We start from the raw sequence: 144,179 nt of genomic DNA on the forward strand, positions 1-144,179 counted from the left end.
ATGAAATCTGCTTCCTGAAGTTGCTTTCTCTGCAGCTTTTATTTGTCACATCCCAGTACACACCAGATGGTAATTTTGCCATCATCTGGGAAAACTGAGGCACACTGCAAGTAAAATGTTCTGTAAAACGTTGGGCAGCAAACAGCAAGATCATGGGGGACCCTGCTGTCCATCCCTTCTGATCTCACACACTGCTAGGTTACACCCTGGGCATCAAAATACAATAAAGGAACTCTTGATTCTGACAAAGGTGCACGTAGGGCCAACTGGTTACAGCTGGGGGTGAGGAGGGTTGGACAAAGAGGATCAGGAGCCGTGTCTCACTTAATCCTTTCCCACTTTGTCACATGTTTTGAGCTCCCCACATTCTCTTGCAGCTATTGAAAGGGGGGGGGGGGTTATATCCTCAAATTACTGGAAAGTGCCAGCCTGACATTATCCCCCCTAGGGGAGAACACAGGCTCAAAGGGCTTCACTGCTATGTGCTCAAATGACACTGTTCAGAGGAAGCTACTTGTCTTCACTCTCTCTCTTCTCAGTTCCAAAAACCTACAGAAACCATGCAGTAAACCCACTGCGCCCACCTACCCATGCTGTTACTTTTCTTTCTGTGCCAAAACCAAGGCTGGTTACACAGTCCTTGAGTAAGGCAGAGGGTGGGTGACTGCTTGTGCTGCCTTGTTGTGTGTGCAGAAAAAGGGCTGACTACCTGGTCACCTTTCAGCTAACGTGATGGCACTCTCAGTATCCACTGTCTGGTGGGCTAAACATTTCACACAGCAGCTCATACAAGAAGCTTGTTTTTAGCAATAATAATAATAATAATCACAAGTTAGCAGTCAGTATGGTTCATCAAGACCAAAATACTTGCCCTGAAACTCCTGCTGTGCTGCTGAGAGACAAGAAAGGAGAGACTGAGGAGTGACACTCATGACTCCCAAAAATACCAGCTGCTAAGAAGGTCTGGTTTCTTCCAAATTCTATGCTGGAGGGTTAGGTCACTTCAACCAAGTACATAGGACCCCATCAGGAGGCTCAGAGATGGTTTTTTTTCAGCTGTGGACTATGAGGGAATTTGCTGGGACTTGTATCTGGTTGGGGAAAGGAAAAAACATGACCTATCCAGCTGGTAAAGGCTGTAAGAAGCAAAAGCTAAGAGAGTGAAAAGGGTAGCTGAGGAAATCTACCTTTTATTCTGCAGAAATTTAATGGTAAATGGATTGAACACGGGTAACATGAAGGAAAAGGGGGAAAAAATGAACCCTCAGAGATGGTTGTATTGTAAACCTCGTAAGTCACTTTGCAAGGCACATACCTCAGCAACATATTTTCCACATTTCACCAACTGCTGTTGTCCAGGCACTTTCTATTTTCAAAACCTTCTATGTATATAAAATGTACACAGGCAGGACAATACTTTTTCATTACATCCTCGTGTTCAGTCGTGTTTTCTTTTCACAAGGATTCTTGGCTTGGAGAAATGAAAAGTGCCATCTCTTAATACAAATCTGTCCTTTTAAACACTTTCAAATTTGCCCTGTTTTAGCTAAATGTGACGTTCTTTGTGAACGTTAAACAGCGGAGACACACACACACACACACACACACTCACTCCTGGGGAAGATATTCGTCCATTTAAGGAATGAGAAATCATCACATCCAGCAGCAGGTCTAAATACAGTAATATGAAGGTTCCTTTCGCTCCCCCTGAGCAGGAAAATGTCACTGTGTACCAGACACCCAAATACTCAGGAATCAAGTAAATCCCTCTTTTTTAGGAGGGAGCCAAATACTTCTGCTGAACAAAGATGGGACTGCAGTAGCTGCAAGTGCTGGATGCCACTTCTTTCAATGGCTTCTGTACTGACATGGCAGGGCTCAGAGCAGTCACGGGACACGGCACTGCATTCTCTGCTGGCAGATAAGGCTGAGGGCCATGGGATATCTCACACACTGCCTTCAGCACCTCCTGCTGCTGGGGTGGAACGGAGTGCGGCGTTGCATTCTGCACCCTGCAGAGCCTCCTGCTGGGAGGAAGGGGACCAGAGGAGCTGCATTTTACTCACCCACGATCCACCATCTCACCCTCTGCAACAATGGAGGCAGCCTAGAATTACGGTACTGTCGCAGCTGTCTGCACTGAACTGTGTATTGCATTTCCACCATTCTCTGCGCTGCCTCCTGCTGACATAACCTAGGACTGGAGCAGCTAGAAAATAAACCAACCACCAAGAAAACATTCTATAAGGACTGAATTTCCATAATGCGCCCACTTTCCTCCCTTTGCCACCCTGTATATTTCTCCCCCCAAAAAAGAGCCACAGCAATCCAGTAACAGCCTGGTGTTAAATAGTGGTAACTCATATTTATTACAATTATATACAATCATATTTTATATTTGAAATCTATACATGATCACACGGACGAGCACGCTTGCTTAGTGAGGACAGTGAGACTCAGTTGTTACAAGAATTGCTCCGCTAAGAGGCTCTGATGCAGTGAGTAATATAATTGGACACCACCATTTTAACAGCTGAGAACACAATGCTGCAAATGAGAGGTTTCAAAATTCACCGTTTTGATTTGTATATAGCCCCAAAAAGGCAAAAAAAAATAATGGCTGGACTGGGCAAGAGGGCCTGTGGTGTACCTCAGAGCTGGAATTGTTCTCTCTCTTGTAAAGACTGCCTTGCTGAAGCAGGTGCCTGTCACTGGGTAGGTGCAGGTCTCAGCTGATCATTTAATATGGGTTTTCTCCTCACTTAGGGAGAAAAACAAGCTCAGAACCATTGCAAAGATTCAAAATTAACCACTTGTTTCAGCATCTGATATCATCTCATTCAGGACAGCTATAAAAGATGTCAAAAACTGATGCTAGCTCCTTGTCTTTGGAGGAAGAAGGGGAGTAATTGCCATGAGTGGGGTCATCTTTTAAGACGTCCTTTTACAGGGGAGCAATCAGTAACAAAGCCACCTGTTCTCATGCATTTTACTGTGGCCGTGAAACCTGGACTTGGTCCCTAGCAAGAGGCCACTTTGATGAATGGAAGAGAGCACATGGGGTGGAAACAGTGTTCTTTGGACCCCACCAGAAATTTAGTGTTTTTAAACACTAGGTAGTTTCAGGAATTCGAGGCTTGGCATAAGGCTTGGAAGAAGGTGGCTGAGACTGAGATCTGGTGAGGAATTAAAATGTTATTTTTTTTGGCAATAGAATACCAATTAGCTTGAGAAATAAAATTGAGGGATATTGTGGGAAACAGCGAGAACTGTTTTGGGGATTATATGGGGATTAAAGGCTTGTGAAATCAAAGACTTCAGGGCAGACAGGTTTCTGAAACGGGATAGAGGGACTCCAGGACGTAGCAAAGAGGCTGACCACTTCAGGAGATGCTGGATGTTTTTGTAAGGGGACTTATTCTGTTGCTGTGGTGCATGGTAAGGCGATTGGTCTTCCAGCCTAGGCAGTGACCCCAGCTCATGGGGGGAAGGTGGGCCTGGGAGGGGAGAAGAAGCCACTGCAACGCTGCACAGCCACGTGGTGAAACGGCCCACCTTGTTCACCAGGCAATCACGACCCTGCTCAAGGTCAATCATGGAAGAATCACTGGAAGGGATGGTGGCACTCCACAAAATGGGAGAGCACCAGGGACAGTGCAGGAGGCTAGGGAAGATGTACAGCAGCATCAGCAGAAGCCAGGGTGCCTTAGTCAATCTCGTTCTCATTGCTGGCCCCCTCAGGTCTTCGTAGCTTTTCCACTTGCTCATTAATTTGCCCATCCCCTCCTCTCCGGTCCTCAGTCTGGACACCCATACATTCCTCCTCATCCACGTGGCTCACGTCATCATCCTCATCGTCCTCTTCTTCTTCTTCATTCCTTTTGTTTTCCCTTTTCTCCTCCTCACCCTGCACCTCCATCCGCACTTGGCTCTTGACATCAATCACTGCCTTGCTGCCTTCCTCGGTGCTCAGCAGATGGCAGCTGACCTTCGAACCCTCAGGACTGTGGTTCTCCTTGACCGGTGAGGAGGTGGTAGACTCATTGCTGACAGGTGAGATGTCACTGCTGCTGTTGTGGTTGGCGACAACAGGATTGGAAGGTGAGCTTGGCTTCACTGGGATCTGCCATGATGGGATCTTAGGAGCTGAAGGGGAGGGAGGAAACTGCCTCCTTAGGGGGGAGAAGGGAGGGAAGAAAAGGAAAGAAAGGGACTTTTATTAAAAACAGAGGGGTTGTCATTAGAGAGAATAGTATTTGTACTGGGGAAGCCACGTAAAACAGGACTGAAACTTCAATGAACAAGAACAAGGCCACTTCATTTCTTCAGCCAGAATCTCAAAGTGCTTTACAAGCAACCGGTAATTGAGTCAGAACTGATTTTGTTTGGCCAATTTCACAGAGTAAGTTAGCAGTCGGGAATGCTGCCTCTGGAAAGACATGGGTGTCCCTTATAAAACAATCACTAATTAATTGGAAAGGAAAATTCCCACTGGAGTAAGAAGTCAGAGAAATCTGCTCCTTGTGCCTCCGCCAAGAAATTTCACCACCTGGCTCTCGCTTCCACTGTGATACACAGCTATTGCATGCTGCCTTATTACAGTCCAGACTCTATCTCCTAGTCCCAGCACGCACTTTACATGTTTGGGCCAGATCCTGGCTGCTGCAAACTGCCTTAGCTTCTCTGATTTGAATGGAGACATACTGACTTGCTCCAGCTGAGAATATGGCTGCACTGTCCTCAGTGAGTCCTCTCCAGGTGGACTTTAGGGATTTGACAGTGCCAAGCTAATGCCCATCTCTAAAAGGAGAATGTAAGTTCCAAAAAGGACAAATTTAAGTCCAGTAAGGAGTGGTAGTGCCCTCAGAAAGTGATCCATCATGAAGAGTAAAGCAGAAAAGCATGTCTGGTTTGGAACTCCCTATGCATCCTTGCTTTTGTATGTGCAAAGTGGGAGTATGAAAAGGTATCAGATTCGCGTCTGGGATGCTGTGTGGAGGGGATTCTCATGTCCCTCAGGTGAACTGGCTGTGCCATAGGTAAAAGCAGAGCAGACCAAAGTTGTTTACACTCTTACAGTGAGTGCTTGTGCACAACAGAGTCCATTTTTATACGCTTAACTAGGAACAGAAGCTGCTCTCACCTCCCTCTTCTCACTGCCACCACCAGCCGTGGAAGAACTCTGCTGATCTAGCCTCCATCTCCTGAGAGTGCAATAAGTGAACGTCTGCATTCAACCAGTATCATAAATGCAATCAACAAATTCATTCTGGAGTCTTTCTGGGCTGTGCTGCTGCTGCCTCCTCGCTGTAGAATCATTTGCCTTTTTTGTTTTTTGGAAAGTGAACAACTAAAACAACTTTTATGCCTAAAGCTGCATAAAAGAATGATTTTTCCCTAATGCCAGCTCTCACCCTTGCCCACTCTGGAGAGCTGCTGCTTCTCTACTGCTGGCCATCAGTAGACAGCAGAAAGACTTCGTGCCAAGGATGCTTTGAGAAGACTTATTTGTATGAAGGAGGAAGTTAGGGAGTCATATCAAAGGGTCAACAGCTGATAAACACTGAGATCTGATCCCTCATTTATAACTTAGCCCATAGGTTGGCATTTGTATTACTATCATTTCAGACATCTATAGATAATAAGTCTATGCCTGAGTGAGCCAGTGGAGAAGAACAGGTTCTGCTGAAGTGTCATTTGACCTGGTTATCCCTAACCATGAACAGATCACATGAACTGCATCCACCTCTGGTTCTCTCTACAGCAGAACAGAGGTGGCCAGCTCAGATGCACTCAACCCCTCAAACCAGGTGGGAGGGAGGCATCCTCCCTGTTGGGAACGGCAGAGAATTTCTCAATCAAAAACAAAAAGGAAAAATCTTAGTAATTATTAATTACCCAGAGCACTCTGTGATTTAAGGCAAATTTGAAAAGCATTTTGAGACCTGCAAATAGAAAGTGATAGTGGAGTGGTATTATTAAAATAGCAATAACAGGATATAGAGCTAGTTCCTGCTGGAAATGCTTTTCCTCTCTATGATTGAGAGAATCCCAGAAAGCAACCCTTCCCCACACAATCATCTTCTATCAATATATTCCACCCATACCGGTTCAGGAGGAGTCCTTTTAATGAGTAGATCTCAGATTTCAATTCATTAATGTTCTGTGACTCCAGAATCCAGTTGGTGGAAGTTGTGGCCTATAACATAGAAAAAAAGATGCAAAGATCAAAGCATGAACCCAGAGATAGCTCAAAAATGTCACCTTTTTTCTATCTCATCTTCCCTCTCCTCCCATTTGGGAATCTCAAGTGCTGAGGATAAACTCTATCCTTTCAAATCTCAGATCAGAACAAAATAACTTCCACAATGAAGAAGGACCTTAAAGGATCCCCACAACGATCAGAAATAATAACTGTTTCAATGCGCTTCAACAATTCAAATATTTGCTTTTAGTTTTGGGGACTAATTAATCTTGTTTCTAACAACCATTGCTGAAGCATCTCAAGAGGACCTTTTTTTTTTTTTTCCTGTAGAAGGCAGCCAGCACTACTGAGAATTGAGATGAAGGAAGCTCTGTGCAGCATGCTTTTCACCAGTATGTCAGACGAAGAAGAAAACACAAAGAAGAAAACCAAATTATCTGACACTGACCTATGGAATGATTTCTAGAGCACTAGGATCCAGAAAGGCAGTGGGAGTTGCACCAAGTCAGGCCCTTTCTCTTTTCTGTTACTACGCTTAGCTGAGGCAATAGATTCAAATATTACATATTAACAACTGGTTTAACACTACACCCTCATTTCTCCTAGATCATGAAATAAAGAGTCAATTACTTGCATTCGGTGGTGCTTAGAGGTGGACTGATAAATTACGCCTGAAAGCTCCAAAAACTTTCTGCACTGGATCTGAACAAACAGAGCTACACTTGAGTTACCAGATTGTATCTCCAGGAAGCAGCTGGACTAGGCACTGTCTCTCGGATATTTCAAAGCAATGAATGCAGTTTGGTGGGGAAAGATGATAAGTAACTCGTGGAAGCTGCTGTCAGCACTGCATCTGAACTGCTATGGGATATCAGGCAGAAATTAGAGTAAGGTAACAACAGAAGAGAACATGCTGCAGATAATACTTTCGGCATATTTTTTTTTTTAACCCTTTTGGGAACTTGAAAAATGGGAACATCGTTCTGAAAGAGAGATCACATTACGACTACCCCCATCCAAACTGTACCAACTCCTGCAGTGGTGACCAGAGAACACTCCCTTCTAACACTTCCCACAGCAATTGCTGCTAAAAGCCAATAGGAATGAATGCATTTATGAGAGTTTCTCCAGAGGTAATCCTAGTAAATTCTCCGATGAAGGAAGCCAGGACTGGAACAGCAAAACCTCCTTCTTGCCAGCTCCTATGAGCTGCAGCCAGGACTGCTGGTTTATCCTTCTACCCCATACTCACTACAGTCAGAATTCCCCCAGTGCTGGGCAGCCCTGAGCACCTCCACAGCCAGCACCCTGCACAGGGACCTGTGGGCTGCAAACCCAGCCTGTAGTGGCTGTGATATACACAGATGCGTTCCCTTGAGATTCACACTCCCAGCCCTCAGACAGCAAGAATCCAGGAGCCACTGTTCTGGCTCTCCAAGACCTTGAAAGCTACAGCAGCACGTTAACAAGGGAGTGATTTCCACTCACTGGCCTGCAAAGGACTCAAATTTCCAAAACACATATGGTGCCAGATGCCTAGGATTTAGAAATAAAATCTGACATCTGGGGCTTTTTAGCCAGTCTCTTTAAAAACAGTTGTAGAAAACTCAAGCCTCAAATTTTTATGTACGTTTTTTAATTACTTAAAGTCCCTCTTTTTAATTTTTTACAGCATGCCAGTAGGAGTTTGAAAAGCAGATATAAAAACTTACATTACAGCTGAGAAAACACAGCTTTTATTCTTTGGTTTGTGGGGTTGCCCAAGTTTGTCTTTGTACACATGAGGTTTAGATATCATAACAATGTGTGCTACCATTTCAGTGTGGGGGGTGGAAGGGGGGGCAGGAAAAACTTCTTTAAGACTTTCTAAACCACCAAGACTCTTATGCCCTTTTCCCTTCTTAAAGCTCAACATGTGGCCTTAATCTTAACACTTACGACCTGAAAACAGTTTTCCAATTTCCGGACTGGCTCCAGGCCACTGACAGGCCACAGTTCCCAAGGAAAATTGAAGTAGAGTGTTGTGACCATAAACTGACTTTCATGGTCGGGTTTACAGCTGTGCCACTGAGGGATTCCTACTGTACAGTGTGCACACCACATAGTCAGCTGTGGCCCACCAGTTGCACACCATCAAAGGGGTTGTATGAGATTAAAGAATAGGTACGGGGAGAAGTCAAGCACTCGTGCTACAGAGAGAAGATTACAAGCATTGTGCAAGGGATTTAATAGTAGAAGGAATAGTCTCTCCCTGTACTAAGAATACCGAAAGATTACTGGAACCTGAATAACCCCAAATTTATGAGTGAAAGGAAGGTGCCATCTCTGCCTGACTGGTTTAAATCCATCCCAACTCACATCTAACCAGCACCTAATGGCTGACAGAATGCTTAGGCCGATAGCTGAAATTAGTTCAGAGACGAACAGTATTGTCTCATTGCCAGAAAGAAACTGTTTTGGTTAAAATTGGTTACCTAAAAACACAGGTAAGGATACAAACCAGCTAGAACTAGTGCCTTTATTGCCAAAATAAACTGCCCATTTATTTCCATGAGAATTACAACAGATATAAGGAGTACTAACACTATTTGATAGGGCAAACTCTTAGCTACAAGACACTATTTTTCAACACAGACACACCATTAGCTATGCACTGTTGCCACTGTTGAACACAAGCCTGCATGCTGTGCTCTTAAAAATCTGCACTAGTAGAAATGACCACTCTTGCTACTGATGAACTGCACCATCCACCACCTCACCATGTTCATGCCCACCATTCGATCTACATAAACTCATGTTCAGCAAACGTTAATGACTGATGTCAATGGATGTATTTTTTTTTATATGGCGGAATTCAGCTACGCACCTTTGCTTCATGCACACTTCCATGCCAGAAGCCATTCTGTCAGACTGCCTCTCTGCTGCCATCTGTCACACAGCAGCTAAATGTAACAGAATATTGGTGGGAAGGTTTAACCTCTACTGCCATCCCACCAACATCCACCTCTGACATCGTGGGCCAACACAATAAAACAGGAGGCATTACTTTTGGAGCAGCCCTCGTATTTCATTGGGTAGCCAGTTAGAATCCAGTGCTTTAAACAGACAACCTACGTTGATGTGAGATGCAAAGAAACTGGTGGGGGACGTTACAGATGAAGGCTGGATTGTGACCCTAATGAGTTGCTTTTCAGGAGGACACAAAAGAAGCCAGGCATCTTCTAGGTAATGTTCTAAAAGTGAGGAACTGGAGGTGGATACCTTTGAAGCAGCCAGTTCTTGGGTGAGCTCCTGGATTTTCTGTTGTTGCTGGATGAGCATTTCTTGGACAGCTGCTAAAGTTGTCTGTAACTGAGTCACTGTGAGGGAAAAAGCAGGAGAGTGTTAAACTGAGATACACACACACACGTCCTTCCTGCTGTCTAACCACAAAGATGCCTCTATTTCTACTATATCTAATTTATCTATGCCCGCCTGCTCACTTTAATCCATATGATTTATCTGCACTATGGGTAATCTACCTGCACTGCATCTAACCTCCAGTATTTCTAGTTTATCTTTCCATTGTATAGATGTCTATAGCCCACAGTATATCCGTCCAAAACCTCTCCCTTCTAATTATATTGGTTTATGATTTGTACATCTCCCTGAACTTACACAATGTTTGTATCATTTATCTATCTCGGGCCTCACACAAGCAAACTCTGGGGCTAGCTCCAGCCTGGAACGAGGCTGGTCTCAGGACTGACCTCAGGGTATCATGAGAAATGAAAGATGCTTATCTTCACACCCGCCACTAAAAAGTGCAATTAGCATCCTCCTGCTTTCAGCCCACCAGCTTTTTCACCCCAATACCTCTAGCAAATGCTACTGAAAATCACACTTCTTTTCCATCCCATCAACTGCATATTCTTTGTCTGTTTTTCCTTTTAATTCAAGAGAACACCCAGTATTTCCCTCCTACACCACAGCAAATACTGATGAACGACTGCTAGACTCCAACTCCAGTTGCAGGAGAACTTTTTCTACTTTGGCACTCTATCCAAAGCTTCCAGGCAGTAAACAAGCTGATAAAATAAAATAAAATTAAAAACTCTATTGGTATGACAGGTAACAGCTAATCCAGACCATCATTAGGGCATCAGGTAATGAACAGGCACCCTATAGAGTCAATAACAGAGAAGGTGGCCAGGGTCAGGGAGGCACAGTAATTACAGACTCTCCTGACCCAGCGCTGGATTTTCAGATGGAAAGTGGGGGGAAAACACCAAAAAAAAAAAAAAGCCCAGAAAACATCAGAGAAGCAGAAATTAAAAATGAACTTTACAGCCCTCCGAAAGGCTGTCATTTTATTCCCCTTATTAATATTCTGAGGTTGGGAGCCTTTCCGTAAAAACATAATTAATTGAGGCCGCGCCGACAGTAAACAAGCAATTTCAAATTAAACCGAAATGACGGCGGCTTCATTTGCAAATGTGAACAGATTCTCAGAGCAGATAAATGAAGTCACCACATAAAGTGGAGATGTAGGGAAAGAAGAGGGTGGGGGTCTTGGCAGAACGGAGGATACAGGGAGAAAGGCTTTGAGGGGTGAATTGATGGAGTCATTAATCTTTACCTGTCTGTGTCACGCTGCCACTCATTTCAGCAATGTTTGACTCAATCCTCTGAAGTTGTTTCCTATCTTCTTTGCCTCCCATGATGAGAGGGAGTAGGTATTTCTGCATGGAGCACATAGATTTTTTTAGGAAACAGGGATATGCAAAACAAATTCCTAATCTTTCTGAAACGACCTCAAAGCCCACTGTCCAAACCTCAGTCTTTATCACAGAGCCAGGGATCATTTATCCACACACCTGGCTGAAAGAAGAAATTCCTTCTAACGTAAGCATTAAGAGAAATTGCACAAAAAAAGATATGAGTTTTTTGGTTGTATTTGGGGGTGCAGCTCATAACTCTGTTTCATGTCCCCTGGGACAACGACATCTAGAGAAAAAACACTGACATATAGGATACAATTTCAGATGTTATGCTTGCAAACATAAGGGTGTTAACAGTATTTGAGCTGTATCAACGAGGCAAATAATGCAGAAGTTGGACGAAGAAGGGAAAGGACCCGGAAAGGACAGAGGAAGCACAAGAGAAGGAACAAAAGTTGTTATGTTGGGAACTCTGGCATGGGAAGGTTAGAGTAGTGGAGGGGAAAGCAGAGATCTGGAGAAACAGAGAGGTGAAGAAAAAGGAGATGGAGCAAAGTTAAGAACAGTAAGAGAGAACTAAGGAATCTAAAGGGAGTGAGAAGGTAGCTACCATAGGAAGGGAGGCAGATCACACAGCCACGAAACCTACATCATTCTGCCCTTGTGGACGGTTTTTGCCTAACAGGTCACAACTCCTACCACAGATCCTTCTGCCAGCACTATTCATAGGAATTGAATATGCACTCTAAGATGAGCACAGAAAGTACAACAAACAGCAGGTGAAAAGGAATGAGAGAAGAATGTTTTAGGACGTGGATACAACCCCACTGGCGTCTATCAATTCTTCCTCACCCTGGCTTTTGATGCGTGCACACACACTGTAGGGGCACGCATTCAGAACTCTTTCTGAGACAGAGCTCATTATCCAAACTGACACGTGTGGGACAGCACTCTTTTACATTTAATAGCACTGGTTTAAGATTTCACTGTTGCTGTACACAGCTCTTGCCCTCACCACACATATGTGTGCACATATGTTTGCACTCAAGACATTCTGAAAACTAAATAGCTTTTGATGACTTTCATAAGCAGTTCTCTTTTAGTTCTTACAGAACACACATGGACAACTATGCCTTATCCTACCATCCTATCTTTCATGTAGAAATCACTATTTGCAAACTCCCTCAAAATGCCACGAAGGGCAGAGGGAATTTATCAACTGTCTCCAAAGATTTCTGACTCCTATAAAACAATATGGGTCTCTGTTGGGTGCACAGTATGTCTTATGAGATTTGGATAGACAGAAAAGCAAAATCTGTAAACAAAGAAAACAGCAATAGGATGTATTAATAGCATTACTGACATCATGCCAAAAATTTTATGGAAATCATCAATATGTGTTAGATACGTGTCACTGAGTAACAGCAATGTGTTAAGGTCTGCAAGGCCCAGCAGCTGCTGTCCAAACATCTCTCTGGACACTGATCAGCCACATCACTCTTCACCAGAATGAAAAGATCAGTAGAGCTGGCATCACTTTTTTAACATAAAAAACAAGGGGTACCATAGCTCAGAAAAAGCCATCCTCTTAAGTCGTGTAACTTTGCTTGACAGATAAAACACGTTGCTAAATCTGGCCTCCTTCTCTTACTTTAAGATCCAGAAAATTAATGAGAAGATGGGATAAGAAATTCAGTTAAAAAAAACAAGGCCAACTCTTGATTTATACTAAAAAAAGGCTGTAGCATTATCTAATGTCACTTACCACAACGCTGAAAAGTAAATCCAGAGCGAACGAGTATGTTAAATGAGAGAAACGCTGCACAAGAAGTAAGGAGAGGCTCCTGCCTCCGTGATACACAAGAGAACACACTTACTCTATGCTGGTCCAAGCTCTCTGGAATATAACTATGGGATGTATGGCAGAGCTGGAAGTTAGCACCTTCTTTCAACCTTCCAACCAGTCAAAGAAGACTTTGTTAATGCACGGTGCAGGATCAGCAGTGCACAAACCATTAGGCTGTGGATATGACAGTAATATCTGCTGGCCCATGCTGAGAAAATCCCTTTCCTGACCTGTGCTCAGTTTCAGTAAGTTTTTATTTATATATGTGATGAAAATGACCTTGCTTCTAGCAGTTAAGAGATCCACTGCTGAAAATTATTTGACTGCTTGCCATCTTTTGACTGCACATTTTCATGTGAAGTGCCTACATTTCTCAGATATACCAGTGGCAGTGGCAGGAAGAGCTGAGATGCTTCACCAGCTTAGAACCAACCTGAGCATTTGGACACAAGCAGCATAACATCATCTTCTCAGAGTACAGAGTAAGCTGTTGGGAGAAGTGAGAGAAGTATTACCTTGTAAAGTTGGTGGAAGCCAAATGCAATTCCTGCCATGATGATAGCCAAAGCCCCATAATCTCGCCATCTGGAGCCAGGTGGATCTAAAAGTGAAAATCAAGAAATAATCATGGGAAGAAGTGCAGGTCACAACATTTTCAACTGTTCTCCCAGTATGCCCATTTTATCAGTAAAAAGAGCACTGAACAATGCTAGTTCTGCTTCTTAGCAGGCACAGACTTAATGGACGGGGCATTAGGATGCTGGTAGCCTTCAGGTACGGCACATAGGCTCCCATCCCTACAACACTGAAGCATCTGTCCAGACCTCTTCATTGACAATGGCCTTGCAAAAGGTGTCAAAGGGAGACAAATCACAACTGCTGTTTCTCCTTATTCTTTCCTTGCAAAAGACACTCTGAACCTCACTGCATGTACCCCAGACAACTGTGGTGTCACTGCTAGCTAAGGTTAACTCATTACTTGAATACCACTTCCTCTCAGTATTGCAATTTTTACAAATTGAGGACGAAGCCAAAGCCTCAGAAGAGTGCAGAAAAAAGGAAGAAGGAAGTGTTAAGTGGAAGAACAAAAAACTGCTAGGGCAATAAATGGGTCTATAAACACCGTATCAGCAGTTACAGACCCTTTCAATAAGGAAGGATATAGTGTCTTTCAAGCCTGTTATTGTGAATAGGGATCAAAGCACATACAAATGGCAAAGACAAAACATGCAATTAAATATCTAAAGAGAGATGGCTAAAGGGGAAGAGAAAAACTTGACACATGTAACATACAACTCTGCACACGAGCACAAAGACTCAGCAGAACAAAGCAGACACGGCACACTCTGCTCCTCCAAGCAGAATCAGAAGACACCTATAGTTTTCCACCAGCTTCATCTTTTCACCTCCCTCACAGTTCCCTTAATGAATCTTGCGCTGCCCCCGGTTTTCTTTAATAAAGAGGATGCAGAGTGATCTTTCCTGAAGTTCAGTGGCAGGATGTGGGCAGAACTGATGAGGAGGAGGCTGGTGTGCAGTCTCTAACCAGACAGATTCAACTCTATATGTGACCTGCAATGTCTAGGGAACACAGTTTGTTCTCCAAAGTTTCAATTTGTGCTCAGCTGGCTGACACGGCTGCAAGCTCGTCTCCTTTCTGCCTTGTTCACCTATTGCCATTTTTCTTGTTGCAGAGGTCTTCCTCAGGAATTTCACTGCAACAATTATTCCCAATCCCAGCCCCCAGGTCCTCCAGACAGGCACTGACCCAACCACTGGCACCTCCACCTTCTTCTACATTTAGGATACAGTTTCTCAGATTATCCAATGGCCAGAAACCTGAACAAATTAAAGCAGCTCTGCCAGAACCCACAAATAGTAACACCAGCAGTATTTGGGGCTGATTTGGCTGCTGTATTGGAACTTAGGCACACGATCAAATTATCATAACTTTTTAACATAATGAATTAACACACATCAGCTAAGCTGCAGTAACTGGCTGCGTACATGTCAGGATTTAAAATGATCTTTGGCTAGTCTTGCTGCAAATCCCAGCCCTCCACCCCAGCTCCCCATCCTCACTCTGCTCCCATGGCTGTTTCTGGTACCTGAACTCTGAATTCCCCCCAGTGTCCAATTTCTGCCTTGAGCTCCTGACTGAAAGCATCTCTCCCTGACAGTGCTGAGCTGCCTACTGTGGTTAATGAAGTTCAGAGGTCAGTGTGTCCAGCTGCAGCCTGTCCTGGGCTGTCCCCAGCAGCAGTGACCTGAGGGCAGGATGGGCACACCTGTAGCACCCACCCCTCTGCCCTTTCACCTCCCTCATCTCTCTCTCTGTTCTTGCAATGCTGGAGCTAAGAACATTTTATTGCCCCCTGGTTTTCATTATTAATGAAAAGGGACCAGATTGATCTTTCCTAAAGTTCAGAGAGTCTATAAAGACAAGAAGCTGAAATGCCATTTTACTCGTTTTAGAGATGTGTGAAATAATTCTGTCTTGTGGCAAAAAAAAAAAAGTGAGGGGGGTGGAGAGGAAAACTCAGTGTGTGAGGGACACAGTAAAGATGTGCATTGACCACATCAATATTACGATGCTATGAAGAATGTCACAGCTCTGCCTGGAATCCACATTCCATCTTCTTTCTGTCTGCAGTGGAGGGAGGGCTCCCAGTGGCTCAGCTCACACTGACTTCAAATTCCCCACTTGTAAAGCTGGGAAAAAAAAATTCAGAGAAAGCGAAAAAGCACTCATGGCCCAGCGAGCCTGTGGGCAATGAAACCCTTCCTGAATGGGCACAGGAACCAGGAGGCACTGAACCTTTCTGCCTCAGAAATCCTGGGAAGGACACCAATGTTTTCTCCAGCTGAAAGTCCGTTTCATTTGTAGCAGCAACTATAAATTGCACTTCCTGAGCAAACACTATTTTGAAGATCCCTACTCACCTCAGAATTAGTTTTCTTGACATCAATTAATTAGGCTTCGTGCATCCAAGTAAGGTCAGCCCCTCACTAACAACCACATATAAAACCACAGAAACTGAGGCCAGAAAAGGTGATTTTCAGAGAGCAAACAGCAAACCCATGAGAGGAGATGGGGAGAGAGCGACAGGAGTCTGGATTCCAGTCACCATTTTTAATTGTAGGAAAAAGCAGCCTGTGTTCTACAGCCTCCATCCTAATGAAGACACAGGGGCAGGAGGAGATCCAAAAGGCAAGAGAGCCCATCACACCTTATTTTAAAGGCTGTGTAAAATCTCTGTAGAATAGCATACATGGAGACCATAAACACCATGGGGAAGAGCACAGGCAATAGCAGCATGCAGCACACAGCCCTGCACACCTCGCTCAGGAACTCCCCTGAGTTTGTGTGTAATTAGAAAGGTTAGAAAGGTAGAAAAATATATAAACCCAATTAATCATTTAAATATTTAAAGTCAGATTTTTGTCCTCACGGCTGGATTAGTATATTTCATAACGCCAACAGCAGACAACCCTGGTTTTTTTTGGTTTTTTTTTTTTTACTGGAGGTTCATTTTAGAGCATGTTTAAACTAGTCAGATTGAGTGATGCTTCCAGCAACTAATCGCATGTCAAATAAAAGATATTTTATGTAATAAATTACCGCTACAAGTAATTCAAATGTCATTTATCAGTTTTATTATCAGTCAGGCAAAGTCTTGTTTCTCTACATTAATCAAATTCAAGCTTTTTTTAAGCCTTTTTTTTTTTTTTTTTTTTTTAAAGCAGTTTTGACACCTCTTGGCAAAAGTACAAACCAGAGGGAAGGAGTTACTCCTCCAGAACAGGGAGGGGAAATAGTAGAGATCATATTAGGCTAAAATACAGCGTCAAGAAACTTTCAAAGCATCACTCTTCTCTCTTTCCCCCTGAAGTTACTTAAACCAAACCCAGGAGTTCAGCATATAAGAACTACGCTACTGTGAGTGTGTACAAATACACTTGTTGAACTCTTAAAGAAAAAGAAAGCTCTGACATGAGTTATTTCCAATGGGAGACTTAAACATTGAGTAATATGTAGACCAGCAGTAGAATTTGAGCAAAAGGAAGTATTTATGTGGTATACATTATTTCCTGCAACTTCAAAAACAAGAATAGCCTGAGTTGACTACAGCAGGAGAAGATCAAGCAAATAAAATTGAAAAATGCGCACAGGATTTATTGCTCTGACTCACAAGAGTGGACATCTTACACTGGAGCTGCTGGCAAGATCACCAGCTCAGCTGTTTGCTTGGCATGAACTCCTGAGATGGTTCTGAAGCCACCCTGAACTTCTGCACCTGTAGCCCACTGTTCTTACAGCCCTTAAACACGAACCTTGGTGGTAGGGGAACAAAGAAATGAGGTTTCTCAAGTCATTGGTTGGTGCTTTGCAGCACAGTACCTCAACAGTTTCTCTTCTTTTTGCTCTGTAATTTCCTCTCTCTAGTGTCACCATTTGGTCTAGAGGTGTCAAGGTTATGAGGAAAAATTTTAAAAATCAAACACAAAGTGTTTCCTAGTCTCTGAGACCTAACTGGAGCCAGCACATCAGCTGCTGCTTCACAAGAGACTCAGATGTCATCTATAGAAAGAAGCACATGTAACCAATAATCTTGTCACCACTTTCAGTATTAAGACGTTCCTACCCACAAATCAACCTTTGGATTTAGCAGTCTACCTATTTCCTTAGTCCTTTACTGACATTCATTGACACTCGCTGGATGTTCAGGTCGACCAAATGGTGGAAGTGAGCACAGTGAGGTGGTGGCTGGTGCATTTCAGCAGTGCTGACACTGGCAGTGGTTGCCTCTGCTGGTGCAGATTTTTATGAGTGCAGCATGCAGGTTCCTGTTCATTGCTGATGAAAATACACAACTAATGGTCGCGTCCATGCTGAAAAACACTGCTTTGTAGCTGAGAATCTGCTCTATCAAATAGTATTATTGTGCCCTTTCTAGGTGTTGTAGTTTCCAGTGAAAGCAATGGGAGGCATTACTTTCAGAGCAACCTACATATTCAGCTATTTCTTCTTTTTATACATCCATTTAAAGATTAAACAGAAGGTCTACAAAGAATAGCTGGAGAGGAGAGGAACAATATCCAACCAACCTACTGCCACTGCTTCCCAGATGTTGTGGGCTGCTAAACAAACCTGGCTCACAGGCAGAAGCTTTTGGTTCAGATTACTTACAAAGCATTAATCAGATCACAAAGCTAGAGCATAAGTTTACAATCAAAACTCCTAAAAAAATCTTGGCTTTGGTGGTATTTTTATTCACCTTCAGTTTCTAAGCATTACAGAATAATATTTTCCAAGCTCTCTTTGGAGCAGCTCCTGGGAACTGTTTGATTTTTAAATATTAGTTAAGATTCTTAACCTACTAACAAGAAAGAGGAAGCTGGTGCTCTGAGGAAAACTGAAACAGTGAAAGAGGGAAAAATTGATAAAGCTGTAAGGGTGAACAACAACAACAGTGCTTTCCAGTTTGAACTGCACACTTCTTTCCTGCTGTCCTTGTATTAACAGAACACTACAAAGTAAGAGCAGATCAACTCTTGCATTGTTCAGTTCTGATGGGAGACAGCTGAGCACCCAAGTGATGGCACTAACAGGGATCTGACATCGATTCTTCAGCAGTTTTGCTGTTTCTTCAGATTCTGCTTTTCTGGCATTTTCTATGAACTTCAGGTATTATTAGCTCAGCAGAATGCAGTCCTGGTGCTCACCAGCACACCCCAGTACAACCCTAAGAAATATTCCAGCTCTGAACTGGACTCCATCACAAATGTTTTTCTTCCCAGATTGTAGCAAACCAGAGTATTTCAAAACTCAGAGAACGAGTCCAGTATTACCTCTAACAGCAGCAAAACCATGTCATAAACCAATAAACACAGCCCTAAGCAGACTGTTACGCTGGTCAGTATCTGAGCTGGAACTGCTTAGGAACAATATCAGAATCCAATTCCTAATACTCAGCAGGTAAGCAAAGCGCTTTGCAAACTGCCAGCCACACGTGTGAGCTGAACAGCTTCTTTTGATGGATTTTTAATGGTGTGTACTTTGGTTTTTATTGTTTGGAGCTTAGATACTTTTTTGCGAGGTTTATTTTAAAATGCAAATGTATATGTAAATTTTAAGCCTACAGAGATTATGTTGGGACTTTAAAAATTCTCTGGGAGTACATTTTGTACACAAAATCATACAGTCCTATTCACTCTGTCTACACAGCATCTCTGCTGTCACCTCTTTCATTAAGACTGAAGATAGGAATCTTGATAAAAATAAGCATCACTCCTAAATGGTCATCACTACTTGTAACTTCAGAGCACTCTTAAAACTCAGTCACACTGGCAGTCCAATGTGCCAGACCTTAAACTCACGCGTGGGAAGTCACAGACTAAGTCCAGAAGACATTATATTCTGGTCTACTATTCCTGATGAAAATAAACTGCTTTTAAGTAATTATTCAAGGCACTGACTGTTCAGCTGCTTGACTAGTTAAGAAAATAAGTTCTCAAGCACAGACGAAATAATGATGTACTTTTATATCACCTTCCATCCAAGAATCTATCAGCTCTATTGTGTACTAATGGTCTATATGTTAGGAAATCCTACTGATGAAGGGAAACATGACCCTTAGTTTTAGAAGGGAAGAGTTTGTCCCACACTAGATAAATGCTTTTTCGAGTCCTTAGAGCAAGTCAGAAGCTGATTTCTATTGACTATAACCTTTCATGACAAGAGGTGTCATAGACTAGTTTGTGTTGGATTTTATTTTTGTAGACCAAGACCATTTGTACCTCATTTTCCTTGAGTAATATGGTTTTTTAGCTCCATCTCGCACCAGACATCAATAGGCATGGAGAGCACTCAAGGTAACATTCAGCATCCGACTCTGACAAAAATTACAGCGTTATTTGAACTGAAATCTAGGATCTGGCCCAGAAATGCTTTTCAAGGGGTTACTTACTATACACCACAGGGTGAGCAGGCTGAGCTGGCACCAGCTGCGAAGGACCTGGGGACTGCGGCTCATCCGTGCTGGTGCCCGACTGCTGAAAAGCCAGGTCAATTTCTTCATCTGTCAGGCCTGGGGGAGCAGAGGAAATGAGATCATTTTTAGCACCTTTACCCACTTGATGCACACATAATTAAATTCCAAAGCAAGGCAGAACCTTTTCAAGCTGCAAAGAATTTTGTCACCAACTTGAGCAGTACTGCCTCCCCAATTTTGGATTCACTGGAATCTCTCCCTCTTTCTCTGCTGCAATTTAACCTTAAGCGACAGAATATTAGCCTCAACGCTGCTTCCAAATGTGGCTCATTCAATTTCCTTAATTTATCCTTGAGTTTATTGCTGCTTTTGAAGTAGCTTTCTATTGCAATTCTCCATTCTTCCTCCGAAAAAAAGATACCATCAACTGCAAATGTGGCTCATTTTAATCTGTAATGGTGTAAAAAAAAAAAAGAGGGGAAAAAACTAACAATAATGCATGAAAACAGACAGGGAAACAAAAAACTAATTATTGGGTTAGACGACTAATTAGTCTAGATCGTTTCCGAAGACGGGAATAATTTGCTTTATTTTATGACAAATGCAGAAATAAAAAGAAAAAATCAGGACTGACTGTGATTAGTATGAATGGGACACAGAATGCAAGGAGGAAATAAAACTATAACAAAACAGATCAAAACAAGGCCAAGCCCAAACTTTCAGCTCAGCATCGCCCCAGCCTACTGCTGCCTGATTAGACCGCCCTAGGGCAGCCTGGGTTTTATTTCACGCAGAGCTGCAGTCACACTGCACACATGGAACGCGTTGGTGCAGTCACTCCTGCCATCAGGAAACGCCAGGATGACCATCTGTAATTGGCCACAACATGTGGAAAGGATTTGGCCAACAAGGGGGAAAAGAAAAGCAGCTATGGGATTCACGATGACCAGCATCTGTGGAGAAAGAAGCACAGCTGGATTATTTTTCCTAGCAGGAGAAAACATCCTCTGGAGAAAGAACTCAGCGCTCAGATGGCAACCGTGATGTGGGGCAGGACAGCTGGGTGTTATTTGTATGTTATTTTCCTGCACAGAAGCAGATAGAATGCCAGCAGTCCTGATATAAGAAACATCTGAAGTGACTTGAGGCTTTTAGTGCACATCCAGCGCACATGAAAAAACATCCAGAGGTTGGAGGTGCAGCTACAGATTCAAAGGAATAGATTGAGAAAAGAAGAAGACTACTTGATTCTCACATGGGTGTTGCAGGGATTAAGTGTGAACATGACAGCAGTTGGAGAAAATGGGTGAATTCTTTCTCTTCATCATCTCCACTCGAGGTCCGTGAAGAGAAAGTTGGGTGGGTTACATCAGGGAGTACTGCCAGTGTCAGAAACAGCACCAGGAACCTGAAGTTCCTATTCCCTGGTCCTGCAGTCTGACCAAATCCCCTCCTTTTTTTTTTTTTTTTTTCATTTGATGCACGCCTCAAATAATAAGGAACCAAAACCACACAAAGCAGAAGAGAACAAGACTCGCAGTGAGAGTAATAAAAGGCACATGGACACATCAGCTCAGCCTACTGTTCTGGTCACAAAAGCAGTGTCTAATCCATGTTAAAAAGATAAGTCCTAATAGGAAAGAAACTGTTTTAACCAGTTCCTAATTATTCAATATAGGAGAAAGCATAAACAGATGCCAGCACTGCAGATCTCTAGCAGCTATGGAATCTCATCAAGATGGAGACAGACACACAAGATAATATAAGCTGCTGGCTGCAAATGTAGCTCCTAGCTACTAGAGTGGGGGTAGTTTTGTTCTACTTCCATGCAAGGATAACAAATCTGAAAATATTTAACACTTAGGAGCATTTGGGAGTTCAGAGGATCCTCTCCTCATTCTACAAATGAGCAGGAAACAACGCTCACTGCTTCCCAACCATGCTGCCCCTTTGATCCTCATCTTGCTTGAGGAAAGACCTGAAGTCTTTCGTGGGTAAAATGCCCTCCTAGCATTATAGTGAGTTTGTCAGCTGGTGACACTCAAGTATCTCTGCTTCCATTAAAACCCTGCCACGTGGTGAAGAAAAAGCCAATGCGAATAACAGAATGAAGGAAAACCTTTTGAGTTCAGTGTAGTGCAAATTAAAATTGTCATTACCTCCCTGGACTATTCTGCCCTACGAAGCCCTCATTCGTGGTACTGGAAGTATCATACAAAAGAACATCACAGCTACCTCCCTTCCTCATTACTGGAGAAGACCAGGAGTGCTGTCACCTTGGAACACCTCCTTTTTATTCACCTGAACAAGACGTTTCCAAGGTGCTGCCATCGAGGCCTCCAAGCATCAAGGGAGTGATCTCTCAGAGCTGATTCCTTAAACATACCTATGGAGTGAATCTGCACTGCACCCAGGCTGCTGTGCACTCAGAAATATACTTGTCTTCATGGCTGTCACTTCTAGCATACACAAACAAAAACGTAAGAGATATTCTAAGGCTGTCTTTGGGCATTTAGAAGTAACTCATTGAACTCCCTTTGGACTGATTTTTTTTCAGATTCACCACCTACACCCATGTATGCATTCAGTACGAGTGAGTTTTCTGTGCCCCAAATTATTCAACCTCCATGTATTAATTGCATAGAAAAGTGTGAGTTTCTAAATCAGCTCAAAATGTCACCCGCTCCAACATCTCACCAAGCTGAATTTCATCATAGTTCTTCTATCACTGGATTAAATAACCCTGATCCATGCAATGTTTGAATCTAGAAGCTGGTAACTCCAAAATTACATCACTTCCCCTGGATGCCAAAGCTGTGCCACAAAACCAGAGCTTTGTGTTTCATGTAACCCACTCTGAAATCAGTACTTCAAGGAAATAAGCCCACTTTACCAGAAGAATTGCTCTGCATCCATTTTCTCAACGCTTCGGAAAACAAACGTTTCAGTCGCCCTAAAGTTTCAGCAAGATCAAGACCATGCAGAATGCAAAAGGTTAAAAGGAACAATAAAGGAAACTGCCAATTGTAAGTGAATTATATTTGGCTTTGAAAGCTGAGCCACAGCTATATTATAAAAGGCATCTCTTTGCGTTGTTTACCATCACCCTGACTAATGCAGACCTTTTTTTTTGTTTTAAATAATCTCATGCAAATTAGACACACACTTCCTTCCAGTTGATTGCTATCTGCAAGGAATAATCTAACCGCAGAGGGTACTGAGCAAGGACTGAGCTGAGGAGAAGGATGCAAGGAAGCTGTCTTCACAGCCCTACAGAATGCAAACCTATTCCCTTCCCCCAACCATCCATCTCATTCCTCTTCTGCACCACAGCCTTAGCAAAGAATTAGTCATAATTTTCACAAAGCCTTAAAATTTCCTTTCCAGGCTTCAGAGGGTTGATTTGAATTACCCAGCGCCCACGACTGTTTTGCATTCCAAGGTCCTCGCTGACCCTCCTTTGTGATTGCCACTGCTGCCGCTCTGTTTTCAGGGATCACTCAGCCTCTGTAAATTGTAGTCAAACACAGAACTGGAGAATAAAATGGGTTGTCAAAACATCCACCTTTGGTATTGCACAAAAAGCCCCTCTGCCCAAGAACTTCTGTCCTTTTATAATATCCACCGCTAGTTAATTTAAGGACCTTGTATACATTAAAATATTTTTCCTCTTATAATCACTCTCAAGTAGAGGAGCACTGTTAGGCATACTCTGCAGATGAGGAAGTGAGCATACAGATATGAGAGGTGCTCCAAGGGCAGAACCAGACTCTGGCACAGTCAGAAACTAAAATTCAGGAGATGTGAGCCCAATAAATATAAATCCACTCTCTCCATTTTCTGGACGAAACACAGCAGCATTTAACTGCAATGTAAAACCCTTGCTTGAGCTTAACTAGACGAACTCTTAAGGTTTTTCATCTTCTCTGACACATCAGTGACAACTCCTTTCTTCCTTTCCCATCCACTGAGCCTGTGTCTCTTTTCTCCTATTCTTCCTTGCTTTGCTCAATCCAGTAACTCACGCCAGATTTTCCCAAGCCAAAGGCAGCATTTGTTGCAGGGATAAAAAAATTCTGGTTAGGAAGACAGAAAATATTCTGGTGGAAAGAATTAAGTGCCTTTTGTGTTTTTCCACCTCTATTACCTCTCTGGCAGACCGCCCCGGAGCCATCACCACACCTCCCTTTCTGCAGAGCCAAGCAAAGTGGGTTTCCTGTTGTTGTTTGCCCCACACGCGCACACACTTTCTAGTCAGAAGAAAACAAAATAGATCTGGACAACTTGTTTAGTGACAGTAAACTACATGACCACACCAAGCTTGTGCACGGGAGCACGTGACTGAAAGGAAGACCTACTGCAGACATCTCGAAAGTGCATTACACTCCTGTTCCTGGAAGCCACTGTGTCAACCCTGCTCAGAAAGAACATGGACACATTTTAAAAGAATCATCATAAAAACCTTCTGGGATCTGATCCAGACTAATGATTCCACCTGTTCAGTCGGCTACATGCAGCGCTGTGTGACTCTGTCTGTGCTATGGTCCATCTTGTGCTTAGTTCAACACATTCTAGAAGTCAAAAGGCACGCTCTCCCAATCTGTTTTCTTCCACCATTGTTCATGGGGCTTTCATGAGACCAAACCCAACCTGACACTGAAACATAACCTGAGGTCTCAGAAACATCGCTGATTTCTTTTCCTTACCCTGCGTTTACACTACAACCCTCTATTTGAATGTAAACATCTATTGCTGCACTTCCATCTGAAATATTGTGGAAAGACACCCAAACATCAGAGTGAAAATCAGAGGTCTCAATTATTTGGCAGAAAAATGCAAATAATAAAAACCATTTCAGAAGTTGCCGAAAGAGCTTTGAATCCTTACTGCTTAATTCATCCAGGAGACTGCTAATTATGCAGCACCAATCTTTAAGAAACACGATATACTTCTATTTAGAACTGATAAAGGTGCTCAGAGCTCAGTAACACAGCACTACTGTAAGGAAGGAAAACCTGCCTGACAATGCAGTGCTAAGAATTCAAGCCAGCCAAGCAGGGAGGAAGGGGTTAAAGCCAAAAAGTACGTTGGCATTACAAATATAAATAAATAAACAAACCTGGCAGCAGTTTCTCTTCCTGACCAGGCTTTTCGGAGTCTATAATAAAATGAAGTGTAATGGAGGAGAGGAGGGCAATGTCAGAGGGTGAGGGTTTGGGAGAGAGGTTGTTAAGTATCTCCCTCTCCTCAGCTGTGTTTACTCCATTTACAGGACCCCAGGTGATTGATAGAGGAAAGAAAAGCAAGCAGATAGTAACCCCCCTCTGGGAGCATCAGTAAAGAGGATAACTCCCGACACCAGCCAGAGCCCCGAACTCTCCTCAGGCCACTTGTAATTAAAAGGACAGAGCAAGATATGCAAACCAGAGAAAAAGAAAAAGAGGGATTTTTTTATTTATTATTAACATTTTTGTTGGAACAGTGGAGTGCAATAAGGACTCTCAGAGCAGTTAAAAGTCGTCGGGTGACCTGCAGACCCCTATTTCCCAGAGCCTTGTATAAAATTGAATTTTTTAAACATAAATTACACGTAATGACGACACTGTAAAAACTAACAGTAATGGAAAGCTGTGCTGTATTTCATTAGCCTGTATTATTCCGTGCCACCTGATCCAGCCGGGCCTTGTTTATGAGTTAGTGTGTTAGCAGATGCCGATGGAAGCATTTGCTTCGACCTTGCTCTTCTCATTGGGGCATGAAATTACGACGGCAGCACCTTGATATTACAGCCATAAATACAGTAAACTGCAAATTTAAGCCAACGGCTCCTATTGTCTCCGAACATAAAGCTGATCGGTATTTATTTAAAAGGAGAACGAAAAAAAATATTATATATCACCTTGTTTATGGGTCCAGTCCCCCCCCCTCCCCTAATCTGCCTTATTCACTTGGTTAAATACTAAACAAACAAACTAAATCCTCCCTATTTTCTACTGATTAAATATTCTCATGAAATGAGTATTGTCTTCAGAAAACTGGATCAAAGTATTTTCACTCTGAATAAGAAAGGGCAACCTACTTGCGTGGCATGTTTTGGAATGGAAAAAACTCAAACAAGTACTACAACTTTTTCTCTTCTTTTTCTATATAAGGGAAGTTCAAAATACACGACGAAAAAGTTGCTTCTGATCACTCGTCCATGTTTGCGTGTAACATGTTTGTGCACTCAGACAAGAGAGAAACGTGCTTCCTTCCAGTCGTTTCCTATTTAAAGATATCTCCCTAGTTAATACTATTTCCAATGGAGGAGGAAAGGTGTAGGAAGAACAACACACAAACTTGCAGTAAGATTAATAGGAGGATGAAGAGAATGCCCAGGTCTCCTCCAAGGCAGCAGACAGCAGGGAGAATGCCTCACTGTCCTACGGGCATTTGGGGTGAAAACCCCTGTTCACTGCCAACGTTGCCACTGAAATTCATTAAGAGGAAAAAAAAACAAACACAAAGGCAAAAGGACATTGTGATATCACAAAGCACATCATAGCATAAATCACAGCCTTGTACACCAGCACAAAATGTATTTCCCTGCTAGTTTCAAGGCAGGGAAGACACTGCTCCACTTGCACTAAGAGAGGTCAGGACTTCCCCTTCTAAGCAAAGAAAGCTCCTTGCTCTTATGAAGTATGAGATCTCTGCTCCACACGGGGAAAAAAAGGGACACCTCAAGTGCAAGTTCCCCACACTATGCTATGTATTTCAGGAACTGAAGCACCAGGAGGAGAGTAGGAGGAACAACACCCAGGACTCTGAAATGCAGAAGTCCTAATAGGTGCAGTAATTACCACAGCCTTAACAGGATTTGGACGCCTCATTTTTGAATTAATCTTCAGCAAATCTTCAGCTAGCAGCCCACATAATTCAGCAGGCACAATTTTTGCTTCACACAAAGTTCAAAGTACAAAAAGGGCAGCCAGCAACATGACTCTAAATCAAACAGGACATGCCTCAGAAACCTGAAGTGCAGTACCAGAAGCTTCCTTACAAAGCCCAGCTACCTTCCTGTGCAACTAGGCTACGCAGAAACACAGTGAGACTTCAGACCTGGGGAGCTCTTCCTCAAGCACCATCTGTATTACAGAGGCGTTCTAAGAATACCATGATCAGCAAGGAGAGATTTCCTTTTGTCATCATCCTCAGGTCTCTTTCCTGCAGCCTTTCCTTTCTGCTATCACACACAAGAAGAAGAAGAACAGTGTCTGTTAGAAAATCTCCTTCACGTGGACACTGGTGGAATACATCAGCACCTGCCTGTGACACACAGTGATGAAGAGGGAACACGTGGCTGAGCTGGAAGCCAATGCTGTAAGACTGGAATGCAGGACATCCCATTCAGCCAGCACCTGATGTAAGAATACTACCTTGGGGAACAAAATCCCCTGCATATTTTTAATTATTTCAAATGAATTTATTCCTTGGGTTTGAAGGCTTTGAAGACTCTATGCCAAGATGCCAATTTATCAGGTAATTTATCAGGAATGGAACATAACCAAGGCTATATCATTAGTTTAGAAGACTGCAGAGGGCAGAATATCCAGACAATGAAAGAGATGCTGCTCTAGTAACCGTAGTGCTGCCATAATTTGCTACCACTGCTGACAACCTCCCTAGAAATAAAGCCATGCATCCAGAGAAAACACACATCAGATACACCAAATGCATGTTTCCAAGCATACCCCAACCTGTGATCTGCAAATGCTTGCTGTTATTCCTACAGAGAAACAAGTCTCACGGTGACAGTTCTGATCTTCATTACCAGGATCACAGCACTCCTTAATGCCCCAGAAGGCACTCATGGTGCCAGAAGGCAGCCAGGCCCCAAACACTCAACAGTCTGTGTGAATGGGAGACTGGCAGGGATGAAATACAGGAGGGGATGCACAAACGGAGCAACTTAACCACAGTCCACAGCACTTTATTTTCACTTTATTTTCAGTGAAAAACACAACAAAAAACATGCCATGAATGTGAAAAGATACTAAATTTTTCTACAGATTCATTTCCAAGGGCAGAACAGTTTGGAACACTGCATATAACTTGAAAAATCTAATAGCTTGACTTTGTTACCACAGATTTTAAAAATAGCTATCTCAGGGAACATTCGTGCTTCATATACTTTCACTTAAGGTGTAAGAAAGATATTTTGTTAAACAGCTTGTTGAGCAATAGCAACAAAATGATCGGCCTTTGGCTACTCTTTGATCTGTGATAACATCTTTAGGATCTTTCAAAGAAAAAGACAAAGGTTGTCCTAAATTCAGGTGAGGTAAAATTGGCAATATAAGAGGTTTGGTTTTGTGCCTTCAGAACTCTAATTTTACATTGCATTTCCACCTCAAAGGAAACAACCTGAACATGACACGAGAATTCTGGCAATGAAGTAGAAGGAGCCACTGTGGAGGATCTGCAGTCAGACAGACAGCTGCAGCCCAACACATCTGTTATAACCACAGCAGAAAAGAAGCAGGCTGGCCAGCAGTATGAGCCAAATACAGCCCATGACAGATCTGACCGAGCAAACTGGCTCTAATGTGGAATAACTCCTGACCAGAAGCCACTGCTGATTTGTTATTACTGGAACAGGCTGGTGTGAAATTGCAGAACCAGACTCCTTTTTTTTTTTTTCCCAACTCTGAGTTCAAAAGAAACTGTTCTGTTTAGAAGAAAAGTAACTTCAAGCCATTCTAAGCAATTCTTTAACCAGATTTGTCAGGATATCTGAAGGATGACTTAATTTTGGACACAAGAATGAGAAAGTCATTCTGATGCACCATCCCCGGTTCTGTATTTACCCTGGAATTGCACAGCAGGAAGAGCATCTGCACATTAGACAATGCCATCTGAGTACCCTGTGCAGACTAAGGCTACCTGCAATGAGCAACTAGCCTTGATGTTGTTTGCTTCCCCTTTTAATTTCAAAATTTGAGAAAGAAAAAGAACAAGCCCATTCGTCTCGACATCACATGAAAAATCACACAAAGCACACACTTAATGAACTTCTAGCTTCTGAAGAATGCACAGGACGGAAACACGGAGTACGCAGGACAGCAGTGCTACCCTGCCCTCCCAAAGCACTGCTGCAGGGAGCATTGAGAACAGCTGGATGTCTAAGAAAGCTGGAAAATCTTTGCAAGCAGGAATGGGATAATACATGGAAATGTAAAGAAAGGAACACAGAGTAAGCAGCCATGAACACAGGAATCTGAGCACTTTTTCTGACATACTTTCTCCCGACTTTACAAAGTGACTTTGTTCCTCCAACCCAGTTCCTGCGAAGCAGAATCAATGTCAGACGCCTAGGAGTCAAACATTGCAGCACGGAGGAGATAAGCTCTATGAAGAAAAACACATCTAAGTACTACATATTTGATTATTATGGCACAGACGTTTCAGGTAAATCCGGTTTACGTTTCCCCAAGAAAGACAGAGACACCCGTACACTATTTAAAAAGACACGTCAGCAAGTATTCATTACAGATTATAAATCACCCTTGTTCTTCTTTCTTTTATTTTAGAGAAATTTTTTACATGCCATTAAAATATTGTTTGCTGAATACTACTACAAAGCTAGCCACCTGTAAAATTAAAGGCTGATGCTGCCAATAAGCGTTGAAATACCTTCTGTTTAAAAGGCAAACCTACTTTGTAATTTTTAACACAACTGTATAAATATTCCTCCACCCACCCTGCACAATTTTGTTGGTTACACTGCATCCATTTGGACAACAACCATCTATGTCACCACACAGGATGTTAACCTTGGGTGGAGAAGAAAGAAACAATAGCAAATGAACTTTCAAGAAATCAAGATTACACATTCAGGCAGGGACCTTCAGGATAAAAGACGAGCGAAGACAAAAAACATCAGGGGACAAGTCAACAAAACAGCAGAATGGTTTCAGAAGATCATTTTTCATCTTTTGGATTGTTTATCGCTATTTTTTTCTCCCTATGTGCCTTCAGCAGCTCTAGAGAAAATTAAAGGAGTCTGGATAAAACGCCCAGAGGACGACTACTGCTAACAATACTAAAAATAACGAGGGTAAGTGGTGGAAAAACTCTGGTGACCACACACGGAGAACTGGAGTGGTAAGGTACAACAGGAGTTTCATCATTGCTCCCTCAGGACATGCAGAGAACATCCTAACTGCTTCTGGTTCTCTAGGGTTCCGATTACCATGCCAAACACACCTCCAGAGTTTCCTTATTAGTATAATAAAAAGCCTCCACACATTTGGGTTCTATTCCCAGCCTTGCTATTGACCTTGCATAGGTCACTTAACCTCCATCTGCCTCAGTTTCTACGTCTGTAAAACAGGAACGATGTTGCACAAAATCCTTTGCAGAACATTTCAGACTGACGTGACAATTATGGCGCACAAAGCATAACTGATGGTTCTGAGAATCTGTACACACAGTGTATGCATTTAAGCCAAGGTAAAGCATTTGCAATGACTAATTTATTCAAGTAAGAAGTTTAGCCCTTTTTTTTTTTTTTTTTTTTTTTTGTGCTTGTAGATCATCTTTGGTAACACTTTTGGATTTCTAACAAATCTGTGCTGTGCTTTCAGTAGGTGCTAAAATACAAAATGTTTCTCTGGTCTGCCTTTGAGCAAGCACTGCCCTCAAAATCCAGCTGTGGGAGCTGAATGTTCAAATTTGGAATCCCAAACTGCATTTCTTGAAGACTGCTGTCCTCCGGTGCCTCAACAAGTTCCAGCCCAGGAGTTACAACAGGACTGGCTACACAGAACTCACAGAGAACACGGAGGGAATATTAAGAAGCATGTACAGGCACGTAGCTGCAACATAAAGCAAGCCAGATCAGTAGGTGAGGCAGCCGGATCAGCGAGAAGCTTGCAACTGCTATCAGCTCGTGTGTGAGGGAAGATGCTGGAGCTCCAGAGGCAGGAAATTGCCCCTAAGCAAAGGAATCACCTCAGAGATAGAAATGGGTGAGGGGCAGAGCTGCATTGGGGCAGTGTGAGGGGCAGGGCTCGGCGCTGAGAGCTCCATGCTCCCCTGTGCCAGGCCCACCAGGCAGAACTGCTCGTCACCCACTGCAGCAGCACAGTAGATGAAGTTCATCAAAAGGACTGCGATTTCCTCCTTGGTTTTCTTTTAGTGTCCATCTCATTTGTCTCAGGTGGCCTCCTATGGAATGAGTTCTGCTTTTCTGATGCAATACTTGGGAGCGGGGAGGCCCTGACTCTGTGGATGCCCTGCCAACAGGGCAAGAGCAGCTTGCAGGCTGCGCTACTGAATTCCACCTTTGGGGTACCTGCAGAGCACATGCAGGCAGCCCCAGCTCCTGGGATGCGCACACACACACACACACACACACACACACGCTCTACCCGACACTAAGCTCACACCTCACAAACAAATTATTTAACTACTCTATCCCCCAAGGAAGACGGTGATCATTTCAGATGCAGCTCCCTGCTCGTCTCTCACATACACGCAACGACCTGATAGGTTAAATGCTGCCATTTAATTACAGTAATGGAAGCTGCTATTTTTTGGTTCCCTTGAATTCTCTCTCGCTCTCTTTTTTAAACACACACAGAATCATCTTTTAAACATGCATTTTATATTTCTGAGTTTAACAGCTGCATCCTCCTGCTTACTTGAGGTTTGGGAGCAATGATATTCTGATACTCTTCTCTGAGCAACTCACCTTTTAAACGCTCCATACAAAGGAATTCAGGCTGGGAGCTGCTGCAGGAAGGGATGCATGCAAGCACCACAGAGGCCAGGCAGCCTCCATTTACTTGGGTGGTTTGGGTCAGCTTTGTTGAACCCCACTAACTCAACCCCTGCCCCCAAAGCAGCTGAGGATAAACACTACAGTGCCCTGAATAACTTGACTGAAAATGCCATAAGCATCAGTACATCACAGAGTGTGACACAGTATGGCAGTCAGGACTATCAGGATTACCTCACACCTAGCTGTTCCTAACACCTCTGAATCAGTTTCCCCATCCAGCATGGTGATGGTACTTCCTTTGCTTCCCACCACAGTTTGGAGTTTGCAAATTGTAAAGGTCTAACCAAGAAGAGCAAACGTAAACAGAAGAACATGAAATGCATCTTATCATCTTGCCATTGCACAAAAGGTGGATGGGTTTGTCAGTTCATATTTGTAGAGTACTTTGAATTTGAGCCGTGGTATACAAATATGAAAGACATATTTGTTAAATTCTTGAGCGTGCTGCAAAACACTTGTTTTGTTTTCTCTTCGGTGATTTCAGGGAGGAGGCTGCAGGCTGCCATGGACTGCAGACAGCTTTATGGTGAGGAACACACAACACACATTATGTGTGCAGCACAACTGCATGTGGATCTTACATTCTGTATTGAATGCCAGTTAGAAAAATAATCTAGAAGCAAAGCATAGCTAATTCCAAGTAAAAATAAATCCTTATCTATGCTAAGGCCATGCTGTGGGTAGAAAAATACCCATATTACACCTGTTCTCCACTATTTGTCCTCTAAATGTGAAAAGCTTATTTATTTGTTCCGAGGCAGCTGGCTCACAATCAGCCAGCCACCCATGCAGGGCTATCGCCCATCTTCATTCCCTGGTACAGATATCCACCGGTGTCTCTTAAGAATGGAATCTTAAAAGGTGAGGCAAGGCAGAGACAAAGACAAATATAATTTTATCACCATAAAAAGAGGACATTTCCACATGGGCAGCAAGGACATGAATATCATGTGTATGCGGGGGCAGGGAGGGGATTATAAACGCATTTTTGGCGAAATTCAATAAAGCTGATTCCACTGCATAAGGTCAGCAATTTACTTTTAAAAAATGATATGATTGCAACTTTTAATATAACCCATGTATTTGCTGCAAGATGCTCTAGAAGATTGTGTAATGTAACCACCCGACCTCTCCACAGGAGCAGAGATCACCCCATTTACCCTTTATTGTCTTGCTAAAAGCAATGCACATTTGCACAGAATGACAAAGTCAACGGCTTTTACTTAAGAGAGCCTCAGATTTCATTGAGAATGAATTCTCTGCTCTCCTCCTATGGGAGCGTAGTCTCGCCTGGACTCATCAGAAAGGATAGGAAAGAATGAAGCAAAGACTTAATTCTCTTTTTTGCTAAGGAAAGAATGATTGCTTTCCAAATTAGAATTAAGAGGGAACAGTGTGTAGCAGAAAAGTAAATAATAGGATTTCATGTTTGTGTGCATCCAAGACCTAGTGTTTTAAACACTGCAGAAATGTTGTCTAAGAGATCCTAGAGAATTATCTCATGCACGAACTTCTTTTATCTTTCCTAGCAGGAAAGTATCATTAGGTCTGAGATGGATTTCAGCAGAAGAGCAACACAGATTAACCTAATTACACTCCACTCCTTGTTTTGGCCCCAAGAGAGAAGGCTGTCTCTTTAGACTTACAATACCAGGTTCATTCACAGAGCAGATCAGGAACTGAATTCCTTTACTTGCTCCACGAAGACTGTGGGGAAACCCTGGGCTGAATGACCACGAAGAGCAAATTCCCTCTGTAACAAAAATATTTTTATACAAACAAAAACTAGATTTCTTCATCTGTCTCAAGGTGAAGCTCGTTTCAAAGGTCAAAGCTGCAGGGCTGGATTAGGATTGCACGCAATGTGCCCAAGCCTTGACATCCTGACATTCTCGAGTTTGCAGCTCTCCCTTGCCGTACAAACCTGATGGAAGCAAATTCTCTTTAAAGTGCGGCTCTTACTGCAGCGAGCAGCTTCAACAATCACACACGCTACAGCATCAACAATTCCAAAGCAAGCACATAAAAGCAGTTTATAAACATAGTTAAAACATATCTAACTGCCACTGATACAAAAGTGGTAATTAATTCCATTTCACAGGTGGGCAAGCTGAGAACAAGCATCTTGCCCAAAGCCAAGTATGTCGTCTATGCTCAGATCTTCCATGTCTGCTTTTAGATTGCAACTACAAAGGTGATTTTCTTTTGGCAATCAACATTTATTTTCACTTAAAAACATGATAAAGAATGTATTAATTTATAAGCTGGACTCAGGAACTGGGTCCTTTTTGCCCACTGCTAAGGCTAACTATTTCAGGACTCAGAATATAGCTGACTACTTTAGCATCATCTTCCAGAACAGACCTCAACCCACTCTGCTGTAATCATATTGGTTTTGAAATGCTACCAGGAATGGAAATATTATTTTGACAGTAAACAAGACAAATATGACTCAAAACACACTCATGGAGCAATAGAAGTTAATTTTGCAAAGCCATTTTTAACAGCTCTTTTACATTACGTAGTTACTGTCAGATCGCCAAGTGGAAAGACACTATTAAACCCATGACATTCTAATTATTTTTTTAAAATTAAGCCTACAAGTGATATTTTGGAGCATATGCAATTTCCCATAAACCAAAACAGTCTGTTCCAATTTATCAATAATTTTCAAGCTACAAAATCACATCAAAGGTGATTCTGGTCCCTATGCTGGAATAACGAGGAATTTTCACGGCCCAAGAGAAATAGGAGATGCAGCACACAGTTTATCTAATGCAATCTCAATGTATCACCTCTTGTTCAGTGCAGCATGTACCTAAATGGTTCAAGATCACCGTAGGTTGAGCCTGAAGTGAAAGAAAGAGGAAGTTACCACTAATGCGACTTCTCACCATTGTTACAGAGCTCACAAATGTGCACTTACAGGACAGGGAATTTGAGAGACTCCCTGAATGGCCCTTCACAGCACCATTACATCAAAGGAGTACCTCTTGTAATGCACCTCCTCAATCTTCCACATAAGAAGCCAAAGAAAAAGTCACTAATATTTCCACGTTTCTGCTATTAAATAGCAGAGCTTGAATTGAAGCCCTTCGGAACAATCTTGTTTAAAGCAATACAGCCTGCAGACTGGTAGGCCTCAAGTTTTCCTTGACTTTTCTTGGCCTTCCAACCAGGCCCAAACCAGACTTCTTGCCCCTCCCTCGTCAGCATACTAGCAGGTCACAGCCAGCAGGTTCACACTGAACTTCCACGGACAGTGTGAGATGACAAGCTTGTTGAAGCTATCCAATAGCAATGATGATGTCTCCTGCTGGTGAAAAGCATTCCTATGAAGAATTTCTTAGTTCCAAGGAGAGCTAACTAACCAATGTCCAGCACAGCATTTCATACAGAAAGTGTTCCTTCAAAGCAACCTGAACTGTTCCAGTGAAAAGTAACCATTTTATTACTACAATTCAAAAACCCATTTTTTGGAATATTTTAATTGCAATATTATGATGTATATTATATCATTATATCAATCTCTTATTATCAGCTACAATATAAAAGGCTCAAGCCTAATCGATACAGATGATCTGATGGATCAATAGTATTTCATTAGATAGTCTGATACTTTAAATGCTAACACCATTTAAATATTAAAACATTTCAAAACTTAAATTTACAGTGGCATCAAAATGTATTGTTCAACCTTGTTTCTAAATGCTATTGAGCCATGAAAAAACAATTGTTACGAAACAATGAAACGTACACTGAGTCCAATGCTCTTCTAAAATAACAAACTCATTTGTAAGCAAGTAGAGTTTCTATCAACACACAGATGCACACATTTTTCTTAATCATCTGGCTATTCCAAACACTATCAGGTTGCAAACAGAAAGGACTGACCTCCTCTTTACACACTGCCATACTGCTAGTTATGCCCAAACTTGCAGCGGTGTTTTTCCACCCTCGTTTGAATCAGTAGTGACTGGGACAAGTCAAAGTTGAGATCAATTTCTCCACATGGTTGTGTACTAAATACCCTCCTTCCAAATTTCCTTCCTAATCTTGAGGATTTATAGTAGTAGCTTCCTATCCATTACAAAGATTTTCTTCCAAAAACCCTGACAACTCCAAAGAGTCAGTGTGTCTGATTCTCTATTTAGGATGTCTTCAGGTGGATCACTTGATCCCATTTTGTTACCGTTCTTGCTGCAGCTCTCGGCACACAAGTCAAGGAAATCTGTAGAGTTCATGACAAGTCTGGGTAACACAAGCAGTAGTAAAATGGAGGGAGGAGGCAGCAAGACGAATAGGCTGGCGCTGAACAGCAGGTGACAGATAGGCACGCAGAAGACTGGCAGGACATGTCCTGACGGATAGAGATTCTCAATCACTTTTCAGGAAGGAAAAAGAAGGCAACTAATACAAAATACACCACTGTGGCACTAGTTTTTGGATCATCAGCACATTTGTTCCTCCTGATTATGAGGCTCCAGCAGTGGAAATCTTCCTTGTATGTTGAACATTACCAGCACTGGACAGGCACAGTCAAGTACCAGAAACAGAAGTGGTAACCACTAGCGCTTATTCAGATAGGAACGTTGAGAGCTTGTTATCACTGAAAGCAATCATTCTTTCACTCTTCATTCTCTGAGTCTCTAACGAGATCCTTTAGGATACAACCAATTATGCAGGGCTATATTGATCCAAAATTTGCATGGGTAGCACCTAAAGAACACACCGGTAGCACAATCAGGTATAGGACACATTTTTCTTCAAGCAGAATATATAAATTACATTAGCTGTACTAGTAGTAATAATATATTTCATAGTGCTTTTCAAGAATCTTAGTAAATTCAAGATCACTTAGACAAAGCGTTCTTCATTTCCTCCCCTAAAAACAGTGTAGTGACACTCGACAGCTGCTGTCCTCAAACCCAGAGATGGATGCTTTTCAGCAGAAAGCCTAGTGAGATGTAGATAACCCTATACACATCATCAAATGTGCTTGATGCAAATAGCTGCAAAGTTTCAGTGGTTAATGGGTACAACGTGCTCCAGGATCCTTAAATGAAAAGCATTATGAAAATGCAGAATGCTCTTTGACTTCCCTTTAACCTGTACAGTCATTTTTGTACATCTAACACAAGCTGTTAGACTTCCTCTCTGCTACTTGAACACCTGTTCCAAACTCCTTTAATAATCAGAAAGCATACACTCTCTGGTTCTACCAATGAAGTAGCTTTTCTCTCATTCTGTGCCAAAGTCGGTTGTTCTAGATGCTTAAATATACTAAGTACATTCTCACAATTTTTTAAAAAATTCCAGCTCTCACTTGCAGCTTTGCATGTGCAAGTGATGACGCCTACCCAGGCACTGGCACAGAACACTCATCACTCAACCAGAGGACGAGCTGCCCTACCTGCACATACAAAACAGGACAAGTGCTCACTCACACAATCAGTTGTGCAGTTAAGTCAGGCCTTCATTCCATTTCTTCATCAGCTTTTAAATCCATATCCTGTCAGCACGTTTGAAGAGAAGGACAAGTCACCCAGCATTCCTTTAATACTTTGCACTTATGGCCTAATCACACATTCTTGTATTAAAACTGGTCATTTCCAGGGAAGCATAAGCTTTGGAGGGCCATAGCTACGAACAGGTATCCTAAGTACAAATAGGTATCTTGACAACATAGGTTACTGACTACAGTTTTTTGCACGAATTGTCACTGGACTCTATCAGCTTGCACTGCAGAAAAAGCTTTGTAAAAACTGTTTGAGCTTCACTAAGACACGTTAAAGAATTAATTACAAAGTAAAGCTGAAGGAGAAAATTAATTTTGGAAACACCAGAGGTTACTTTTCTTTTCCTCCCTTTTCTGGAAGTGGGGGAGGAAAGGCAGTTATTTTCATCTTCATAGTGGGGGCAGAAGCTGGGAGCTGTCCTGTCGATAACCTGGCCATCAGAACAAGGTTTGTAATTAAAAGGTCAGTGACCTGGAAAGCCAGGGCCTCACTCTCAGGGCTTCTCAGTAATGACGGCGCTATTAAATTAAGACTGTTATGAAATCAATGCTAAAAAAGCTTTCATGGTAACGAGATTCCATTCAAGGACATGCAAACTGCCTCATGAAATGGACTTAAATTATAAAAAAGAAAAGTAATAAAAGAGGGTGAAATTGAAATGTGCTGAAGAATTTACTTCCTTTAAAGCCCTCCAGCAGCAGGCTGTGCCCCCTTCTCTCAGGTCCTCAAGGTGATCTACTTTGGTTTCTTTGGCAAAGAAGAAAAGACAAGAGTTCAACTTCCAAGAATGTAGACAACAGAAGGAAGAAAATTCACTTGGTTTTCTACTGGATATTGTGGGGCTGACAGCATTTCTTTCCAGAGACTCAGGTATCTTTGAGCTCTCATCGGGAAGAGGCGTCTACAGTTAAATTATTTATTCATCTCTTCAGAAATCATCACAGCCTGACCCTGCTGCACTGCACAAACCTGCAAGGCTCACACGAAAATGCTGTGCAGTCATTCTTCTATCTGCCCAAGTAATGAAACAGATTACAAGACAGTGCACCAGTACAAAGGGCAGCACTACCAGCAGCCTTCAGCACATCCCACCGAACAAGAGTTTGACAAACAAGAGTTCTGTACATGCATATGAACATAAAACAGTAAACCAGGTAGCGTGCCTCCTCAAAACTGCTCAGCCTTCCAAGCAGACTCTTTCCCAACCAATTCAACTCAACAGCAATATTTACTTCTCCTCGCTGCAATTCCACTCACCGGTAACTCATTTCTGAGCTCCTTGTGTGCTTTTTGCCACAATCCCACACCAGGAAGGCATTGCTGTACTCGTTTTACAAATGAAGAGAGCCAGCAACCAAGGAAAAAAAGCTTCATCCAAGGCTACGTAAGAAGTTACCACCTAGCAGTTACTCCCCTCCCTGGGACACAAGAGCAGCACCCCGAATAAAGGCCCTCCAATGCTTTGTGCACTTCCACCCTGACCATCTGGCCAGAAGTTACAGATTTGGAGTACACAGAATTAACAAGCCACATGAGTTAGTGGATGGGTAGCTGAGCAATACAGGACATCTGAGGCACAACAGTTAGATGACAGACACATTTCCACAAGGGTTTAAGCCCCACATGTTGTCTAATTATTCCCAAGGCGCCGCTGATTCTGTGGCATGTCATCAGCAGAATCAGCGAGTTGGACAAAAAACAAACAGCATCTTTTTTCTTTCTTTTCTTTCAGATACTCTGAAGGGAAACAGCTGTTTTTCCCTTCATCTGAAGAAGTTCATGATAAAAAGGAGGAAATGTCATAAATTACACAAAATGCCAGTGTAAGCTTCAAAGAAAATGATAAATGATTCTAATAACTTCATGTTTCTCATTAATGTCTCTGTATTTGGGAGTTTGAAAGTGCTCGAGACAACACAGAAATCTCATCTGACTTTTGAAAGACCTTTTTACAAATCGAGGACACCCTCACTCTCCCAACTGTCGTCAGCAGAGGCAGAGCAGGCTCCTGAGAGCAGTTCAGCAAACCCCTGACCTGTGATGAGTAACCAGGACAGGCTACTTTCAGCTGCTGCAACTACTGTTTCACAAGGAACCAGACCCAGTGCAGCTGGAGAAATGTACTGAGAACTTCAGTTCCTATATTAAATGCTATTAAAATAAAGTAAAATTTGATTGGAATTTTTACCCAAAAAACAAAAAGACGAAGAAAAATCATAATTCAAAGCAGAACCATCTCTGCAAGTCTCCGAAGGGAAACTTCCTAGGCAAAAAGATTGCAGGACCTGAAAGCTCACCCACAGCTCATGCTCCAGCCCTACTCCTGTAGCTCTCACAGGCTGAAGCAGGGATAGCAAGAGGCTGCTGCAAGGGCAGGGCACATGGCCTCCCTCTGCATTCCCTTACACAGGGTTCAGTTTTTAACTAGAACCAGTGCCATAAAAAGGCCAGGGCTCTCTCTTACGTTCTCTGCTGGAAGAAGTCTGGACCAAAGCAGCTGTGAAGAAACCAGAGGGGCATCTCTACATGCTCTGCATGACTCCCTACAACATTTATTTTTACTTAAACTCTTTTAACTTAAATGATTTCTGTATTCTAAAATGCTTTTTGGACTGGCAGTGAAGACTTCTCTAGCAGATGGTCCAACTTTCTGTGAATGGGGATAAGCACAGTCACTGGGATTACAGTGACTGCAGGAACAGCCAAGTCATCTCTCATTTATCCAGGCTGGATTTAGCCACAACACAACGGTTTCAGGAATAATTGCCCCCTGTGCTAAAGCACATAGATAGGACGACAGCAGGAACCCTTTGCTCTCGAGCACTGGACAGGGATCACGTTGTAAGCTCAGAGCTCTGATTCCATATGGCTGTATTTCCAATGACTACTGGCTACAAGCACGACTGGACCCTGCTCCTTCCCACCTCCTACTGTTAAGTTTTCAAACAAATAATTAGCACAAAGGGAAGGAGAGCTAATTAACAAACAGGAGCATACAAACAGCTATACCAAACCATTTCTGCTGTTTAGTAATTATTAGACAAGTAATTCATAAGAAGTATTAGTCGGGCCACAGTTTCTCTCTGCCTCCATCTCCCCACCCTTCCTCTTCTCCCAGTCAGGGATTTATTAAAATTAAACAGATTAGATGGAGCTCCTGATACTAAAAACTGTTCAGCGAAGCCTGCGGTGGGGAAGTGCAGAGCAAACACCAGAGACATTTGTCTCTAAATTGCTCTAAATACCTTCTGCAAATGAAATTCTAACCCAGCTGTGTTGAGAGAGAAAATGAGGAATAACTGGTCATTGTCAGCACAGGAGAAGATCAGGCAGTTATAATATTGCACGATATACTGGGGGCTAAGGATCTCTCGGCAACAATAGATTTTGTATCAGGTTACCCCGGGTAATCAGCACAGCTTTTAGGCTCAGCTTTCCCTTGCTTCATTGCTTCGATGATAGAGTTGAAATCCCCGAGCTTTTATGATTAATTACTCCCTGTAGGTCCACATATTTCAAGGAAAAACTCATGGAGCACAGCAGCCAACAGGCTCCAAATTTTAATGCCATCCTGATGGCAGGGCAGGGCAAGCAACACACCTAAGCGTGGGGCTGGAACACTCTAACTGGCACTAGGACAAGCAGTGAGATGATCACATTAGAACTGATGTACCCATGAACTACTTGTCATGACAGCATTGCTAAAACACAGAACTGCCATGGCCTTCTACGTCCTTTGGTGTCCAAGATGAGCAGAGCAAAACATATTCTTAAATCTCCATCTCATGATATCAGGTCTGAGGCATCTCAATAAACAGTTCATATCCTCAAACAGGTTAACGTGTTCCATAGGCTTCTCTATTTGTTAAAACCCAAGATCCTTGGCTATAGAATTTGATGTACTCTGAAGCACTCATATCTTCAGTGTTCACACGGGTCACTCCCCTCTGAAGTCTGGAGCATCGTTCCAACTGCTTTAAGTGTTCCACAGTGCATGTAATTAACTCCAAGGTAAGACCGTCCTAATTATTTGCATCTTACATTAAAGATCTAAGCAATATGGTCCTAGAAATGTAGCATAACATGGAAGGGAGCATAATACAGAGTGAACTTCACCTGACAAGCACTGTAAACTCTTGACAAAACACTTTAGTATAAAGAAAAAAAATAAACAAAATGTAGTTTCTTGAAGAATCAGAAAGTAAAATAAATTCCCAAGTAGGCAGTGGAAAAAGTATGTTCCACCTGTCTAAGACAACATAGAATTTGTCAGCATCTATTCTGTCTCTACTACAGAAAATAAGCAAACCCAGCCAGCAGTTTACCATTTCAGCCTGAAAGCTGGGCTGACCCCAAGCTCGACCTTACCCTGACCTTGTTTACTTTCACAAAGTCCTTTGCCCTTCTCTCCTCTGCCTGGCTCTCTTCAGAAACATCCGACCTTTTCACCTCAAAGCTGGTCATTCTAAAGCCAATGCCACCAAGGCTAGAACCGATCAACTCGTCCACAACTCCAAACCGTCCTCATCTCCGAAAACATGCAATAATAGTTAACGTGAGAACTTCCAATGTGTCTTCTGTATTTTACAATTCCACATCTGGAGCCAATATTGCTCTAGTCGGTATGGAAGAAAAGAGAGTGGCATTTTTTATAAACTTCACATCTTTTTCTCAGACAGACTACCCACTCAGTGCTCAGCCAATATTCCACAGCAATACTCCTTAGCTTTATCCCTAAGCCAAACTCCCCCATTATCAGCAGACCACAGACTTAAAGAATCCATACCTTTCTTCTTCAGAAATGCTCTTCTGGTTGCAACTGGACTTTGGCGGACTCGGGGATTCTGTAAAAATTTCACTGCTGTCACAATCTGATGAGGGCAGGAGGATTGGAGAAAGAGAAGAGAGAAAAAGATTGAAGTTAGGAATGGTCATTCATACTTCTCATTATGCATTCTGTACCGCAAAGCAAGGCATTGCATCTAACACATGGAGAGAGTCTGGAGCTGACACCAATCCAACTTTCAGAAATAGTTCAATGAACATCAGTTTGTGGCTCCGCTCTCATCAGAACAGTTATGCTATTTCGATCCAGAAGTCGCTTTTTGAATTGCTCTTTCAGCAGCTTGACCTGCACAAAAGTCTCCATTAAGATTCTTGGAGGTTTCTGTCATTTATAGTGATCTCCTTATCTTGTCTGGCTCCCATAGCTGATGGCAGCCTCCAAACATTACATGCGATCTGCAACAACGGACTGCTGCTAGGAAGAACACTTCTTTTCTATCTGACTGCTCCCTGCAGATTTTAAGAGATTCAGGTCTTTTCTGCCATCATTTCAATTGAACTGCTAGCAGTAAATAAACCTTAGCTCATCATGACTGGCAAAGAAGCAACTTCCCATGTTTTGGATCACACAACAACAACAGAAACGAAAATAAATAAATAAAGTCACTTTTCATGACATAAATGGTTTGGTGAGCCGTTACTTCATGTTCCACCCCGGTAGAAATCACAGATTATTTTTGTCTAATGACTGACTTCCTCTACGTGCTTCTTTAAGGTGTCATAGCACTTAAAACAAACCACTTATCCAAACAAAGGATGAAGTCTGGGATAATACCGAACGGCATCAACAACAATAGCATCAGTTTTTTGCATTAGGATTTAGTGCCAGTGGAAGGTATTTCCTTTTTTTGTTCATGTGGCAGAGGTCAATTTTCCACATACCCTCCTGTATGATTACACACGTTATTACATGTTGCTGCACTGGTGGAAAACAGCTGATTCAATTTACCTCTGTACAAAGGCATCTGTTCTGGCTGTGGCATCAAGAGGAATCATTTGCCTGAAGTTAAGGGCACTTCGGCGATGCACCTTCCACGTCGGCTGGTGGAAGAGATGAATTCCTTCCACTCTAGCTAAAAATAACCATGCATTTCCAAAGAAGAGCTTTTTCCCCCCCAAATTGAGCCCTATGCCTCCTCCTAAAATGGTGGCACACGTCAGAGCTATGTTAGGTAAGCCCTGAAGAATTCAACTTCAAAGAGTTTCGAGAATTCTGCTCCAAAAAGGTTTTCAAAAATTTTCACAGCAGAAGAATGAAAACCAGCATCACTATTGAAATCACTAAGTTTCATTCTGTGTTTGAATCAAACCCTTCGAATATGCATTTCTGGTCAGAGAGCAAAGTTCTGATGGGTTTAATGGCACTTTCAATGTACTCCTCAGTGCATTCCATCAATGTTTCTTTTTTTTTTTTTTTTTTAAATTGCATCTCTTATTTCTTTAAATACATTAATCAGGCTAGTGTAGGCAAAACGGATCCATTGGACAATGCAATAAACATGAATTATCATCTATCCAACACACATAATGGCTTAAAAATACATAATAGCAGGTGTAGTTTAAATGATTAGTTATTACACCTGTGGTGGGTCTGATTCAATTGGGGAAAATCATCTTTAATAGGTTAAAAGGTTTAGATCACCAGGCTTCCCTTAAAGTGGCTGTAGAGAGGGTATGATGGAGTACGCTGTCATTACTAATTCATTTAAGAAAAACATGGGGGATACAGCAAAGAACAGCATAAACGAGAGAATCCAATTTAAACATCAGGTAAAGCAGAAAACACCTTTTAAAAAAGCATGATAAATGAATTTGGCAGAGAGATGAAATTGACATATTTATTTTAACGGGAATTTGACAAAGTCCCGGCGCTCTTTGAAGTTGGGGGGATAAAATGAAGGGGGTATTTTTCATTCTTTCCCTTTTCTTATTTTCCTTCATTATTTTTAAGTTTACATTCAGTGATTTTGAACCATAAAACACTACAGCACAACACCCCCCATAAAGCACATTTTGGTTTCACTGACGTGTATTTGATCTCTCTGGCTGCACGCAGGCGACAGGCAAATCACAGCCGATATTGCTGTGCTGGATGCAGGAATACGAAGCACACCAACTAATAACCTTCAGGTAATATGCTGAATAAGAAAGATGCCCCAAAGAGCAAACCAACAGATAGGCAAACATATCAAACCCACTTTCCTCCTAACAGTAATTACTTGTTTGTTTCTTCAGGAACTCCTCAACACTCCCTCCCACGTTCAGTGAGGAGATGCAGGCACAAAAGGCCCGCAGACCTGGAAGCCAGTGAGCTTTCAGCTTTAATTATCAGGTTTTAAGCACAAAACAGCCTGTAAGAAACGAACGGTATTTTTCATTGTGCTATTTTAATCACAACCCTTTTAACGTTTTATTGATTCTAACTCTTTATTAAAACTTATTTTTGCCTGGTAAAAAAATGTAAACATTTCAGTAGTAAAATTCCCTCCAAAATAAACTTCTGGTTTATCTCTTCCCTGCATCATTTCCTGCATTATTCACAAAGTGTTTAATCTTAAACAACATAAAATTACAGGCAATAACAAACTTTATAGAAAGAAAATCCCAAACTCCATCCGATAAGGCCGCACTCTCCTATTTGTGTTTGCGTTTCCTCCTGCGGGCTGAGCCGAAACTTCTGCATTTCCCCCATTCACCTCCCATACGTGAGCAACTCAAGAACCGATGCTGGCCGTGTCAAAATGCCAGTATTCTCAACATGCACACCCAGGAACTTTCCAGCCTTCCATGGATCATTTTCTTGGCGTACAAAGGGCAACCGCAGCCCACAATCTAAAAAATCAGAAAAAGGACGGAGAAGATGCAACCCTGACAAGACCGTGCAGCAAATAGCACTCTGACTCAGCTGCTAACACTGCTCTGTACTATTTCTGTAGCGTTTGTAACGCTTCTCCGAATTTTTCTGCCATTAGGACACTGCCAAATAATGTGCATTGTATCACTACTGTGATTCTCAGACTGCCAGCGCAGCCCGGCCAGCAGACTGGTTTCATCTAGAGGATCGGTTACGTGTTTCACTGAACAGCATAGCTGGTGTTCAGGAGGCAGTTAATTGCAGAGATGCGCGCTGCTCTGCGGTGCTCACAGATGGGGTTCTGACTGGAGCCGGTGGGCAGAACCCCGCTGCAGGTCTTCTCCTACAGTTTGATTTTCTAATTAGAAGATGAACGCGACTATTCGTGGATTGTATTTGCACCTGGCCAAATTGCATAAATTCAGGCCAAATATTCTGCTTCAATGTCAAAGATATAAAACGGAGACAGGAACTTTATTGCAGATGTTGTGGGAGTGCAGCAAGCCGGTGAAATTCCGGGCCAAAGCACGGCACTTTGCTGTTACAGCCAAGGTCCCTCGTTCCTAATTCCCCCCCCCCTTTGGTGTTAATGGGGAAATCAACCTTATTTCTTAGTATGCTCAACGCTGCAGGAAAGCAATCTAAGCTACTTTATCAGTTACTTGCATTAGAAAAATAAACCGTGAAATTTAAAATGCAATGGCAAATGCCTTCTTTCTACCATCTGAAAGAAAAAAAAACAACCAACAACAAACAACCCTAAACAACCCTAAAGTGACAAAAATGGCAAACAAAACACCCTCGTCACTAAAAGCTCCACAGGGTTTGGTAACAGAGGTCTACACAGAAAAGAGAACTGGAAGCTGCCGGGAGTGCAGCCAGAAAGAGCTCTGACACATTTCCCAATGCTGGGAACCCTCTGTAGGTTATTACTAAACAGCGTTTGTTGATAGACTGAGACTTTGAGATGACCTGTGATGTAAAGGTTGAGGCTGAATTATACGTTGCAGGGGATGGTATTTTGTCTTTCTGAGTGGATCTGTATCTGTTTAAATGCAACACTTCTTTTCATTAAGCAGAGGCGGCACAGGCCATGAACTATGCACAGACAGTTTACATTACATGTGCGGAAGCAATCAACACTGGCAATATACATGACGTATGTAAAAGAAGTTGGAATTAATTTTTTTCCCAGTATATTAAAAAACAGTAATATGGCAGTATCAACAAACGCTCTGCCTATTTCAGCCAGAGCAGAAGGCCACAGCCATAGGGCAAATGGAACTGATCAATATATTAGCCTACAGCAACACCCCCTCAGTGTATGGCTGTACGTTTGCAAGGCTCAGAAGATTAAATTGTCTGTGAAAGGTTTCTGCACTCCTACTCTAAAGGAGATACCCAGAATCCTGTTAACAAGCGTCAGGCTAAAGCCAACTTACGTTTTAACAAGGGCTGACTTAAAAGCCTGGCGCTGCGATGAGCAAGAAAACCCCTTCCAACAGAAATGCTGCATTTTAGCAAGAAATCAGTGCTCTGTCAGGACCAACTTGACAAACATCGTTATCGGCGGCACACGGATATAGTTGCAAAGCAGCTGTTAATCAGAGAAACACATCATAGAACGCTGATGCTAGCACTCGTGAAAAAATGCAAGGGGCTAATTATGAAGCCATATATCTCACTAAAGAGGCACTGTGCTCGCAATTCCAGGCACAGCTCACGGGGCCGGGTCCTGGGACACCGCTGTGCTCCTCGCAGGATGAGCCCTGGGGGTGTCCCACGGGGGCTGTGCTCCCCCAGAGGGATCGGCCGGGGAGAGGAGCTCCTCAAAGCTCCTATGGCTCCACGGAAACCAGGGCAGAATCGGGAATTTATTCCTACTGTGAGGTAACTCAGAAAATGACAAAGTTTGGCAGATGTCCAGATTGTGCAGAAAAAAAAAAAAAAGTTTTTAAATAAGAAAAAGCCATCACATAAAATAGCGCAAAAAGCAAAATGAATACAGCTCGAAGCAAGATTTGCACGAGTCAGAACCGGAGAGGGCAAAAGCAAAGAACGAGCAAGATCCAAACCGAACCCGAGGGGCAGGAGCCGGGACCACGAGGCAAAAGGAAAGAAAAAAGGGGTCGCAAGAAGCGCACAGGGCCAACGCCGAGTGCCGGGCACAGCCCGCCGACAGCTCCGCGGCTGCGAGCTGAGTGGAAGCGGCAGCGCCCGCGGCCCCGCCGCCCCCCGCCGCCCTCAGGCCGCGCGCCCCGGGGCGCAGCGCGGAGCCACGACTCCCCCTAGCCGAGGCGCGCCGCAGCTCCGGCAGCCGGGCCCAAATGAAGTGTTTTCACTCGGTGGAAATGAAATGTTTTGCAAGATGAAACAGAAAGAAAATTGAGGTTTTAGGTAATTACTAGTTGGCATTTACATATCACAGGCTGGTTCAACACCTATTCATTTTCCTCTTTTATTTTCAATTTTTTAAAATTGCTCATTAAAATGAACACATGACAGGGACGGGGGGGAAAAAAAATTACTCTTCCTCTTTTTCCCGAGGACTACAAAATCCAGATCTACTTTAAATACATTTATCTATAATTATCGCATACACAAAAACCTCGCTTCATTTACATTCGCAGGGTGACCAAGAAACGCCGTTCTGGGAGCGGGTGGCAGCAGCCCGAGCCGAGCCGAGCCGCGCCGCGCCGCACCGAGCCCGGCTGCCCTCGCACCACGGCCCGCCCGCTGCCCGCACTGAGCACGGCTGTGTGCCGCGGCCCCGGCCGCCCGCCCGCCCTCCCTTCCTCAGGCGTTCCCTTCTTCTCTTCTGCTGCTCTCTCTCGGAAGGGTCTCCGCACAGCCCCGCTCTCGGTTTCTTTGTTCCAGGAGCACACGCCTCACGTCTCCCTCGCACCCCCTCGCCCTCCCCGGACCCGGCGGGCAGTGTTTGACAGCCGTTCCCTCCCGGCTCCGCGGTCTCTCCATCCAGATTCCCACTGTTCACTTACGTAAATATTCCCCATGCAAACCCCTTAATTTCCCTGCACCCTCCAGCTTCTTTAATTTTAACCTTGTGAGAGTCTTATTTAACCCCACGCTGCATTTCAGGATACAATTTGTGTGAAAAACGCTACATAAAATAAAGTTTTATTGTATCATATGTTAAGGACATAAAACATCTCTGATAGAAGTGTACAGGAGCTGACATGATAGACTAATATATTTTAAGGTCTATTGTGTAAATATGTATTTAGGGAATTCTAAAGCATGGTATTATTGACCCAAGTCTCTCTTAAAACACGATGATATATGGAATGAAAGCCCTTATGAAAAGGAGCAACTTCGTCTGTGTAGTAGTCACCTTTCAAAGTGAAATATCTCTGCCATCTTCAGTTTCTTCTGATTCAATTTAGAACAGAGTGGACATCTTGACAAAATTCCTCTCTTTTTATCAGAAATAATACTCGTTCTGGTAATACGTTCATAAAGCTATGGAGAACAAGAAACCTTTGCCATGCTTGAAAAGGAGCGCACAATAACTGTACTTGCAGGCAGATAGAAAACGTGCTATGTGTGCCTGTAGCTCTGAAAGGAACATCTCCAAATGAGTCGCTGGAACATCAGGCTTAACCCCACATCAACTGTTGCAGGCAGCAATAAATGATGGGAAAACACCTTGTGAGAAACACAAGCACAGCAGCAAACCCTGCGTCTTAAACTGACAACGTGGCCGTAATAAATGCTAACCAGTTAAGTGGCACAAACATTTCTTCTAGAGTTAATTTTTAATTCAGAAGGGAAGATACAATCTCACTTTCAGAGGAAATGTAAACCTTAAAAGAAATCCCCTTCTTGTACTCCTGCCTAAAATGAAGTTGCAATCTTCCTACAATCACCAGTACCACCAAAGAAGGTATTACAGCAAGATGAGATGGGGGGAGGGAAGATAATGCGGCGATCCAGCGGGCAGCAAATTATTTGAAGTTCTGTTTACACAAAAATGGCAGTAACCTCAGAGCTGAGCGCATGGGATCCCTGCAGATAATACACGGACACGGAGGTCAGCATCTCATGCAAGAAGGTAGGGCATCCAGCTTCCAAGCGTGGGTGAAACCAGCGTGCTACGGTCAAATTAACAAAGCAACTCAGCAGAACCTAGGAAAGCTGCTGGAGAGATGGTGAAAGGTTAGAACTGACTGAAGAGAACGTGATCTTGTAGCTTTTCAGGATAGCACCCTAGTCACACATCTTGCTCCCCCCTGCTTACAGAAGGAAGCTGAGGGATCTGCGCCGTAAAATTAATGCGAGTGTCAAGTTGTTGAGTTGAATCACTCCAAAGGAATGTAATGACTCAGTGTCCAAGATGCTCACTACAGCAGAACTGTGAGATCATCCTGTGGCTCTACAACTAAATAAAATGCATGACACAGTCTTCAGGGGAACACAGAGGCAGCACCTCCAGCTCTCACCTTCCCTTCTGTCCCCCTATGGCCAGTCCTAGGGAGCTCACTTACATTCACCGGTGAAAGAAACCTCTTTCACCCTGCTGTCTTCACACACACACACACAAAGATTAAAAACAACAAAGCAGTGATTTACCACATCTTCATTTTTTTAACTGCAGAGCAGACAAGGACTGCTGGAGCTTCATTCACATGCTAGGGAGCTTGAAGATGACTTAAGTATAGGAAGCCTGTGTCACATCTAACAACTGTGCTGAGTACTAAAACGGCTATTGAAGGCTCCAGAAGGCCACATCAATCAAAGAGAAGCAGCAGAACAGGATCATTGTTCAGACTCACTTAGATCTTCTAATTCCATAGTCAAGAGATCAGTAAATGCTAGTAATACAATGGTTGAAATTTAATGCAAGAGAATTGAAAGTATATCCCATCTGTGGAAGAAGATAGTAAAGGCACTTCAGACTGAAATAACTCGAATGTACGTGAAAAATCAGCAAGCTATCCTTCCTTCAATTTCTCTTCTCAAGAATCCCATTGCAGAGAGCCCTGGGAAATTCACTTAGTAGCTCCATAGGAAATGCAGCTTAGAAAAAGGGTGCTTTCCCTCCTGCAACAAAAGCCCAAATTCCTGGGGGTGAGGTCAGTGGGCTGTGCTGGAATTACTGCGTGGAAGATCTAAAAGTGAGAATACAAAAAGAGATACAGGAGGAAACTACTTGGATCACCAGAACCTAGCAAACAAAAGGTTTCATGCAGGAAACACGGAAGAAGCTAGAAATGGTGACAGGTGCCCAATAAATCATGCAAACCACAGCAGTTGGGAAGTAATATCAAAAGGAGAAAGGCTTAGAATACTGGAGGACCTTAATGTAAATTTAATATTGTACTTAGAGCTCTTTGGGACAAGAATCATCTTTTTACCCTGTGTTTGCAGAGTGCCTGGTGCTGGTCTGCAACTGGCCTCCTAGTCACTTATTGCAGCACAAATAATAAAGGCTGAGCAGACCATGCACTTTGTTCCTGCTGTTAATTGCCCCATTAAGGGAAAAAGTAAGTAAGGGACAAGAAATCTGATTGGCCAGAGCTGCCTATCTATAGGGATTACAAATGTAATAATTTTATAGATTCAAAAGCAGCTGCGTCCCTTGTCTTTGTCCAGTTCTCAACAGAAAAAAGCACACATCACAAATTTTCTCCTTCATAAGCAAGCACTTGCATGAGCAATTCCAAAAGCAACTGAGCTTCCCTGTCACCTCTGGAGGATGCTTCCTCTAGAACAGGAGCAAAACACAAAATAAGGGCTAACATGGGGAACGTTTCTACCGGAGCTGCCCAAGCCATTAATATTCTACAAAGAACGAGTTTGCTTTCCCAGGGGGTCAATTTGGCATTTTGCACGGATGTGTTACATTCACTGTTTAAAGAAACAAAGCATATAGGTGGCAGGAAAAAATCAGGATGCTGCTCCAATGCAGCAACCTGCATGCACAAAAAATCACGCATACTGATCAGCAACTTCTCTCTCTTGAAACGCTCCACTAAGACTCCCCCTATCCTAAACTAAATTAAAATGTCTAAGAGAATTAGTTCTAATTACACTTAAGTCAGGGTGCTCCTGCCTACTTTTGACATGGAAATTTGGGTTCAAACCAGGGAGATCTACAAAATCAGAGGTTCAAAATTGCAGTTCTACTGGTTTTTGTTTTCCTTAAACCTTGGCACAGCCAGCACATGTCAGGGACTATCATAATTATACGCCTTATGTGCTGAAAAATTAATAAACAATTACTCACTTCAGGAAAAAAAAAGAAAACAGCTTTTTCCTTGATGAATGCTGCAAAGAACATCAGCAAGCTCTCCGAAATCTGGGTCCACACCACAACAAGGGATCAGCAGCAAGGTAAGGACGGCCACTGCTGCTCCATAGAGTGCTGGACCCTGCCTGCAGCAGTGCTGGCACTGAGCTCAGGGCCGTGCTGATCCACAGCAGCATTCTGGCTTTGTAACAGAAGAAAGAAGATTCAGCCTTCACAGCTGCTTTGGCTCAAGTAAAGGCTGTTCGATCAATTGCTGTTAAGCCTACAAAGTCCAAAAGTGTGAGGAAATGTTTGAAATACACGATTTTAACCCTGTCAGACCAGCAAGGGCTTGCACACTGCTGGAGGCTGAGAGTGATGCTGCAGCAGCTTCCCTGTGGTAGGAATTCATGCTCACCTTCCAGGAAATTATGAGACTGGTAAAAAAATACATGACTTCTTGGACAAACAGGTGAGACAGCAAGTGTGTGGGACTCTGGTCAGTTCTTACTGAAATTTATTTGCAGTCCAAATCTTGACTAAAATCTGCATCCAATTAGTTCAGGAATTCTATACGATCCTCCTTTACAGTCCAGAGGGAACTCAGGTGCACTTGTACTGTAAAGCTTCAAATTTTCCCTAACATATTAAATAATATAATTTCCACATCACCCTTTTTAAGCAGACTCATGCTACTGAGTCCTCACCCCACCTTCAATCAATGGTAACCCAATTCAAATGCCTTACAGCTCTGCCTGAGAACTAGTGGAGAGATCAACGCTTTTTATCTTGAGGCTTATGGAGCTCTACTTGGCTGACTAACACACAGCAGCCCATTAGACATGCCACAGAAGGCTCGCTGTTTCTCCTTCCACCCCTCAGATTTGAGAAAGCAGCATATAAACTTCACCCCTCCACACTGCAGTTCTTTGCCTGCCTGCCTTGTTTCATACTCTAAACATACCAAGATTTATTAACCTTTACAGTAAAAACAAATAAAATGATGATGAAGTAAAAATGCAGTGATGTAAGGGCTGCAGCTAGCACCGTTTATCTGTGGAAATCCAATTAGTGCTCAAGTGGTAGAGATACCTGGAAAAGTGCTCACAATCAAATCAAAAAATGATACAAAAACATTAACCTGATGGCTAAAAACTCCACATTTAAACATTTAAAGTAATAAAGGCGCTTTTATTGAGTATTTTCTATATTTCATTAGGTTCCAAATTGACGAGGAGCCCGAGAGATGCATTTCCTGGGCTTTTGGATCCTTAGACCAAACGCTTGACTTTGTTGTTGTTGTTGTAAAACGAACAGGGAACGCGTGCTTCTTGCTTGAATGGCAAGCTTCCTTCTGCAGCAGCAGCAACAGCAACTATTGCAGGGGCAGGAAATGCTGGGGAGCCCGTGAAGATATTCTTAGATATCACATATTCATTCTGTACTCGCTGTGATGTGAGCAGAAATACTGTTTGAATTACTCTTCCATTAAAGGGAATCAGGATTTACCTCCATTGCTGTGTTCTACCAAAAATTTCTCTCTCAAAGCCATTATATCGTAGCCCTTTGCTGGAAAACTGACCGCACTCACAAGATGGTTGGCAGACAAACAAGCAGCTCCTGCCCACCTCGGTGGGCTCAAAAGACAAGAGAGGGGATGAATAAAGAGTGAGGTGAGCCAAGTCCCTCACAGCAGTGCCCTCATCCCCGGTCTCCTTTACCAGGCTCGACAAAAAGCCCTCAGTGCAATGCCCATGCTCCACTCAAGGCTTTGTCTTTTCTGCATACTGTGACCCTGCTGCTGGTTGTCAGCATTAAATTCACTTCATTTTTTTAAGAAGAGAAATCAGAAGAGGGTAACAGTCAATGAGCAGGAGGCCGACCTTCTGAGTAACAATTTTCTTCATCTCTCTAAAACCGCAGAGCATGAGATAACACTTGATAAGTTTGGGAGCATCTCACAGAACCTTATCATTGGTTTGCTTACAGCAAAATGCCAAACTTGCTTCCGGTATCAATCTATGTATGCTGCTCTTAAGCTTTACACAGAGGAGCTGAGTATACACATTCAGAGCAGCCTGCATTAAATGCAAAATATAATGCACTGAAATTCCATTCCGACGTGATTTAATTGAGTTAGAAGAAGCAAATTTCCTCAAACTACACAGAAAGTACAGAAAAATTAAAAGGCCTCATTTCCTGTCTTTCAGCTATTGTAGGACTGTTCTCTCCTATTCACTTCTTTGTATTTTGCCCATTTATTTTTAAAAGTCCTGCAGTCTTTACTACCTCTTAAGGGAGATTTCCTGACAGATCACTGAAAGGGTTTTAATCTAAAGCTAAACTTTAAGATCCTTTTCCTTAATATGAACCCATACTTAGAAATAAAATTAAGCCTTAAGGGTATGGTACGAAGAGTGCTCAGACTGCAAGGACTGGGTACCAGCAAAACAGTTATTTTCTGTCTCCATTGTTTCACTGGGCTGCTAGTCACACTCACTCCAGAACTGCCTGGCCCTATGTGTGGTGTTCTCTTTCTGCACCAAATATTCATGAATTGGCTTTCAGATGCCCCCGAGTACCACCTGTCTTCAGGGAGCAATTTCTACGTTTCTAACTTTTGTATTTGGTACGTAGCAAATTAGAAAGAGGAAGGTGGTAGCTGGGATCTGCATGCTGAAATGTGAAATGCTTTAAAAAGAAAAAAGAAGGGAAAAAACCCACCATACCAAACAGGTTAAACGTAGCAACATTTAGATTCCCCTCCGCTCCTTCCCTCGTGATCAACAGGGATGAGCGCTGGGTAAGAATCTGTGGTGAGAGATCTTCTGCTCCTGTTTGGAGTAGAAAGAGTCCTGTTTTATTATTCTGCATTTGCATGTGGCAGCAAATGTGTAAATGTTTTAATAATACAAAAAATCCCAACAGAGTGGAGGAGGAGGATATGAAATAAAGGAATACAAGGACATTTACTTCCTTGAGAGCGAGACAGAAAGGAAAAGAGAGAAAGAAGATGACACGATAAGGGACAAAGCAAGCTTTCTGGGGTATATCTGGAAAAAAATAGAACAGAAATCATTAGGAAGTCCATAGTGCATCCACAGTGATACAGTGCGGATCAATTCATTTAACACTGCCCTGTACATTTACAGAAAAGTACTTTTGATATAATAAAGGCTCATAAACACACAGAAATTGGGTTAGATCTGTTTCGAATTCCTGCCAAACAATGGTTCAGAAAAATGAAGCTCTATTTTAATTAGCTCGACTCAAGAGTGATTTGATAACAGCAGATGCTGTCTGGATGCTTTCAGCTTGATGGGCTCCACATACATGAACTTAAGAGTGGCTTTGATGCAATTAGATCTCACTCTCTCCTTTAACATGCGTTAGGCTCTGGAACCAATGGCTTGGGTGTATTTAACATCTTGAACTAGAAGGATACTGACAGCCTTCCTCATTCTTCAGATGTGTGGAGCCGAAGTAAAGATGACTTACTTGGGGCTGATCTATGTGCTTCAACAACTTGAAGGCAGAAACAAAAGGGCACCAATATTATCCGCAGCATTGTACTAAGGCCTCAGCATTAGATCTTTTTCTACTACAAACCACATTTCTTGGCTGGTAATTGTTATAGTCTTGGTTAGTCCAGTAAAACAAAAAAAACAACGCCAACCACAGCTATCAACTGCTGTTTCAATTTATGTCATTTTCTGTAAAAATCAGAAGGACTCAATAATTCCACACGTTTTTTCAATAATCCCACACTCCTTTCTTCCTAGAAGACACCCCATACCACCACACTGTGCAGTTACAGCAGGTCCCACCCAGCCACAGCACAGTTCTCCTATCCATTGTCTACCATTTTCTTTCGGAGGCGACTTCCTCCACTCCTGGAAGCATCTGACACATCATAGAACCCTTTGCCTTTCTGAAGCGATCTCACTCCCTCACTCTGTAGCCATAAAGTACAGACATTTGCTAAAGGACACATGCAACATAGGAGCTGCTTCAGTGCGTCGGGGACAAGGCTAATAGGAGGTCTTGATTTGTTAATTATCTGACAGTTTGTCACAGCTGGGCTGTAAGGAGTGGGTGGGGGGAAACCTTACTGCTTGGCTCTATCTTCCTCTAAATGCTGAATTAGGCTGTCAAAACCTTCATCCCACCACAAGAGGCTGCGAAAGGAAGAGCCAGGCTATCCTTCCTCCTTCTCTCAGCAGGATATGTTGTTGCAGTTGTCCTACACTCCCACCACGTTTCCGGAAACGAATATAGCATATATAAGCGACCTTCACACCACCACACCGTGCCCAGTTATGTCAAGGGGCATTAGCAGACCTGAGCATGATGAATCAGAGAGGAAATCCCAGTGCCATGGGAGCAAGCAAGAGGCGTTTATCCTGCAAGGAGCCCTAAAGTTGCTACCTGCTTGAATCAGCAATTTCACAGCAAGGTTTTGGAAAGCAGAAGGCTTGGCTCCTGTGAGAACTGACAATGAGATAGATACAGAGTTACAGAGATAATGGGGTGGGGTAGTGGCAAGATTCCCTTTCTTCTTACATTTCTGCCCCATGTAATCCCCTAAATAGGGGCAAAAGTTCAGGCTGTGAAATGGGATAATGCGTGGAATACCCCCATGGAGACAAAGCTGGAGAAGCAGAAAGCAGGTTGTGATATAGCAGTATTTACTAGAAATGCTTACGCCTCTTAAATCCAGTTAAATGTGGCCGTTAAGCCGTGAGAGCCTAGGGAGATCCCCACCCACTCCTCCGTTTTCCCTGCAGGCCACGTCCAGAGCATCCCATCACTCAAGTCCTCTCCTCAGCAGGCCCTGGATTATGAAAAATCCCCTGCAGGAGCTTCCCACGTGTGCAGAACACACCCCATTCCTACCACCATCGATGCATCTCCCTGAGACGTGGGAGGCTCACAATGTATTCCAGGCACACCGGGTGCTGCCTGCTTGCAATGGGAAAATCAAAGGCATTCAGCTCTGGCTTTGTGCAGGTGGTCAGAAGCTATAAGGTCCCATCAGCTGACCATAGACATTCCCCTGTTCTACTGCAACATACATAAAAGAAAAGAAAGGGGTCCCAAGTAGACATTTGTTTTACAGTTACAACAGCCAGGGAGCACATACACAAGTCAGTACACAAGTCAAACTCTCACATTTTCTGCTGCAGAACATCTTCTTTACCATGACAAAGCTGGTGCTTTTCTTGTTCTGTGCTGGCACTCCATTTTTTAGCGTGATCCATCCACCAGCATACAGCAAGTCAGCTGTAAGGGTAGAACAAGAGCTATAGTCTCCTACACTCATTATTTACTCCTGAGCACTAAAACAAATGATACTTTTCTGCACAGACAGTCCTGCCTTCCCCAGATGGGGACTGCTGAGAACTCCACTGGGGACAAAACAACTGTCTTTATCTTTCATCAGGTAAAGTTAATAGACCCATTTCAGGGAACATTTGCAGATCTCATCCCTTGAAAGTAACATTTGCTAAAGCACTGCTTCTCAAACTTTAGGCAGGCTTGACTCCTTTTGCACTCATCTATCCTGGTGGCTCATCCCACATTCCTCAGGCTGAAATGGCAGCAAGTTCCTTCAGGAAAAGGAGAGTTACTGAAATAAATGCTAACTCTTCTAACTAGAAGAAACAGAACTCCTGATAGCAATTAAGAGTTGAAAGCTGTTTACTGGCTTGGTGACTAACTTGGTGACTTCCTTTGAAGCCTTCTGCATCCCTGTGGGGGTCATAACCTAACTTTGAGAAACACTACTTTAAGGAACTTAACTATAAAGAGGAGCAGGTGATGACATAGCACTGTTCCCCACCCCGCATCTACATAAGAGTTTAGAAGCAATTTCCCAGCTGGTCCTGGTGGCTTCAGCCCCTTTGCCTTTAAAAGCTCTGCCCTACAGTGATACAGACTCATGGGTGATGAGATGATGTCCAAGATAAAGACCCAGTAGCATCATTGATAATGTAACCAATGCAGCAGTCAGCATTAATTATTGCAAACCACTACAGGCAAGGCCTGTGTCTCTTAAAACATCTGTCTCTCACTCTTCTGGTCTTTAATAAAATCACCCTCTTAGCCATAGGGTGTAACTGGAATTGTACGTACGCATGCGCATGCAAAAACATAAATGCATAAGGAGAGATTCAGGTCCTCATTAGAAAATGGCATAAATAAGAATTCACCAAGGAATTCTGCCAGACTCTGATTTCCAGATCTGGTTTTGCTGCATTCTTGCCCACCGCCCGCAGAGTTCTGGGTGCCTCCCTACCCTTCTCCAGCTGTACTGTTCTCTTCAAATTCAGACTTCTTGCACCTATAATTACTAGGTACCCTGTGCCAGGCTCCTTTAATTAACCAACCCAACTCTTCTCCCTTTGGGATCAGACTAAGCTCTTTTTTATTAGTTCCATCATTTCAGTATCTAGGCCTGAGCAGGATAACTTACATCACTTTGTGAATGGGACTGTGGTTACCAGTGACCTCCAAAGCACCTGTCCTCTTCCCAGCAGAAAAGGCAAAGAAAGCCAGGCCGTGAGCCACGGGACATGGCACGAGGGGTTCCTGCAACACCTTTCAAACCTGATTACATCTGCAAAAATTACACAGCTCTAAAATCTCAGAAAAACACCTGGCATGGGGGGTCCCTAGCACGCCAGCTAGACACTACTACAGCCCTGAAGGTGCTTTAGTCCAGAGGAGAGCAGAGGCAAGAACAGAACAAATCCCTTGGTTGTTATTACACTGGAACCAACCTTATGGTTTTCAGGGCTCCAAGAATGAGATGAGCATTCCTGGAGAGCACTACTTCCCCAAGCCTCCCTCTCCCCAGCTGACACTGTTGCACCAGCAGCTGGGATGCAGTCTGAATTACAGGTCCGTGCAAAGCCCTAGAAGACGAGGATCCCCACCTTGCTCATAGTATTCAGCACTACACCTTCCTGTCTCCCAAGAGAACAGGTAGATCAGAGCCCAGATAATGTCCAAACAGTTCTTCCTACCTGCCCTGCATGGTAGACAGCCCTGTGCCCTCCTGCCAGCAGTTTCTATAGCATTTGGTGGGATTTTACCTCCAGCCGAGATATTCTTTGAAGCTATTTCACCCCATTCGTAGTCAAACCGCAGCACACACGCAAAAGAGAAATGTCAAAATGCACACTGGCCTTTTCTGGACCGTGGGATGTTCTGTGTGTGTGTGTTCCTGCATGTGGAGGTAGGAGAATGGGAGGTAGAAAGCAGAAGAGCTGCTGAACGCCCCGGATTTCTCAGGCCAGGCGGTCACTCCGCTTGCACAGCTCGACTTCCCCAGAGAGTTTCTCAAGGAGAAACCAGCCATCGATCTTGGGACACACAACTTCCAGGACCGTTCCTTATCTCAGAACAGCTTCTGCCACGAATTCCTGCATGCGCTTTAATGTTTAAATTATTAAATGCATTAATGTATTTACATTATTCAAGTCTTATGTGCATTTTTCTAAGATAATTTATGTATAAGAGTTTGAATGTCCATGACTGTTAATGTCTACAACCCTTCCTGTTCATTATTGATTCTGGAAGGAAAAAAAAAGAAAGGCAGTGTTTTAATGCCTTATTTTTAATGTATTAAGAGTCTGAATAAGTGCATTCTCTTTTTTCTTTTGTAATTTCATAATTTAAGTAGTGCATTTATTAAACTGACACAGTATGAATTGTGGTGAAGTCTGGCACAGGTCCATGCTGCCAACGCAGCCCAACAGACCATCACGCTGCTCTGCAAATCAAGTACAAGCTGAGCCTGTACGCCAGCTTCTGCTCCCTACCTGAAATCAGAAGGGACGGACGGTACAAAGGAGTCTTTGCAAAATACATTTGCTTTGCTATTTACATGGGTTTTCTCTCTAATTTCCATTTTCAATCGGTGAAAGTTTCCATATGGTATTGATGAACTGTTCTCATGCAAACCTGCTTTGTCAATGAGCTCTTGCAGTACCTTTTAAGTCCAACAGCCCTGAAGGTCTTCAGAAATCTACAGCGACTGTAATTTTGTCATTTCTACACCACAACAGTGCACGCCGTAATTTTTTTTCCCTTAAAATTAAAAACGTGCCCCTACTTTTATGTTCACAGGCAGATTTCACACAGGAATCAGGTCAGCTCCGCTGATGAACAGCAGAAGTCTCTGAAGCAGAATGTAACCAGCAGCTGGCCACCCGCATGCCACTTTGGGACAAAAATGCTGTAGCAGGCAAGAGAAACTGGGGAAAAAAAGTCAGCTAACACACAATGGAACTGCCTGCACTCACTCCACCCACACATAAGCGGAGCTGCATGGACATGCACTTTACATATAAATTATGCCTGAATGCTGTAGATGTTTATAGCCAAAAATACTACTTCCAAAGTCCAGCTTTTACTGCCAGACAAACCCACCGGCAGCACAGCCTGCACGGAGCAACAGTGACACCCTTCGGCTCTCCGCCGACCCCGGCGCCCTCCGGCACGGCAGCCCCCGCTCCAGCACCTATCAGAGCAACCCATCAAGAAGCCGAGCTGCAGAGAGATAAAACTTGCTGTACGTAGGCACTGTATGTAATTACGAGTGTGTGCATAAGTTTCACAGTACGTTCTGCATAATTACAGCCCTGCCTGGCACAGCTGCCAGTGCGAGCATGAACACACACGCACACACGTAATGTATGCACAATACTGTGCATATGGACTTGGGAAAAGGCAGAGAACAGCGAAAGTTGCTGGCTGTTGTTTTAAGAGCTGACTCTGCCATTTCTAAGGTTAAGTTTGTGTTTTTTTGCTACTCATTACCATTCTTTAACTGTTACAATTTATATCAGCATATAATGTTAAATAATTACAGGGAGCGGAGCTCACTCTAGCGAGGATATAAACGCGCTGTGGGATTCTACAGATTTAAACAAATAACACTCACAGCAGGGGGTGAGCAGATGAATTAGCATTAATATCCTGCCTGGGAGATCCCAGTGCAGTGCTATGGCTTAAATACAGATCTTTTCTGTAACAGTCAATATGACAGCTACTAGCAATACGGCCCGGCATGCTCACTAGTCAATACAGCAGCTGCAGCTGAAGGAATGCCCTTGCAATAATCCATACGGCAGCCAGTTAAAATAAATAACTTCCCTTTAACAGTCTATATAGCAGCCAACTGCATTAAAACCTTCCCTTTTAAGGTCTATACAACAGTCAACTAAATGGAAAAACTGGCATCCTTCTTGGCAGCTTCAGAGGGAAGTCAGGCATCCAAGCGGGCAGGACTGCACTCTCCTCATCTCCTCGTGCCACGCCGGGCGTCCCACGTAGCTGCCTTTCACAAGTGTTACCTTCTTTTTGAAAAACAAAGACCAAAACCTGTTTCTTTGAGATGTGAATAACAAACGAGGCAGACCACAGCTGGCCATGAGCACTCAGTGCATCGACCCAGATTTCCTCAGAGCAACGGCGACAAGGCTTCTCCTAGCACTGCCACTGTGACAGAACCGCCCCATCCCCACTGCAAGCAGAACCCAAACTTGAATTCCCTGCCTTCCATCAGCCACTGGCGGTGGTTTTTATTCCCTAATCAGAAGCAACAGGCTGTGGTGGGCCAGGAGCCGTGCACTGTGCCACAGCACTCCACGCTGCAATAACAATGGCAGAAGATGGTCATATAAATCACGACAAGGGATGGCTGTAAAACATTCAAATCTGACAACTGAACTGCAGGAAAATCCACGACCACAGTGAATTCTGGCATGAGGCAGAACAGAGCTCCTGTATCTGGATAAAAACATACTGGTTTTGTACCAGGGTCACATCCTGCTCTCGTGCACACAGACTCAGACTGGTATCACTCTGCTGTTCCGTGATGGACTGCCCACAGATGTTCACTGTGAGTTGACTGACTTCCAGAACAAACCTGTAGAATTCCAGCAAAGTACAACAGCACTTCTTGGGTTAAATTATAAAGTACACCACCAAACAAACATACAGCACTTAATATTGGGCTTATAATTTACAAATTGTTGTAAAAGCAGGGATAAATCACTAGAAAATAAAATATGTACATATTTTCACATTTTCCATACTGTCAAGAGATTTTATTGATAGGAAGTTCTGCCACTAAAATACTACATTTGCTGGTTTCCTATGAGAGAATGGGGATAGACGACAATTTTGTTAGAAGTTGGAACTACAAACAGCAATGGCATTTATTCTCTAAAACTCCACAAATTAAAAACATCTGTCTGCTTTCCTTTTGAGGAACCTGTCCCTTTGGGTATATATTTAAAAAACAACAACAAAAAAGAGGGATCTACAGACCCACCAGATGTTTGGCACCTGGACCCTTTGCAAGGAATTGATCGAGAAGATGAATATTTTTTTCAGGTAACAGGAAACAAAATAAAAGGTTCTCTACAATCTTTCCCATGTTATGTTGCAATTTTATGTTATTTTATCTCAGACTTTAAGGGAAAAGTGGAGCTACAAACACATTCCAGCTTACAGCCTCCCAAATCAAGAATAAATACACGCCACCCCTACTCAAGAAGTCATGGTTTGAAGCTTTGAACATCTTTTGCAAAACGACAGTTATTAAAAACAACAAACATGCACAACACTGAGTCATCTGGTTTCCAACTTCTGAGTCAAAAGGGGCTGATTCCACACAAAGTGAAACCTGGCTCTCCGACTACTTGCATGGTTAACGATTTGTATCTCTGCACCACAGCTTCAGAACAGGATGTGGAAAAAAGAATGAAAAGAAGATGGGAGAAAGGGGAGGGGAGGGGAAGAGCAAGAACACTTCTTTACTGGTCCCAGTGTCATTGCAAATAAAGACCATGTCAAGATTTAAACCATAATAATGGAAAGGCTATAAAGGTCTCTGCGATAATGTTTCCTCTGATATTCCCTTTCATAAATGCTCTCTTTATGTTGCGTGCTTTGCAATAATACATGTAATGTTTGTGAACTGGCCCCACTGGGGAAGCTGCATCATATGAAGCTTCACAGAACACTACATTAGAAGCAAGATAATTAATTTCCCTGTTCCCCAACCTTTGTCAGCTGCACCTATCTTCTTGAACAGAACGCAGCCAACATGAGGAGACAAGTCATCTAAAGCAGCCTCCACATCTGTTAGCTGGAAACAGATCTGGATGTACCAGCACACCGACATGCAGTACAGAGCTACCTCTTCCAGTGCAATCCATTTCTGGGTTGGGCTAAAAGCCTCTTCCCAGACCTGACGTGTACAAACAAGAGCCCTGAACCTCTTCACAGCTATGCCAATCGGATCAATAGCATTCTGAGCTTCCTCTTGGCAATGGAGGAGAGGAACGCGAGTGCCAGGAGCATCTGAATAACAGATCCCTGCCAACGCAGCGCTGTGAGCCTCCGTGTGGCAGTGCATAAACACACACACAGAGCAGTGGCTGCAACATTTTGCACATGCAGACCAAGATCCCATGGCTCTACGTGGGGCTCTCTTTGCCTTGCAAGAAGGAGGGACCACCAGCAGCCCCAGGCCTCTGCTAGCCTGGCAGTAGAGAGAAGACAGCCTCCTCTGTAAGAATTTAGGATCAGAATGGAATCCCACGAGGCCTTAACAGTGAATGTCCCAACTGACCTGATACCACTACTCTGAGACACACTGGGTGCCCAGGTAGCTGACCACTGGAGTGAGAACTAAATCCATCTTTACAAGATCGTGGCAACCTGATGTTGAGAAAAGGGTTGTCAAAAATATGGTGTCAAGGGGAAGAGGGGGGCTCATCTCAGTCTCGACTATAATTCTCAATCATTGCACAGAAAGTATTTATATCCTGTTGGCAGCGTGTGTAACCAATGCGACTCTTCGTGTCAGAGCTGTCAATTACAGCTCTGACTTATGAGGAAAGATTAAATGAGCTAAATATGTAGAGCTTGGCTAAGAGATCAGGATGGGGGTGGGGAAAGGAGAAATGATGTGATAACTGTCTGCAAACATCTGAAGGGTGCAGATGCTTAAGGAGGAAAGGAATCACTTGGGGTGGCACACACAACAAACAGGAGAAGCAAGCTGGAAGAAAGGCAGAAAATTCTCACTGTACAGCAGGAAAGCTTCACTGGAGCTCAGCTGTCTATATGCTCAGCTGTGGAATCGTATCCCAATGAATAAACATCACTCAGGCCATTCAGAACACCTGGCAAAGCAGTCAGAGCTGACAGCAGAGGACAATCCTGCCCTGACCAAAAGGTGTAAAACAATGTAAAAAAGCAGGGCATGCTGTGAGTGTGGCTGATGATATGAAGTTATCACTCTTGCATCTCTCCAGTTGTAAAATCCTTTTACTAAAGAGCTGTGCAGATCTGCATTGCTATTTGTCCAGGAATGCAACTGTCAAAATAGCCGTGGTGTGCTCTGGGATCACAGCAGGAAAGATGACGTGGTTGGGACAATCAGGGAGAAGAACTACACACACACACAAATAAACAAAAGTATTCAGATGTTTGGAAGATTTTTAATTGAAGCGCCCTGCAGATAAATGTAGGAAAAGCCCCTAAGAAGTTGCTTGGGAGCTCGCAGTCTAAGAATCGAACCAACTCCCTCGTTTTGCAAATCTCTCTTCTGAAGGAGTTGGCATCAGAAGTATCTGAGGGATGTATTCCTGCGCATCAAAGCCGGGGAAAGTTCTTTCAAGTTCTTGAATAATTCATTCTGCCTTTTGTGCCTCAGCTGCCATGTTCTACCGTGATGAAGACGCAGTGTATCCTGTGCTCTGAGGCAATACACAGACGCTGTAGATATTGCAAATTTTTCTTACGGCGTGATCTCTTAGGTAAAAGTAGAAGGAAGCCAAGAAATTAAGAAAGTTATCACGTGTAAGCAGTTATAATCTCATGAGAGTCACTAGCTGTCACAAGACTAACTCTTTTTGATTGCAGTAACAATGACATAGCATCTGGATAAGGGCAAAAGGAGTCCAACTGCTCAGTGGTATTAGAGCAGAGGAATTAAGAATCTCTGGCAACACTCTCCAGGTTAGGAATTTAATAACACGGAGTCAAGAGGCACTCTGAAGAACCAGTCTCCTACATAAAGTTATTTCAAGAAGCTAAAAAGGCAGACACTCCCGAGAAGTTCTTAAGCTGGTCTCTCCTCTCCCTAAGCAGAAAAAATTGCGGGCAATTGCTGCCCTCTACAAGTTGCTCTGCACATAGCACATTATCCACACACGTGGAGCTGAGATGGCATTATTATCTCACCTTGATCCCACAGCTCATCATCACCAAAGCACACACGGTGCAAGCATCTCCTTGCTGTGTGCCACCACCTCTTTGAAATTCACAGCTCCCCTTTCCAGCAGCTGGGGCACAAAGCACTCCCTGTGTAAGCAGGCAGAGCTGGGCTGCCAACCTGCACTGAGCCACCAGCTGGCAGCAAAGCAGAGCGTGGCCTATAAAACGCTGCTCATAGGTGTAGCACATTTAGATCTCCAAAACATCAGGTGAGCATAAACAGAGGAATGAAATTCATTTTTCTCAAGGGTAAACATCAAGCAATGTTAAATATTTCCTAAGTGGGTGCCAGCATTTTTGGAGTATTACAACTATTTTAAAAACATCTTCAAAGTTTCCTCAGCAGTAATATTGGTTTGTCTGAAAAGGAGACGAGAACTGCTTTCAGAGCTCCCTTCTGCACAAGTGCAAAGACCATAAGCTGCTAACTTAGCACACTGCTAGTGGTGAAAGTGAGTGTGCCTGCCTAGTTGTGCTGCTTCACCCTCTGGCTCTAACTGGTCTCTTAACCAGGGAGCTCTTAGGGACAGGCAAAGGCATCATCTCATTTTGTACAGTTTGATAAGGTCTTATCCTGCTTTGGCCTGTCATACTGCAAGCACCTACCTTTCACATGGTGGCATGTAATTAATGCCACAGTAGAAATTATATCCCAAATTCTTACATTTCATCCTCTTTTAAAATTGGGATTCAAAAGAACTCCATGGAAACTTTCCCACTGACCTCAGACAGGCAATTCAACTGGATGTGACAGTGCTCCTTTAATGATGCTCTGTACGTAAATTTGCGTCTGCGTGTTTTGCACATAAAATGTGTTTGTCTAAATCAACAGAGACAAAGGAATTGACATTTTAAGGGAGGACATTTTGCACGAGCAACAGAAGAAGTTAACAAAGCCCCAGCTGTAAAAGACAAAAAAGGCAAAAACAACCTCAAACTTATCAAATGGTCAAAGTGCAGGAGGTCTGCTTGGTCAGTGCAAGAATTCTCTTTGCAGCAAACCAAAGTACTGCGTAAGGAAGTTGTGCACCTCCAGCTCAGTGCTCCTGGCCCTGTAAAGCTGCCATCTGCACAGCAGTCGCCCTGCACAGTCTGACGGAATTATTGTCCAACACCGGGAATCCACAACAAGGCATTCAGGAGCTCCCCAAACAAACGGAAGCATTATCACACCATTAGGGTTACTGCCTGTGCAGGAGGTCACCGGGCTGATAGTCTCTCTCTCCCTCCTGCTGACAGTGCTAAATTACCCTGACTAATGTTTCGCTGGGGGCTATAAGTTAGTTGCCTACTGACTCCGGCTGTCTGGAAATCCCCTCCGGACAGATTTACTTTTAGAGAATTATTCAGTGTAGGCCACCACTCTGAACAAACCCACTGTGGCAAACAGAATTTGTACAGCAAACAGGTATAAATCTTGTGTTAAACAATAAAGGGTGGGAAAAAGGAAAGCAGAAGTGTGCGATGCATTGTCCCTCCTGAACACTCCTGTCCCTCAGAGCATCCCTGAAAACAAAAATCCTTCCGAAAGAAATCTACAGATCTAGAACTGGGATCTTTAAGCTTGAAAACAAAGCGTGAGGATCACACAGAATCCCTGCTGCAAGAGTGTGCTCCAGAAACCTCTGGGTAAGTTTCTCATTGAAAAAACCTTTCATGCCTTTATTTGAAAGAAAGAAAAAAAATCACCACAACTTCAAGCAGAAGAGAGTCTTTAAAAAGAAACCCCTTACTTTCTTACAGGGTTTGATAGAGCTGTAAGACAGCATCTATTACTTACTTTATAAGGAGAAGATAAAGATTTGCAATGTGGCCAATGACTTGTTCATCAAAAATGGATTGGGCCTTTCTCATTAGCACCAATGAGCTCTTCCACATCTTACAGCACAATTCTGCAACCTTTCCTCATCCCCCCATTTGGTGCACATGGTTAAAGACAACAAATTCTACACTAATTGCCATAGAAGCAGCAGTACTTCTCATTACCTTGTACTTTCGACAGCCTGTAAAAAAAAGGAATAAAATGTCCACATTTCAGTGCTAACTGCTAGCACCTGCAGTAGGAAACAGAAAGAAACAGCACATGCTAACAGTAAAAGAAGAAAATTTAAATGATTCTGCAAAAGAGAATGCTCTTCACACCACAATCCTAACTCAGTAACAAACCAAACCAGTGATTTACAATCACCAGGAATATTTTGTATTTACAACTAGTACTTCTTACAGCATTGGAAAGAAGAATGAGCCTATTTCACGGTAGGAAAAAATAAAAACTAACATTAGGCAGCATGTGGGAAGACCTCACTTACAAGCTCTGTTCCCTTCGGTTTTCCTTACAACCTCACAAGCACTGCCTTCATAGCTACCGTTCAGACTGAAGTAGACTGAGCAAAAAGCAAACGCCAACAGCAAACGTATTCAGCTACTGAAAGCATCTCAAAAGCAGCACAGAATGTTTACAGAGCTGCAAGACTACTGGGGACAGTCGAAACAAGCTAAAAAGAATCAGAAAAGACTAAGTCTTTACACTAAAGAGAGAAATGAGATCAGGGGAATGAAGATTCAAGAAAAGGCTATTTTCTAGTGTTCCAATGTCAAAGGAAATGGTTTTGTCCTATAGAGTGATGTATTTTACACATTCCAGGACCCTGCTTTGAGCAGCTGCACCAAGACAGCCCTATCCCAATCCCACAATCCCAGAGGATTACCGGAGGTGGCTGCATGCACAAAACCTGGGGGAAGCAGAAGAGATGCAGCAATGTTCACTGAGAAGCTGGACTCAAGGAGAAGCTGATCCTGCACTGACGATGACAAACGTGGCTGTAAACAGCAGCGGAGCGAGATGCTGACACTCTGCTAACACAAGGTTACACTTCCCACTATGGAGCTACACGGCAGATTTTAATGGGCCAAGACCGACAGCTAGGGAAATGAGTGTCCGCTCTCTACTGCAAAAATTATAGCTCAGCCCATCCCCCTCCAACTCATTCTCCACTGTCAGTACTGTAACACAATGACCTCTCATTAGGGGGCATTTTTCAGTTGGGACAGTTTATTGTAAGGACACTGGATAACTCAGGGGATTAATGGCATGGATGTGGAGCCCCTTATCTCCACTTTGGGAGTTCAGAACAGCACGTGCCATGAGCGAGCAGCGAGAAGAGTCATGCAGTAGCAGTTAGGAGTGTGACATGAGTCTGCAGGGCTCCACTCTGTAGGCCTCAGTAACGTGATAAACCTTGGTGTCAGACAGCATCTGGTTGCGTGATCTTGGAGAATACAGACCTCTTCTTGTAAATAACTGGAATCCGCTGCTTTTCCTGAGTTCCCCTCGAAAGCTGCAGGCTAACACAGTACATGGAAGACAGTGCCACCAGGCACAGAGCAGAAGGTATTTAGTACTGTGCAGGATGCAGTACTCATTAAAATCACAAATGCAATACAAAACCAGCTTGAGCCCATCATGACATCTGCTGACACAGCACAAGATGCTCCAATTCCATTGCACACCATTAATACACCCAACACAGATCTCAGCCCTCAGAAACGCCAGCCCTTTCAGCTACCAGTTAAGTCAATAAAGGCAACAGGGGGGCAGAACAGAATTTGGTCACGAGATTCTTTTCTCCCTCCTCTAGACTCTCGAAGAGTCTGAAGACATATTCTTCCTCAACTCTTTCACACCAGGTCTGAAGTCAGCAGCAATCTGCCTGAGCTCACGGCTTTCCATACGGCGCCGTTTGTTGGACTCACACCACGGTTTGTCCTGTTGTTTCCGTAAACACTTTCCTGACGCGGTGCTGTGCCCCCACAAGGCCGCCTTACGGACTCAGAGCTGCTGCACACGTTAGAAGGCAGCATGCACGATCCTGGCTGCAGAGAAGCCACAGCAGCACGGTGGAACTCGGGTCATCTGGCTGACAGAACTGCACCACTCCTTTAATAAGGCTTCTACAGATACCCAGCTGGAAACAATAACGGCTCTGAAGCGAACGTGACAGAAGCTGTGAGAGCTTAATATAAAAGACAAATAATGAAAAAATAAGGAGAAAGACTCCACTTTTCAAAGGGCCCTAATTAACTCACATGCAAGACTCAACGTTATGAGACTACAGTTTACTTTGGAGTTCTTTACATTCATAAATATTTGTGCACATGTACAAATACATATCCACACAAAGATACACAGCTGCCACGTGCTTCCTCTGAGCAGTTCTTTAGGTGCATACAAAGTAAGAAATTAATTAAATCAAAGGTATTGTTAGAATCTGCCTTGAGAAGAGAAAGCACTGTTGACCAGCACAAGCTGCGATGATGTGCTGCCAGCTATAGGCTTCATATGGGAAGGAAAAAGGAAAAAACACCAAATCCATCACAAAGCTGGTGTGTTATCTTTGTCAGTAATGACTCTGGGTAATCTCACATACAGATGTCTATGCTATCAGAGATTGCACAGTGTTACAAGGGTAGGGAGATTTTCACTGCAGAGTTTAATAGAATTCTTTAGCAGCCCTCTCATTAGATGTATTTTACTGACCATTCCCACTTCACAGTCTTTACTCACATCTCTTTCCTATAAAAATTAACTCCCGGGTTCTCCAGATAAGAGTTACAAAATAAAAACATTTTGCCATGACCTGCACTATGCCCTTGCAGAAAGTACTTCAGCCTTCTCACCACAGACAGCCTGTATTCACCACCAGCACCAAAGGAAAGCAACTCAGAGAAACAGAAGATGTGCTCAGGACAATGAGAAGGGCTAAGATTTTTGGCAAAGTTATAGGAGGGCTGAAGAGTAAGAGGGGGAAAAAAAAAAGAAGGTTGTAAAAGGAATGGCTGCAGCTTAGGAGACTGATGTCTCACTTCTCAGGCTCCATCACCAAAAAAACAAAACAGGGTTCTCTTAGCACTCCTCATATAAAAAATAAATCCCCAAGCTCTTCTCAAACCAGGTCTAGAGTCCAAGCACTGGACGACGAGCACTACCAGCTGCCAAGCACTTCTAAGCTGAGTGTATCTCAGAGTAAAGACAGCTCGAGTGAGGCACTGAGCAGCAGAAGTTGTTTTATTAGACAGTAACCCAAAGAATATCTGCTCAAATTATGCTGCAGTTTCTTTTTCAGACTCCTTATTAAATAAGCAGTACTCAGGAGCACACACTGCACACCCTTAGTACAAGTGGCGCCTGCGCAGTGCTGACTTTGTGCTCGGATAAACTCAGAGGCCTATGTGAGCCATGTCAAACCATGGGAAAGACAGGAGGGCATGGCCACAGACTGCAGAATTCACAGGTCAGCAGCATGGCAACATTAAGCAGTTTATACCTTTCTCACAAAGAGCCAACTCTTTAAAAACAAACAAACAAACAAACAACAAAAAGCATTCAAAATGATATAGCAAAGAGAATAACTCATATTTTGTACTATTAGCAAGAAATTACGTGCTGCTGCTAGAAGAACTTACCAGAGGCTCCCGAGATGCTGCATTTTCAGTCGCAGGACTGGAGCCGGCCTGAAAAGCAAAAAGAAGAGTGAGGTTACATCGCCACCCGATGGACGCAATTAGAAACGCTTGTCTGTTCGGACTGCCCGCTCTATGCGCAGGATTCGGGCAGACGCACGTTTTTCTGCTATTCCCAGAAGCTCAGTGATGAACTGAAGACCAAAAGCCCTGCCTGGGTCACACAGAAAATTAGTTCCAGCAGTCGTCATTTAAACAGAATCCTGCAAATAGGCAGAGCTTGCTCTAGGAAGCCAGAGAGCACTGAGATTGGTTTCCAAGGGACCCAGTAAGTCCTTAACATCTGCAAAGGTTTTTTGAGATGATCGAAGAAAGATAATGGACAGAAGCAGCCCAAAGTATTGCTACAGAAGTGGATGCAAAGGTACTTTGCTCTAATTCTGTGGTTCCTTTTCCTCCTCTGTAGACCTAAACTTGACACTGAGCACCTCCCATTTTCATCACCTTTGTACCCTAATGTACCCTTTGTTTGCTGCATGATCACAGAATGGCCAGGGTTGGAAGGGAGCTCAAGGATCCTGAATCTCCAACCCCCTGCCACATGCAGGGCCACCTCCACGTTTAATACCAGCCCAGCTGCCCAGGGCCCCATCCAATCTGATTCCTCTACAGGTTTCAAAGCAATGATTTAAGTATAGCCCACAGCACCTGAGCAATACCAGTGTCATCAGATGCTGAGCACCTCACCTGCACACCAGGGAAGGGTGGTACACAGCAGTAAAAGGGAAGCTATGGGATGTAGGCAGGACAGCAAGCCTAAAGCTGGATTACACTTAAAATTCAGGAGCTTCCACTCTGCAGGCATAACAAATACAAACTTTGATCACTGCATAACCACCATGTCTCAGCTCTCCCAAGGTACAGACACTTCATTTCGGCATAAAAATCCTCTATCAACCATCTACTTTCTAATGGGATTCATGTGTGTTCCGATGGGCTACGCTGTACTGCCTTCACTGTGTTTTCTTCCTAAGGGAAACAGTCATGTTCTGGTTGCCTCAATGAAGAAATAATAATACTGATGGTAAAGATGACACGTTTTGAGGCTCACTTAGAGAAAGGAGATCCTATTCATTGAGTACAGTGAAAGCTACACAGTGATACCACAGAGTCCTTAAGTGACTTCTTGACCTCAACTACATGCACTCTTATGCAATACATCACACCTTCAAAGCAGCTCAAGTCTCTTTTTTCGCCATCTAACCACCACCCAAAAACGTACAGAAATGAGTATTTGCCACAAGAGGGTGCCAGTAACACAAACATATCCAACTCTGCTACTTCCAGACCCAAACGCATCCTCTGCAGGCCCAGCCAGCTCCCACAGCAAGGCAGTGATCTCTGCAGGCTCTCGTCCTTTCCCCATGCAGCCACCTCCAGTTTTGTTTTGCCCAATGTTTATCTGTCAGCCACTATCAGTTCATCTCAATGACTGCAAATACCATTTCCACACCATACCCGAATCACGCTGACCAGTGTGGTGGAGGCAATGCCACGTGACTGCAAGAAAAGGGCACTTCTCCCTTCAAGTCTGTGGCTGAGCTCCTATCTCCGTACGCACAGTGTACCTGCTGTCAGGGTCAGAAGTGTTGAGACAAGGGGGACAGTGCTGCTGAATGCTTCCAAAGGGCACCCACAGCTACCTCCACTGAACCATTCCATCAAGACACTTGCGTTAAGTGTTGGGTTTTCTAAGAATGTGCACAATTTAAGGAAAATCCAAAGCATTTGAACTACTTAAGCTGACTGTGAAAAGAGCTGCAAGGAACAAAGCCACACAGAAAGAAGCCATTCCCTTGCACTGATCTCCATGGGATTCACAGCCCCAGAAAAGTCCCAGAGCCTCCCGTGCACAGGAGCACATCTGTTCTGCCTTCAGGAGCTGCACCAGCACTTACAGACTTACATGCAGCCGTTAGCCAACCTGGGAAACTGCCCAAAGAGCACCTGGAATGGAGCCCAGGTTAATGTGTGAAAATACGTATTATGTGGGTAGGTCAGAGTACTGAGAGCACATAATCAAAAATTCTGATGTGCTTGTCAACAGCCTGATGACATATTTGATTAGCTGGATAATCCATAGTATTTTGATTGTATTGTCCAAGGCTACCAACAGTTTAAATGAGATCTGCATTTCCTTCCTGCAGTATCTGTGCACACAAGGCACTGTGACAGTAAAGGAACTGGTGTCATAAGGCAGAGCACAGCAACCCTCTGGCACATGGGAGCTCTGAGATAAGTCAGGGAAGAATCCATCCTTTCTATGTGATGGCTGTTCAACAGCCTGCGTTTACCAAAGCAATGGCCATCACAGTCCAGAGAACAAATATCCCATACCATAAACCATCCTTTAAGATGCACACAGCAGAAAACTCCAAGGCTAAGCACTCCAGAGCTTGAGGCAAGAGGGGAGGAAAATTCACCTACGCATCAACTAGTAATGCAACTAGAGAGGTGCAACTCTGGAGCAAGAAATCAGGCACCTTTCAACACCTTTGAAATTTAATTATTTCCCTACATAAAGGCAAGCCACAGCTAGATGGCAGGCTGGGCCCAAAGTGGGTACAGTGAAGCTTTAGAAAGAAAACAAGATTTGGGCCTGAGCTGCTGCTGGCTGAGCCAACCACACTCTCCAGTATACAGTCCAAGTACTCAGCACCAAAGAAATCCTGATAGCCCAGAAATCAGTTACTCTGTTCACAGCCCACATCATCCTCTTGATCACCCCTCCCTTTTAGGGGCTGTTCTTTTTTTTTTTTTTCTTCTTTATTTTGTTATTTTATTAACATTACTAAAAAGCCCAAGGAATATGAATTCTAAACAAAATAACTTATTTAAAATCTGTAGCAGAAACATTTATTGCCTTTAGAGCATAATCCTATCTATGTCAATGATTTCATCTGTGCTGCAACACCACTCTCTGCAATGCTTGAGGCAATACATTAATTCATGAGAATGAGACAAATGAGACAAAACAGACAGTAAGGCAAAAGATATCAGACGCTCCCTTTGCAGCAGCTAAACTAACTAGATTTGTAATAGCAGATGATAGGATCCAAACATAAACACGTTAAGCAAGACAGTTCTACCACTCACAGGCTCGTGTTGAATGTTTGACTACAAATAAACAAACATGATCGGGGTAGAAAATAAATATATTTTTGAAGTTCTTTACATGTTTAGTGTGTTACATGCATTGGTACCAGTGTCAAAACTGCAGCGGCTGCATATAATGAGTGGTATTCGTATTCTGGTAAAAAATAAAAAGATAAAAAGCTTTATTGCAAAATTGTCCCCTTAAGAAATCATCTACTGTAGCTACATATCCTTTAATTGCAGATTACACCCTTTGCTCCTGGCCAAACCTGCTGGTTTCTCGCCAATCCCACCCAATCTAATCAGATTTGAGGGCACTGAACACTCCCCAGCTGCAGTTCTGGATGAAGATATGCAATCAATGTCAGGGTGATGGGGGAGGAGAGCGGGGCCTGACAGCCTTGGACAGAACAACCTTTCCATCCCATACTAACACGCAACATGGGGAAGGAGGAATTTCAGTACAAACAGGGCTGCTCCTGGTGCACAGAGCATGGCTGTCCTGCAGCTGAACCCATCAGTACTTCCTGTACCCAAACCAGGCACAACACCAAAGGAGCCCCACAAACTGGATCTGCCATAAGGAGGCCGTGACAGGCCATAAGGCACACAGGGCACAAATGATGTGCTGTTGCTTTTGTATACGTTACAGAACCCAGCAGGGGAGCTGTAAAGTGCCCATTTTCTCCTGTAGTGGCTTGGAACCCACTCTCTCTTCACAGGAGCTAGACACAGTGGATTCTCTGTGGCAAAAAGTTACTTTCCAACAGCCTGCATCCAAATGCAAACATCGAGCCTCCTTTTGAGGCAAAGCAATACTAAAGAAGTATAAAACAGAGATTTAAAGGGTGCAGTGAGAGTACGTGATATCATGGGAACCCAAATGTTTCTCAGGCAATCATATTTACCAATTAAGCAGACTTCTTTATCGGAAACCTGCAGACAGCTGCCTCAGAGACTGCCCAGTGGCTTACAGATCAGTCTGCGGATGTTTCAGGTTTCCTCCTGTTGACGGCGCTCACCCAGAGCACGAGGAACAGATTGCTGTGCCTGCACCTCAAGCTGCTACTGATGAAAGCACATGGCCAGTGCAGAACTGTTCAGCAAGCCGACCAGTAGCCTGATAACGGAGCCTTTCACAGCCCAGGGCTCAGAGCACAAGCTTTACGGAATTTATCTCCACCTCCATTTAGCTCAGCAATGCTCCCTACAAACGTAGCTTCTTCAGTCCAAAATAAAAGTACCAATGGAAAGGTGAGTGGTGATTCAGTCAAATGAGAACAGATGTGAATGACTGCGCAGAAAAGCAAAGCAGATCTGCTGTTTTCCTCCCTATTCCTCCCACAGCCTTCACCTCCAAGAAAAGGCTTTTCTGCGACCGCCTCAAGGTTTTACAGCCTTCCTGTGGTACTGCACAGTGCTCTATCAGAAGGCTGCCAGGTCCCTGCATCTGGGCTTGGTTGGCGGTGTGGTGACACAGGGTTACACTGCACCCTCAGTCCCATGGCACAGCCTTTCAAGGTCCCCCTCCAGCCCAAACGCAGCTGGCTGGAAACCCACAACAAGTGCAACTCCACCGTGCTGCCATCTTCCCCTCTGCCTCCCCCATTCGCTTCAGGGCCCAATTTACGAAACCCCAGTGATTCCAGTACCTGCCCTGAGCACCCAGTAACGGCAACACGCCGGTGCCTCTCCCAACGCCCCTCACTCACTTATGGGCAGGGTTTGCATCGCTCCCGTCATTGCTGTGCCCTTTGGTGCCACTGCTTCAAGGATTTTTCTCCCCAGCTGCTACAAGGCACAATCACTTCGTCCACCTGACGTGCAAACCCACCTGACTCGCGCACTGCCTCGCCTCTCTCCGCTCGAGCGCTGCGTTGGTTCGTTCCGACTTCTTTTCCCCCCATCCGACTGCTTTACCCCCACACACCCAGAGCTCCCCGAGGCCCGGGCAGCCGCTCCCAGGCTGGAACCTCCTCTCCTCCTCCGCCCCTCGAGGCCGCGCTTCCCGCAGAGCTCCGCGCCTCAGCGGCCCGGGAGCGACCGCCGGTGGCGGCCGTGAGGGGGAGCGGCGCGCGGGAGGCGGTTAGCGCCGAGGCCGCGCGCGGGGGGCGGGAGCGCAGAGGGCCGGCGCGAGCCCCGGTTCACGAGGAGGCGGCGGGGCGAGGCGAGGCCAGCAGCCTGCAGCCCTCCTCTCGACCGCTCCCCCGCGGAGGTGGCGGCGCCCCGGCCCCACCCGCCCCGCTGCCCGAGCAGAGCGGGCAGAGCGCCGGCCCCGCGTACCTGGCTTGGCTGCTCCGCTTGCTCCGAGGAGGCCATCTTCCCAGGCCCAGCTAATCCATGCCCGCCCAGACGATGGTTCGCCCGCCCCGCCGCCGGGAGCGCCGCAGGCAGCACAAGCTGAGCGCCGCGCTACCGATGCGCCACCGACGCCCGTCGCTGCGGCCCAGGCCGCCTGTCCCTTTAAGGCGGCCGCGGAAATAAGCGCCGAGCGCCGCCCCTCCGCAGCCATGGCGGCGCGAATGAAGCCGTGCGTGGTGCGGCGGGGCGACGGGCGCGAGCAGCACGGGCTGGCAGCCTCCTGCCTGCGGGAGCTGCGCGACAAGGGTGAGCGGCGGCGATTCCCGGGCGCGGCCCGCTGAAAGAGCCCGGGGCCGGCGCTAACGGCACTGAACGTTTCTCTGCGCGCAGCTGGCCGCGCTCTGGATATCGGCGAGGACGGGCGGCCCATCACCTTGGTGCTGGCGGAGGATGGCACCATCGTGGACGACGAGGACTACTTCCTGTGCCTGCCATCCAACACCAAGTTCGTGGCGCTGGCCAAGGGCGAGAGGTGGTCCGGGAAGAGCGCAGGTAGCGGCGGCGCGGGGCGGCTCTTCCCGGGAGGGAGAAATGGGGGCGGCGAGCGGAGCTGCCGGGTACGAGCGGGGCTGCGTGGGGCTGTGAGAGCGAGAAAGGGCCCCAGAAAGGAGGCAAACTGCCCCAGATTTTACGCCCCCGACCATCTGAGCGGGGAAGCCAAGCCAAAGAGCCTCGTTTTAGCAAGGAGCTGCTCTGTGACAGATGTCACCGTCCAGTTTTGACACTGCGTAAAAAAAAAGCAGCGTTAAATAGCTGTAAATGGGAAGTAATGGCTCTCGTTCCGATCTCGATAGCTTTGTGCTTTCATCTTTTGGCTGATGATGTTAATGGCAGAATGCAGATCGACCTGGCTCTCAGAGCCTGCGGACGAAGTGGACAGCGGTGCAGAGAGGTGGAGGCAGCTGGCCCGGCAGCTGAAGGGTGACCTGTCCAACATCATCCTGATGTCTGAAGAAGACCTGCAGGTACAGAGGGGAAGACCAAGCAGGGGCCAAGCCTGTCCATACATTGCAAAGAATGGCACAAAACAGAATAAGCAAATCGGATCTCAAAGCTTAATTCAGCTGTTGTTTCTTTGGCTGTGGTGCTAAAGTGAAATTTCTCTTTGAGGGGGAATCCTTTTTGCATTGACAGCACAAGTGCTCAAGGAAGATGCTCTAAACCACTGATTGTCCCTCACAGCATATCTTTGTGATTCTGCCCCTTCTTGCAGCGTGCAGATTCTTAAGTGCCAGCCTGCTGGCTTTCTTCTGTGTGCTTCTACACTCACTTAAGAATTGGTACTTTGCCTGGAATTGTCAGGCAAAAAATCATCATGTTAAAAATGCAACATTCTGCACCTTCCTGAATATCTCTGGGCTGCTGGAATGCCACTGCAGCTTTTCATAACCAGGCTGGTTGCTGTGAAAACCTTGTGAAATATACAAGGTTTCACAAAGGTGGAGGCTCTGTCATTCAGGCTTGTTGTTTGTGCTGTAATCAGTGTGACGGAATTACTCAATCACTCAGTCCATATAACAGGAGCACTCCTGTTGTTTTAAGGTGCTTATTGATGTACCACGTTCAGATCTGGCAGAGGAACTTGCCCAAAGTCAAGCCAAAACCCAGGTATTGCAGGACACCCTGCAGCAGGTGCTGGACAGACGAGAAGAGGAACGTCAGTCAAAGCAGCTCCTGGAACTCTACTTAGAGGCCTTGAAAAATGAAGACAACATCTTAAGCAAAGTAGCAGGTAGGGAACATTAGGATGCTGAAAAAGGAGCTTCTCAGAAAAGCCTGGAAGAGTTGAGTGGGACAAATAAGTGGGGGAAGGACTGGGGCGAGTCGCTTGCTATGAACATCATTGAATAGCTGGTGTAGTGGAAGAGTTCTCTGAATGGCAGAGACCAGGAGTCCTTTCACTGCTGTCACATTGCTTACAGTGTCTGAAAGTAGAATATGGGGGAAAAGCTTACGCAGTGTAGTCATCCTTAATACTATGGATTTCCTAAATTAGAGGCTGCATATCTAATCTCAAAAACAACAGTGCAGTCTGGACTATGCTTCCTGTCCTGTGCATGTGGCTGTCATAGTTCTTCTGTTTTTCAGAGTCTGAGAGTGCACCAGGAAAGGAGATGGATGTGGTTGACACAGGTACCAGCGGTGCAGGGATTTCAGCCAGAACAGCCCTCAGTGACCAGATCTTTGCTGTTTTAAAAGAGAAACCTGCCCCAGAGCTCTGCTTGGACAGTCAGACTCTAGAGGTGGGTGAGGATCATACAGTCATGTCAACAACCATGGCAAATCTCTCCTCTTGGGAGGAAGGGTTGAGAGGGGAAGCCTCTGGGGCACAAAAAGGAAAGTCTGTGTAAACTAGCCATGAGAAAATGTTCTGATGATATTAAATTGTTAATCTCTCTTTTCTCTGCTGCAGAAACAAAGTAACTGCTTTCTGCTAGTTTGAACATAGAGCTTCAAGTACTTCATAGAGCTCTAAGTACTGGTAGGATATAAAGAAAAATACATTAGCCTAAGAGATACAAGATGTAAGCTGGAAACATCTTCAACACTACATTGGCATTAACAGGTGTCTCATTACTGCTGTTCTTAGTGTGTGTGTGGGCAGGGGGTTGTGGTGTTAGAGCATCAGTGGGCAGCACTGTTACAAGTTTGTCTCTTACAGCTGGTGGTGAAAGAAGACACACAAGCCCTGGCTGCAGCTTTAGGCTGGGACAAGCAGAAAGCTGAAGCTGTACAACAAGCCTGTGATCAGGAGCTCTGCAAGCGTCTACAGCAAGTGCAGACTTTGCACTCCCTGAGGAGCGCATCAAGGGGCAAGAAAGCACTACCTTGTGGAGATGGGCTTAGTTCAAAACGCAGAAAATAAGACCGTAGTTCTGCCTCATATGTGAGGGAAATGCAAGTAGTTGTCGGTTGCATTTTTTAATTTTTTTTTTTTTTTTTTTTTTTTTTTTTTAATTAGAACCAACAGAAATAAGGTTATGTCCTGGGAGCCATAGTTTGCTGGTCATACTGTGGTCTGGCTGCAGAAAACTCAAATTTGGATGTTGTCCTGAGGCATAAATACTTGTGATGATTCAAATCATGTGTAACCAAAGGGATTTGGATTTTTTGCAGAGTAGTAAAACAATGGTATTGCTAAACACAGCGTGCAAGAGTTGAGCTTTGAATAGCTCGTTGGGGTGGGAGCCAGAAAATTCCATCTGATAATGCTGATCTAGCTCTGAAGCCTCAGGCAGTCTGCTCACCTTCCCACAATTTTCAGCAGAAAGGATGAAAATTATTTACATCGTTAATGAACAGAAAGCAGGCATTTTGATCATTGCTCACTGAACACAGAACGTTTGGGCTTTTGGGGGGGTTGGGTTTTTTGGTTTTTTTTGAGGGATTTATTGTGATACTAGCATTGGCAGTTTTTCCAGCTTCTTCCTTTAATCTCTAGCCTGGCATCTAGGCACTTGGAATTCTCATGCTAATCTTACCTGTTAAAGTAAAATCAAAACCTCTTCTGTGTTTTTGTTGTGGTTATGGGCATTTTTTTGTTTGTTTATTTTTCATGTAAAAAACTCCTGCATCTTTCAGTGTAGTGCAAGCACTAATTTGTAGAACAGCTAAAATGGAAATGCTTGTTTTGAATGGCTGTGGGGCAGAAGACTTGTATTGGCTGGTCTGTATTCTAACCACTGGTATATCATCATGACAGCTCTGCATTAACCTGCTTGTTTTTAAATTGAATGAATTCTCATGTCTTTAAAACTTTTTTGTACTAAAATGTTGGATTAGTTTTGATGTGGCTGCTATGATTAAAGAATGTGCCAGTAAGTATAGTATTATGTTACGGACTGTAGAAGAACTTAAATACAGAAGTGTTCCCTATTTTACTCACTCAAAAATGTTGTGGAAGTACAGCTGCATTCACTCTGCTGTGAACATCACACCAGAACTCTCCATCTTGGGAGATGGACATGAAATAATCTGAAAGGTAAGACAGAACCTAATGTTTCTGTAGCTATCGATGTTTTCTATTACCACACAAAACCCACTGACTGAACATAACTTCAAATGGTGCAGGCTGCCTTCTGCTAAGTACTGCTACAGCAGGCATTCAGATGAACCTGCTGTATGTAGGTTTGAGTTGGATTGTGGCACATACAAAGTTAGACTGCCTGTGTAATTAATATGCATCCTTGCCAGTTCAGTGCCTCTGGGCAAGAACCCACTGAGACTTGACTGGAATTGGAGGGAAGCTTGCAGTCACTTTCTTGAAGCCTGTTTTGCCAAGGCACATAATTGCTTCGTACAGTATATATTTCTGGCTTGTAACATTGCAGGCCATGGCAGGTAAAAGAGTTTCCTGCTATTTTTAATAGCTACTTATTACAGTCTTTTTATGCTCAAGCCTTTATGAAAGAGCATATACAGCTGTCCATAAACAATTTCTGAAGCATGCTCTATTACGCTCAAAGCTCATGACACTGAGTGCACTAGGCATACCAGCTGTCAGCAGGCTTTTCTGTGAGCTCATGTCTCGCATTCTTCCTGTTATCAACTAGTTTATCAATCTTGCTCAAGGCTGCAATACTTTGTTTTTTTTTTCCTAGCTCAGCTTAGCAATGGAAATCCTGCTGCTCGTGCTGTACAAGAGGAAAGGAGGATTTTACCCGGAGCTTTTTCACATACACCTAAAATAACAGCATAATTACTGACATCCTGCATGTATTAGGAGTACTGAACTCACCTACTTCAGGCAAATTCTGAGCTGGAAGTCACAGAGACCACGCTGATACTTCTTGTAGAAGGCAGTGATGGTCCTTCAAATCTGACTTTAAGAAGAAAACAAATAGAGGGCTTTCACTGCTTTCTCCTTTTTTCTGTTACCAAGGTTAGAACTTAGATGCCTGCAAGTTATTCAATATTGCAGTTCTTAAACTTCAGAATTAAATTATTAACTGGGCCTACCATAGTATGATTTAAACAGATACTTTTTTCCTTAATCACTCTGTTACAGTAACAAAATAATCAGACTTTTATAAGCTGATGGGAGCTGCAGTTAAGCTGAAAGCTGAACTTTCAGGAGTAATTTGAATCATCTGCAAAGAGCTCATACTTAGTACTTAACTCTCCTTAAAGCTCTGTTACAGTCAGCATTCTTCAAATGTCTCAGTGAAAAATGAGAAGCAATTAGCTAATAGGCTAACGGACTTCAGTGCTGTATCTCATCCCCTAATTTCTATGAAAAATCATTTTTTAATGGTCAAGCTTATGTACTGCTGCTTGGATCTATTTCAACAGTGCAATCAATCAAAGCTGAAAACTAAACTACCTCAATGGCATTTTTAAATGTAGCAGTTCAATTATCCTTATAAATTGGCTTTTTTTTTTTTTTTTAGGGTAGCTTCTGATCATTATATTCTGAACATCAGTTCAGAGCTAGAATTCCCTGTCAGTGAAAACAAAGACCTGCTGCCAGATTTAATGTTTCTACATCAAACAATCACAAAACGTTTCAGTGCACAACCTCAGGCTTTCAGCCAGCACCTTCCATGTTCCAGCAGTGTTACGTGCACAAGCATTTGGTCAAAGTGACAAATTGTAGCCGAGGACAACAGACAGCTGAAGAACCAACTGCATTAAAGACAGAAGTGTAGATCAAAGCAGAAAATGATACTTGGTCACTCTCTGCTTATCTAGCATATGCAAATCAGGAGAAACAAACCATGCTCTGTAATTTAATTTAACACTAAATTAGATGTATGTTTTATAGATGAAAAGTGTTTGATTCACTTCAGCTCATTTAAGCTGCAAGTTCCCTAACTATGCAAAAATTAGCATTTCCTTGATGTTCTTCCTTTAAGAAGTTTTAACATTTAAACACAGGAACTGTGCTGCGCATGATTCATAAGCATGAACGTTTTAGAGGTGTTCAGGAGGCAGGGATGCAGCACAGGACGTTGCCAGAAGGCAAAAGCTGGGGTGGCTGCTGCTTTGCTCTGTTAATGGCAAAACATTTAGCATATCAAAGCCCCAACTTAGTCTTCACTATTTACAGATCCAAGTAGACAAACCTACCTTGTAACAGATTCCTTTCTCAGAAATACATTTGCCTCAATTAATGGTCTTCAACACTGCATTAATGATTTCTTCCTTAAAACATCACAAACTCTTCCATCTCCTATATGGTGACCAGTATATACGACAATACACAAAGCCTCAAGAAAGAAATGTATGATGACACACAAACTTCAAGAAAGAAAGTAATGTATAGGGGCATTATTTAAAAAAATATATATGAAAAGTCAAGAAACACCAGCATTTCAAGAGGAAAAACTTCCTGTTGAATACAGAATCTCTACAGTTTATCATCATCTATCTAGATTACTCTGCATTAGTCAGTAGAATAATTTATTTAAAAGATCATCTTATCCCTGGAGGTGGAGCAGTTCTGGACTGGGAAACAGGAGAATATTTAAAAGTGCCACTGTGAAATATTGATCTGAAGGTAGGAGGAATTCATTTTTAGTCAGCATTTGGTAAGCCTGCATCAGACCGGCGGAGGGCAGTAGTGATTTCTGACCACCACCGTATTCCACAACGTTTGGAAGGTGCCCCACAACTTCCAGAAGGTGATCAACAAAATCACAGGAGAGAAATGACACAGAACATGCTTTAATTGCCAAGGCAACAAGAGATACGGCTATGAAAATGTTTATAATATCTAAACAAATCTGTCAGAAATGGAAGTGAGGAAGAGGTCAAAAAATTATCGGAGAAATTAAATTGTCCTTTGCAGGGAATTGCTCATACTGAGGTGGGAATATGCTCAGTGGCTATGCCTTGCTTTAAATTCTATCAATAAAGGAGTTTCTTCTTAATAACAGTAAGATTTTGTTTAGTGAACAATTAAGGCATTTTGGCTGTAAACTTTGTTGGAATCTGACAGTCCTTTCATTTTTGGAACAAGAAAATGTAGTTAAGCATGTTTACCTAAAAAAATTACAGAGACTCCTTAAGCTTGCTAACCTGCAAGAGCAATCACTGGCAGGCTAACCTTGGTCTTCTAGGATAGTAAGGGAAGACCAGAGAAGTTACTGAAAGGTAAATCATGCCATGTTGGAATCTTCACTTTCAGTCACCGGTGTTTCATTTTCCTCAGTTCTCCTTCCCTTAGCTGCACTGGACTTCTTCTTCTTCTCCTTTTGTTCCATGTTACTTGATGCAAGCTCTTCACTTTTCTGTGTGATGTACTTAAGCTGAGAAAAATAAACTAATCAGTGGTCTAATGAGGAACATTAGACATAAATAGTGCACAATTATTAAGAACAAAAAATTCAGCTCCAGCCTTTACTATGTCCTTTCACACTGTGTTCTTGTTGCATAGTTTAAATCATATAGAAGGGAAAAAAATGCATAAAATGAAAATCAGCAGTCAGTTTAGCTTTCAAAACTTCATTTGCAGTTCTATTTTTAAAAGCAGCACCGATTTATACTGTAAAGTCCTTAAAAAGCAAAGATAAGCCTTCTCCTATAGGCCAGCACAGAAGAGAAATGAAGTGAATCATCCCTATGCTAATCTGACTAGGAGACCCAGCACCTTGACACGGGTGCAAACTGTGTCTGACCTTATGCTAAAATAAAGGAGTACAATGTCAGGAAAAAAAAAAGCAGTGCTCGTTTATTGTATTCGTACATTTGGAACCTCAGAAGCTCTACTGCAACCAGAGCATTGTTGCTTAAATTGCAATCAGATGCCCACAGTGAGGCATAGCATCATGAAGAAAAATGTGATGAAAATTAAAACAAATCATGGGATCGTGCCCATCCACCATCTATAAGCCAATTAAACTGCTTAAACAACAGTTACTTCAACATTTAAAGAGCATCACTCAGATGCTCTTAGGAATTAACCAACAGGTATGAGAAAGTTGTAAGGCAGAAAATACAGTGAATCTCACCAAAGAATTGCTCCTTCTAGCCAAAAGCTTCACGTCTTCTGAAGTGATTGTGCTTCGCTTTGCATGCCTGCATGTAATTTAAAAACACTTCTTGATGTGTTTGCTAACTCCACATGTAAAAAGTCACGGAGAACGTTTAACTAATGGGGCCTAATAGGGACCCAGTAAACCAACGATACCCATCGTTTGTAAAAAAAATTTTGTGTTGTAGTCATGTATGCATACATCTAAATACACTACACAGAAACAGTAGCGTTCAGTAACCAGAACATCAGGCACTGCTGCTCACTCTGACTTCCCAGTGTGTTACTGAGTTGGTTTTCATTCAGTCACAGACTCCTTAAACATTCCCTTACCTCCTTGAAGCAACCAGACGAACCACAGGTATGCTAGCAAGCATCTGTCACTCCCAAACCACCCAGCATCGCTACACATCAACACAGCTGGCAATTATATGCAGTCGCTAATCTAAACAATCATTCAAACTGCACACATGGACTTCCAAGATGAGGAAGAACCTATAACAGCATGTCTATTTCTTAATTACATAGTAACTATTTAATCAGCCAAGAGAGCTTTTTAAAACCTTAAAAAAAGAACTGCAAAATACATTTTAAAGATTATGCAATTAAAATCAGATGTATTGCCTGATGTTTGGTTGGTCTGATGAAGACAGGAGCTGGACTTGATGATCCTTAAGGTCCCTTCCAGCATGGGACATTCTATAATTCGGGCTAACGCAAAAATGCCTTCACAATGTCCTGCAACATACCTGGCAAACATCTCGACGTCTCTTGCAAAGTTTTCTGGAGAAAAAAGAGAGACATGTTGTATTTTAGAACGCTGTGTCTGATTTGGAAGAAGTACATACTGCTGTAATACAAAGGTGCAATGGCAATTTGTCAAACAAAATAACAAGAAGTGACCACAGCTTGTTCTCACACAACACTGCTGCACAGGCAGATGGGCCACTTCGCATACATTTAAGTGCTTTTTTGAGGTAAGAAAAACAGAATGACTATTTCTTGTAGCTGTAAAGTCACGACACAAGAAGCTCTGCATCACTGACAGCCCGAGGCTCTTTCTCCTAGCGCAGCCCATCCCCAGCAGCCGCCGTTGGCCCGCAGAGTAACACGCGGACGTACCGCACTGCCTGAAGGTGATCTCGGATATGGCCGCGACGGTTTGCTTGCTGAACAGAACGCCCTTGTCCTCAGCGACGCCCTGGCACAGGCAGCCCGTCGTGTAGTGCACCGCGGCCCGCAGCCTCTACAAGACGGCCCCGCACAGCTCAGCCCGCAGCCCGCAGCCCGCAGCCCGCCCTGCGCGCACCGCGCCTCACCCACACGGGGCCCCCCGCCCCTGCTCCACCAGCCGGGCCCCGCCGGGCACGGGCGGGGGGACCAGGACAAGAGGCGGCCCCGCCGCACCTGGATGAGCAGCTCCCGCTGCTCGCCGCCCGCCGCCTCCATCGCCCGCCCGCCTGAAGTTTCCCGCCCAGCGCTAACGCGCCGCCGCGCCGCCGCCATGTTGGACCCCGCCCCCCCGCCGGCCGCTCCCTCAGCCCTGCAGGCGCGGCTGGAGCCGGGTGGGTTTGTAAGGCGTACCGGGATGGACGCGTGGAAGCACCCCGTTCCGCCCCGAAACGCCTCTGCGCACGCGGAGTTCCGCTGTAACGCCGGGCAGAGCCGTTCCTACTGCTCGCCACAGAGAATTGTAACACAAAGCACGTGAACAGCAACTGCTTACACTTCCACAGCACTTCAGGTGCCAGTGCCTGCAGTAACACATTGGTGTTACGGAAACCCCTAGATCTTACAGTGTAATCTGCAAAAAGTCGCTTTAAATCATAAGCAGTCCCTTGTTAAATCACACTGGCACTCAGCCGCTGAGCAGCTCTCCTGCTAAAGGGAGCACAAAATTAATCCAGGCATCAGTTCACAGCTCAAAACATATTACACGACAGGTTCTGCAAAATAAAGGTGAATTTTCAATGGTCCTTAAAATGATGGGATTAGAGGAAAAACGGAGCCAATCCTGCATGCTGCTGCAGGTTATTTTACTTGGCCTGGGGCAGGAGGAGGCACAACACATGGCTAGGAAGAATCAGCGGGGAACTGCAGCTGCACAGAGAACTGACAGCCAGACCTGTCTTGGCACCTCCAATCTGTACCAAGGTTCCCCATGCCCCATCCCACCCTTCATCCTTTCACAAGAAGCAGCTTGCAGTGTGCAGGACCCCGTGCAGGTCAATACCCAGAAATGAATTGTCAAGAAGCCAGCTGCTGCCTGCTGTGAACCAACAAGAAAAACTCTTTACCTCCCTGGAATCTCATGCAGTGTCACTGTGCTGACTGTCTGCCACTCTCCACTTTAGCAATTATTGAAATGCAGCCTTCTCTATCTTGATTCTATGAGTTTATGCACTACAATACAATAAAAATATTAGCACATTAAAATGCATTAAGAATTAGCACATTAAAATTCTGTTCAAAGACATTTTAGCCAGCAGCAAAGGAAAAAAAAACATCTCACCATACGTACAAGCAGGTTTATTTAGCTTTCTTATATATGTGAATTATACCCACAAGTTATTACAAAAGTGTGCAAATGCAAGTTCTAACAGTACAGTAAAAAGGGGCGTTCACAGAGGAATATCTGAGATCTATAGTATCTCAGCTTCTAGAGGGAATATTTCCATTAGACATTGTAGGCAGAAGAGGACACATTTCCTCCATGGCCTGTCCAGTTAGTATGGATAAATACACCTGGCTTCGATAACAACTCATATGTATGTGCACCAAAGTAATCACGCTGAGCCTAGAATAAGAACACACACACACAACATAAGAAGACACATGAATATGACAGCCACACAAGTACTGGAAATGGCACACAGTGAGACACGAGCATAAGAATTCAAGAAATGATATGTGACTCTGGTACAACATCCAAAACTATTGCATCACTATTAGGAAAGACTACAATAAAACATTTATTAAAATCTATTAATCAGCAGTTTCACAGAAAGACAACTGTATTCCTTCTGACATGTACAAACCTGAAAGACTTACATACATCCAGAACTCTAAAGATACGTATGCTTTTTGTTGTGTTTTGTTTTGTTTTTTTTTTATAAACAAAGCATTTTTACCCAAAAGCAACACTACTCCCTGCTTTAGAGATAGAACACTAACACACACTGGGCACTGTCATACCACTGCCTCTTGTATTCTATGGACTGATATCTCATAGCATCTTACTAGCTTGAATTTCAGGTTTTGAAGTATATTAGGCAATCAAGGCCTATATTTTTACAGTGGTGGAGTGACCATGAGATAACTGCCATCACGATCCTTACATCAGTAATAAAATAATAACATGCTGATATTTCAGTAGATAGAAGATTTACCACACTATTTCAGGCACCTACCTGGATCAGGTTAGCTGGCAGCACCTCATGTCTGTATCCATCATAAAAAGAAAGTGCTGTAGTGAAGCAGGGCATAGGAATACCATACTGGACTCCAGTACTGATTACATGTCGCCAGGAGTCCTGGGGCAGAGGGGAAGGGGAAAAAAAGAAAAAAAAAAGAAAAAAAAGAGAAACATACACGTGAGCACGTACAGCATTCCAGTTTAACACTGCGTGCAATTTCACATTATATGACATCTAAGTCTGAGCAAACACAGCGGTATATTCCTGATTTAACGCAAAAAGGTTGATCCAAAATATCAGCAAGTGAGCCAGTCAGCAATCAAGCAAATAAAAGTGCAGGCATATACTTCGCATGCAGTCCAATGACAATTGAGACAAGAATGCTGTTCCTTCACAGATCATCCACGCATCCCAAGAACACGAACACAGTGAGGCATTTTCAGGACATCTATCAAGCACACAACCACCGCTCAAACATAAGAAATCAGCATGTTGCTTCAGACAGACACGTGGATAACCATTATTTCAGCTGTACACCTGATTTAGGAACCTCCATGGAATAATCAGCTTCAATAAAAGGAGTTATTAATGATAAGACTTCTTTGTGGTCCAGATAATCTGTTTTCAGTTCTGCCTGTCATCTCCCACCCAAATCAGGGCACTGTTTGGACAGCCTAACGAATGGTTGGTTTGACACGCTGTTATTTTGGTGCTACTGCAAACAACTAGAACAAAGCTTGATACTTTGTACCACTGGAGTCCAAGCACAGCAGGCACAAGGCACCTGGCAGTGATCAGAATGCTCATACAGGCTGGACAATTCTTCCTGACACTGTGGTTCTACTGAACTGCTACATTCCTGCTTAGGGTTCTTCTGTAATGGTACAGTGGAAATCTTTAGTTTTAATGGTAGCTTCTCTAGAACTAAAGAGAAGAACCATGGTACAACAATGATGATATGTTTATTTGCTCCTGTATTATCTTGACATTGATAATGAATCTTATAATACTACGCAAGATCTTGATTTGCTGCTTGATATACCTGGATGATCATTTATAAAGTGGTGCAAAACTCTTTTTCTTCACTTAGCACTTCCACTTTTCAGCTTGTTGACGAAAAAGAGGCAAGTGGCATTTGTAGGTATTTTGAAGGACAGGTCGCCAACCTCGGCATGTTGAAAAATTCTAATTTGATTCCCAATAATTTTCTTGTGTTGTTTCAACCACCTTCAATTATATGGCTTATTTCTCATCCTCATCTTCTAAGACTGTTATGTTCTATTAAAGGATACCTCGGAGCCATAAATGATTAATTCCTGCTCAGAAATGTGTGCAGGTAAAACACACAAATAGCCTGAAGACTGGTTAGAAATCTTTGGGATTATGGCTGCTGCATAAATAGGATTCAAAGAAGTTCTTCCCACCTTTTCATTTTTTCTGATAAAATAAAGTTGTGATGGAAACAAAGTGCAGAAGTTCAGACTGCATATTGCTGGGTTTTTGTTTTTCCTTCTTTGGAAACTCACCTGGCATTTTTCTACAGCTGTCTTAAAGAAATCATCCAACAGCAAATTCTGAAGTTCAGGGTTTCGATCAAAAGCATCTTTGATTTTTCCCAGGAACACACTGGGGAGAATACATACAAACCAGAAATCAAACTGTGTACCTTTCTACAATGGCCTAGAATCAAAAATGCCAAGCCTTGACTCAGCCTACGAAAATCTGTAGTAGCTCAGCCATCAGAAAACTGGTGTCATCTGTAATCTCTAATGCTGACTAGAGAAACAGACCCCCAGAACCTTACCAACAAGTTAACTCCATGGATTTTCTTATTTCTAGGCTTCTCAGTCTAGCACTGCATGAAGTAAATTGCCTCCTCTTCGCCCCTCAGCAACTACACCACCTCTTCATCTCAATTACCTTCTGATGATGCAGCCTCCCCTCCACATCAGTGCAATGCCACCATAATTCAGTGTCCAGCCAAATTCTTTGGCTGCTTGTCTCAGCAGCATGAAGCCTTGAGCATAGGAGATAATCTTGGAAGCATACAGGGCCTAAAACAAACGAAATAATAGAATTGAACCCGCAAAGTTGAATGAGAAGTAGACCTGGGCCCCTCATCACAGTTTACAGCATCCACAACTTGTTCTGACCAGCAGCTTTAATAGAGTGCTCTGGCAAACACAGTGACTCACCTTGCGTATGTCCTCAAGAAATGCCTTCTTGTTCCCACTAAACTGAGTCAATTTAGGCCCATTCAGCAGCTTACTGGCCTGCACTCTCTCATCCTTGAGGGACGACAGGCACCGTGCAAACACAGCCTCACCTTTGGGTAGGGTAGGAAAGAACAGAGAATTAGCAAGATCAGTACCACCACTAAGGTCTGAGTAACGTCCTGTCACATAGCAACTGCCACTGGATGATGAGCTGCTGCTCATAGTGAAACAGAGCCACGTGGAAAGTAGTGCACAGACTATTTCAGTTGTTACTGAGGGACCAGTCTGCCAGCCAGCACAGCCACCAGGTAAATACTGGCTGACACAGCTTTGAAATGATCAAAAAAAATCCACAGAAAACGCATCTAAGATCAAGTCAGCAGATTTGAACAAAGAAGTTAACTTACACGAGGAAATAAACTCAATAAATCTAGCAGGCTCACAACATTCGTTTTCAGAAGCCCACTGGATGGTTTTATAACACCTCTAAGCAGATTACTGAACATCATTCTCCAGGGCTAAGGAGAGAGCCAAGGCGTTCTTCAGCTCCTAAGGAGTAAACCTGAATGCCAGCCTCTTGACCTGACTCAGTCGATTTCTAATTATGCTGTTTTAAGTTGTACTTATTTTCAATTGAAAATTGCATGGTTAAATGAGAATAAAAATAAAAATAATTTTCTTCCCAGAGTCTGATAGTGGGGAAACAATTAAAAAGTAAATTAAAGAGTGATTAAAAAGAAAAAGAAAGCTTTCATATTGAACTCTTCTTCCTCCTTAAAATCAGTTGTGAATTAAAAAGAAGGAGGAGTCACATTTGTACAGGACTCTGGATCCCCCCTGCTGAAGGGTTAACACACTGCATCAAAACCAGAACACGCTCCTCTCCATTTCTGCAAAAACTTCCTTCTACGGCTTAGGAGGAAAAGGAGGGAGGAAGGGAAAGGAGTTTGGAAAAAGCAGAGGTAGCATGACTCTGCCTTCACAAGAAGACTGCAAGTCATGCTTATGCAATAACGTCACACAGAAGCTGCCCTAATGGCCACATCTGCAGGGCTGTTGCGTGTACTTCCTTATCCACTGATGATTACTACCAGCGCGCCGGGCACTGGGCAGCACTAACCAGGGAGTGTCTTCCCCACCCTCGGTCTCTGCAGAACGCTTAACCAAGGAACATCGCAACACCGCAGGGAGAACCTCTATCTTTCAAGCCTACAACTGATAGTCTGTAACTGTGGCAGAACACAGAAACCATTTACAAAGCTGGCTTTGTAAAAATACATTGTTGCAATGCAGCCACATTTCTCTCAGAGCTATCATTCCAGTTACTCTTTTCGGTATACTGAATACAGTTTATCTTCCAAGGAAACAAGACTTGAACATTCAGGCAACAGAAGAAAAGAGGAGAAAGCAAGTAAAATAAAGCCAACCTGAGAGTAAAGAAACTACTGAGTCATCATCTTATTTACTCAAGGAAAAGCCTACATCAGCCCTGTGGTTAAGAGATTATTCTAAAAGTGTTACAACTCCTGTGTCACAATGCTGAGCCAGGCTGCAAAGAAGTGTAGATACCACAGAGTCAGGGCTGTATGTGAGCAGATACATTTTTATATCTTTTAGTGATATAATCTTAAGGAATTACAAAATACACTCCCCTCATCTTTGGGTTTTGATGAGCAGCCTTATTAGGCACAACCCAGTCCCTGTGTTTTTGTCTACTTGCAGTGAATCATAAAAATAGGAGAAGGAAACGTTTAAGACATCTGAAAAACAAGAACTTACCAAGCAGTGGTTGAGCAACAAAATTTTGGATTTCCCCACTGCTTTTTTTTATTATTATTATCATTATTACCATTGTTATCATTATTATTATCAATATTCCTTAGTGTGATATGCCATGTGCAGGTAGGAAAGACAAGGCTCGACCAAAGAGCCATTTACCTATGAGAGTGACAGGGACTCCATATTCCAGGGCAGAAATTGCTGTCCACTTCCCAGTGCCTTTTTGTCCTGCACTGTCCCTGATCTTTGGAAGGAGGTATTTGCCATCCTTATCTTTGAATTTGAGAATATTGGCTGTGATTTCAATCAGGAAAGAGTCCAGTTCAGTCTTATTCCATTCCTCAAATACCTGAAAGAGGAGAAGAAGTACATGCAGAGAGATACGTAGTACACACCGAGTTACTATGTTATCTAACACATATTTACTGATTCACTGATGTATGTAGAAACATAGATGCATATGTATGCTTGCTATTAGCTCAGTTACTGGTTTTACTAGCTTTTGCCAGGCAAGATGTTGCTTCCTAAGGAGAAATCAGCTGTAGAACAGGAGAATTTAAACAACATCTGTAAACGCTCAGGTGTAAGTGCTTGCTGCTCCCTACCTCACAGCTATTTGAAGTTCAGGCACTCTGTGCATCTGGCCTTGGCCAAAGGTGCACAAGTCAGAAAAATTAACTTTACACACACACAGCAGCTTTAACTAAGCCCAGCTGCCTCTATCAAGTGCAGCCAGCCAGCATGGCTCAGGAAGGGAAGACACTAAAAAACTGCAAATCACCTGCGACATCTCCTCGTGGCCCATGCCCACAACATCCCTCATTAGGTGGTAGGCCTCACAGATCAACTGCATGTCTCCATATTCAATCCCATTGTGCACCATCTTCACAAAGTGCCCAGCACCCTCCTCTCCTACCTGTCAAGAAATACAAAAAAGAAAAAACAAGCCATCAGTAATGCTGCTGTCACCATTCTCAGTATTTAATACCTATCTATGGATTCCTTCTCTCCAATAAAGCTTCACAAACCCAGCGCTAACACAAAACACTGTCAGTGTAATCACAGATCTGCTTTGCTTCCCCACCACACGACCCAGCCATAAAACATTTTTCTCCCATTGGGTTGGGTAACATCTCAGAGTTGGTCAATCTGAACTGCAGGCAGGCAGCCAGAAAACCCACGTAGCGATGTGGATAGCTTTAACTGCACGTTATGCATGAGCTACCTACACAGGCTAAGGGCAGTATCAAATTAATATTTACCCAGTCACAACAAGGTTCCCCAGATCCCACTTTAGCAGCAATGCTTTGAAATATGGTCTTGATATGTGGCCTGTGGATAGAAATAACATGGCTCAGCAGGTAAGAAGAGGATACAACCACCACAGGAGAAAAATCCATCCTTCTGTAGGAATGGGATGAGGGCATGCAGGCAGGCCGACAACACATCACACAGCACTGTCACAAAACAGAGTATGTTTTCCCCAGAACTTGATACTGCTTGCAAGAAAAGGGGACAGGCCATGTTACACATTTAAAAGTATTGCTCAGTCAAGCTTAATGGACCTGAAGGTGTTCAAATGTTACTTGCTCAATTTTACAGATGGGGAAACTAAGGTGGGTTATGATATAAGTTCGTACTCCAAGAGCATCAACGGCAGAGCTGAAGCAAAGTCATATTCTGTGCAATAGTTACAAAAAAAAAATCCAGGGTGATCCAGAGGTTCATAGAAAACACACAGGAATTTTGCTTAAACTCAAAAAGAAGTACTTTCTCCCTCCCATGTATTTCTCTCTCTAGATTTCTGTGGATATTATTTTTGCCTGTGAATTCCAGAAAGAAAAACCTGACTCCATTTTTCTTGCCTTAAAAAATCTGGCACTGGCTGGTGACTCCAGCTGTGTTGAGAAATCCTGAACCTTGAGGAAGTAAGAAGGCAACATATCTTGTTCTGTCCACACCCACTCCCCTCCTTCCTTCAGCTCTCAACATGAACCAAATGATTGTTGCAGACCAGCCTGAGGAATCTTCCAGCTCACGCTTACCAGGCTTCTTTGGATCCTCCCGGCATGAGTGACGGACCATACCTGGCCCCCTCCTCTCCACCACTAACACCACTGCCAACAAATAAGAGGCCTTTTTGCAGCAGCTCCTTACAGCGCCTCTGGAACAACAACAAAAAGTCATTTACATATCTTTTAATACCAGAGTCTTACAAACATGAGTTAGTAAACCGGACCTGAAGTCAGGATTTCAGTTCTGCTTTAGACATGCTGCCAAACAACTTCAGACAATGCTCCTGCATACTCAAAAGTGAATGTTAGGAAACTCAGTGCTGCCCTGAGGCAGACCCTTGCAAAAGAGTCATGCAGAGAGGACAAATTCCTCATAATCAACAGGTAGAAAAGTGCAGTACTGAGGCTGGAAACACCTCAGGATTAAGTGCCACGTGACACATGCTGTGTGCTGAGATATGAGGGAGGCAGAATAAGCTCAAGTTGCTGATTTCATTATGGAGCAAAGGTACAATCATGGATAACTGTATGGGCAATTAATTCCCTTCCAGTGGGAGAGAAACACAGCCTGAGATTCATAAGCAAAGCTGCAAGCTCTCCAAGTATTAAACCTCATTTAAGAACTGTTTTTCACTCTGATTGCCCAAGTTGCTTATCCAAGATAAGAATGCAAAAGCAGAAGGGCTGACAGCAATGCCTCTCTTATGTGCAGAAATACTAAATTACTTGCAACACTGTTAACACAGTCATCCCAGACACACTGAGAAGTCTGCTCATACACAGGCCTTTAAAAAAAAAGATTGAAAAACCAGATCACTGCTGTTCTGTTTTTGTTACCAAGACAGCCAAAGCAGCTATTCTGTCTTATTTTCCAGCAGCCCCATAGGACAGAGACACAATAACTATTGCAATACTGTCCACACCACTTCAGAACCTGCATTTCAAAACCCTGGCAGTTCCCAACCAATTCAGCAAATAAATATCCTCAGATGTTCTCATCTCCCTGAAAACTCTGTAAGGCTGTAACAAGATGTTTTCTAAGAGCCTTCAACCTCTTAAAAGGTGTCAATAATCTTTAATGATCTGGGAAATTTCTATAAGGCATACGTACAGAACAGTCCCTAACTATTGCAAAAACTACATTTTAATAGAATGTATAATCTAGTTCTGCAATGAGGATTCAGTTTGGCCTTCTTGAGAGAAGACAGCATCATATTGGCCAACTGTTCTCATGATCAGAGGAGAAAATATCACGGGAATTGTATTTTATCCACCCATTTTGGGCAGAAAACAGGCTTACCGTGGTATCTCTATACTCAGAATTCCCCCCATCAATTATGATGTCCCCAGTCTCCAACAACGGCACCTACAAAAAAAATAAATCTGCGTTTTGTCTTTTTCACTGGACTCAAAGATTCAGTACTGACAAACAAATGAGATCTTCCAGAAGAAACTTCCCCAAGAGACAAAGAATGCACAGTTAGAAAGAACATCTGCCTCACTAATTTATTGATGAAATCATCCACTGCACTTCCAGCCTTCACCAGCAAGATGATGCGACGAGGCTTCTTTAGCTTGGAGACCATCTCCTCCAGGCTGTGAGCACCGATCACTTTGGTCCCTTTGGCCTCATTGGCCAGAAAGTCGTCCACTTTAGAAACCGTCCTGTTAAAAGCACAGACCTGGAGGAGCAGGAATACAAGTTATTACAGTTGAGAACTGAAAGATTACTTGAGCTCAGGCTAAAGGTTATATAAATAAGGTTCAACATAATGAGTTCTCCTGCTTCCACCCAAAGATGCTGAGTAGACACGAGCCCTGTAGCATGTCATTGCAGGAGCCTTGGGAGCCTTTTGTTAATGGCCAAGCCCAAAGCAAACTTAAGAGAAAAAGCACACTTATAGACAGCCAAGGCACCAGGTAGCTGACCAAGTACAGGCACGCCAGGCTGCTTTTCTCTGGGAACAGAACAAAGGGCAGCCGGGTTAGGATTAAAAGGAGGAAACACCACCCATCAGGGCATCACAAGAAGAAAAACAAAACGCTGAGCTCCGGCCCTAGGAACTACTGAGCCAGCCCTCCTGCACAACGTTTTCTTTCACTTACCACAAAGCCGTGATCGTTCATGTTCAGAATCAGGTTCTGACCCATCACGGCCAGTCCGATCAACGCAATATCAGCTCTGGGAAGGGAGAGAACCACAAACGTCAGGCACCAGCAGCGACCCGGGGCGCACCATGCCCTGCTGGACCGTTCCGCCCTCGGGAACCGGCAGCCCCGGACCCACCATGGGCAATTCCGGTTCTGCTCGGGGACCCGAACCCAGGCACAGGCCGCGGGCCGTCAGCGCGCTCCGACCCAGCGCCCGGCTCCCAGCGCCCGGCTGCGCCCTTCCCGCCCGCCCCCATCCCGGAGCTGCCGCGTTCCACACGGAGCGGCCTGGCGGCTGGGGGAGGCCGGGAGCGCCGCCTCAAACGCAGGGCGGAACGCCGCCCGGGCACCGCTCGACGGGGCCGCTCCCTGAGATGGGCAGCGCATCCCGGCTTCGCAGCCATCCCTCGAGGCGGCCGAGCAGAGTCCCCTCCCGGCCCCGCCCGAGGGCAGCCCGACGCCCGCTCTCACTCGGCCATGGCGGCGGCGCTGCCGGTTCTCACGGACGGCTCTCACTGACGGACGGCCGCGGCGCGCGCCGCTCTCTCCCTCAGCCGCACGGGACGGGGGGGGCGGAACGGAGCGCGCTCATTGGCTGATCCCGCCCAGCGCTGCCTTCCCGCCCATGGGGCGACGGCTCAGGCCTGAGGAGCGCGGCGCCGAGCGCCTCGCCCCCTTAAAGGGACGGGTGTGCGACACGGCGCCGGGCCTGAGCCCCGGGACGGACGGACGGACGGAAGGGCCCCCGAAACCCTGCGCGGGCACGGCAGCCACCGGGGGCAGGAAAGGGGTGGCGCGGCCGAGGGCTGCTGGCGCTGCAGAGATTTCCTCAGCAGCCAAACCCGCAGGAGGGCGGCAGGCCGCAGATTTGCGCTTCAGGCACCCGGCCGCGTACAAACCCACAGATGTTGGCAGCCGACACCCACCCCGGGGCCTCGCGGCCGGCTGGGTGCTGTGCAACTCTCGTTTCCTCTCTCCTTTAATTAAGCAGCATTAATTGCCAAAACACCAGGGTTGGAAAACTGCACCCCGCTGCCATCGGTGCCGCAAGCGCCAAAGTGAGAAAGGAGGTGAAAGAGCTGAGGAATGGTGCCCGCAGCTGCACGCCAGGAGTGGAGGGGATGCAGCCCCCCCCGCAGCAGCCCCAGTTAAGCACAAGGGTCACTTCCCAACAAGGACAACGAGGCTGCTGGGTGCCTCCATTCCCCACAGCTGTTGGGGTTCGGTGGCTAGAGTTCACTCACTCCTGTTGTCCTTGGCCAGCACCCTCAGATAAGCACGTTCAGCTTCGGCTGCACTACTACAGCTGTTGAGCAAAATTGTCTTCTGCTGATTTTGATGATCTAAATGCTGCTTAGAAATGCTGCAGAGCGTAGCAGAAGGAAGAGAATAACAAAAGATAAGGAGAGCCTTTTATCTTTCTCAAGAACAGCTGAGGCAAATTTCTTTCCACAGAAGCATAAGCTTGCTCAGGACAGACTCTGAAAACAATGCATTAAATACTAGTAATTAAATCATACTAAAAGGAGCACACGTTATACCTGCTAATGCACTGGTTGTACCTTTATTGTTTCACCTCGTTCACTAACAATTCAGTGGTGCAAGGTTACCATACACAGTTAGATAATATCTGCATTGCACACCTAAGGCTATACAGCAAATGGATCAGAATTAGTACAAATACATGAACTATATTTACATTTTGTATACTCAAGCTCCAAACATCAGATATTTACAAAATAAAACATGAAAATGAAAATCTGAAATTAATGTACAGTGTTGCTGATGCACTCCTTCGCTGGGATGAAATCAGTTTGCAAAGAGATTTGTTCAAGAAGGCCACTTATACAGCGTATACCTTGTATACCTTGTGTACAGAGAGGTTGAACAGAAATGAGAACCGCAATTAAAAGAAAAGATGTATTTCAGTGCAACAGCATGTCTGATGTCCAAAGTCAAGAACATTAATGGACTGCACGTGAAGTATGAACAAGCAGAGTGGGAAATTAAGAGCTGATCCTGGGAAGCGCTGATCATCCACGACTCCCTCTGCTTCTATTCTATATCAACGTGAGCGAGAGGGAGCTCAGCACTGCTCAGGACCAGACCATTGCCTTGGCAACAGTACAAATTGGAGAGTGAGGACCCCACACCCTCCATTTTCTGGACATGTGTCTGCTCCTGTTAATTAAAAACTGTTCCAATTGACATTGGACACAACCATCTGGTTTGAGTTGGACTAGTTTTGATTTCAAACACTTAGAACGCATAAATGGCCTTCTGAACAAAAAAATCTCCATCCTGTTCTTGAACACCTGATGTTTTTAAACAAAGAAGCACAAAATTAATACATTCCTGCTACATACAGTACAGTTCAGACCACGTATTGGTGTTATTGACCACAATGGAGAGATGCAGCGCACACGTTAGAGATCCATTTTCAAGTACATTCAGCAAACCGTTCCGGAGCAGCATTAGTATCCTTCCTTCGAGCAGCAGGTGAACAACTGCATGTTCAACAAAAACACCACCACAGTATAAACTAACACAAACTAAGGCTGTGTAAGAGTACCAGAAAGATGCAATGCATAGGCAGTATATTAGTTATTGGAGAGTACCAACAGGTGTTATTCTAAAGCTAATCCTCTTTCTTATCTAATGTGCAATTAATTACAGATGTATAAATATACAATACATTACATAAAATTAAATCCCTGTAAATTAGATAACAAGCAGCAAAAGGTAAAGTCTTTGCTTTGAAATATCTTGCTGATCAGTAATCAGAACTATTACACACTAGCAAAAGAAAAAAAAGTTCTCAGTGGTTTGGAAATAATATTACCTTCCCTTCTGCATCCCAGAATATAGGAATCTTCTTTCAACAGGTACTTAAAGTGCATTTCCAAAATACAGTATAGAAGGTTTAGTTTAAAAACACCCAGGAAGCTCTTATTACAAATGACACGATTTTCATTGGGCCATTTCTCCTCCCATTTACTCGGGAACATAAAAAAACCCAAACTGTGGCACAGTTTCACTCCCAATTCTGTTTAAGAACCGCCTGTCAGTTTTACCAGCAGTGTTTCTGCTCAGTGGGCTGGCAGACCCCCAGCAGGACGCCTGGTGCCCAGCGGTTGGGTCCTGAGAGCTGTCTGACTCCAGGACTCCACAAGCACGCAGCAGGTAACCAAGAGTGGGTTTTTAAATGTCAGCAGAAGGCAGCTTGGCACGTTTTTCCATCCTTGTTCTGTTTCTAAACAGAATTCTTTAAATTGTTGGGTTAGATCAAAAGAGCTTTGAAGTGAATAGAAATTTGCTTTTCTTTTTTTTTTTTTTTTTTTTTTTTTTTTTTTTTTTTTTGCTTTGCTTTCATTTTAAAGAAAATTTCAGTTCATTTCAGTCGTCCAGTTTTAAGTAGGGAAACCAATGTCTCAGTAATTGGTGAAAATCTGTATTTAGGTCAGACCCAGAAACAGTAATGCCCACTTGAATTCTACATGAGAATTGATTTTGTCAAGATTATGCAGCTCTAAGAGATACTGATGATTAAAAATAGAATTCTGTTCTCCTGATGACCTGTTATCCACACAGAAACCAAGCCATAAGAAGCTGCTTGGAATCTTCTGTTGTAAGACACTTATGTAATACAACTGTCACATCTCCAGCTCGGTATAAAATAAGCAACTGTCTCTTCCTGTTTTCAAAGGACAATCCTTTAATCGTGTTTCTATGCAATGTTTATTTACCCACAGTTCATCTTCTGGTTTATCCAAAGCAAAGACTTAGAAAACTAGTTTTCTTCTAGATTAAAAAAGAAAAGATAAAAACAAAACTTTTCATCTGTCAGTGCGTCACATAATACCACCACTGAGATTGCAAGTCCTCCTCAGACTGGTTCCACTCCCATGGCAAACAGTGGGGATGGAGGCAGTAACAACTTAGTGCTTAAAATCAACCTACTTCATTCTCAATACATCTTGAAATCAGCTTAGCTGCAGCTCGACGAGCCCACTGCCAGCACTAGCAGTCTTAGTACGCACACACTGCAAGTGCACATCGTCCATTGCAAAACAAAGGATATCACCACTGTACTGAGAGTCGCACACACTCAACAAGACAAAACCAAAACAGAAAAAATCCTCTCTGCTAATTCCTGGGTCCCCAGGACACACACACGCTCTGGGTTCCAGTTCTGAAATAAATCCAAGGACCTTAGGAGAGGGGATGAGCACAGTATTTAATCTGAATACTACACTGATAAATAAGGATATGCCCTAGCAAGTGTCAGACTCCATCTCCCCTTTCCAGCTATGCGTTTAGGAGGTCCCAGTATGCATTGCATTTTATTGAATGAAAAACCCATAAAGCTAATAAAAAAACTGCTCAGCTGATGGCAGTCCCACATATACTTTTGGCCACAGAAGTCCCAAGGCATGGGGTGACCTGGCGATGAGTGATCTGAATTGAAATGACCTTCCTGAGCTGGCGTCACAAGTTTTTTTTTCCCTTAGATGAACCTACTGCAATGGTGGCATGAAACCCTTTCATCTCTACCCAAGAGTAAGGAACCTCAGGGTGAAATCCTGGTATGTTTGCCCAGGATCACAGCTAGCCCTACCAGCGCCCAAGTCACGAAACAACAGCATAACAATCTGAAATACAGAAAATAAAACAAACAAAAGCTTCCAACCTCCTTAAAAACATAAGTAAGAAAAATGAGTTCACTTCTAAGAAAGGAAACTCATTCTGCCTTCCTTTCCTGATGCAAGGAGCAAAGCTTTGCCCCAGAGAGAACTTCCATCGCAGGTCAAGAACCAACACCACCCAGCTGATCTCCAAGCAGCAAACTGTCACACCACACTGACCAGGATCAAAGTCCACCTGATCTGCCCTCAAGGAAGGATAATGTCTGAAACTAATAACTAAGGAGGTTAGCTAATGAGAATTGCAGCAGGTAGATTAAGAGACATTCAACAATTATTCCAAAAGGAAGTGAAAGTGTCCTGCTGTTCCCTGAAGAATACTGCAAGTGCAAGGTCCAGAAAGCATTCTGTAGACAGTGGATACTTTTCCCCATTGACAGATGGGATGGCAGCTGAATATTGCAGGTACAGGATCCATGCATAAAGCAGGCATTTCAGAATGATGCCAAAGATCTGTCTTCTCTAACAAACCGATTACAAGAGTAAATGTCTTCCAAGAGGTGAGAACTGTCACTACAAGAACTAGAAAGGCTGAACTAAAAGCAGAAAAGGGAGATGTTGCCCTCCTGTGGTGATCTCCTGAAAAGGCTCCAGGAAACCACCATGCTGGTTCCTTCCACCTGCAACAAACGTGAGGGTGAGCATCTAAAACTTCAGGGATTGTACCTAACATAATATATTTTGGTTTTCCTCACATTAGCAGTTCTGTCTGCTCAGCTCAAAGGCAGAACAGCATTACATTTTAGTGGAAGAGTCAGAGGCAAGCACTGCTCACCTGCACCCCCACAGTGAACATGGAAAGGCAGATCTCTGCAGCCAGCCCCTCCAGATTCCTTCCCTACTTCTTTCCAGCCCGCTAGACCCAGAGAGCTCAAAATCTTGCACCAAGTCCAAAGTCCAGTCTGCCCAGATAGATTTATCCAATGTCAGCTTTCAAAGGAGTTAAATTCAGAGGCTGGAAAGCCTGAGGAGCTATTGCAGTTCCTGACTGGGTAATGTCTATACAGAAGGAATAATCTTTCCCTGGCATAGCACTTTGCCCTGAGGGAACCAATGACTATTGCCAAGTCACGAATCAAATGAAAAACCTGTAGCATTCTAGACAGACAATAATGTACAGTGGGACAGACACCAGAAGGTCAGCTGGAATGAAAAAACAATTGTTGTAGGAAAAAATCTTTTTTTCTTTTTAGAGTCGTGCATAATCAGGTTTTTTTTCCTCCTTTTTGTTTGGCCACATGCTACTAGTAGGATTCTCCGCACAAGTGAAAAGAAACAAAGTAGTGTTAGAATATCTAGAAAATGCAATGGAGGAGGTGGGGAGGTAGGGGTTGTTAAGTCACAGGATTACATACAAGAGAAACTGGCAAGAATCACAAAGAGAAAATGAGAGGTAACACTTTTATCTATCAGAATAGGAGTTAGGGAGAACAGATGAGAACATTACATGGACTCAGTACTTCAGCTGGCCTGTCCGCCTTCGAGCCAGTTTGGACCTGCACAAGAAAGAAGTGAAAAACCATTTGTTGAATTCTGGATGTGGACTTTTCTCCCTTCCCCAGAGTTTCTCCATCTTTTGTTCTGCCCTTTAATACAGTCCTAGCTTACTTTACAAGTTTAGAAAGTAAAATCTATCGTGAGCTGTAACCAGAAAGACTGTTCATTCTTCTGCTGTGCTCCTTTGAAGGGTGATGGGTTCTTTTAAGGCACTGCTAAGTAACATTTGACACTGCACAGCATCTTCAGATTGTACACGTATATTAATGATGTCACAAGCCAAAGCAGCAACCACTGCATTCCTTCAATTTTTCTTTTTTATTACACACTCCTTTGCTTTCCTTCAGCTCAACCATCCTGTCCATTTCTTCAAAACAAGGCTCAATTCTGTGACAAATTGCCTGTTTTTTCATGACTTTTTAAGCTCTTTACCCAGGAGTTGCCCCTTACCGTATCGTGCCAGCAAGAAGTGGGTTGAAGGCGTATAACCAGTCATTCATGTCTTTGTCATTGATGGCCTGGAGCAGGACCCCACGATGCTTTGTGCATACACCAAAGGTGTTGGGTGTCTGCAATATTGAGGACAATTAAAATAACGAAGCTTACAGCCACCCTCCTTCAGAGGGGAAGAAGAAGAGAGTGCTGCGTCCGTTTTCTAAAATACACAAGACTTAAAGGTCTTCCCTTTAAGTTTCATGGTCATTTCCAGGATATTACTAGTCAGACAAATGGGACATCATCCACAAAAGTTTTTATTCAAGCATGTGGGCTTTAAGAGCTGCTGGGATGGACTGGTAAAGTTAATGTGACTTTTTTGAACACAAACAGGATGCCTGCTTAAAAAAAATATAAAAAAAACCAAACAGGGCCATTGTACCAACAAATGCTCATAAAACCAACCACAATCCAGCACAGCAGTTGGCTTTGGTCTCTCATAGAATTATGTCCAAATCATAAGAACCTTGAACAAATTGGGAACCACATGGGCAGAAATATCTGACGCCAGACAAATCTCTAAAACAATGAAAAGAAATGACCAACAGGATATTATGGATGTGCTACTACCTGTAGTGATGATCCTGCTCTACATATAAAACAACTGCTCCCACACTGACCTTCACCATTGCCTGCTGATCCTCACTGTATTCCACCTGAGCCGTGGATAAGTTTATGAGCCCTCTTTCCACAGGATCTTTGTCACTGTTGTAAATAAAAACATAGGGACGGCGGACCACCACAAAGTGCTTGGCCCAGGAGCTGGAGAGTGGCTCTTTGAAGTGGAGGTATCCTTTCTTTGACACCACAGAGCTGGCAAAACAAACAAACCAAAGAAAAAACACCACAAATAAACACGAATACGTTTTCTCCTATGGAAGGCAGCTACTGAGTACTTCTATGAACTGCAAACACTACACAGGATTTGGTCCCTAATATTTTCTTAATGTTGTTGCAGACAAAAAAAAGTTTTTCCATAGCAATCTGAATTTTGTCATCACAATCATTTGAAAGTCTGACAGAGAACGGATCCATAGAGATCTCTATTTCAGTGACTCTTAGCCATAGTTTTGATGGTAAAAAAGCACCACATTTAGGTCATTAGAAAGTGATTTAGTAGGTGCAGTAGGTGCATGAATTCTGCAGACATCAAGTATCAGTACAACTCTCAGCAATCCTGCCCCCCACTTGCTATCACCTGTTTACCACCCTCAAATGGAGTATGGAACCTATAGGTCTCAAAAGCCCTTTGACAACATGCAGGAAGCCAAGATAACAGCCACTAGAACTGAAAGCATACCCAGGTCTGATTTCCTCAATATCAGGAACAAGATTCAGGAATTCATTCTTTCCAGCTCTGGCAAGATAGGAACTTTCTACTGCAGGAATTATCTGGAACTGCTCCATCTCAGGACAGGGACTGGAGGCACGAGAATTTGCTTCTGGTGTCCTTTAAATGAGAAGAAAAAAAAAGTAAATCACAGAAAGCAACTGAATCTGACAACAGAACTTAAAGCACATCTACAGCCTAGCCTGTCTTGCGAGCTTCATCTTCCAGTCCAAGTTTTTTGTATGACACTGGGAACCTTCTGTACAATATTAAACATAACCTCCCTTCAAATGTGTGGAATAAACTATTGTGGGAGATAAGTAGTAACTGTTAGTAAGCAGTTTCCAGCTACTTCTGCCTTGTTTCTCTTGTAAAATGCAGTCACAATACAGAAACACATCTTACTACAGTTTGGTGCAGTATTTAGTACTCCTCTCTCGGATGTTAAACAGAGAAAGAACAAAGCTGCTTATTTCCAATTTCATCAGAAAGATCATCTATGGACACAGCTGAGAAAAAGATTTTTAAAAGACCTCAAAAAAAAACAAAAAAAAAACTTGTGGACTCCACTTGTTAAAGATGCACTGGTCCTCAGAACAACACATCTGACTGTTCTTTCGCCACAAAGGATAAAAGCATCTCAGAAGTAGAAAACAGTGGGAAGAGAATAACTGCAGCAACTGCAAATGGTGAGGCACAGTTCTACACAGAGAGATATCTAACGTAGAGAAAAGGAGGAACGGAGAAAATTCAGGAAACAGCAGTTTTAGGTACACTAAGAAGTATTGCTATTATCCACATCCTGTACTTACTTCTGATCAACTGAATTGCATCTTGAATCCACCAGAGAAGGACAGGTAGAGGAAGGTGTGAGGGTAGCACTGCTGAAACTTGACACTGATGGGTCCCGTCCAATGGGAGAAATATCAGACAACTACAGGCACACATACACACAAAATATCAGAGGCGGTTTTTGGCAGCTGGTGTTCAGTCCTCGCTAGCATGCAGTATTTCATGTGCAGAAGGCTCAGGCAATAGAAAAGTATTTCCCTACTCAGTGGTAAAAAAAATTCTTGCATAAAACTGGAACAAACCCATCTGTGGGTTAAGATACAACAGTTTCATACACGCTGCTTGCTATTAATTTCTACTTATTCACACTTTGACCTGGTTTGCCACATGGTGATACCTGTTCCTACTGCCAGTATTCTTAAGAGTGATACATTCTTTTGCGTAGGGAAAGCAGATACAGTTATACAAGCACCTCCAGTCTGCTGATGAGCTAGAAGCTCTACCACTGTTCAAATTCACCTGATACTGAACAGCCAAGTACTTCAAACAGACTGCATTTAAAGGGAGCTAATACAAACTCTTCGGTCTCTTCATACTATCAACAGATTCTACAATCTACACATACATTGTCATTGTTGTACAAATATAGCGTGCTGTACTGCATGAAGTCCTTACCTTACAGTCACTGATGCTGTTGTACACTTGGTTAAACTCCCGATTGAAAGTGTGAGTCAGAAGCTGTAGACACTGAGAGGAGGAAAAACAAAGAAAATGATTTTAATTTTACCTTTTCAGGGAAATTAGAGCAAGGCAAGCTGTGACACACTTGGCAACCCCTGAGAAAATATGGAAATTCTAAAGTGCCACGAAAAAAACCCAAAAACAACAGAAGAGGGGAATAACCACTTCTCTTATTAAAACTGTAAAGTTTAGTTTATAAAACACCTAATGAAATTCACCACTATCTGGGAAGTTCATAATACTTCATCTTTACTAACTCCGCTCAGACCCTTGCTGCTTTCCTCCTGCATTATACCTTGGTGGCCAGCTCCTTCTCACGATCCACCAGACTCTCTATGTCTGTTGAGTCATAGCCACTGCTCTCACTGGGCGTCACAGCACTCTCAAATGTTGTGGTGGAAATCTGGGAGGAAATGCTGGTGGAGGTGCTGAGGGTTCCACTGCTCAGACTGGGAGACAACGAGTCGCTCAGAGACTTGGGGATGCTGTCACCAAGCTTTTCACGAAGCAAAAGGAAATGCCGGGTTTTTTCCACCTAGCAAAGAAAAGAAATGAGTATCATCTGACCCAGGACACTCTCTAGTTTACAGCCACTTAGTTCTTGTGTTCTCGTAAGACTCACACAAGTAAACATTTCCATCTACTCTGTAAGAGAACATATTTAAATCTCAACGTCGAGAATAAACTCAGATTTGAGAACTGCTCAGCTCAGAAGGTCAGGCAGTATCTACATTAAACTCAGATGTACAGCTGCCCTTTTGCTTTCACTTGCTCTCTTCACATACCTCATGCAGCAGCTCTAGTTTCTCCAGTTCCCACTGATGCTCCAGGATGAGGCTGTCTCCTCGAGGCCTCCAGCCTGCCAGGTTCTCTTCTCCACGCACGTATGCCACAGACGTATCCAGGACTTTCCTCCTCCTCCTCTGCATTCCTGAGCAGTCAGAAATAATAGCACTCTTTTTAAAAACACAGTCTGAGGGAAAGCACTGAGAAGCACTTGTCAATTAGCAATCTAATGAATCAACCTGCTGCTGTCAGGCAGGAAACGCACAAGGCGATACGTTCTTTAACAGCAACCACACATCGGAGAGGCTGTGCCTGATTTGGCTTTCTCGCTTCATTCAGGTATTTTCTATTTACTGCCATTAACGTTCTGGCACTCCTATGAAATGCAGAAACTGCTTCTCATCAAGACAGAAGGATTTACTCTGTTCTGCCTAGGATTTTTACTCTAATATTTCAGTGCACAGTACTTTAATACAGATACTCCTGGTAACTGCTTACCGGGACTTCCTGTGTCTGCCATTTTGCATAAACTCAGTTCATAGATCCCAGTCACGCGATTGCTGTTCACAAGAAAACAAAGGAGAAAAAAAATACTATCTTCAGAAATAACATGGAGGAGCTTTAGTTTTGTGTCCCCAAACAGAAGTTGAAGAATAAATCCTTTCTAGAACTACATCCATCTAGCATAAAATAGTCAGGACATGCTGCAAGATCTCTAAACATGGCATTTTCCTCAACTTCTTTTATTTTTAATCCCCCACCCACCCACTAAAAGCTGCCACTGCAACAGCAGCTTTCAGGTTGGCATCAGGATCACCAATATGCAGGCTTGAAATATGAATCTATCGTCCCAGCTGTTCAGACAAAAAGTTGAAATAGGGCCATTAGAGAGATAAGCCACGAGTTTCACTGAAAAGCAAGCAAGAAAAAAAAGCTCAAAGCCATTCTGGAGAAATATTAGCTAAGGCAGACCTTCTCACCGTGCCCTTTCCACAGCTTCTAACACCAAACATCAAAAGTACCAACTTCACTTACGAATCTGGAGATTTGGAGTAGCCACTGCCAAAGAGACTGCGCAGCGATCGTGGTGGGGAGATCTTGGCATCACGTGAATAAAAGACCATACAAACATCCTTTGTTATAACAGCAGGCTGAATGCAGTGGTCAAGCTAAGAAAAAGAAAAAAAGAGTGAATGAGTGTCTGCAGGCAACTATGCTACGTTATACAACTTCTCTTTTTTGGTAGGACAGCTTCTTGAAATTATTCTTGCTTGGGTGTTGGCGGGGTTTTCGGTATGTGCCTTCATGGAAGAGAATTGTTAAAATCATCGTGATGCATCTTGTGGGTGAAATAATTGTACTACAGAGAACAGCAGCATCTCCCAAAACCAAGAGCTGGGCCACTGTCTGCAACACTGGTAGTACATCAAAAGATTTTAAGATAGAAAGATAGATTAAATGAGGCACAGAAAGGTAACAAGGTCATCAGTTTCACTTCACATTGGTTGTGAGGCAGTAACGCCTTCAATATGTTAATTGTGAATAGGTTTTTCCACTTTGTTCTCAGAAAATTAATACAGACTTCCACTGGCTTCAGGATTTCGCTTCTCAGACACACGCTGCCTGCTGTTTGCAGTGGTTCTGTATGAGCAACAACCAGAAAAGAAAACACAGAATTCTAACCTCCAGGTAAGCAGAAAGGGTCATATATATCTTCTCTCCATATGGGGTCACTCGATTGAGGAGAAGGGAGTTATGCAAGGAGCTATCCCAAACTGCTTCAAACCGATAAAAAGTCCTGCAAAAAAAGCACGGCAAGAGCTCAACAGAGTTCCTCTGCACCCCTCCCTCTCACTGGCCAGGCAGAGCTCTTCCTCACCACCATCCAATGCAACTGTTACTGACCACAGTGGTTTGCACGACAAATACTTGAAGCAAAAACATCTTTCTTCTTTCTCAAGTTTACTTACTTCTACTGCAAATAGTTGGGCATAAGATGCCATTGCTTGTTTTCAGAAAGGCTCACATAAAAGACAAAAGCAGGAATGTAGAAGAGAACAAAAGCCATCACAACACCACAGGGAAGACTGTTTCTAAACACAGCTTCTCTCTTTTGATTCAGGTGCAATTCAGCCCAGATGGATCTCCAAAGTGTACGGGAAGATTTATTCATTCTAAATCCCTAACCCTATATCCTATTATAAGACTGGCATTTAGTAACAGAAGACATCTTTGTGACAGTGATACAAAACCAGCAGTTTCTGCTAGCTGATCAGAATGACTGACAGGCAGGGATAAGCCTGAACTCAAGCAATAAAGATTTCTTTCCATTTCCCTAATAGCTTCAAGTGAAAACTTGCAGATCTAACGCAAACTTTTTACAGAAATCTCTTTGATTTGTACATGGCAAGAAAGGAGCTGAAGCCTCCCACAGTTCTACTGCAGCAATCAGGAACGGCCATTTGTTCAGGTAAAAAGTGAAAGACAGCGTCACACAAAGGACACCTAAGTCCTAATTTATGGTGTCAAAACTGTACTCTCTAACAGAGGCTTCAGAAAACAAGCTCTCTCCTTTCTCATAGGTAGAGTCTGACTTTATTTATGTTCCTTTGGAAAAAAGTCTCAGCATTCTGGGATACAGCAACTTTTCTGTTTTTTTTTTACACCAAAGGAGGCATAAACATTAAGCAGCACAGAACTAAATGCTCCCTTAGCAAAATGGTGCTTTTTGGATCAGTGTCAAGTTGGAGTCAAACACAGCTTTGAGACAGATACTCTATTGGATTTTGTCTAGCCAGGAAGATAAATATACACAGGCCTGTCTGTTCAAACCAGAACTTGCTAGAATAGTCACAAAGAGAGACAAAGAAATGGAAGTGAGCAAACCTATTTCTGTATAGCAAACATGAGTAAAATAGAGCACAGAAAAAGCAAAGCACAGGAAACAGGAGAAACACATGGAAGGCACCAATGTACAGTCAGAAATGATTTCTAAGTGGATTTTGGTGTTAGTTAGAGGCGGTTAATTGAAAGCACTGAACACTTAAGCCTTCTCTTTTTCAAACAGGCAGAACACAGAAAGCAGACCGCACATTGCCCAAGACTGTGCAGCTTGGCTGTGATCCACAGGAAAACCTGGAAGGTGAAAGAGGAATCCAGTCTGAGCAGCCACTAAACACCTCGCTTCTTTGCCAACTGGTAAACTAAGAAGTAGCAACCACATGGTTAAATTTCATATGCAAATCCAGCCTAAGAGTGGAGGCTGAATGCCAGTCACATGGCAGCCACAGCTTTTTGTTCAGTGCAACTGTGAGCTGGAATTTCAAGTAACTTAATCATTCAGCTCTTGCTTGGTGCTTCAAACATGGCAAGCATTACAGAGTCAAAGACAGTAAGAAATTCCAAATCTAGTTCTGATACAGAACAAAGGAAGAGAACCAGGAAGGACTTTGAATAGGGACTGCATTGTGACAGTATATTCTGAGGATCAGAAAGACTCAACGATGGAAGCTGCCTATTGTGCGTGAAGGAAAATTTACCTTCACACATTCCTTACTGAATTTTACCTGAATAAATCCCTGACACGGGGCAGGAAGAGATGTACTACTTCTACAAGAGCTAAGCTGTGTGCTAACAAAATTCATTAACTAAAAGGGAGATGGCAGCAATACAAAATACATAAAGCATTCTATTTTCAAGAATCTTTATGTGCAAGGGAAGCAAACAGAAAATACCTAGGCATATCCTTATCAAGAAAGAGCCTGTAAAAACACAGAAAGAGCTTTGGTTAGTGCAGCCAGAAGCAGAACAGAGAAGCAAAAGCCGAGAGGAACAGAAAAGGCTGGCAAAATAAAAACACCACCATAAAACAAGTCTGTGGACAATGAACAAACATGAGACATGGATCAGAGCTTCAATCGCACACCACCACCCTGCCATGCACTCATCTCCCATGTTAAACTTTGGCACTTCATTAAGAGATGGTCAGCAGTCTCATTACACCAATCCTCATCCTTCATCCATCCAAGCAGCCTTCCTGATAAGAAACTACAGAGCTATACAGGAGTTTCTTCAAACTGCTAGAGTACAGAAGGTACTGCACTTCTCCACTGCAGACCTAGTTGTATCAGACTGGAAATCCTCAAGTCCCACAGATCCTGATTCATTATTTCAAATACTCTAGAAGTAAAATATCCTATTCTACAAGGAGGCAAGAGATAACTGCTAAAAATACTATCACTGTACATGTTCATAGACACTAGGTGGCAGGAAAACTTTCAGTTGGCAGGAGCAGCCTTCTGATCCCACCTTTAATATTGCAGTGATATTTCAAAGTCCAAGCCTCTGATGGAAAAGGAAATTAGAGGCTGTTTCAGTGCCTGGAAGCACACTGCCTCCAGAATTCAACAGCTGCTGTAGAGACAAGCTCCCAGACAACCCCTTTCCCTCCAGAAAGGCTCAGATATCCAGAGATATTCCTGCTTTGCATCAGCTCAGTGGAGCCACGGAGCCGTCAAGCGACATGGTTATGTCAGAGCAGGAACAGACTTTGCCAGCAACACAGCACTCTGCTTCACTGCCCCTCATTACAGACACTGGAGCAAAACAACAAGGAGTCTGGCTGATCTTCACAGAAATTAACTCAAATGAGGAGATGCATGCAGCCTAAAGCATCTCAGAGTGGAGCCCTACTGTTGCCCGAATGATTGCAGTGCAGATACATCTTATCAGAACTTGAGTCGATTTGTGAAACATCTTTATAAATCCATAAACTGTGAAGTTTAATTTAAAAAGCATGGCTCTTGCTTAGTTCATCATATGCTTGTTTCAGACCTAACACAGGTATTCATTCAGCCATAAATGTATCCCTCTGAAATGGCCCTTCTTACAATGCTTTATTCTAGCAACAAGCCCTAATATCACTTTACAAGTTCTGGCCTGAATTCTGAGACTCTCTTAAGCCTTTCCTTCCTCCCATAACTGTCCTTACAAGTGGAAAGTCATCCAAATGCATTATCAGAGTATCTTTTATGTAGAGGAACAGACTTCAGCGTTATCTAGAAACTACTGTAACACTCATTCTCTGCCTGCATACCCTGCGCCCACGGAATTCTGCACTTAACCTTTACATTCACAGTTTTTCAAACATTCTACCAATACTTCACATCAAAGGAATTTTAGATTCCTGCTAAAAAGAGTCTCTTTACATGCTTACCTATTGGAGCTGTGAGATGACTTCAGGTATTTTGCAGAGATAATATTCAAAGACAAAATAGCATCCACAGCAGCTTCATCGACTTCTGCTTTGTTTCTTATACGTCCTGATAAGGGGAGAAGGGGGAAATCAATTAAATCTTGAAATACAGAAATAAACTGCTTTTTCAATTTTCATTTCAGACTGTGATTAAAGCAGCAGCTTTAAGTGAAAACTGCAAGATTTAAGTTTTTCTTCCAGATCTTTTTCAAAATCCAACTCCTCTCATATCCAATATTGATTAAGACAGCAGAGGAAGACTTGAAGAGAAATTACCATTAGTACTTTTTCTTCTTCACACAACAACAAACAAAGCAGAACACACTTACCAACAACCAGCTCTCGTACATCTTTCCAGTGCAACTCATTGCCTTTCTCATGGATAATGGTGACTGTGATTCTGCGTTGGATTCCCTGGTAGAGTTCAAAACCAAAAGTTTACACTGGGGAAGTATTCCCACCCCACACACTATCATCTCTTTTGCACTTACACTGTAAAAACATACAGATCAAAATTCTTTGTTTTATTAAGGAAATAACTGGAATGCAGCCATTATTCCCAACTAAAGAGTTGTTCGTATCTGTGTAAGAGAGTAAGTGCAAAGTGAACAGTAAAGCCTCTGGAAGTGAACTGGGAATTTGAAAGTAGAGAAAAACCAAGTCAGTCTATGAACAATATTGAACTAGGACTGTCTTTCAAATCCAGCTAAAGACAAATTGTTATTAAGGATTATTGCAGTAGTATTTGTGATTAATTACAAGCATTCAAAATGCACTGAGATGTGGTCATTGTACAGATCTGTCTTACAGCCACATGCAGTAAGAAAAAACAATGAAATCTGAGTCCACACACTCTTTCAGTGATCCTGGTGCAGAAGTTAGAGAACACCAGAGGCACTCAGCTGGTGTTTTAAAAAGACTTTCATCTTTCATGATTAGAATGCATGCTGATAATCACAGGAAACAGCACTGTACCAGAGGTCAAACATTCTCCACAGTGCTCAAAGCTTACAGACTAAATTCAGACTGAAAGATGACTGACCCTACAGCTATCATTAGACAGCTTATAGGAAAGGAAAAGACATGAGAGAGGCAAAAATCTATCATTAGCACTCTAATCCCCTGCAGAGATGAAACTTGCTGCTCTAAACAGCCTTCATGAGTACCTGGTGAAGCAGGAATGTCCCCTGACAAGGCAGGCATCCAGTGTGGTCCACAATAGCAGGAATATACCTGTGTGAGACACAGAAATCAGCATGCAGGAAAAACATAATAGCACTGCAACATTAATCCGTATTCTGCCACCAACATTTACCTCTCTGCATAGTATCTGAAGAAAAAAGACTGCTTCTACCAACATTTACAATGGATTTGTTCACTGCTGATAAAAATGCACGGCTAATGGTGGTGACTATATTGAAAAATAGTGTTTTGTAACCAAGAATTTGCTCTGTCAAATAGTGTTATTGTGATCTTCTCATCTGCTGTAGTTTCCATGGAAGTAAGTAGGAGACAACTTTCAGAATGACCTACATACATCCAGAGATGGGGACTCCATCACTGCCCTGGGCAGCAGTACTTAACAGTGCTTAGCCACCACTCAGTGTGAAGAAAGTCTCCACGACATCCCATCTAAACCTCCTCTGGAGAAACACCAGACCATTTCCTCACGTCCAATCTTCTGCAAAACTCTGCAGAACTCACTTCCCAACATCATGTCTGAAGACTTGTCAGGGCAAGACTTTCTGCTTTGCAGAGGTGAACATAAAATATACTACAGAAGTCATCTAGCCAAGTCTGCAAGTAATTTAAATTCATGGCCTAAGCACAGGAAAAAAAAAGGTCCCCAGCCCTGGTGGGGATGCCATTGGGCTTTCAAATGGAGAGACACTTCAAGTGTTAAGGAATGCCAATTCTGTCTCTTCAATTCTTTTCAATGAGGACAACAAACGTCAGCAGAATTTATACCCCTTCGATACAAACTAGACAGAGAGCAGAATAACATAAGCCAGACTACCTTCAGATGATGATTGCTAAACAGCCACCTTGTCATAGAATGACTTGGGTTGAAAGGAACCTCAAAGATCATCTAATTCCAACTCCATCCAAAGACCATTGTCTGAACAGAACAAGGTAAAAGATCTACTTCCTATTAGCCACTGCTCTTAAAACAAGAACGATTAATGCTTCACTTACTCGCCAGTTGGCTCCAATTCACTGATCTCAAACCAGACAAGAAGGTCGTATTTGCTCACACTGTGGCCCAAGCTGGGTTTGCTCATAGTATTCAGCTTTGTAGCAGGCACTTAAAGAAAGAAAAAAGAATGGTTTATAAAGACCATGTATTCTGTGCACACATTCAGATCACGTTTTGTTCCATGATGATAGGGTTTACAGCACTATTCCTCAAAGCGCTGGTATCAATACAGGTAACAGTAATATCAAAAATAAAAATAAAAATCACAATAAAACAGAAGCGTACAGAGGAAAAAAAACTGGTAAAAGTATGTAACAGAAGTCTCTGCAGCTTCACGGGAAAGCAGTTTCCTCAGATGTCCACCACTGCTTTACTGTTTAGCAGTTTGGAGTTTAGAATTGGTCTCTTAATCTGCAATATATATATATATAATTTAAACATAGAATGCATTTTCCCTTCCTCACAGAAGAAAGTAAATTAAGAACTTAAAAATGTGGTCTTCATTTTTATGTTGTCAAGTGCTTGTCTCCTGTACCAGCTGTGATAAAATGTGCACATAAAGAAGCTGAATAAGACTTAATGCAGAGAAAGAAAGGATCAGTGCTGTACACACCAAGCAGTAACAAAACAAGATGAACAAAACAGGAGCCTCTACAGAACGCAGCAGAACGACTCTATATCTGCTTTTTCTCATCAAGAACATTTCAAGATTATTTACAAAAGATATGAAAACAGAGGTCTGCAAGATTTTGGGGAACAAACACAGGGCCACACAAGGATCTGTGATACTTAGCATCCAGGAGCTTATTTTCTCTAGCATAAACATAAACATGGCATCATCTTTCTGTATCTGTAGCCACAGCAGTTCTACACCCAAGAATACTTCAAGATAACAATAAGGAACAAGGACTCCTGAAGCACGTTTCAAGACTACTTCTACCTCTACCACAGATCACATTTGGCTACTAACCATCTCGTTTAGGAGCCCGCTCACTCTGACAGCTGGGAACAGGCAGAAACAGAAAGGGTGGCAGCTGGTCAGCCCCATCCTGGAAAGCAGCCACAGCAGAGGATGCAAGCACGTTGGCATGCTCGGATAGTGTGTTCAGCACATGCACGTTTACATAGCCAGACATTAGATACCTAATTAATTCAATTTTTCTTTCGTGGTCTGCAAAGGGAATGGAACACACAAAAACAGCGATGGTAGAAACATGCAGGTGAGAGTAAGCAGGAGTATGGGATGAAATGGGGGAAAAAAAACACCAGAAGAGTTCAGCATGCATTGTTAAAATAAAGCAAAGAAAAACAAGAATAATTTCAACAAGACTGGCTCAGTGATGAAAAACATCATGCAGCAGAAAGACAGTGAGTAATGAATATTTCCAGGCAAGTGCTCAGTAAGCACATGGAGAGTCACAGCCAGAACTCATGGAATACTTTTAACACCTCACGAGAGGAATTCTGCCCTTTCATGACCCAAGGTGCATTTACTGCAAGAAGAGGTTGAATATATAAAGAGGAAGATAGACAAAGATGGATCCGATGCCCTTTGCAGAGTTCACTCCATTTCTTTTCTTGGTGCCCTCATTGGCTCACATGTATACCAAACCTTCATCTTCCATGTCAAACAAACTTGTGATGCATACAATTGGAGAACTGTTCTCACCTGGCTTTGAGAGTGGCATAGGGGGAGGAAAGAATCTTCGAGAAGGCTGTGGAGGGCTATAGAGAAATGAAGACAGAATTTTTAGAGGCAGCTAAGCAAAGTTATATACAAATAGATGCAGACACACACAAACACACTAGTATGTCTTCAAAAGGACTCCCACAATCCTATGAAAATATCACCAGCCACAACAAGTGGACTCAGCACACTTCTCTGACTAATAGAAATCCTTTTTCTACTGCAACTTAATTCTAGCTATTGAGGAAAAATATTTATTTATACTCTCCAACTACCCACCATCATCCTGCACCGAAAATATAACTGGTAACAGACACTTCCCAAAATACCTCCAGGAAAGGGCACAAGCCTCTACTGACATTTTCTTTTAAAACTTGCACATGCTGCCTCTTCACAGCTGCTGCTTTCAGCAGGAGTGCTTACCAGATCAAGGAATCTGACCAGCCTTCTCTCTCTTAAACTGCTGAAGAAGGGGGTTAGAGGTCCTTTCTCCAAATCCAAGCCTTCAAATGCTCAGCACTTCCAAAACGTGGAATACATTGAAAGCCTTTTGTTTTCCCCTTAATTTTGCCTCTCTTCCTCTTTCATCCTCTCTTTATGCATCAGGCCACTTGTTCTGAGGGAATACCGCACCTTGCAGAGCATGAGGATTTACCCAGAAGTGGGATCTAAACCCTCCAGCAATACGCTACTGCCAGCGTTTGTAGGGTGGATGCTGCAGAATCAGCAGAGCAGCAACCTGTGTTTGACATGGTAAGACAATCCCATCACTCATTAACAAAATACACTCTGCTGGGTAAGCAGGCCTCTGCCAGCACACGTACATTAGTCAGGATCCCTACTCAGGAGGGTGCAGCTATATAATTTCAGGAGTATGAAAAACTGCCTCAACTGCAGAAGTAACCTGAACAATATCACATCAGCCTTTATGTCAGAACAGCAAACAATACCTATTGAGATCCTGTCCTTGCAGATGTAGAGGATGCTGCTGGTAATGTCCAAAGACTTCAAAAACAATAGGCTTTGTTTTGATGTACTCCACAAATGATTCTGTCACTTCCACAGCAATCTGTTAAACAAATAAGGAGAGAAATTGAAGCAAACAGAAAAGAAGCCTAAAAAAACGTGAATTACAATTTTAGTAGTCTACAGTCTTCACACTGTTTAGAGGAGCTCCCAGAAAAAAAAAGTAGCTGCATTCCTTTTAGTTCTAAGGATTAATTCTTATCTCTAGTAAAGGAAAAACCGAAAGCCTCAGTGTGATGCATTTCAAGCAGCAGAAGAGGAAGCCACATGCAGCAAAGCAATTCCACAGTTCATGACAACAGATTTATTCTGTTCATTTGAGATCATGAGAACTGCTATTCATACATATTGTACTTCCTGAATTCTAGACTGCTTTCATTGAACATCCTGGAATGGGAGCAGAGATTTTAAAGGCAGGAAATAGATGCGAAACAGTGGAGTTAAATCTTCCACGTAGAATCATTCTGTAATTTGTTCTCCACTGGGGATTACATCATCCATCTGATCACTCCTCCTATTGTCTATTCTTAGCAATTCCCCTTCTCCCTCCTTCCTACACACCTCTCAGGAGCTTAACAGGAAGGATGCCCACAACTCCCCAGTGCTATAACAATCACTTACTATTCATTAGAAGTTGCACTTACGTTCTGAACATGGTAAAAACCAAGCGGAGTCCCTCGACCGTTGTTTTTGAGAGGTTCTGTTGAGAAAGCTTCATCATGACGGTGTAAAAAGCTTTATAAAAATGAAAAACACACACAAAAAAACAGCTTAATGGAGACTGCTGTGCTGTGAACCCAACAGCAAAAGTAAACTCATGCATTTAGTCTGCCAGAGGTTTACGTGACAGTCACGTATAGCTTTGGGACCACAATTCTCATACATTGGGGCCAACATTCCTGTTCTGGTTTTATGACACCAAAATTGTATTCTCTTTCCTAAGAAACTAAATCCAACAGCACTTTTACCAGAGAGATGTTGATTTACTCAAGAGTCACATATGTTTTGTGCCTGGGCATTTGAATATTGCTAATTAAACAGGAAAAATTCAAACAAAACCCTGAAAAGAAGCCAATTCTAGAGCCTGCTGATTCTTAATTCGTTTCTGCAAGACTTTACTCCTTGACACCACGCTAACACAAGGCAGGCATTGTTCATAGTAGGAATTCTGATAACCAACAGTGTTTTTCTCTGCTGCACCACTGCTTTGAAAAGCTCTCCATCAGACCCTTTGTTGCCCGCTATTATTTGTGCTCATTATTAAACCATCCATTGTCTAATGCAAATAAGAGCAAATTCTTACTTGAACTGGCAGAAGATGTCTGCATATTCAGGAAGGATGCCACTGGCCTGCAGCACTGTCACACGGAAGGTAAACACACTTCCCAGCTTCAAGTGATTACCAATTTCTTCAGTGAACCCTTCCATAGTCATTTTTCCATCCAGCAGAGTGGATGACTTCAAGTCTGAAAGAAACAAACAGCCCACAGTGTTGAACCTTTGTTTGGGTGATTTTTTGTGTCTTGATTGCTGGTTTGTTGTTTTTTTTTTTCCTTAAACATATTCCTTCAGGCAGCAATGTATTCCCAACACACATTCAAATTGCTTTTTATGATAACAAAAAGCCCAAAGTACACAGAAACAGTTGTTCTGCATAGCTCTTCAAACACAGAACTCAGCACCTGCCATACGCAATGCATTAGTAACAACTCCCAGTTAATCATGCTTTTTAAGGACATCCCAAATCCCTTTTTAGCACTGACTGAAATTGTCCAAAATTCTCCATAGGTTTCTCAAAAAAAACCATGCTACAAATCTCTTGCTTACCTAGTTCATTCATTCTGTTTATCTCCTCTGGAGGAGTGACCACCTCTGAATTCTGTCCCTGCCCTTCCACAATTCTTAATTCTTCCAATGACAATCCAGACCGAGTCATTGCGACAGCAGAAAAATCGCTCTGAAAAATTAAGTTGCATTTAACAGATGCCTGCAGTTTCCTGTTTTCCCACGTCCTTCTTCCTATGTGAATTAATATTTCTCTTAGAAGCACAAGCTATTGGGCTCAAAGACGCTTAATTCAATTTTAACACTTACCTTATCGAAATATTCATTATCAAATGAAATTTTAGCTGTGCCTGACTGTCGAATACCAGATCCATAATCAGGGGCTTCTTCATCAGCTAAAACACATCAAGAAGAAAGGAAAAAAGCATAATGGGGGAAGAGCAGAGAAAAGCAGTCAACTGATAACAGAACTCTTCAGTGTGGGAGATCAAGACAAGCCACCAGGCTTAACTGTGAATATACCTAAACTTCATAGAGACTTCTGAATGCAAAATGACCTTAATACTCATTCTTATTACTTGTTTACATCTAAGTATTACAGTGGAACTTCACATAATACAATTACCCTCATGGGGGGTATACCTGCATTGACATAAACTGCCATCTAAAATTATCTAGTCACAAGTAATACAATCACACTAGCAAAGCTCCACAAACACATCATACAAGTTTGAAAGCTGGCTCTTGTCCATACGGTCTGTCCATTTCATGCCTCCCTCCTTACGGAGAGTACCAACAAGGAGGCCTGGTTAAATGCCAGCTACAGTAAATGCATTCTTACAGGAGAAATTCAAGATTCAGAATGTACTTTGAAATTTCACCCAGAGACCAAATAAAGCCACAGCATTTTTTCAAGACATGCCCACATCTCAACTTCTAACAGTCACAGTGTATTCCTTTATATCATCCATTTATTTGGATGACAATGCCATGGAGACCAAACTGAACTAGAAGTGAGTCCATTGTACACATTAACATAGATTTTATTTCAGATGCTGTTTTAGCCCCTGCTAGGGTGATTCTCACGCATCTTCAAGGTCTGAGATTTCATCACACATTCCCACGGAGAGAGAAACTTCCAAGGTTACCACACCTAAATAAAGAAATGCTGGCAGGTAGCCACTGCTAAATAAGACAAATGATGGGAAGCATCTGTGGTCTTACCAGCATTGATGAAACATGGATAACTACCAGAGTAAAACTCAACTGGATGATTTCATGGTAAAAAAACACCGTTAGCAGGCGCCTAGAAGGCTCTGGCATGCACACAGTGGCAGTTCACAATCATATGGAGCAGTTAACAACTCTATATCTACCCTGCTCCAGCACGTCACCTACTTTCTGAATCTCTGCATATTTCAGTGAGGCAATGAAGTGGAAAACTGCTACTGAATTTTGTTTATATTAGGCTGAAAATTGTTCAGGAGTTTCTTTACATGCTATTCAGCCAGAGAACGATGGAGTACACTTCTACACATTACTCAGAAGGGTGGTTTAAGAGGAACAAACACAGAGTACATTTTACTTTTTGCGAGTCACCGCAATTATCAGACTTGCATATACCCTCGTGTGCTGTTTACACTGGGTGTCAGAAAAAAGAACCTTTACTTTATTTTGTGCTGACTTAAAAAGCAGCGTTGCATTCCATCACCATGTTCAAAGCCTCTGGTCAGTATCACTATTTCAAGGTTTATCCACACTTGGTCCACATGATCACACTGATGAAAAAGTTTCAATAGCAACTTAATAACAAAGAGAAAGTGTCCTTTGAAATACTAAAATTATTTCGGATTAAGAGAGAATGTTGGACTGTATGTTTTTTCAAGCTGCAGCCACACACAGTGCACCAAAGAGCTGCAAAGTAAAGCTCACTGAGTGCCTCACCTGCTATAGCTTGCACTGCTACTCGCAGAAATCCTCGTACTTCTCCCTTCTCACTAACAACAGCTACTCGGTGAATCAGAGGCACGGGGTACAGCAGATTGCTCAGGTATACAAATGCTCTGGTAATAAGAAGGAAAGAAGACACAAACAGCATGAGGCCATCGTCTGCAAAACCAGACTGCAGCATTTGCTTGGCTAATGGGACATTCAAATCTTCAGTTTACTTTGTTCCATCTGTCAGACCTGTACTGTGGTCTTGTATCCGCACTGCCCACACAGGGCTCCTCGGCAGTGTCAAGGCTAAGCAAAGCCACAGAACACTCTAGAACACAGTAAACCTGAGACAGAGGGCTTGTATTAGTGAGTTACAAAACATATGAAGGAGGACATGTACGGTGATGGCTTTCTAAAGGTAGTTTTAGATGGGCTATGGTTGTAAACAGAGCTGTTAAACAAGATGGTTGAAGTCTAAGGAACTACTACATATAAAGATTATTTTTTATTTAATTTTTCCAGCCTGTAAGCATAGTTTTAAATAAATCAAAAGGGAATTTATATTCTGTGTGCACACAGCCTCAAATATTTTAGTGAACAGCTAAAAACACTCCTTAAAACTGAAATTTGACTGAATGTTTTCTACATACATTGGATAACATTGTACGCAGAGGAATCAGAAATTCCCCAGTAAATGAAAACTCATCTGCCAGCTTTCCTGGAAGGCTCAGTGAGTGCATGGATAGTGGAAGACTGATAAATATCCTTCAAATATTACATTTCTGTCTTCAAAAAACACAACTTACTTTATAGCAACCATTTAGAAATCACAGTTTATGGTACGAGTAACAGCATTTGGGGCCAGGCCAGGACAATCCTGCTCTGCACAATAACGTGCAAAGTCACATGTAACTACAAGAAGGGTCTATTTTGGTACAGTTAGTATGTTTTATTGTATATATTTTAATTATAAATTAGACTAACACTATCAAGTCACTTTAAGGGCCTGCAGTGAATTGCAGAAGTTCTTAAAATACCACACTTCAGAGCAATCAGCTCCAGCAAAACTTGAAATGTGGAGAAGCCCAGCAAGGCAGCTAAGAGATGGCTCTCAACAAGGGGAAAAAAAGAGGAAGAGTGATCTAAGTGGGCAGCTTCAGAGTTCAGATGGCTGAGACGGATAGAAGTTTAACTGATAGTTTTACCAGTCACTAAATTAAAAGTGGCTAACTAATTATGTAGGGAACTATTATAAATTTATGCAAATTAAATTATACTGAAACTTCAGTGATTTGTTTAGCTGGATTTGCTGCTTGCATTTCTTTTTATTAATCTTTAATAAGCATAATTAATTTCTCAGGTTTATAAATTTCCTGGTTTAATATTCACTGGGAAAGTCCTGTGTGACAAAGCAGGACAGAGAGCTCAGAATGCTCACTGCCTCTGCTTGGTGCCACCAGCTGCACTGGTTCCAAATCCATCCCAATTCAGTTGCTCAGTGACACACAGCTAAGAACCAAAGCTAGGAAAGGTAAGCGCTCCTCCATGGGTTCCCATGTCAGAATGAATCATCGTGGAATGACAAGGCAATCAAATGTGTCAGCTGTGAACCAAAGAGATCAAAATAAGGCTACTGAAAATGAAATGGCGACAAAACGCAACAGAAAAGAGAATGATTAATAAAGCTCTACAAGTAACAAACCAAAACAAAGTGATGCGATGACAAAAACTGCAACTTAACATTTGACTACGTTTAGGATCTAACTCCTTTTCAGTCTGCTCCCAAGTGAGGTAAACACTGATAAAAGCAGGGGAAGGGAGGAGATATTAAATTTCAAAGTAATGAAATCAGATTATTTTTTCCCCCCTATGGAAGCGCTTTTGTTTTCAGCTTTGAAACTTCAGGCAGTGCTCATTTGAAAAAGCAGCACCCACCATGCAAAAAAGCACAGCTCCACACTAACAGACCAGAATTGTTCACTCAAAGCAGATGAGGGATGGCTGTCAGGAAGGCAGTTTCTGGGCTCATCAGGAAAAAGGACTTTGAAAACCACATTTGAAGGGAGGGAGAGCAGATATTTTTCCCTACAGAAAGGAATACTGTACCACTACGTACACAAGCAACAGTTTCATAACCAATAGCAACACCCCGTACAGAAGCCTTCCCACTCCAAAGACAAACTATTAGAAAGTAAAAATTTTAACTGCATGAAAAATATATTTTTGAACATATGACTCAAGTTCTGAAGCTGCTATCCAACGTAGAGCTGCCAAGCATTCAGCTTCACTAACAACTGCACTTTTGCCACCTCAGCAGAAAGCCAAAGAAAGAAGTATTTCTCATCGCCCTTAATGCCTTTCCATCCTGCTACCCAGCTCACTTCAACCATTTTAACTTAGAGAAAGGAAAGCACAAAATGCAAAAAAAAAAAAGTCTTCGGCTTCCTCTTTGATGAAGTTGATGCTATCTTCTGTAGAATGGAGAACCACCATACGTGTGCTGTGCAGAGGAAAGAGCAATTCTATGCTGCAATGCTCCTTTGGGTACCATTCCTTCTGCTTCGTCCTAAGTCAGCATCAGGTTGGAGCGGATGAAATATTAAGGTTATCCTTCTCTTCCCCACACCTGGGGGGACTCCATACATGTGCCCCCCCCTGCACCTCAGCCCAGCAGACTGAAAGGGGGGAGTTGGATTAGCAGAAAAATTGGTGAGGTAAAACAGCATACTCACAACAAGAACTAGAAATGAAATTTAACAAACACAAACTGGAAATCAAACAAAACCAACAGAACTCAGAATGACAACGGATATTTTTAAATGAACAGGTCAAGATTTAAAGTGTCCCATCATCCTCTCCCACCTCCCTTAAAAAAAGCAAATGTTTGGTATGCCACACAACTAAAAGGAATCAACCTTAAAAACATCTCAACATGCTAGAAGAGATGGCTAAAGGGACCAGCTCTTTTTTTACCCCCTTTTCTTTCTTCCTTAATTACAGTACAAATAAAAGGCCATCACAAAGCAGACGAAAGAAAAAAATACCACGATGGCCAAGGAGTTGGACAACTACATCATCAACCTCTCCTTATCCTCTCCTTCATGACCTGAACTCATTATTGCTGATACAAAGAAAATTTAAAATTTTCTTCCTTTTGTCCCATGTTGCACAACATGTAAAACAGCACAAGGTTAATCAAAAGCACAAGAATGTTGGTTTTGTTATAAACTGAATGCTATCATGTGCTCAAGATAATAGCTACCTAGATGGACACATCCTCTGATGCTCTAAGATACACTGTCCCAAAGTAGAATCCTTATGTTGTAATACAATGAGGAATCAAAACCGTTTCTGCTGATTGGGGTTAAATAACTTTCTGCTGACAGAATCAGCACACCAGGAAAACACAAAGGATCTAACCAACAAATGGGAAAAAAATCTCTGATTGAAAATAATACCAAGTTTCACTCCCCAGTACAATCCACAACATGAGCAAAGCCCTTTATTACATGCAGCTTACATGGTTCAGGACAGTTCCCTTAACTGCTGCAGCTTCTTATGAATGTCTGCAGACAGAGCTCAGTATTCTTCTTAACACATGGAAATGGGAAGCAAGCTGTGTAACTGCCAGGAAGAACAACTGCTCTCACTGTACGCTGCTTTGCTCAGCTTGTGTTTCCTGAAGTCTGTGAAATAAAGATGAATAGTCCAACTTTTTCCCAAGCACTGACAGCCCTGTGCTGAAAGAACATGCACAAGAGAAGGCGCCCAGGATGCCAGCACTGTCACAGAAAGCAGCCTCGCCTTTGCAAACAGTGCACGTGTGCTTTAACCAGCTGACAGCCACCACCAAGCCCTGGGCTTTCCCAAAACGACTCCTGTGGATCACATTAACCTGAATATTAAGTTTTATTAAACACATTATCAGACATTGCACATACGGGTGCAAATTCACAGAGATCAAAGAGGACTGCTGTAGTTACTTGCAACTCTAGTAATTTTTGTTTTGACAATAAGATCAAGAGAGTTTCAAGTTTTAATTGCAATTGGTTAACAGATGCACTACAGACAAAGAATGAGGTTACACAATACAGCTGAACTAACCTAAAAGCTTCTTTTGTTGTTGTTCTTTTCAGAAGAACAAACAGACCCTCGTTTTTACAAATAAGGCAGCTGAGTTTCCTGCATGTGAAGAAACCGTATAAAAGACCCCACTTTACTAACCGGGATCGTCTTCCCTTCTTACAAGCACAGAAAAGCTCTGGTTCCTCCTCCTTTGTTCCTCCCTTCCACCTGCCATGCAGCTTCACCCCCTCATATTCCATACAACAGCTGTGTTGACCACCTGCCTTGCTGCTGTGCAAGCAGACTGGCTCACGCAGTGACCAAATAAGAAAAAATGTAGTTGGGTGAGCCGTACCAGAACAAAGGGGAGAAGAGTCACTAAACACAATCTTTCAGTTTCTTGCCATGACTTACATGTTGCTACTCATTTGATCAAGACTATCTGTGGAGTAATAATAGGAAGTAGGAGGGTTTTTTTTTTAATGTAACTTGCTGTATTTCTGATCCACAGCACAGATTGAGGTCTGGTAACACCTTAATCAGATCTGGATCAGTAAAATCCAACAAATAAGATGTCTAAAATACATTAGGTCAGCTTGTTGTGGAAATTCAAGCACAGCATATGGGGAACACGCTGATAAACACAGCAGCCAGTGATTTATAACGATGATAACCTTTTGCTACACAACACAGTCTGAGTCACACAATCTGAGAATCAATCTCCAAGAATACTCTTCCTCATCCAGAAAGAGCCACTCTTCCTTCTCCACATGCTATCTTCTCTTCCCACACAGAGGATGCTGAGTTTTCCAAAAATAAACGTAATGAATTAGACTTAAAGAGTTCCCACCATATTCTGATATTCTCTTCTATATGAGAAAATCAGACAGTACATCATCATCTTCACGATCTTGCAATGGCTAAACTGAGCACTGCTGTAAATTAGGCTTAAATACCATACAGAAGCAAAACCACATTCATTCTATGCTGTGACACACGTCTATAACTAGAAATATATTCACTGTCACACCTAAATACTGTTTTCTCAATTATTACTTTGGCCCTCGTGGCCTCCAAAAGTAGAATTTAAAACTTAAGTGTTAAACCACATTCACTCTTTTGGAATTCCAATTTATGCAGATGGCTATTTTGGCTGCCTGCACAGATATTCTATGCAACACAAAGCATAGACATTGCACCCTACAGCAAGAGCTGGTCCCTTTTGGCCATTCTCACAGTAACCTCACCAACCTTCCCACTAAAATGAACCAAGGGGATCGGTCGTAAAACGGGTCGTGCCCATCATTGAAGAGGTCTGATCCCTCCTCTGTTCCAGCGTCGGAGCCAGTATCATCCACAAAGGCCTCATCATCAAAGTCCTCCATCTCATCCTGCTGCTCATCAGCCAGTTCAGTGATGTCAGAGTCAGCCGTGGAGAAAGTGGGGGAGGGCGTGCGATCAGCAAGACGCTCATTCACGCAGCCATGGAAAATGGGGGAGCTAGATATCAGTTAATGGAATACTGATTAACACAGTGAGGGGAAAGAAGAATGCTTCATTTAACAGTCGCCTGTTGCCATCAGCACAGAACCCAGGTGAACAACAAGCAAAGGCTTCAAGCCATCTCAAATGGAATGAAACATAAGGAAAGGGATTGCTAACAGAGCCAGGAAAAAGAGCATCCTTGGACCGAGTTTGAATAAACAGAAAATGAATACGAAGATGGGTGAACATACAGACACTGACAGCACATCCCTTTAACAGAATTCTTATTTCCAACATGCATGACTTTTGTAAATAGAAATATTGCCAAGATGAAGCCATTAGGTAATCCTTGTTTCAGAAGAACTTAAATTATTTGAACCACATGCGTAAGTAAGGCGCTGGACCACTTTTCCCATCCGTTCCAGTGTTCTTCATACTTTCTGTGCACTCCTCCAGTGACTTTAGAAAGCACTTAGCTAGGCAACTTTATTAAAAAAATAAGGTTAGAGCTTTCTTAGTGTTCAGTTAAACCAGATTCTACAACATCATACCAGGACTGGCAACCGTAAAAAGAACAGTTTCTGCTCTTCACGATAGTTTCAGTCTGTCCAAAATCCCTGCAAGACAGCACACAACAGACACTAAGCAGCTCTACAGCTTACAACCACACTCAGAGTTAATCCATCCACACACTGAGGAGAGCTGTACCAGGAGTGACGTTACCATCACATACCTTCCAACCAGCTTGAACCAGTGAAACCGATCATAAAAGGGGTCACTGCCTGTCATTGTGCTTTCACTCTCATCCTGTGTGCTGGATGCCATTTCCCCAGCTCGGTCGTACATCTCACGCATCAGGTCCAACCGCTGCCTGCACAGAAGAAAGAAGGATTCAGAAGTTAATATAGAGAGGGGGAAGAAAAAAAACCAACAACAACAACAATTCACCTATACCAAATTCACCTATACCAAATTACAAATAGGGAAAGAAAAATATAAAACAGAGCAATGTGTAGCACTGATTTGTATGAAACTCTCGACACGGAAGGGATTTGTAAAAATATTTGCAGGCCACACCCACAAACCAAGAAACAAGGTGTCTTCTGAAGAGCACATCTATGCTGGATTCAATTCAAACTTCTAACTACGCTTCTTTGTCATCTAGTTTTGAATGTTTTTTGCATCTTTTTTTTCTTGTATCATACAATGTTGCTCGGTAATTTAAGGCAGTTTTCGCAAGAAGCTGGCATTCATAACACTGTACTGCCTGCAAAGCTGGCATTTGGGATGACACAAGGCCAAATAAAACAGAGAACGAACAGCAAGGGATGAAATTTTTCAGTGAAGCTCTTTGGAAATAAAGAAGTTTGCTCTGCAGTAACATTTGCATACTTGAGTTTTTCTAAGGACCAGTAATGCGTTGCTCCATTCTTCAGATCCTGGACTTCCACAGCTACCACTGTCCGGGGAAACGGCCTGTTGTCCTGGGTCTTCTCCATCTCAGGGGGCAAAAGCTCTGGTGGCAGTGGTGAGTAGAGGGTGTCAGTCAGCAGGACAAACTGAAACTGTACCTGAATAGAAAAACAGTTCAGAGAAATCAGATATCAGTATCACAAAGGGGACAGGCATAACCCAACGCCATGTACGTTTGAATTCTGCTTCTGTGAGTAGATTCAGTTTTGTTAATTCGTGTGGTTTTTAAGTTTGTTTGTTTTAAAATAGCACAAAACATTTTTCAGCTGAATACACATAGCTTAGGCTTAGCAAAGCTAGCAGAGGTCTGGAAAACTACAGACTTAGCATACCCTGCAGCATTCACTTTCTCTCAGGGAGATAATTGACCACATGAAGTTTTAACTGAAAAGGAAAACCGAGGCCCCAGGGGAAATCTGCATGCACATGTGTTTATGATATGGACAGGAACCGCACAAGGGAAATGAAGAGAAGAATATCCAGCAAATTTGCATAAGATACTCATTCAACCAGAAGTCTGAATCAGTGAGAAGTCTGAATCTGTGATTGTCTGAACCCTTTAAAGCCCAAACCAGTAATTTAAAAACACGCAAATTTAAAGACAGTAAGAGGCTCAGCATTTAGAGGAGGACTACACAGTCAACAGCAATGAATCAGAAAATTCAAAAAGACACTTTGCATGCTTCTACCTTTTTCTTTAATTCTACGCTGATCGCATTGGCTTCTTTCAGATACACAGCATTGCCCCAGAGCTGATCCCTCAGTGAAGTGAACTGATGGAACTTCCATTTCCTGAAAGCCCACTGTGCGAGCTCATATTCATGTCGTGTCCAGGTCACTAGGAAGAGTAAAGAAAGAAAGGGAGCACTAAGCCATCACATGCAATACCAAACACTACTGCTGGCTGTGCCATCAAATTCTCAATACCTTTTCTGGGAGAGAACAACATAAAACAGAAATCTGCACTTTTATTATTGAGCAAGGTAAAGCTAGATTCAATTTTTCTCACTACTGGCCCCAGAGTTAAATTACCAAGTAAGAGGATACAGGACAGAGAAAACAAAAACATCCTATTTCTATTATTTTAAATCAGTTAGCAATCAAAGAGCTAAAACACAGGAATGAAAACAAATATTCCAGAACTAATAAAGCTCTGTCTATCGTCCAGAAACTGAATTATTCAGGGACGTTACAGTACATAAGAATTCCTATGAAGGAGAAGAAAAAAAAAAAAAGTAAATTCAAAAATCAGAACAAGGAAACAAAAGCTACAGGTGTATTTAAGATACTCTAACTCCTTTAGTACCAAGAGAGAGATTCCTTCGAATTCAAAATCACCAAATCAAAGTTTATAATTAAACTAAGCTAGTTTATACACTGATTGATTCTGAGGACATGGATCAACTATTTATGTGGGACACTCTATGAATGCATACTTTCCACTTTTATACTGTGATAATTACATATTGAGAATATTTACATTTTATCTTTTGCAGGAGATGTTACAGCAACTGTTTGTTTAGGCTTGATTGTGCCCAAATTGTTCTCAGCTCCAAACTCACCTTCCTCCTCCTCTTCCTCCTCCTCTGTTGTTTCAGCTGCCAAGGATCGTGTCTCCACCTGCTTCTGCAAGGCCTGCAGCTTACTCTCATAGTCCTGTGGGGAGAGAGGAGATACTGTGTAGGAGGACAGACGAAAGCAAGAACAGCCAAGAGACACAAACATCAGATGGAACGACAGACAAAGAACAGACACATGAAGACATCTCTGTCACAGGCTAACAACTATTGTTTTAGTATAATCTGCCCTTGGAAAATAGAGAGACAGAAGGCAGAGGCCAACACAACCAAGGCACTGCCGCTGTTCTTTTTAAACCAACAGATCTCCGCACCCAAAACAGCTGTAAGAAGAAAATGTTCAGGATTAGTTTTTTTGGTAAAGGCTGAAAAATGCGGATTTTCAGGAGCATGCTTGCAGGAACATGAGAGACAGACAAAGAAGAGTATGGAAATAAATAAGAGGATTATTCAGCTTTATATTGTCAAACAGAAAGATCATCAGCACCATTGTTCTGTTTTTTGATACAGTTAAATTCGTTTTAAATTCTACAAAAATGGCATTTTGTTTTCAATTATACTTCCCTTCCAGAGGTGTAAGTGCTGTATTTAATACAGCAGAAGATGAAATATTACTTCAGAAAAAGGCTGAGCTTATTTAAGGCAGAAGTGTGTTAACTCTAAACACATTCCATGCCTTTATCCAATAGACAGACCCAGGAAGTTCTTCCAAAGGGAAGGACAAGGCTTACAGAACTCTATACCCCAATTCCATATGCATGTGTGGATTTGGGACACTCGGGGCTAAGTCATATGGGAAGAGAGGTTTCCTGTTCAGCATCTTCATGCCTTGAAATAAATGCTACTACAATCATTTTTGTGTTTGCTGGTAAAGCAAGTGCCTCTTTTTTTCACATCAGTTCTTATTTTTCACCGTTCTTTTAAGATATTTAGAATAGACAGTCACCACTCTCCTGACCCCAGAGCCTGCCTCATAGTTTTCAAGTTAACCCTTTGGCATGTGTTACAAGGTAAATCCACTCCTTAAGGTTTTTCTACAAGAGTAAGGGGGCAAATATCCAACAACTCAATAGGAGCATTACAGAGTTATTAAGGAGAATTCTTGCCATCACTCATCTCTTATTCCCACCTCTCTTCCACAGTCCAAAGTCCTAAAACTCTTCCCAATGCAATGCTTGCAGTAATGCAGTTTTAAAGACTGACAGCTACAGAGGGAAAGCTTTGCGCTCTCCTCCCATTCTGCTGACATCTCCCACTTGAACAGTTTCATTACTTTGTTCTCCCACAGCAAGAAAAATATTTAATACTGTTAAATTTGGTGGGATCACATTGTGACAAAGTATCAGTCAAAAACCTTTGGGGAGTATTCCGAAAGAAGATGGATCTTAAAGGCGTTCTTTTCAGTGATATTTCCTGGAGGTGCCATTAATAAACGGTAGCTGCGCTCTTAGAACACGCTGGAAGTGTCAAACTTTAATTAGTGAAGATCCTACACACCCCATGGCTTCAAGAAGAGGAAACCAAACTACTGAAGACAAACAGCCTCTGTATGACACCCTACTCTCATGCGCCTCCTTCTGCACCCGTATCTGCTGCAGTCCCTCCCAGGTGTGCACACACACAAGTTGCGGCCCAGCAGCAAGAGAAGCAGACACTGAATGGACAGAAGTCCTTATTTTGACATTACTTCTGAAATTCTCAACAGTTCACCATAAAGCTACTCCACACTTCATGAACTTGCTTCAGATGTATCTATAGCTCTGAAGTACACAAAGTATTCACAAAAGTTCGTTAACACAAAGCCATCCTCTTCGGTCTTTCCCCCCCCCCCCCCACCATCCATGCAGATAATGCCACATTTCAAGCAAGATAAAAGGAGTTCCATTGTGAAACACTCCTTTCAGAATGAGAAAACAAACCTGCTGCATTCATTCATTCAAAACCAGGCTTGCTTCTCATCTTTACTTTCAGACTTCTGAACCAAGCAAATGCATCATTTGTACATTTAAACATCTAAATACTTGAAATTTTATTATTTTTTAAACATCTCCACGCTAACAAAATACCCATTGCTTTTAGAACCAAGCAGAAGAACTGAAGTTTATTTTCCTACCATGTAAGTAAGAAATGGGTGCCACTTATCTAAGCAGAAAAACAGCACTCTGGTTGCCTCCTAGCACTTGATATAATGGCAGTGCTTAAAGTAATTGGCCCTGAGCAACAGAAGGAGGGCGAATTTCAGGTTGGTTTGCTTACAGAAGGTGCACAGGCTGTAAAAAGGGCTGGTTTGCTCTGCTGACACTGAGCTCTCCAGAGCAGGTTTTCCAGATCTGATCAGTGATTATACACACATTATTGTCAGTACCAACAGAAAATCCCCTGCGCTCAGACTAGGCCAAAGCCTTAAGAATCAGACCAGACCAGCTTTTAAATCAGAACCTTGCACCAGCTGGGATGCTCTGGACCCAGGAGGTGTCTGCAGAGGTACTGGGATGTATTCAAACCCCTCCCATAACTGAGGTACACAAAAAAGCCCATTTCAAATAGCCAGCTCTGCATTGTCTTCCAGGATTTGGACAAACAGTGTATAAAATGCTGCAGTGGGACTGCATGAAGAGCAGCATGACTTGTAACTGCTTGCACTGCCATTGTTCTTTATGTGTATAAACTGCAACAGTAGATGCAAATCTTCGTAAGCTCTTTTCCCACAAGTTTACAGCAGAAACTTCAAAGTGGACGGATTTACAAGAATCAGATTGAGGAACAATAAAGGAAACCTTAAATTTAACTGAGCTGGAACAAAACCAACCCCAAGACAAGACATAAAATCAGGCCAAGCCTGCAAGTTTCATTTCCATTTTACTGAGACAAGTCTGACACTTACAAGAGTATTTCATAGTTTATTGAAAGAGCACTTGTTACAATACAAACCAGTTCTGCTTTCACGAGGCAGATCCTTGCACTTAAGACAATCCAAAAATCGCTTTTTTCTTAAAACAATGGACAGATCTGAAAATCCCATTTAATTCAAAGGCAGTTCACTGCTTTCTTTACAGTACAAATGGGCACACAGCATAGAATCCTTATTTGGCAGCTTCTGAAGAGTTTCAAAGGATAGTGTCAAAGTCAAATCTCAACATATAAAGTATAAAGGACAAACTTCTAACATATAAGGGATAAAGGACAAACAGTGAGAGAAATATTGATACCGTGCTGAACGCACTGATAAAAATAGCATCCTCTAATTCGACAGATCCCTGCATTCACACGGCGTGAGAAAGGATGTTAAAGTCAATCAGAGGAGCATTAGTGGCATGCATTTCCCCACCCAACCCCTAATCCACGTGTTCCTAGTGAGTCCTAAGGATATTTAAGAAATGATCACTATGGCACAGGTGGATATTAGCCAGCTGTCAAAGCAGACAGCACATCAGCGCTTAGCAGTGGCAATCAAACTTACTACAACAGCACTCCCATCATGGATGCAACATTTCTGTTAACCTGAATGCCTTTTCACACAATATTCTATGCAAGCAGCTGCATTAGTGTTCATTCTGCACTACTGGGGCAAATAAAAGTGAGAAGTGTGCGTATCTCTGACCGCTACAAGGAGATCCATGAGTTCTCACACTGTTTCCCTTTTAAGACGAGGCACTTCACTTTAATTAATACTCAATTCTAAAAGTGACTAACTATTTTAAAGGATTTTTTCCCCCAAGTTTCACTTGCATAGTATCCTTCCAAAACCCAGGAAGAAAGCTGCTTCCCTTGAGCAGGCTGGACTCTATCCTGACAGCCACTGCTCCTATTTCTTTGTCATCAAACCACAAGACAAGAACACAAGCAGGGCTGTTGCTCTAGCTCTGCACTAAAACAGTGAGGCAGCAGATTGATGGTAACCTACTGTTCATTTTTGTCATCACCATCCAGACACTTAGAGGTATTTCTTCTCAGAAGTTGGCAAAACAAGCCTTCAGTATTTAAGCAACAAATAGCAGGATTTTCAGCCTCACGTCAGTACACGCTTGTGTCAACCTCAAGTCATGTGGAGACTTTGCAGAGGTAGCCACAATCCTCAACAAACAAATGAGACAAGAAAATACTGATTTGTTCTTCTCTTACCACTTAACGCACCCCTAATCACGTATTCCCACAGAGCTGAGAGGATTTTCCACATTTTAAAAGAGCCCAAGCCTTCCTGAGGATGTTGAAAGAACTCCGTGCACCTCAAGGGTAAAGCACAGCGCACTGCTAAAACAAAATTCTCAACAGAGAGGCAACAGCACAGTACTTGCAGCCCAAAATGTCATTTTGCAAATTTGTCTCAGGCTCCAAGTATTGCTCATCTACAAGGTTTTACTTGAAGAATCAAGGCAATTTTGGACACGATGTTTTAATTGCTATGTTCAAGTAGGATAAAGCATGAGACAAATGCAAACTTCAATGCCACAGGTGAACAAATCAAGTCTGTTGGGAAAACAAACCCATCCCAAATGGTGGGGTCATTCTGCTAGGGCTGTCAGAGGACTGACTCTGGATCTCCTGTATCAGAGGGCAGTGTTCTATCAGTAACACGTGTGCAGAGGCTGCAGTGTTAACGCTTGATTAAACAATACACAAACGATGCGTGGTTGCCATGTGTTACAACCAGCACCCACACCATGCACAGTTGGGAAAAAAAAGGGTAGGACAAGAAACAAAAACAAAAAAGAAAGTAAGCTTGAGGGACTTCCTACTTTTCTTCAGCTATGTTGAAACACGTAGAAGTAACGATTACCAGTAGGGCTCCTATTTCAACCAAAAAAACCCGAACAACCTCAAGTAAATCAAGGATATTCGTGCAAAACAGCACAAGTCATTCAGCTGTACAAATGCACTGCAAAGTGGATCAATCTCACCAAATCAGGCATAATAGCCACGGTGGGTTTTTAATTTTTTTTATTTATTTATTTTTTTTTTCAAGTTAACAGCAAAAGTAAGTTCTTCTCAAAGCTTTACATTGGCTTATGTTTTGTCCACTGATTCTCAGAAATGCGTTCAATTTTACTTTGCACTTTCAGAAATTCAGAAAGAAAAGAGGTTTAGAATTAAAACTGGGATGAAACCCCTAACTTTTGGAAGTTATTCCTTAATTAGCACTTTTTCTGTAATTTGTTTGAAATGATCTGAAGTGAGATCTGCAAGCATTTGTTTTAAGGAAAGCCACTTGCAATTACAGATGCTTCAGATTAAAATAGATATTCAAATTTCTAACTTGCACTTTGAACGCGGGGAGAAAGAAAACGAATATTATTCTCTCCTATATGTGACCTTCTCCTTGGTTAAAACAAGTCTTGAAACAAGGGTATAAATCCAAGACCAAAGGCACTAAGATGAGGTACCACATTAGGATGAAACAGTTCTGTTCTCCTGTCTCCATCCCAGCCAATTCAAAGTAGCAATCTATACATCTTCCTATGAATAACTACTTCAAGAGTATCCCCAGACTCATAGCCCAAGAGAACTGGAAACCTAAAGTAAGAATTAGCTCTATGAGGTTTCTTTCTGCACCAATTCAGAGAACCAAAAAATCCCAGGTCCTTTCCACAACCCCGTGTAATGATTAAAAACTATTCCACTTAGAGATGCGATGGGAATTAGAAAAATCTCATTTCCAAATTATTGCTTCAATCATATATATATTCTGACATAAAATTCCATTCAGACAAGTTTAACTGTCACAGCAATTTCATACCAACGATTCTGAACTTCAGCAGAAGGACAAAACCATGTCCTGCTCAGGACCGTTGCGGCCCAACAGCTCTTCCTCCTTCCTATACACAAAAAGCCACATCTTGTCAGCCAACTTTTGGTTTATAGGTAATTACTAACAATTTGAGTTAAGAGTGGAAAATGCTGTACTGGAGAGCCAGATCGATTTGAAAACAGAGGGTCAGTTTCCTTATTTCAAAAAAGAAAAAAAAAAAGAAAAAAGGCACAAGAAACATTCAATGCTATAAACTAAATTCCTCTTTTGATTGTCTACATAAAAACACAGGAGGAAGGCAGTACTTTGTAAGTTCCAGACAATATTTTCAACATTAGAAAAATACTCCAAGACACACACAAAAAATTGGTAACTGTGCTAGCAGAGAAGTTCTCCCGTCCACATCCCTCCCTCCAAATCTTCTAGTCTATGGAGAATGTGCTTACAATTGTTCAGAATTTTCTTCCCATCGATGCTGTTAGAACTGCACCAACTCACATGCAAACCAAACAGGCTGAAGGGCCGGTACCTCGTGCCAAATTACTCAAGTTCGACCTGGCCAAACCCAAGACAGAAGCAAAGCCAATCCTGGCCGTTTCAAAAGCAGCCAGCATTGCCCCTGCTTCTCTCCTCCCCAAGACTAGCCTTGGCCAACTGCTCAGACTGTGGTCTCTCTGCCCGCTTTGAGGTTAGGTGCCGAGAACTGGCGCCTCATCCGCGGGGGCGTCACAAACTGGTTGTAGTGGTTGGGCCGCTCAGTCTGTTTGGGGTGGCTGTTGGCTGCATTGCCTTCCGCGCCGCCTCCAGCGCCGGGGCTGCAGTAAGGCTGGCGGTGCTGGTGGATGTGCCGCTTCTGCTGGAAAGTCTGCAGGTCTGGGTTCTGCTGCCCGCTGCACAGGGATTCTGATGAGCCCGAGGTCTGACGCCGCAGGGTTTTTTGAGAGCCGTTATTGAGAGAATTGCTTCTCCAGCGCAACTGAGGCGATGGCTGCTGCTGATTGCTGGGCTGTGACTGCGTGTTCAGCTGCTGCCTGTTAATCTGGATATTATCTTGATTCCTCTGGGGGCCATAAAGATTCCACAGCTGCTGAGGGTCTTTAGAAGCACCTCTACTTTCTTTTTCTTTGTTTTCATCTTTGTTCTTATCGTCATCTTTCGGAATTCTAACCTCGATAACTTCATCCTCTGTGATAATTATATGAGTACCTGGACTCCACGAGTTCCTATGTTTGGGGTTGCTTTTGAAAGGAAACCGGGGCTTGCGATTTTCAGGCGGGATAAACCGGTGAGGCATATTTTGTCGACGAAGCTGTTTTGCTATTTCTTGCTGCTGCAGATTTTTAAATCGAATCTGTTCTTGCCTCATCCAACGTAATCGCCCACGTCTGAAAGCTGGGTCACCCGCCATTAGCTGAGAAACACGCTCCTCTTTAGCAAGTTCATCATTGTCACTTCTTCTTACGTCATCTGTGGGCTTCTTATCCACATCCGCTACACCAGAGTTTGGAGACTTAGCGTTAGCCATGGCTGCCTGAGCTTTCTCTGCAGACCCTATCAGAGGTAATACCTTCTCCATTTTGAGCATCTTATTTCTAAGAACTTTTATCTCTTCGTCCTTCATGTTATTCTGCTTCTTCACTTCTTGCAAAATATCTTCCAGCTTGTCTATATGCACCTTAAGGTCATCCACATCTGTTATTCCTTTACCGTTGGCCATAACATCTTCAATTTTCTCATCTCCAACTCCTACCGTATCCCAGACATCACGGGCAACAGCTCGCCATGATTCACGCTCATTTGGATCTTTTTTCCCATACATGGCACAAAGCTCCTTCATTTTAACAATGGCCAAAGCCTCAATCTCCTGTCTAGTGTGCCTGAAGTCATTGAGCGCTACCTCATAGCATATCTCTTTCACAGCCTGGATCTTTAAGTCTGAGATGGTAACCCATTTGGAGTCTTTGCTAAGGCGTCGGCGTTGGGGGATCTGGTACATTTTAATAGGCTCTCGTTTCTTCCCACTGCTGGGGAGGCCACACTTTTTTACAATGGTTTGGAGCTTGCTGGGGGGCAGCTTCTCTCTCAGGGAAGTGATCAGTCTCCAACTCTCCTCACACGATCTCTTGTCCGAATCATCCCCACTATCAGAGTCTGCATCCTTTGGAAAAACAAAAATCAAGAAGTGGCCCCAAAATAACCAAAATTAAAATTGTAAGAAAATGGAAAAGCTAAACAAGAAGTAGCAGGCAAAGAAAACTAAATAAAAAATCAAAATAGAACAAGTGATAAAGCAGTCCCTGAAGACTGAGTGTTAGGACAAACACATCTTCGAGAGTCATGGACTATCAAAATTGGATCTCTTCACTAAATTAACATTATTCTTAGAAATCTTATCATGTCAAAATATCAGGTAATCTAAACTCTTCCCTCCCAGTCCCTTCCAAAAATCTTTATATATGCAACCAGAAAAAAAAACCAACCAAGTTCCTGATTAAAATGAAAACCAAGTGAAAACTGCACTTCATACATGCTACAAGGACATGCAAATCCCCGCCACACACATTTGCCTTGGTTACTGCTGTTGCTTCTTTCAGCAAATCCTCCCCAGGTAGGTGAATGTAACAGCCATCACAGAAGATGTCATGAGCAGCCAGAGTAAGTCGGGTTAACACTGGTTAGTAACGTTGCACATAGTTGCAGGGATGCTCAAGTTTAGAATCCGCTTCACTACAACAGCAGCCAGAGAAGGGTTAGCCGATAAGAAAAAAAATGAAACAGAAGCAGTTGAAAGGTTCAGTGTTAAAAGGACCGTAAGTGCCACTAGGACAGGTGAAGACAGTGGTTCATACTTCAAGACTTGCTACAAGCTAAAAGGATATCCAGAACCAGAGTTTCAGAGGTGTTTGTTTTCCATTTGCCACCTTGTTTAGTTTTAAAAACACAAACAGGTCTTGACTGTCCGAAGAATGAGTTTCAGAAGAATGTAGCAGCAGTTACTTTTTTGTTTTTTAATTTCAAGTGTTTTAACACAAATTCTCAATTTTATATCCTTGACTTGTCCTCTTCTCAAACCCTAGAGCCTGGAGCTTCCACACACTTGCTAAGAGTTATGTTGGTTTTGCTTCTTCATTACAAGTTTTCCATCTGTCGCTAAATGATTTGGAATGAGCAGTGCTTCAGGTTTCCATATGCTAGGAATGGTTGTTCAGGTATACTGCACCAAAGTTAAGCATATCCCCCATTACTGCTTACTGCCACCAGGAATTAAAGTCAGACTACTTGTTTTTTGGTTGTTTTTTTTTTTTTTCTCCAAATGGATCACTAATTTAAGATACCTCTTGAACAAGTAAGAAAAGTCCTATGTATTAGTGTTATCCACTAGAACCCACATTGTCTTCAATTAAATACAGCAGTCAGTCTCCAATGAATCTCTAGTGTCCCTGTTTTTCACACCGAGTTATAATACATGAGAATTCAGGAACAGTAACTGCCAGTTAGACTAAAACCAAAAGGAAACCCAGGTCATCGACTACAAACCACAGGTTCCTGGTAGAAGGCCACACAGAAAGGGGAATACAGTATAACTTGTCTCAGGAACAATGAAAGGAAGTAAGAAATATCGTTCTGCCCTATGGTCAACAAGCTCTACAGCCTAGGATTCATTTTTTTGAGCCACTTGTGATCTTATGTATGTTCAGTATTTAAGAACAACTTCTACCACTTTCGGTCGCAACATCAGACTAGAAACAGAACAAACTCCGCATGATTTTACAGCTGACAAAATCTGTAGCCTAAGGAAAAAGCACCTAACAAACTGCATACTGCAGCAGAAATGAAAGATGCTCTGGAGGAAAACGCTGTACAAACTGCAGACTCAAAAAGAGGTCCAGAAAGGCAAAACACAAACTACTCAGACATTAAGGCATAAGTCCCACGGGATTATTCTTACAGGTTTCAAAATTTCCGTACTATTATTGATGGGTAAATTGATGTGTTGCATATAAAAAGATGATTAAGAGACACTATGTGGACTTTGTCTTACAGGCACTCAGAGATTAACCAACCTAATTAACATAAGTACATATCCATACTCTAAAAGTAAGTGGTCTCTGCAAAGGCATAATGACCAAGAAAGCCAGGATTTAGTTCTACTAAACACCTTTTCACATTCAGCTTGACAAGCAGTGAATGATTATTTCTATTTCCATGTAATGCCAGCAAGGCATATATGTTTGTTGGAAATAGTAGCCCTTGCCCTCCAAAAATTATCTTCTTTGTGCAGTGCATCTAACTATAAATTAATGCCCTAGTTTGTTGGCATCCCAGGACAAAACCAAAACAGTTTGGTAAACTGAATTAGCCAGCATCTTATATTCAAGATTCTAATCTCATTTAGAACAAGAAGAATGTAAATATTTCAAAATAAATCTTGTATAGTAGTAAGATAAAGGACCTGAGAGCAGTTGGATATTATGGTAATGTAACTGTTGAGTACAGCAACAGAACAATTGGAAGGCACCCCCAGGTTTCCCAATCATTATTCGATTGCTGTTGTAAGCCATCAATCCTGTCCATTCCTGTCTCTGCTGAGTCGCTCTGTACAGTGACACAGAAATGCATCAAGAAGTCTAGCTGTCACCTGGAACATTCTCATTAAGCAGTATCCTGATCAACAGACCAGTGGTCTCATTTATTATGATCCTTACAGTTAGGAAACCTGCTCTTCAGGAACGCACTGGTAATGCATGAGGGATTGTCTTTCACCTTTGCCCGTTAAGTGATCAGAAAAATCACAACAAGCTTCAAGAAAATAGTAACTACAGTATGGTATTAGACAAAACTATTTAATAATCTTCCCCTAATCATAAGCATACGGGGCAACAAATCTCTCTTCACAAAGCTTGTATCAACACAGCCTCATTTTGCAGCAGATCCCCAGAGAGCCTATTATCACGTGTATAATTCATCCAGCAGCTTTATGCATGCCAGCCATCACAATTTAAGGGATGAAACTGCATGACTTGTATCTCCTCTGACATAGTCAACACTTTTTTGTTTGTTTTTGAAGCAATGCTTTCAGCTACACAAATTTTAACTATAGAGTTGAGGAAACATTACAGTGTCACATCAGCCTCTTTTCTGAACTAAGTTTGCTTTGGCTCAAAGTCTACAGCGACTCCTCTCCACTCAAGAGATTAGTCCCTTGTAATGGAATCGTTAGAAATGGAGAAAGCTTCAAGTGCACTGTACAATATAAATAAAAAGTGATGTAGCTTCTACATATGGAAGCCAGTACTCTGCTCCACTTTGCTTCTGAAAGAAGCATTAAGTGGTTTAAATCCCAACACGCAATTTAACTTACAATTTAAGTTTTCAGGAGCCTCAAACTCACAACAGAAACAATTCAACTGTGATTTTGGAATTTCTACGGTAATTAAGGCACAATTACATTTGAATTCTAACTAAAAGACACACTAATATAGTTAAAGCAAAATCAGGAGACTTGGATTTCTTAAGGAAATCTAAACGTCATCCCTGGTCTTAGTCACATTTTCAAATGCTTGGAAATTGCGCACATTTCTATTTGTAATAAACTTCAGAACATACTTTTCTTGAAAGTCTGAGGCCTTCCTATATCAGAAAATTTATCAGATTTCTTGTTAAAGAAATAGGTGAAATTGTGAATTCCCATTCTTCTGAAGGAGTTAAAATTCCTTTCACACACTTGTTCCCTAGTCACAACCCCACCATCAGCAGGTGTAGCATTAAGAACCTTACCATGCAGGGGAAGGGAAAAGGGTTAAAACATGCACAATGCAGCAACATTTTCAGACATTATTCAAAAAAATAAACCTAGCATATAATTGGTCTAGGAACCTCTTTGGCAGCAGAAAATTAGTACCTTCTGGTGATCCAAAACAAAAATCAAGGCAAACACCCCAAGAAGTTGATTAGACTACAGAACAGGAACTGCAAAAACCATAAGAGCATAGAAATGCCCTTCTTTAAGCCTGCAATTCAAGAAACCTGCCTCCATGAAAGGCTTATTAAAACCTCTTCACTGTCAATTACAATCCTAAATTAACATGAAGAAGCTCACTCACGCTGATCATAATCCATTGTAGACAATTATTTGACAGCAAAGGGATAACTGCATTGTGCAGACAACCCAAGCAGGTTTCCTAAACTTTCAGATAAGCAAGGATAGGAATCACTGTTTGCCAAAGGTATAGTTAATCTGAAGTAAGGACACATACCAGCCTTTGCTGCTCCAACAAGAGATCTGCTTCCTCCTTTTCCTTCTTATACAAAATCTCCATTTCTTGTAATCTAAAGACAAAATGACAGAAGTAGCCAAAGAGATCATTATTTTCACGTTGGTGTTACTACATACAGAGAACTAAATTACACTAGTTTAAAACAATAAGAGTAAAAATAGTTCAATTTAAAAGGAATTCCTTTTTGTTATACAGCTACTGTCCTCTTTGCCCCTTTAAAATCTAAAGTAAATAAATAAAAAATCACAACTGACTGGGATTAAGAATGCCCTTCAATCAGTTAAGAGGATTTAATTTGTTATATAGGAGAGGGCAAATAGACTGCTATAGAAAAGAATCCAACAAAATGTTGCAGTGCAGTCCTTCACTGCCACCTGGTCAAGAGTTCAGGGCAGGTGGTTAAATGGGATCTATTTATTTACTGATTTTAAAAGGAGACAGAGAGCTGAAACACTCGAGTAAGGCTGGGGAATTTTTCTGAACTCTCTAGAGGCAGCAGTGACAACACATGGCAGAACAAGCACTGGAACACGCTGACAGATGAAGAGTGCTGTAACGCCGATGTTTATTTTTGGAAGTTTCATTTAGAAGTCTTCCATACATACATCAGACATCACTTTTAGGCTCGCCACTGAAACTACTCCCATAGCCAACAGCTGTATCTTTCTTGCTGCAAATAGAAATTCTTATTTCCTTTAATACCTTTTCTCCATCTCTTGCTTCATGTCAATGCCCTGCTTCTCCAGAAGCTCCCTCTGAGCAAACGTCCAGTCAACAGGCTCAGAGGGAGTCTCAGCTGATGGAGTTTTCTCCCTTTCTGCTCGTGCTTGCTCTGGATGGTTGAATCGGAAGACGTGGTTTTTACCCATGATGATACGATTTCCTAAAAATAGCAACAGAAATTAATGCTTTCAGGATTCCAAAGCAATTAAAAAAAACATCACTGAATCATTCATTCCATTTATCTTCTTGTGTGGTAGCAACAGAGAAGACTGCTCAGTAAGGATTTTGGTAGACATTCGAGTTACTAGGTGACAAGGAAAACAAGAATATTTTGTTTGTAAAAAACAAGCCACTGGTAACATAAAGCATTGCTCACAGAGGACAGCTGCACCCTCTGAGGTCCAATCAAATGTTCTGCAGGGTTTAATCAAAAATTAAAGGACAGACTTGGTCGCTGAGGAACACAGCTGGAACAAATAGAATATCCACTGAAACCCATTCCTCTCTTTCAGTGACACCACCAAAACATGGGCAGAAGTCACTTAAATAGAAACTTCAGCTAGAAAAGTCTAACTTCAAAATAAGAATGCACACCTTTCTTAAAAATGTGCTTTATGTGTACATTAATTTGAGTTCTAATCAGTAAGATTTATGGAAGGATTTCATAGCTTCTTTTAACCAATGTGGGAAAGAGCTGAAGAAACATAATATTATCATTCAGCTACATCCTAGAGACATAAGATACTCACAAAGATGAAGACGACAGTAAAATTTCTCTGCTCTCCCATACAACATATTAATGCAGCTAAAATAAAAATAGAACCTCATACTAGCAAGTAGACCTCCAGAGTAATCAGAATTCCTCTTGTTAATATATTGACAAAATGCAACCTTTTAATGATTTCAAAAGCCATATCTGAATTTTTCTGGTAAGTCAATTATCCAGATGCAGGAGGAAAGATGAAAAAACATCTCTGTTTAGTTTAATTAAAGTAATTACTAAATGATACAGTTGCAATTTTCAGTGTGAGCCACATGCAGGCACAGAACAACTTCAGGTTTGTGCCGATGTTAATACACTTTATTACATGCAAATACTTGGTTGTAACTTTGTGACAAACAAATTGAAAAGTTTGTTTTTAACTGCTGGTTGAAGATGGGTTAAAGATCATAATTTAGGGAAGTCACTTCCTCTCCCCTAATTCTTTCCCCATATGTCTTTCTAAAGGAATGTAGAGGATTGAGTATGAAATCTAATGAGAGCAAAGAGAAGCTGCTGTACTCCTGCAGAGGGTCACATCTTAGCTTTGCCAGGAAGCTGGGAATTTTCCATCAGCAGCTGGCAGTCTGTCTGTTCTGTCTCACTGAGACTGCCAAGGGCAATAGGTTTGGGCAAGAATGTACTGGAATAACATCAGGGTAAGCAGAAGGACAAGCAGGATGCTGCGTGGCAGTGAATATTTAAGTATGCTTTCAGTTAGTGCAGAAAAGAATGAAGGAAAAGGAATTGCTGATGAGAAAAATGCTAACTTCTGTTTAAAAGCTGCACTCCAAGGAAGTTTGCACTACTGCACTTTAATAGCATTCAACATTCTCTACGAATGACCTAAATGTCACATATATACAATTCTCAGATGTGGAGTCCAAAAAAGAAAACACCAACCTCTTCTAACATTTCTTACCTGAACGCAGTTGCACAGGCTGCACAACCCGCTTGCCATTAACATAAGTTTCTGACCGTTCACAAGGCTCCAAAGTAACAATAACTACAAAGAAAGCAACAACAAATGAGACTTCAGAGAGCACTGTACAGAAACTGCAAAGCATGCAAACCCTAGAGACCTCTCATTTTCTGACTCTTCCTATTAACAGAATGCAAGTCAATCACCCCTCAATGCTACAATGCTTAATAAAAATAAAACTCCAGCAATAGCTCAATAATGCAGAGGGTAGTGATTGGTAGTAGTTTTCTGTTTGAATTTTCATGGTTACAGGTAATCAAAACCAGTTACCTATCAAAAGGCTGCAATTTGAACTTTACCCCAATTTTACTTTGTTCCACCTAGACTCAAGAAAACAGTCACAGCTGAGCCAAGAGAATTTTGTGCCAATATTTAAATTAAGTATTCTCTGACCAAGTAACAAGCAAAGAATGATGTAGAAACTCAGCAGCACTTGGTTAGGAAAAAATAGCTTTTCACCTTCACCGTTGTTGTTCCTCTCACTTCGAAAGATACAGTGCTCTTCTTTGATGTGAGCCCCGCTCAATACGATGTCTTGCCTTCGCTCAGCATCAGCTTGGCCAACCCTGAGTTGAATGGAGAACGTTTCAAGAGCAAGTCAGACAGTTTCCACAACTCTGTAGTAAAATATAGCCCAGAAATATCCACAGAAGTCCACAATGTTAAGCCCTAGAAGCATGAAGATATATGTCCATTCTGAAGTCAAATGCTTGAGAATTTCTAGGTAACAGCTATCACAGAAATGGACACATTCATTTGTTACAAAGATAAGAAGGTGTTGCATTCAATAAGACAGCAGAAGAGGCATGGATAATTGTTTATTTATATGAATTGAATGCTCAGTCATATGCTGGCTGCTCCCAAGTACTGTGGCTTTCAATTCTCCACCATCAAACTCTCAAAGGCATTTCCAAGTGTACTTCACTCCTTTTGTTTGACTATATATTAAAAGGGATATTCTACTTTCTTTTACTGCCCAGTGCAATAATAAATATCTAATAAAGCATAGCGACTGCAGATATTACTTATAAAGCACAAAGTAAACTTAAGGGAAAAGGCATTTCTGTGCTTTTCTCACCTACAGCAAATGCCATGCTTCACTTATACCTAGAAACCAAATAACTCAAGGAGCAATTATTATTTAATGTCAAGGTGTCTCCAGCATAAGAATGTAAGCAAGCAAACCAGACTTCAGAGCATATTAATACCAACCCTCACCTAGTAATACCATCTTTGATGTAGTAGAGCAGACATTCAGACATGAGTGGATCTTCATTAAGGTTTACAAGATGAGGAGTCTGAAATAGAAAAAGTGAAGGTAATTAAGAACTGAAGAGCTACTTCTAGGTTTCTTCCCACAGCTGTGGACAGTGTATAATAACCAGCAGTTTTGCTATGCACATCCAGGTTACTCCATAATCCGCCTCTTCAAAAATAACCTCCTGTAATACTGGAAAGCCTCACAAGGTTAACAGCAGAAGCACAGCTCTGATTAGTTGATATTTCAGACAAAAAGGAGGGAATACTTATGGCTTCAGTTAAAAACATAACAATTCCTTGGAAAGTAAACTTGGATACAGAATATCCAACAGCAGAAATGGGTGCTCAAGTCAAGTTTTGCAACTGATATGGAATCAACTACAGCTTTCCTCAGGCAATACAGTCCAGGTGTTCATACAGCAAAGTTCACTGAAGTCAAATGAAAATCTAGAACTATCAACTGATACAAACAGCTAAAGAGCTCTTCATCTAAAGTTTTACTAGATTTAAATATACTACAGTTACTACAAACCAACCTTCTTTGGTGAAAAAACCCCATTGGAATCAGCAAACAAGTCACACGGCCTTGGTGTGAAAATCTAGCCAGTGAGATAGCAGTAAGCATAAGCACAAAACAAAGGCAAAAGTGGTTAAACAAAGAAAGAAAAATGATAAAAGAAAAATAAGTATTAATAAGCCTCCTTTCATTCTGTTACTCTCAATTAAA

At 42.7% G+C, this 144,179-nt stretch overlaps 5 protein-coding genes across 8 annotated transcripts in view; 1 reads left to right on the forward strand and 4 right to left on the reverse strand.

Annotated features, from left to right (window-relative positions):
- Window positions 1-3,706: 3,706 nt before the first annotated feature.
- Window positions 3,707-75,290, reverse strand: PEX14 (peroxisomal biogenesis factor 14; the record flags this gene model as incomplete). The annotated part of the gene is made up of 9 exons (XM_079545614.1): window positions 75,243-75,290; window positions 69,807-69,854; window positions 41,879-41,963; window positions 19,723-19,842; window positions 13,267-13,352; window positions 10,824-10,926; window positions 9,467-9,564; window positions 6,108-6,199; window positions 3,707-4,172 (listed from the first exon to the last, which is right to left on the reverse strand). Exons 1-9 carry the CDS (start codon window positions 75,276-75,278, stop codon window positions 3,707-3,709), a joined length of 1,134 nt encoding a protein of 377 aa, XP_079401740.1. The 5' UTR covers window positions 75,279-75,290.
- Window positions 75,291-75,469: 179 nt separating this feature from the next.
- DFFA (DNA fragmentation factor subunit alpha) lies at window positions 75,470-78,186 on the forward strand (the record flags this gene model as incomplete). Its single annotated transcript, XM_079545615.1, has 6 exons — window positions 75,470-75,566; window positions 75,651-75,812; window positions 76,155-76,285; window positions 76,863-77,052; window positions 77,409-77,563; window positions 77,983-78,186. The coding sequence occupies 6 exons, from the start codon at window positions 75,470-75,472 to the stop codon at window positions 78,184-78,186; spliced, it is 939 nt and encodes a 312-aa protein (XP_079401741.1).
- A 4,234-nt stretch (window positions 78,187-82,420) lies between these two features.
- On the reverse strand, window positions 82,421-84,744 carry CENPS (centromere protein S; the record flags this gene model as incomplete). The annotated part of the gene is made up of 5 exons (XM_079545594.1): window positions 82,421-82,570; window positions 83,273-83,339; window positions 84,045-84,078; window positions 84,418-84,541; window positions 84,703-84,744. 5 exons carry the CDS (start codon window positions 84,742-84,744, stop codon window positions 82,421-82,423), a joined length of 417 nt encoding a protein of 138 aa, XP_079401720.1.
- Window positions 84,745-85,915: 1,171 nt separating this feature from the next.
- PGD (phosphogluconate dehydrogenase) lies at window positions 85,916-94,896 on the reverse strand (the record flags this gene model as incomplete). Of its 2 annotated transcripts, XM_079545543.1 has the most annotated exons (12): window positions 85,916-86,092; window positions 86,706-86,828; window positions 88,238-88,337; window positions 88,632-88,765; window positions 88,907-89,037; window positions 90,866-91,055; window positions 91,488-91,622; window positions 91,969-92,038; window positions 92,752-92,870; window positions 94,022-94,087; window positions 94,224-94,403; window positions 94,828-94,872. In XM_079545543.1, the coding sequence occupies 12 exons, from the start codon at window positions 94,870-94,872 to the stop codon at window positions 85,973-85,975; spliced, it is 1,413 nt and encodes a 470-aa protein (XP_079401669.1). In that variant the 3' UTR covers window positions 85,916-85,972. The 2 variants fall into 2 exon arrangements, with proteins under 2 accessions (XP_079401669.1, XP_079401670.1); XM_079545544.1 differs by lacking the exon at window positions 94,022-94,087 and having other exon boundaries at window positions 94,828-94,896.
- A 6,132-nt stretch (window positions 94,897-101,028) lies between these two features.
- KIF1B (kinesin family member 1B) overlaps window positions 101,029-144,179 on the reverse strand; it is a gene marked incomplete at both ends in the record, with an annotated part of 71,532 nt that continues 28,381 nt past the window's right edge. For 2 of the 3 annotated variants that reach the window (XM_079545602.1, XM_079545601.1), the window contains 32 exons: window positions 101,029-101,071; window positions 101,523-101,641; window positions 102,188-102,380; window positions 102,868-103,017; window positions 103,710-103,831; window positions 104,365-104,436; window positions 104,726-104,965; window positions 105,216-105,361; window positions 105,715-105,776; window positions 106,252-106,385; window positions 106,900-107,014; window positions 110,432-110,537; window positions 110,800-110,884; window positions 111,637-111,703; window positions 112,667-112,775; window positions 114,337-114,392; window positions 115,305-115,423; window positions 116,025-116,115; window positions 116,684-116,846; window positions 117,208-117,337; window positions 117,475-117,560; window positions 119,110-119,228; window positions 124,420-124,668; window positions 125,387-125,524; window positions 126,046-126,224; window positions 126,816-126,964; window positions 127,689-127,782; window positions 139,707-139,779; window positions 140,430-140,610; window positions 142,133-142,216; window positions 142,652-142,758; window positions 143,411-143,490. In XM_079545602.1, the coding sequence (XP_079401728.1) occupies window positions 101,029-101,071; window positions 101,523-101,641; window positions 102,188-102,380; window positions 102,868-103,017; window positions 103,710-103,831; window positions 104,365-104,436; window positions 104,726-104,965; window positions 105,216-105,361; window positions 105,715-105,776; window positions 106,252-106,385; window positions 106,900-107,014; window positions 110,432-110,537; window positions 110,800-110,884; window positions 111,637-111,703; window positions 112,667-112,775; window positions 114,337-114,392; window positions 115,305-115,423; window positions 116,025-116,115; window positions 116,684-116,846; window positions 117,208-117,337; window positions 117,475-117,560; window positions 119,110-119,228; window positions 124,420-124,668; window positions 125,387-125,524; window positions 126,046-126,224; window positions 126,816-126,964; window positions 127,689-127,782; window positions 139,707-139,779; window positions 140,430-140,610; window positions 142,133-142,216; window positions 142,652-142,758; window positions 143,411-143,490 (3,861 nt within the window). Of the gene's footprint in view, window positions 101,072-101,522; window positions 101,642-102,187; window positions 102,381-102,867; window positions 103,018-103,709; window positions 103,832-104,364; window positions 104,437-104,725; window positions 104,966-105,215; window positions 105,362-105,714; window positions 105,777-106,251; window positions 106,386-106,899; window positions 107,015-110,431; window positions 110,538-110,799; window positions 110,885-111,636; window positions 111,704-112,666; window positions 112,776-114,336; window positions 114,393-115,304; window positions 115,424-116,024; window positions 116,116-116,683; window positions 116,847-117,207; window positions 117,338-117,474; window positions 117,561-119,109; window positions 119,229-124,419; window positions 124,669-125,386; window positions 125,525-126,045; window positions 126,225-126,815; window positions 126,965-127,688; window positions 127,783-134,107; window positions 135,608-139,706; window positions 139,780-140,429; window positions 140,611-142,132; window positions 142,217-142,651; window positions 142,759-143,410; window positions 143,491-144,179 lie in introns of those variants that run through there. The other variant, XM_079545603.1, reaches the window with a different exon arrangement.

This window comes from Tetrao urogallus (genome assembly GCF_951394365.1).
Source record: "Tetrao urogallus genome assembly, chromosome: 21".
Lineage (NCBI taxonomy): Eukaryota > Metazoa > Chordata > Aves > Galliformes > Phasianidae > Tetrao > Tetrao urogallus.